The sequence below is a fragment of the Pinus tabuliformis genome, chromosome 2_2 (genome assembly GCF_031772625.1).
Source record: "Pinus tabuliformis cultivar Carrire ecotype Pingquan chromosome 2_2, CPIR1, whole genome shotgun sequence".
NCBI lineage: Eukaryota > Viridiplantae > Streptophyta > Pinopsida > Pinales > Pinaceae > Pinus > Pinus tabuliformis.
Window position 1 is genome coordinate 1,275,778,335 of NC_142300.1, and position 144,179 is coordinate 1,275,922,513.

The 144,179-nt window shown below is 38.8% G+C and overlaps 3 protein-coding genes across 6 annotated transcripts; 2 read left to right on the forward strand and 1 right to left on the reverse strand.

Moving 5' to 3' along the window:
* Positions 1-9,576: 9,576 nt before the first annotated feature.
* On the reverse strand, positions 9,577-115,059 carry LOC149198132 (peroxisomal membrane protein 11-5-like). Of its 4 annotated transcripts, none has more exons than XM_089406112.1 (8): positions 114,906-115,059; positions 52,948-53,184; positions 52,268-52,342; positions 52,076-52,150; positions 10,881-10,961; positions 10,662-10,757; positions 10,118-10,291; positions 9,577-9,995 (listed from the first exon to the last, which is right to left on the reverse strand). In XM_089406112.1, exons 2-8 carry the CDS (start codon positions 53,137-53,139, stop codon positions 9,960-9,962), a joined length of 729 nt encoding a protein of 242 aa, XP_089262238.1. In that variant the 5' UTR covers positions 53,140-53,184; positions 114,906-115,059; the 3' UTR covers positions 9,577-9,959. The 4 variants fall into 4 exon arrangements, with proteins under 4 accessions (XP_089262238.1, XP_089262240.1, XP_089262239.1 ...); XM_089406114.1 differs by having other exon boundaries at positions 114,901-115,027; XM_089406113.1 differs by having other exon boundaries at positions 114,826-114,963.
* LOC149198133 (uncharacterized) lies at positions 24,552-25,392 on the forward strand. The gene is made up of 2 exons (XM_089404071.1): positions 24,552-24,693; positions 24,817-25,392. The coding sequence occupies exons 1-2, from the start codon at positions 24,566-24,568 to the stop codon at positions 25,307-25,309; spliced, it is 621 nt and encodes a 206-aa protein (XP_089260197.1). The 5' UTR covers positions 24,552-24,565; the 3' UTR covers positions 25,310-25,392.
* On the forward strand, positions 92,544-94,853 carry LOC149198134 (uncharacterized). The gene is made up of 2 exons (XM_089408929.1): positions 92,544-94,471; positions 94,697-94,853. The coding sequence occupies exons 1-2, from the start codon at positions 92,544-92,546 to the stop codon at positions 94,851-94,853; spliced, it is 2,085 nt and encodes a 694-aa protein (XP_089265055.1).
* Positions 115,060-144,179: the final 29,120 nt, after the last annotated feature.

A 144,179-nucleotide genomic window follows, 5' to 3' on the forward strand; every position in this document is an offset into this window, starting at 1 on the left:
TCTTTTAATTTCCATGCCCAAAATATAGTTTGCAGCACCAATATCTTTCATGTCAAATTTGGAGGACAATTGGCTCTTCAAATCCTAGATAATTTCTTTGTCATTTCCAACCAACAACATATCATCCACATACAAGACCAGATAAATAACACAGTCACCAATTAATTTAAAATACACACAGTGGTCTGCTTTTCTTCTGGTGAAATCAAGTCCCCGTATAAATGTATGAAATTTCTAATAACACATCCTTAGTGACTGTTTTAACCCATACAGAGACTTTTTTAACTTGCATACCAGTTCTTTCTTACCCTTCACCGCAAACCCTTTAGGTTGCTTCATGTAGATCTCTTCTTCCATATCCCCGTGAAGAAATTATGTCATCACATCCATTTGTTCTACCTCAAAATCAAAAGTAGCAGCAACAAACAAAAGTAATCTAATAAAAGCTACCTTGGCAACAGGGGAAACAATATCACCAAAATCTATTCCCCGCGCCTAGGAATAACCTTTTGCTATCAACCGAGCTTTGTATTTCTCCACCTTTCCTTCTGCATTTGTCTTCTTCTTGAACACCCATTTGATGCCAATGGGTTTTCTTCCAGCCGACAACTCCACCAGATCCCAAGCCTCATTTTTGTGCAAAGATGCCATTTCATCAACCATGGCCTCCTTCTAGACTTTTCCATCCTCTAAATCTACTGCTTCATTCACATTTCTCGGATCATAATCAGTAATAGATAAAGAAAAATTTGAACAGAAAGCAGATGGACTATACCTTTCTATTTGTCTTCATTCTCGAACTGATCTTCTCACAATTGGAGTTTGTGGCTCTTCATCTTCTGATTCCTCTTCTGTTGTAGAGTCTAATTCTTCCTCCTTTAGCTCAAACTCTATCTTCTCAGGTTCCTTTGGTGGGACTTCATGTTTAATAACATTTTTCACCTCTCTTGACACCACATCTCGGTTGTACACAACCTTTCTTGTTACTGGGTTCCAAAGCTTATAACCCTTTAAACCATCCTTACACCCAATAAAGATGCACTTTTCAGATTTACTATCCAACTTTGTTCTTTTCTCCTTTGGAACATGTACATATGCATCACATCCAAATGCCCTCAAATGTGAAAGAGAGGGTTTCTTACCAGTCCATACCTCTTGTCGAGTCTTATCCTCCAACGCTGATGAGGGTGATTTGTTGACCAAGTAACATGCAGTCTCCATCGTCTTTGCCCAGAATTCATGTCCTACCCCGGCACCACTGAGCATGCTTCTTGCCCTTTCCATCAACGTCTTATTCATCCTTTCTGCAACTCCATTTTGCTCAGGTGTGTATGGAGTAGTCTTCTGCCGTGCTATACCACACTTCTTACAAAATTCTTCAAATTCCTTCTTGCAAAACTCTCCACCATTATATGTCCTTAGCACCTTTATCTTCTTCTCTGTCGGGTTTTCCACCAGAGCCTTAAATTCTTTAAACCTGTCAAATACTTCAAATTTATTCTTAAGGAAATATATCCATGTATTCCTTGAGAAGTCATCTATAAATGATACATAGTACACAGACATACCCAGTGATGGAACCTTCACAGGTCTTAACACATCATTGTGCATAAGCTCTAATATATGTTGCGCCCTCTTACCACCAAAAGGGAAACTCACCCGATTCTGCTTCCCATATACACAATTTTCACAGAAATCAAAATCCAGAGAGCTATTAGTCATACCTTCTACCATACCTTTACCATGAAGTATTTAAAAACTCTTCTCTCCAATATGTACAAGCCTTTGATGTCATAGCATGGTCTTTTCTCCAAAGACCACTAGATTTTCTGCTCCACTTTCAGGAACCACAAAATTGTTGTACTCATCAATGACAGTGCAACCTTGCAGCTTGTATAGAGTTCCAATCCGAACTCCCCTCATCAATACCAGTGCTCCCCAAACCATCTTACAGATATCTTTTTCGAACACTGTTTTTACACATGCATCATCCAGCTTGCTTACAGAAATCAGATTTTTGGCCAATGCAGGAATATGCAGAACACCCAGAAGTGTTCTAATCCGTCCACCTTGCAACTTCAACTTTACCTTTCCGTGACCGACGATTTTAGTCTTCATGTCATACCCCAAGAAGACATCACCGCCATCATATTTCTCATACTCGCAGAACCACTCTCTATGGGGAGTGAAGTGAAAGGATGCACCTGAGTCAATCAACCATGCATCATGATCTACATGTGTACTTGAAGAAGCCAAGTACACATCCCCACCTTCATCTAAGGTGGTTTTCGCCTCTGAGAAGGAGCATCATCAGATCCCTTTCCTTCGCCGGGTGCTTTAGATTTACAGTCCTTTTTGTAGTGCCTTTCCTTTCCACATTTCTAGCACACCTTTACAGGTTTTCCTGGAGATTTAGATTTCCCACTCGATGACTTATTTTTGTTTCTATTTTGGGACCTTCCTTGTACAGACAAGGCATCACCATTCTGGATCTCCATATTTTTCCGTCTCATCTCCTCTGTTAGTAAGGATGAGACTATTTCATCAAATTGTAAAGCAGTTGCATTGCTACCTATTGCAATAACCAGACTATCCCACGAATCTGGTAGAGAACACAACAAACCGATGCATGTATCTTCATCGGAAATTTTAATATCAATATATAATAACTGACTTACCACAGTATTAAATGCATTTATATGCTCTGTCACCGAGTCTCCATCTTTCATCCTCAGGTTATACAGCTTTTTCCGGAGGAACAGTTTATTCACCAGAGACTTAGATTGGTACAAAGTCCCTAACTTGTCCCACAAAGCATTAGTTGTAGCTTCCCCTGATACATTCAACAATACTAAATTTGAGACACACAACCGTGTTGTGCTTTTTGCCTTCGGATCCAACTTCTTCCATTCTTCATCGGAAACTCCCGTTGGTTTAGTACCCAAGTCTACCGCGATCCACTGATCTTTATCTACCAAAAGATCCTCCATCTTGATTTTCCATAACTCAAAACTCTGACCATTAAATTTCTCAGTCCCTATCTTTCCACTACTTGCCATCTTCTTTCACCATCAGAATCGATCCTGTAGATCTCCCACTAAACAGGGTCTACCACAGGCCCGAGCGAAACCCCTCAGCAACAAAGGCATCCCCTTAAAGCCAAAATAGCTCTGATACCAAATGCAGGGTTTAACCCCGTACAGAAATTACCTGCATACGAATTCTAAACCACAGAAAATAAACAATGCGAAAGCATAACACATAAAACACATATACATAAAAAATTTCCCCTGGATCCCAAAACCAGGACTACTAGATTGATTTTTCATTATGTTCCTTTCAATGTTATAATACATATATATACATGCCGAAGCATCCAATACCATGGACCGAAAACCATCGCGCCCAAAACCATGTGCAAAAACCATGCACACAACCATAGGTAGGTTTGCCCACCTAATATTGGGTCCCAAAAAAATTCCCCGGGGCGTTGCCCCGAACCTCGTAGAGGGGGGCTAACCGCCCCCCTCAAACCCCTTGTGACCCCCCCGCTACACAATTGGTGCAACAAAGGGGGGGCTTTGCACCCCCTCTAATCCCCCAGTTAACTAGGACGGTTAGTCGTGGAAAGAATATAACACAACCCAACAGACATATGTGTTGTGTTATTAAAGCAAGGCAAAGGGATGCCTTGGTTGAGAGAATTCTTCTTGTGTGAGGAAGCCTTGCCATGGGATGGACCTCCCAAGGGACTAAGGAAGCAAAGAAGGGGATGTCTAAATTTGGAAGGTGAGTGACTACACAGAAGAAGAAACGAAACACCCGAGGGACTAATGAGGCAAAGAAGGGGATGCTAGAACTCGAAAGATGAATTGGTTTTCACATAATCATGTGCATACTGATTGAGATCAGGAATGCATTGGGTGTGTCTAGAAAAGCAATGAGTTGAAATTGTTCATGAAGGGGTACTGAGCACAATGGATGGTATGGCTAGACATTGGAAGTGGATTATGCTCTGGAATCGAGTAATCGAGCAAGTCAAGATGCAATAGAAACCATTTGGACCCGATGAAGCCACCTAGGATTTTGAGCAAATAACGGTGTTGTACTCATCTTTTGTTGTTGAATCAGTGGATGTAAGAGTTATTTATAAGGCTCAATTTTGTTTTATTATTTTGTTGCTAAAAACACTAAGGATGATGTTCCCCTTAAGGGAGGTGGGGTTTGTAACACTCCTGTTATACTCCCCTTGATTTTTGTAATGTAAGTATACTCTGGTTATAAATTATTATAAATACATTTAACTATTTTGAAGAGTGGGGCTACAAAAACACGATCTAAGGGGGAAAAGGAAGAAGTTGAGTGGTACAAGTTGGCACCACTGCTTAATCAAATGTGCAACTAGTAAGAAAAATCTTAAGGAATGCCAATGAGGAACATGAAGAGACACACAAGAAAAAAGATAAAAAGGCATTCAAACATCAAATGAGGGCTCTCTCTCTCTCTCTCTCGGGTGGAAAAAAATGGGATAAAGGACAGAATTGGATTTTTGTGTTGGAAAAACACCTAGAAAGGTGAATTCTTGTAATGCTTGCCACAACTGATAAACCACTTGTAACAAAGAAATTCCTATACTCAATGTTAAGCATGATTTCCAGCTGAGTTTGCTTGAAAAGTCCCCTTGGATCATGGATCTAGCTTAGGGTGACTACTGCAAGAAATACAACCTACAGCTAGTCTATGGTTGGGTGGAAAATCGAAGTCCCACCTTCAATTTCAACCATTGTTATATTTCAGATAAGTGTTATTAACTATGAGTTGTGAATATGATGATTAGTTCTTTATTGAATTGATGTTTACCTCTATGGTAGTTTGGCATGGTTGTTGCATGAAATTAATAAGAAAAAATGGTGTGATTGTTTTGTGGATTAAATTTGAAATATAACTTGACGATATAAGAAATATGTTTTGATTTTTTGTATAAGTTAATATGTTGCATGTAGACATGCAAGGTTTTTTTATTACAATTGCTAACTTTTCTACTATAACTTTTCTTCTGGGAGGTTCCAAGAATTGTAACTTAGACCATAGTGAAGAAAATATCGTTGATCAATTGGTCCAACTTTCAGATCTTGGGTCAAGATATTTTATGAGATATGATAAGAGGAAGTCGAACTTCCTGAATGCTCGTAAAATCATGCTTCAAACAAGTCACGTTGACATTTCTACTATAACTTTTCTTTTGGGACGTCCTAGATGCTAAAACTTGGACCATAATCAGGGGAAATCTTATTGATCATCCAATCCAACTTTCGGATCTTGGGTCATAATATTTTAAGAAATATGATCAGAGGAAGTCGAGCTTCTTGTATGCGCCTAAAATCGTGTTTCAAACCAATCATGTTAGCATTTCTACTATAACTTCTCATTTGGGAGGTTCCAAAGGTTGAAATCTAAACCATATGAGGGGACCTCCCACTAATCATTTGATTAAGTTTTTAGAAGGTCGACTACTATAATTTAAGATATATGTCCTAAAGAACTTGCTATATTAATTTGCACACAAAGTGTTTGAAGAAATGTTTAAATGCCTTAATGATTCATTACATACAAACTGTTTGATGAAATGCCCTAATAAAAAAATTGTTGTGGATGGGAACAATTTTGTTGTATGATAGTATCGTTGTAGCTTATATATACCTATTTGCATGCAAAGAATATACTATATTAGTTTTCATGCAAAATGTTTGAAAAATGTTTAAATGGTTTAATAATACATTATATAGAAATTGTTTGATGAAATGCCCCAATGAAAATGTTGTTTTGTGAATTGAGATAGTAATATTTTATGATAGTATTGTTTGTAGTTGACATTTCCCTATTTTCATGCAAAGAATTTGAATGAATGTGTTAAAGGTGTTTTAATTACAATTTGAACACACCTTGCTTGATAAAATGCCTCAAAGACAAAAATCGAAAGTTGCATGATAGTGTTATATTTCAATTAGTATGTTACAAGTAGAATTAGAACAATGTTTCTTATTTGATTTCATACAAAATGTATACAAGAAAAATACTACTTAATTGGTTGAATACAAATTATTTGAGGAAAGGTTTACATGTGAAGTGTTCGACAAAATCTATGAAAAATGGAAATCGAGTTTATGTCAGTGTAGTTAAGATAAATTTAGTAGGTGTATGTGATAAAATAGTTTCAGAGCTTATTGTTAAGCTAGTAAAAAGGAAAAAAAAAAAAATGGATACTTTATAACCTTTGTAAGTCAAAAGGAATTGGGTATATTACACGTCTAATAAAATTGCAATCTAAAAACTAGAACATAACCAACATCAACCAAAAATCTCACATTGGAATAACAAGTCAATGGCCAATAATAAGAAGTGCTACCAAGTGTGAGGTAGCCCATAAATAATGACATTAGTACAAGTTATTAGTAAAATATACTAAGATTGTGATGTAATATTGTACAAAACGTGAGAAAACTACACATATTCTCACCAAGCATCTCAATTTATATAACTTTATAGCATTTTCATATAAACTTGAACTATTCCAATATAAATATTATAGGGGAGTGTGGATAAATGTATATATCATCTCAAACACTATATTATCAATCATATGTTACGTTATTTAACTATGGAAGTGGTCCATGTTAAAGTATCATCCTCCAGTGAATCAAACTATAAGGTAATTGGGCAAAAGACAATATTATTAATTAGGCAAAAGACAATATTATTGCCATATTAATGTATATTTATACACTCCTGTTAATCAAATTATAAAATTATTGATTAGTTGGCAAAAGGCAATTATTAGGCATATTAACATACATTCATTTTTTTCATTACTTTAATTTAATTTACTTCCTTCAATGATTAAATTAATATAATGACAAATTCTATAAAACACAAACAAAACCAAAAAAAAATCAGTAAGAATGACAAATTCTATAAATTTATCATCACCATTACAAATTATCATTACAAGTACAACTATACTTTTGACTTATGGAAAATTATCACCATTACAAATTATCATTACAAGTACAACTATACTTTTGAATTATGAAAAATTATCTTAATTCATATCATGTAAAATAAGAGGTTCCGGCAATAACATAATAAATTACTCTGAGTACAATTAAAAATAATCATCACACAAATAACAAGATCATATTTGTAATGTTCATAATGTTGAATATTTACCAATCAAGATCTTTCTATGATTTATATATTAAATTACAAAATAATAATTAAAAAGTATCTTTCAATGATTTATATATTAAATTAGAAAATAATAATTAAAAAGTACATTTCATACAGTTTAAGTGAAAAATGTATAAAAACATTTATTTGTTTCCATGGTATTTACCCAAAACTAGTTCTGCGATCACGCTAAAAGATAATTCTCCACACATGATAGAAGACCCTTCACTACACGATAGAAGACCCCCCACTGGTCTCGATCTTCTTTAAGCTAGAACTTGAAGCTTCTGTAATTATGTGTGGGATCTAAATGTGTAAACTAAAGCAGCAAAAACAATAAACATTTCACCTTTGTTATATTATTCCTGGAAGAAGAGTGGTTCTGTGATTATGCTAAAAGATATTCTCCTCTGCACATGATATAAGACCCCTTACTGGTTTAGAACTTGAAGCTTGTGTAGTCGTGTGTCCGGTTTAGATCTTGAAGCTTCTGTAGTCATGTATGGGTTGTTAATGTGTAAATTAAAGCAGCAAAAACAATAAGCATTTCATCTTCGTTATATTATTCCCGGCGAAAAGAGTACCATTTATGCTAGTAACCAGTTATATAGATTAATTACAGTATTGTTGATATAATAAGTTCCGTAGTTCTTTTAATAATAGTTGATATTTCTAACATTTAACATTTTTACAATAGTTGATCTTTCTAACATTTAACCACTGAATGGAGGGCTTGGGGTGCGGGAAGAGACGTAATAATATCAATAAGTAGCTTGCAATATTGTTTCATATAAAAAGTCCCACAATTTTGCATTCTATTGGTTACTCTAATTTAAAAGCTTATTGTTTTAAAATCTTAACGAATACTAGAAGAAGATTGCGTTGTCTATCAAAGCAACAATTTCACTTAGAATATATATATTTTTAGTAAAAATTTAGCAATTTTTTGGACTGCAAAATCTTAAATTTTTAGTATTTTAATCATGATTTTAATTTTAATACTAGAAAAATGAAATACATTCAGCATCAAAAACCTTAAATTTGTAGTGTTTTAATCATGATTTTGATTTTAATTTTAATACTAGAAAATTGAAATACATTCAGCATCATCAAAAACCCCTGGGGCACCCCAAATTCCACCTTCACAACTGTAACCTGATTTTTTTTAAATTCCACTGGATTTAACCAAAAACCTGCCGGAAAAAACCAACTTTTTCCAGGCAAAAATGTCAGCTATTTAGACTAAGCTGAAAAAGATCAACCCTGTATGACATTAACAAGACTCATCATTGACTGACAATACTATCATACCATTCCCTGATCAAATAGCCTAGCAAAAGACTAATCTGAATAACAATAAATTTGAAAAATAGTTGTTAAATAAATTCACCGAGGTTGAATAAACTAACAAATTGTTTTTCATAGGTGGGACCAATGATATGCAAATAAGTTTGATACACAACCCCTTAAAGATTTTCACCTAAGTTGAATGAACTAATTGTTATGCATTTTACACGTTTGACTATTATACTATATACAGTACAATTGTTGCCTGTTATGGCATACCACAATTATATGATAACACCACAATTCCATTGCGCTTGAGGACAACTAATCAAACTGTGTTGCAGAAAATTTCTTGTTTGCGCAGTCTGCTTGAATTGGTTATCAAAACTTGATTGCACACAACACAATTATTATTTTACAAACAGAAACATACCGTCCGTTTGGAAGGGTCTGGCCAATAATATGGTACAATACAGAATATAATAATCTGACTTGGGATCTCTGTTGTCAAAAGAGAAGGAAGTGCTTCTCCATTGGATTTTACTTCAGTTGAAAAAAGTAAAAAAACCAAGATTTAAATTTATAGAAAATCTAGTTCAACTAACTTATGAAATGCATTTCAAGATTTTTCATGTGCAATGCTTCCATTTTCAAATTCATACTTAGCTATGCTTACGATGGAAGAAACTTCTTAGGGTGTAAAGATGTTTCTTCTGGTGTTTCTCTGATTAGATGACAGCATGTTCATCCTCTTCAGACACTTCAAAACGATGAATTTGATCAGTATCAATATTAATAACCTCTAAAAAGTAGTATAAAATATGGTTCCTATATGAAGCACATATATAAAAGCCAAGTAACAATTTAGAGATCAAATATATTGTACAAGAAAAGGATATTCAACATGCAAAATGACCAATCAATACTATTTACGAGTACAAGATTCCGATCCTAAATCACGAGCACGAGTTATGTGCTATACTATAGATAGAGTATTCCCAGTGACTTGTGCTCCATTGAATTATTCAAAAAATAAAAATCATTATTTCTGCTTTAAAAATCTGACAAGAAAAAATAGGGCATTAATATTAAGGAAAATACCTATAATGATTAATGATACCGAGGGAAGATGTCATTTGCTGCATTTATCCAACCATTTTGAAATATCGGCTATAATTCTCCATATAGACTATAAAGGGCAGCTTAAACGAAAGGTAACTATGTCTTTGCAAGCATGTCTGACCCCAGCCAGTAGCAAAAATAACAGAAACATGCCAGTGCACCTTTTATTACATAAAAATCTTTACAAATTTGGGATACAGAATTGCCCCAGTTGAAGCACACCTTATCATAAACAACAGAATAAGTAGCCAGTTAACAAATCATCAAACAAAGAAGAAAGTTGGATTTATCTGAAGCCAGACAACAGATAAACATTGCTTCTTTTAGGAGGCCTTTGCCTTTGCTGCAGGAGGAAGCAACTGCAAAACAAAAGCCTACTTTGAGAAAATCTTTCAGAAAAAGATGTCTGTTACATTTACAATGGTAATTGCAGGAGAAACTATAGAACATCCAAACATTTTAATTTTGCAAAATATGATACCTGATAAAGAGAGATGAGAGAGGTGATAAATCCGAAGCCCCCGGTAATTCGTGGCGTGACCTTCTTAGGTGCCAACTGAAGTAGTCCAACTGCAACTACAATGTCCACAGATGCTTTTGCCAGACTTAATAGCCTATCATTTGACTGTTTAAGCTTGAGGCGCCTCTGCTCCTCCTAGAGATGAGAAAAACATGTCATATAAATACAGTTCCTATATTTTTTCCACATGTTTTTACCAATCTTAATAATTTGATTGTTCAAAAATTACATTGTATATTAGCCCAAGGTGTTAGATTGAACTTGTCTCCCATGTTGCTGGGCATCTGGTTCATTCCATGCTGGCATGTACCCAGCTCTAGATGAGGTGCACTAGTGCACTAGTCTACGCCAAGAGGTTACTAGGGATGCCATCCACAAGTGTGGGGAAGCATCTCTTGGGTTGCCCACAAGATTTTCCTTGAAAAACAAAACTACCTTGCATATGCATGACTTTTTTCCTGTTAAACAGCTTCCTGTACCTAAATTAAGATGGTTAAATGCTTACCAGCTTAGCTTGATCAACCGTGGATGTATTTTTTATTTGTTTCAGCTCTTTCTCCAATTTTTTGATAGACATTGAAAGACGGCACAGCTCTGATGTCTGATTAGTCCTCAAGAATCCCGTATCAGAATGGAATATAAACTACAAAAGAGAATTATAGGAATAGAGAGCAAAAATGTAAACTACTAAATATCTCACTGCATGAGATAAAAATTGACGAACCTCTATCAATGTACTACAGACATTTCCACCAAGGAAGCAAAAGAGTGATATCCTCCCAATCAAATCTGCTCGCTCTTTGTTCTGGAAAACAACCACATCAACAGTAAAATGAAAGACCTCTCTTTATAAGGCCCGCTGAAAAGAGCATGGTGTACTTACGTTTAAAAGTTAAAAACATTTCAAAGATTACAAAACACGAATGAATTTGCAGATTATATTATTATAAACCACACCCGCTGCTTCTTGGAAATAATACGATAGTACAGTGGAACATTGCCAAACATACTAAGAAACCAATTTGTTTGCCGAGCATAGCAATAGTGAAAGTTTAAACTTGACCTTAGCACAAGTCTACAAATACTTTTCCACTTATATGCTAACATACCATTATTCTTCCGGCATTCATACAACAATGTGAAATGCTGGAATTTATTGGTTCAAACGATCTGTAGAATTCAATATAAAGTTATAAACACTACTTAGATCTTCAAGAACTTGATTTGAGCCCGGGCAGCAGGCACACTGATTTCTTTTCCATTTATTTCTAAAACATATGTACAATTGTATTCATAACAAGAGGGTATTATACATCCTTGACTTCTTTTCCAAGTCAAAACTAATCTGCACTGCAAACATGTAGATAGCTATATGACCATACCAGAAAACTTAGGCAAACCACAACCTGAATATGCCTTGCTGTAAAGTTTTTAACTATACAAGGTCTTATCCCCATACTATTTAGATTCTATAATCTGCAGGGAACTCAAATACCTTGATCATGAGTGAATAGACAGCTAAAGGCACTTTGTCATCACTAATCACTGAAGAAAAGAAAGTGAGCATGGAATGTCTCAACAGCGCTTTAGTTACCCGCATAATTCCAACTTGGCCTCTCTTCAAAAGAGAATATTAAAGATGATGCTAAAATAAAAAACAGACATGATACCTAATGATTTTCCTCAAACGATCAAAATTATGTCAATCTTGTTTTCTTATAGCTGTGGCCCTGTGGGTAGACTTCAATAATACTCAGTATCTAGAATGAAGGGACCCGAATCATCCTTAAACTTTCAGTATCGTGTCTTCAACAATCTAATTATGCTTGCAACAGTGATAGCGTCTGTGAACTTGTGGTCATGCACACTAGCTCTCACTCATCAAATACCAACCAAGGAAAAATGGCCACAGGCCAAAGGGTTTTGGTGTCCTAGAGGAGTGAAGGGCAAAGTTTCTTCTTCTACACAAAGGAAACATGTTATGAACATAATATATAAGTAATAATTAATAAAATAATTAGCATACTGAAGAGACATTTCCTAAAGGACATGACTGTTTGCGAAGGGCCCCTGCCTAGCATATAAGCAAGGCCCTCATTTGTAACCACAACATACCATATCATCTCTCTTACACATTCAACTTTCTTATATTAAAATATTACTTGTCCTATAATGGATATTTACATATTTCAGATATTCTAAATATTTCACTGAGTACGAATTGTTTGCTACATTGGTATCAAAGTCACATTTTCTAATCACCAGGCCTTTGATTAGGCTTTAGCCACACCTTCAAAACAAATTTGAAGTTTCTCTCGTGTCGATGTCCATGATGAAGCAAAACAATAAATAAATAAATAAAAATCAAATCAAATCAGGGATTTGGCCATTGAGAAAAAATTATATATATATATATATATATATATTCCAAAAAAAGAGAGTTAAAAAAAAAGGAGAAGATTATATATATAAAGAGAGATATTGATATATGTTAGAGAAAAAACACAACAAATTATAAAAATAATTATTTAAAAAACAAAAATAAAGAAAAAAAAGGTTGAAAAAAAAACATATATATATATATATATATATATAGATAGATAGATAGGCATTGTCTAACAAGCCACAATTTTGACTGGACGGCAAATTGCTTGCCAGAATTCAGTGAAAAATTCTTCAAGAAATCTGACTGGAAATGTTGAAATCGTCATTTTGATGGCACAAATGGATTCAGTGCCATCAAGAACCCATGAGGCACAAACAATCCTGAAATCTTGAAGTTTGACAACTGTAACCCGGATTTTCAAAAAAAAAATCCAGATTTCCTCAAAATCATGCCGAAATTTCTATTGTTTTCCAGGCAAAATTGTGGCATGTTTAGAGTCTTTAGACTGTGTATATATGTGTGTTAAAAATTGCAAACACTCTATGTTGTACAACCACTGTTGTAGTGTCCCCATAGCACCTTACAGGCCACCAACCCATTTTGCGCTAACCCACAGCCTGCTGCCACTCCGTGCTATCTGCGCTATCCGTCATCGCCTGTTCATGGTTCTGTGTCCACTACATTGACTTCTGTTCCGCTGCTGCCTTGCACAGTCCCAGAGCATTCTAAGTTGCACAGTGCCAATCGATTGTCATACTAGAGCCCAGCTGTACACTCACCAACTCTGCAGAAACCCCAACCCGTTTTGCGCTAACCCACAGCCTGCTGCCACTCCATGCTATCTGCACTATCCGTCATCGCATGTTCATGGTTCTGTGTCCACCACATTGACCTCTGTTCCGCTGCTGCCTTGCATAGTCCCAGAGAATTCTAAGTTGCACAGTGCCAATCCATTGTCGTACTAGAGGCTAGAGCCCAACTGTACACTCACCAACTCTGCAGAAACCCATATGATCCATCGTAACGGCATATAGCTGTATGACTACCATTGTACCTATTGCAGCTTCTACACACCAAATTCCACATCAGTCTCTGCAATTAATCATGGAATTACGAGACTATCAAGGTGATTAAGAAAAAAACCATTTCCGAGGAAAATTTTGACCATTCCATATAGTCACATTAGTTAGTAAAATATTATAAGAGAGAAAAAAAGAATTATTTTTTTTGCCTCTTTAAAAGTGAAATTTGGAAAAAAAACACATTTTTAAAAGTTACAAAGAGGCTAATTCGAGTTGTATTTGAAGTTTTTCTGTGCCTTTTACAAGATTTCACAAAGACCTAATCAGCAAATATATGCGCTCAGCAAATCTTGTGATTTTTCCAAGCACTACAAGTCGAATTTTTGAAGGATTTTGATTAAAGGATTAATGTTTGATTGGTACTGGTGATTCATTGAGGTTTTGAAGATTATACAATGACAGACCTGTCCATATGATTGACCAAACCAGGGCATTCTTGATATTGGTATACTCAGCCCTTTGCAGACGTTTGTAACGACCTTAAGATAATTTTTACGCTGATCATGAGGTGGCAAACCTTGTGTTACTGAGGGTATCTGAGCTCGGACTTAAAGAAGAAACTCGTGGGCTATTCTAGAGGTTTCTCTGTAGTTCAAACTCTTAACCAAGACTGATCCGAGGACGTTTACTTTAAGATTTCCAGGAATATTTTGTAGCTCAGATCTGATATACAGTATTCAAACCACAAGCAACAATCCAAACCATGGTTGCGGGGGAGGGCCCCCCCCCCCTCGAACCCGCTCCCGAATCGCACTCCGGGCGGGAGCGGCTCCGGAGCAGCTCGGGGGCGCGCTCCCAAAATCGCTCCCAGACTATTCTAGAGGTTTCTCTTTGTAGTTCAAACTCTTAACCAAGACTGATCCGAGGACGTTTACTTTAAGGTTTCCAGGCATATTTTGTAGCTCAGATCTGATCTACAGTATTCAAACCACAAGCAACAATCCAAACCATAGTTGCGGGGGAGCGCCCCCCCCCCCCCTCGAACCCGCTCCCGAATCGCGCTCCGGGCGGGAGCGGCTCCGAAGCAGCGCGAGAGCGATTTTCGAGAGCGCGCTCCCGAAAAAAAAATTGCGCTCCTTGCCATTTTCGGGAGCGTTGCAGGGAGCGATCGCTTCGTCGCTCCCGGAGCGATTTTTAACGCCCGAGAGCAATCGGGGAACGATCGCTCCCGATCGCTCCCGGGCATTAAAAAATCGCTCCGGGAGCGATCCGGTGGAAAAAATTTCCGCGAACGCCCAAAAAAATCGAATTTTAAAAAAAAAAAAATAATAAATAAATAATAATAATAATAATAATAAATTTGTTTTAAAAGCCCAATGGCCTAAAAAAATTTCATTATCACTTCATTGAGCAAGAGCTTGGAGCAAGAGCAAGAGCAAAGGAGCGAGAAGCAAGTGTTGAGGAGCAAGCCTGCAAAGGTAAGTAACTTAGTAATTTAGTTAATTTAGTTAGTTTAATTTAGTTAGGTAGTAATTTAGCTAATTTAATTTAGTTTATTGAGTTTAAAAATCATGAATTTAAATTAAATTAATTAATCCCAATAAATTGAATTAATTTGCAGATTCAAGAATCAAAACCCTACAAACATCAAACACCATGGACCTGGCTATATTTCTTGGCATTTTCCTCTTCCTGGTCCCTTTTATGGTTATTATGGTGTTGGAGAGTAGGAAACGGAGGGGCCAAACTGAAGAGGGGGATGAAGAAGCTGGAGAAAGTCGAATTGGTGAAAACCCCAGTGAGGAGGAGCTGGAGGAGGGTGAACATGACCCTCAAAAAACTAAACAAGACCAAACTCCATTGTGGAAATATGTTAACAGGGCTGAAACAGGGAGAGGGGGTGGAACCACTAAATTTCATTGCCCCCATTGCAACACTGATTACACAGGTTCATACACCCGTGCTAGAAGACACCTCTGCGAGAAAAGGCCATGGGATGGAGACAAACAAATAGGAATCAAAACTTGTACAGCGGATAGAGCCAAATACATAAGGGAAGAGGAGGAAGCCCAATACAGATCAAAAAAATCAAGGGGTTTCTTTGAACCAAGCTCACAATCACAAAGAACTCCTTCAGCATCCTCCCAAGGCAGTGGATATGGAGGCACGGGTCATCATCTTTAAGGCGTAGAACCATATCAGATTTCCTTGATGAGGGGTGTAGGAATGATGTGGATTCAAAGGTTTACAGGTTTCTCTATGCATGTGGGATACCATTCAATGTTCTTCGCTCACCTTATTGGCACGAAATGGTTTCTGCCATAAATGATGCCCTTAAAGGATACAAGAGCCCTGGGTATGACAAGGCAAGAACCGTTGGCCTTGATCATGAAAAAGCAAAAATATCACATTCTTTGAATAGAATGACAAGTTCTTGGACTGACCATGGGGTGTCCATTGTATCTGATGGATGGACAAATGTAAAAGGCAAGCCATTGATAAGTGTTCTTGTTGTGTCTGTTAGTGGTCCCATCTTTCTAACTGCACATGATTACTCAGACAAGTTCAAGACCGCCATCAACATTGCAGAAGCATTACTTGAAACAATTGAGCGTATTGTCCCATACAATGTCATCCAAGTCATCACTGATAATGCTCCTAATTGTAAGGCAGCGGGAGCAATTATTGAGGATAAATACCCCAACATATTTTGGTCTGGATGTTTGGTTCACACATTGAACCTTCTGTTGCATGATATTGTCAAGAACAAAAATGAACAATACCAATGGATTGGTGATTTGTACAAGAAAGGCAAACAAATGATAAAATTTATTACAAATCATAGCAATACCCATGGCCTTCTCCGCAGTCACTCGAGATTGGAGTTGTTGAAGATTGCGAAGACCAGATTTGGTAGCTATTACCTCACCTTCAGGCGCCTTTTGAAGGTAAGAGAGGCATTAGCTAGCATGGTATCAAGTCCACATTGGCAGGTATTAAAGGAAAGGGCTACAAATGTAGCTAACATGGGAGGTTTTGAAATGGTGGAGGAGGCCACTCTTGATGGGCAGTTTTGGACAAGTGTGAGGCAGGTATTGGATTTCACCAAGCCAATTTATCACATGATTCTGTTTGCAGATACAGACAAACCAGTGATTGGCGAGGTGTATGAGCAAATGGATACCATGTTGGGGGAAATAAAAGATATTGTTCATAATAGAGATCCCAACTTGTACAAACTAATTCATGATTGTGTGTGTGAACGGTGGAATAGGCTTAATCTTCCACTACATTGCTTGGCGTATATCCTTACGCCAAAATACTACTCTACATCTTGGTTGGGCCAACCTGCAGCAGGGGGTGGGGTTAGGACCAAACCCCATTTAGATCCAGAGGTAACTAAAGGATATTTGGAAGCATTAGAAAAGTTGGTACCTGACAGGGAGGAATGTGCCGCTGTGCGCTTTGAAATAGGCAGATACTTCAGTGGCACTGGTTTGTATGGTAACTTCCATGCAATGGACGACAGAGATAGATTTGATACTCTCACATGGTGGGAAACATATGGCGGGCATGGACTTTTGCCAAAATTGGCAAAAAAAGTTCTTTCACAGGTTGTAAATACTTCTTCTGCAGAGAGGTGTTGGAGCACCTACAGCTACATACATAATGTGAAAAGAAACAGACTCAATGAAAACCGAGCAGAAAGCTTGGTTTATGTGCACTACAACTTGAGGTTGTTGAGTCATTACTGTGATCAGGCTTATGAGGATCCCACATATAAAATTTGGGACAATCACCCGAGGATGACAATTTCGAGGATGGCATTGTACATATTGAAGAACTGGAAGAGGAACTTGTAAGGGATGAAGATGAAGCAGCTGCAGCAGCCATGCCACCTCCAACTCCACCATCCAATAGCAGTGCTCGAGGTCCGAGTCTTGTTCCTTTGCTGTCGCCACCTCCATCTACACCCTCACGTGGAGGTTCTAGTTCTGGTCGTCGGTCTGTGCGGGAGACTCCTAGAAGACCACCACGACCTGCTTATACTCCTGGAGACTCTCATGGCAAGGGCCACATGTAGATTTACAGTTTACTTGTCTTTTTTAGTTTCTATTAGACTTTAGTTTTCATAACTATTGAGTTTTGAGTCCTTGACTCTTGACTCTTGACTCTTGACTCTTTCATATCATAATGATATTTTTTGTAAACAATATATCACTGTGACAATGAAAATTTGAAGTTTGAAGTTGGGCCTTGGCAATTATAACTCATTGGTAATGATTATGAATTATGAATATGATGCTTCGTGAAAGACTAAAGTTGTTTCATTTCATTTCATTATTCATGTTTCATTTTATAAATTTATAACATTTCATATCATGTTAACAGTTAGAAGTTAGGACTTAGAAATATCTTAGATATTACTTCTTGTAATGGTTAAACTTAGCTTACAAGTACAACTTTGGTGATCAATGATGATAAATGTTATTGAATTTTCAATTTTGAAAGCTTGAAGTTGAAACTTTAAGATTGAATTTGATGAATCATGATTCATGAGACTCAATATGTTGCAGTTGTAATATGTATTTTACTAACTTGTGGACATGGTTGATGACAATTACAATTTCTAGATGATTGATGTGATATGGTTCAATGATCAATCTATGTTTTTTATGTTTTTTATGTCTAATTCATCATTCTACATGTTTTTGTTGACATATCTGTATCAAAAATTAAAAAATATAAAAAATATATATATTTTTAAAAAATCGCTCCCGGATTTGCTCCCAAACCGGGAGCTTCTGAAAATGGTCGCTTCCGCTCCCGCTCCCAAGCAACATGGATCCAAACTATTCCTGAAGTATGTTCCAGCCTTTATCACTTTCATCCAAGGTTGTTCATTGACCTTGAATTGATGATTATCTTGGAGTCTCTTGAGGCCTACTCTAGGGCTCAATTCAGGTACAAAATCACTGGATCAAATTATGTGTCCTGATACATATCTGGAAACTCTTTTGAGCTACGACTAAGGTATGTTGACATCTTTTAGACCAAGCCATAATTCAGAGGTCTGTAAAACCCTCAGAGTTCAGTTATTGTATGAGACAAGGACTAATGCTTATAAAATTATAAGTTTAAATTCATAATCTGGGCAGTTTGCTTAAGGCATTGAGGTCTAAGAACTCCTTCAGTCAGTACAAGAACATATTAGCTTCTAGTGGCACTTTCTTCATTAGCATAACAAGATCAGAACTCAAGTTTTGGGATTTCATTGTACATCTGAAGCTTACAAGGTTGTTGTGTTTGGTTGATTGCCAATTCAATTTGAATAAATCTCTGAGGCATAACATAAACTTTGATTGTCTTTAGAATTTAACAATATGAGCAGAGAGTGTTGTTGAAGGAATGCTTGTTGTGTGAATTAAGTTAAAGTTTGCTTTTATATGTTGCCTACCATAGATGTATGGCTATGGTGTATGATTAGGGCTTGATGAAAATTGATGTGTTGAGTTGTGTTGATGCCTCTAAAATCCTAGCACCAACATTGGGGATAACCATCCGGTCTGGACTTTAGTACAACGCCCTTTCTGTTTGGTATGGTGGCTCCGACTAGATATTATGGGACCAGTTTCCCATATAATGAATGGTTTGATGGATGAATGTTTTATAATGTATAATGAAGAGGATAAGTGTTTTAACCTACAACTCAAAATATACAAATATACTTATATAACCTGGGTATTCTATAAACAATGCGATTTCTAATTATTCCTAACAGATAAATAATCATATAGATGGCTTACTTATCAATAGAAAGATGCACTTATATATAATGGTTACTTTGTTTAAGAAATTAAACAAAGTAATAATAAAAAACATATCGCATTCATAACAATGTATATCGTTGATATATATCTTTGAAATATAACAATTCTAAATCTTCAAAAATGACATGAAAAAGAATTGTTTGAAGAGCATGCATATATCAACAACAGCAATTTTTAAAAGGAATGCTTCATCACATAAGGAAACAAAACAAAAGAACAGTGATAGAAATACCGCATGCATTTGAGTCTTTTCAATGTAGATAACGCTCTGATTCCACTTTCTTATTTGAGAAAACTTCCAGGAGATACAAAAGTGCAGGTCTTGGAAACGTTTCTTCACAAAAATGTAGAACCTTGATCCACTACTGATAAAAAAAATATATTCAAAAGTACAAAAGTGTAACTTCTCAAGTCAAGTTTTTATGCAAATTGAGGACCCTTTCTTCAAAGATATGAAAGGATTTAAATAATAAAAATAAAAAACTAACTGTCAATAAAAATCGCTTTGAGCTGTTGAAACTACAAACATGAAAATCTGGGATTTGATTTATGAAAATAACAGTGCGATAGCCTTTGAACTGATTCATTGTATCTACTTCTCCTCTTGCACTCGCAGCTGACAAATTGAGAGCATTTCTCAAATTTCTGGAGGATGACTCAACCTTGAATGTAGTTGACCTGTGTATGTGGCATCAGAAAGCTCAGGAACCATATAATTGACAGCGTCGGCAAGGCATTTGGTGGCCATCTGTTCGCTGTGCGGCTTGACTAAGAAGAACCAAAATGCATCCTCAGTCAAGTTTTGTACTTTGCCGATTTGTTCTTCTCTGCTGGCCAGATCCTTTCTCCATTGAATTTCTAGCGCTTTTGCCTTTGGGAGCTTTCCTGGGGAGCAATCGGAGATCAAGTTAGCTCCATATAAGTTGTCATTTACCAACTCGATCACACTGTTCATTGTAGCCTTGGCTCTCGAAGTAGCCCTTTTGGCCTTTATTAATTGTGATTCCCACTCCGAAAGCAAGACTTCTTTGTGCGATTCCTGGGTTTTCAGTAGAATAGCAGCCATGCCTTCTTCTGAACTTTGCCAAGAGAGAAATTTTGTGACCTTATCATCTGCGTTTTCAAATGCTAGCCTGGTGTCAACTGCGTTTTCAATGAGTGATGCAGTGATGATGCACAATGGGTCAACCAATGATATTTTATGGCAAAGGATATTCAGTTGTTGAGATAAGGCTTTAGTCACTTCCAGGGCTTCTTTCTTGAATTCATCAATCTTCAGATAACCTTTCAATTTCTCTCCCTGTAATTGTCATTGTGTGACTTGTTCTTCTTTGGCTTTCTTTTCCTGCTGAAGTGCCACTTGAAGCTTGCTAAGTTCTTGAGACAACTTTTGTTGTTTCTGGAGACCCTACCGATCGGTCTTTTGTTTCTCCAGATTTAACTGTTCTTTTAGTTGCTCATTCTGCTATTTTTGCTCTACTAGTTGTTGCTCAAGTTGACTGATCTTCTGTTGTTCCACTGTTGTTTGCCCTTCAAGTTGGGTGATCCTTAATCAAATTGATCTCTGCAATGCACTACTTCTGGTCAACAAACCCTGATATGTTCACTATTCACATCAAACCCTGGCATCAATACTTTGCCAAGTCTACTACAACAAGTATGTATACAATATTCTAACTCAATGAGGCTCCCCTACTTGACATGGTAATAACATAAAACATAAGACTTGACCAACTTCTCTGAACACTGTCCAAATAGTCTTTGTATTGATGTTGTGAAGACACACACTCTCTGCACTGTTTCTAGTCACTTATTGGCATAATGTCATAAAGTTGTCAATCAACTTGTTGATGCCTCTAAAATCCTAGCACCAACATTGGGGATAACCACCCGGCCCAGACCTTCGTACAACTCCTTTTCTGTTTGGTATGGTGGCACTCACTGGATATTATGGGACCAGTTTTCCATATAATGAATGGTTTGATGGATGATTGTTTTGTAATGTATAATGAAGAGGATAAGTGTTTTAACCTACAACTCAAAATATACAAATATACTTATATAACCTGGGTATTCTATAAACAATGCGATTTCTGATTATTCCTAACAGATAAATAATCATATAGATGGCTTACTTATCAATAGAAAGATGCACTTATATATAATGATTACTTTGTTTAAGAAATTAAACGAAGTAATAATAAAAACATATCGCATTCATAACAATGTATATTGCTGATATATATCTTTGAAATATAACAATTCTAAATCTTCAGAAATGACATGATAAAGAATTGTTTGAAGAGCATACATATATCAACAATAGCAACTTTTAAAAGGAATGCTTCATCACATAAGGAAACAAAACAAAAGAACAGTGATAAAAATACCGCATGCATTTGAGTCTTTCCAATGTAAATAACACTCTGATTCCACTTTCTTATTTGAGAAAACTTCCAGGAGATACAAAAGTGCAGGTCTTGAAAAAGTTTCTTCACAAAAATGTAGAACCTTGATCCACTACTGATAAAAAAATATATATTCAGCAGTACAAAAGTGTAACTTCTCGAGTCAAGTTTTTATGCAAATTGAGGACCCTTTCTCAAAGATATGAAAGGGTTTAAATAATAAAAATACAAAACTCACTGTCAATAAAAATCGCTTTGAGCTGTTGAAACCAGTGTTGTTAAAATCGCGATTTTTTCAAAAAATCGCGATTTTATCACTATCCCGCATAAATCGCGATTTTTATCCCAAAAAATCGCGGGCTTTTTTTTATAACGATTTTTTCCGAAAAAATCGCCGAGGCGCGGGGCAGCGGGCTTATAACTTATGAAAATCGATTTTTATTTAGTCATTTCTGACTGTCGCCGCGCGGAGGAGGAGGAGACGCCTTGTGGAGGAGAGCTGAAGGGTTTGGGAGCGAATCCAAGTGGTTTTAGGAGAAATCCAAGACAAGATCACCAATTTGTCCATAAAAACGGTATGTAGATTAAATTTTTTTTGTTTTCCTTGTTATAAACTTTGTTTTTCATTGTTTTTTGTTGAGAAATTTCATATGGGCACCATTTGTTTTCAATGTTCATTGTTTTTAAAGATTTTTTTGTAATTTTTCATTGATTTGGGATGGGTAACTTGGTATGACTATGGGAACCAATTTTTTATTTTTTTTTTCATTTTTTTTAAACATTGTTTATGTTTTTTTATTTTCATTGTTTTTTGGCATTTGCCATTTGGTTGGGTAACTTGGGATTTTGTAAATTTGTAACTTGTAATTTTGTAAATGCTAAATTGTAATTTGTAATCCTAAATTCCTATTTCCTAATCCTTATTTTTCCATAGGTTTGCAAATTCAAAATTCAAAAACAAACATGCCAAGGAAATTGGATCCTTTCTGGGAATATGGTGAACCTAAAGCTCCGAATGATAGACAAAACTTGTTTTGCAAGTTGTGTGGAAAGGAGATAAGCGGGGGGGTGTACAGGTTGAAGTTCCACCTTGCACAAATCCCTGGACGTGATGTGGGGCCCTGTATAAATACAAATCCTGAAATTATCCAAAGAGCCATGAGAGCATTGGGAGAATTAGAGCACACTAGAGAGGCCAAAGAAGAACTCAAAAGGCAACTAAAAAGGTCAGCTGAAGGAAGTGGGCCAAGTGGCACTGGTTCTACTGCAGCGTCAGTCAATCCGGTAGCTGCATCATCATTTTTTGTTCCTCGAACCACACCTGGTTCACAACCAACTATCGGTTCAATGCTAAAAAGAACTGAAAAAGAACAAGCTGATAGGTTGATGGCAAAATTTCTCCTCTGGAGTGATATTCCTTTCAGCATTGTAAGGAATAATCCATTTTTCCAACCTACTGTTGATGCTATTGCCAGTGTTGGCCCGGGGTACAAAATCCCTTCTCTTCATGATTTCAGAGGCCGGATTCTTCAAGAGGAAAAGCGTGACTGCACCCAAAGATTGGAGGATTTTAGGGCATCATGGGCACAAACAGGATGCACTGTTATGTCAGATGGTTGGACTGACCAAAAGGGGAGAACCCTTATAAACTTCTTGGTTAGTTGTCCCAAGGGGACTATGTTTATCAAATCTATTGATGCAACTCATCAAATCAAAGATGCAAGAACTTTATGTGATTTGCTGGATGTGTTTATTTTGGAGGTGGGTGCAGAAAATGTTGTCCAAGTCATAACGGACAATGCTGCAAATTATGTTGCTGCTGGTAGAATGCTTATGGACAGGCATCCTACTTTATTTTGGACACCTTGTGCTGCCCATTGTATTGATTTGATGTTAGAGGACATAGGGAAAATTCCCTTTGTCAAAGATATTGTTGACTCATCAAAAAGCATCACAAAATTTATTTACAATCACACATCTGTGCTTAGCTTGATGAGAAAATGCACCAACAACAAAGAGTTGGTGCGCCCCGCCATTACACGGTTTGCGACAAGTTTCATATCTCTTCAATCCCTCTTGAATTCTATGTGGGATTTGAAGAGAATGTTTCTTTCAGAGGAGTGGCGTGCTTCGTCAATGAGCCGCAAACCAGAAGGAGAGGCCGTGTGCAGACTAGTTTCATACCAGGAAGACTTCTGGGCGGGAGTGCAGGAGGTGTGCGCTGTTACTGAACCTTTGGTAAAGGTTCTTCGGTTGGTTGATGGTGAGAAGCCCGCAATGGGCTATTTGTATGAAGCCATGGACAGGGCCAAAGAAGCCATTCGGTCCTACTATGATGATAAGGGAGATGATGGGTTTCAGAGAAAACTCCTTCTATGGGCAGTGATTGATGAGCGATGGAACAACACACTCCATCGTCCCATTCATGCTGCTGGGCTTTTCCTGAACCCTGCATTTTCTTATGCATGTGGGTTTGATTTTGATGCTGAGGTCGTGGAAGGATTATTAACCTGTGTCCAGAAGATGGTGAGATCTCCAGAACAACGTATAGAGATCTCTAGACAAATTGAGACATATAAGATGTCAGGTGGCACATTTGGCTTTGAGATGGCTGTCACTGATAGGACGATTAAAATGCCAGGTATTTTTTAGTTTGTACTTTGTAACTTTGTTTCAAATTTCATTGTCTCTTCAAACTCCATTTTTTTCTTATGTTTATTTAAAATTTTATTTGTAATTTTGTTGTAGACGCATGGTGGAAGATGTATGGTGGCAGAGTACCCCTTTTGCAAAAGCTTGCCGTACGCATCCTCAGCCAAACATGCAGCTCCTCAGGATGTGAGCGCAATTGGAGTGTATTTGAAAAAATACACAACAAGAAGCGCAATAGGTTACAACTTAAACATTTAAAATATTGCAAATTTCCAAATAAATTTTTGAATTCATTAAAGTTTTAAACAATATTTTTTTTATAATATTAATTATTAATTATTATTTCATGAACTTTGTACAGGTTGGAGTCCCATAGACTTAATGACATGGTCTATGTCTACTACAATCTTCGATTGTGGGTGAGGCAACTAGAGAGGACACCTGATACGGAAGCCATCTCATTGGATGGGATTGACACCACTGCTGAATGGAGGGTTGAGACCGAGAGGCCTCTCATGGATCCCACTGATGATTGGTTAGTGCAGGATGAGGGGGAGGAGGAGGGGGAGGAGGAGGAGCAGGAGGAGCAGGAGCAGGAGCAGGAGGAGGAGCAGGTGGAGGAGGAGGAGCAGGAGGAGGAGGTGACACCGCCTACCCGGGCTACCACTACCACCAGTAGAGGACGTGGTCTCCGTCTACCTCAGCCTCCTGTAGCTGCTACTACTAGTTCTTCAGCTTCTAGAGCACGTCAGACTCCACTGCCATTTCCACCACCACAGGCACCAGCTTCTACATCTAGAGGGAAAGAGAAAGCTGTGCCATTTTCTCGCAAGAAGGGCAGAGGAAATCAATAGGATTAGACTTTCATTTTATTGTATATGACATTATGACATGATGAGATACATTATCATATTTTTTGTTGATATTTTGAGGCTGAGTTGGGACTCAGGACTTACTATTCAGGACATGATTCAATGTTATGTGTGATTTTAGCGCTAGAAATGATATTAAACATCTTATATATTAGTTTTTTTATCATATTTATGTGTCAATGTATTTATTTTATGTTGTAGATGGTTTAGATATTAAAAAAATTGAAAAAAAATGAAAAAAAATGAATATTTTTGTGCCAAACGCTTTTTTCCCGCTTTTTTCCCGCTTTTGCCGATTTTTTCCGGTTTATTCCCGGCGTCGATTTAATCTCGATCGCGCTTTTAACAACATTGGTTGAAACTGCAAACATGAAAATCTGGGATTTGATTTATGAAAATAACAATGTGATAGCCTTTGAACTGATTCATTGTATCTACTTCTCCTCTTGCACTCGCAGCTGACAAATTGAGAGCATTTCTCGAATTTCTGGAGGATGACTCAACCTTGAATGTAGTTGACCTGTGTATGTGGCATCAGAAAGCTCGGGAACCATGTGATTGACAGCGTCGGCAAGGCATTTGGTGGCCATCTGCTGGCTGTGCGGCTTGACTAAGAAGAACCAAAATGCATCCCAAGTCAAGTTTTGTACTTTGTCGATTTGTTCTTCTCTGCTAGCCAGATCCTTTCTCCATTGAATTTCTAGCGCTTTTGCCTTCGGGAGCTTTCCTGGGGAGCAATCAGAGATCAAGTTAGCTCCATATAAGTTGTCATTTACCAACTCGATCACACTGTTCATTGTAGCCCTGGCTCTAGAAGTAGCCCTTTTGGCCTTTATTAACTATGATTCCCACTCTGAAAACAAGACTTCTTTGTGCGATTCTTGGATTTTCGGTAGATTAGCAGCCATGCCTTCTTCTGAACTTTGCCAAGAGAGAAATTTTGTGACCTTATCGTCTGCGTTTTCAAATTCTAGCCTGGTGTCAACTGCCTTTTCAATGAGTGATGCAGTGATGATGCACAATGGGTCAACCAATGATATTTTATGGCAAAGGATATTCAGTTGCTGAGATAAGGCTTTAGTCACTTCCAGGGCTTCTTTCTTGAATTCATCAATCTTCGGATAACCTTTGAATTTCTCTACCTGTAATTGCAACTGTGTGATTTGTTCTTCTTTGGCCTTCTTTTCCTGCTGAAGTGCCACTTGAAGCTTGCTGAGTTCTTGAGACAACTTTTGTTGTTTCTGGAGAGCCTGCTGATCGGTCTTTTGTTTCTCTAGATTTAACTGTTCTTTCAGTTGCTCATTCTGTTGTTTTTGCTCTGCTAGTTGTTGCTCAAGCTGACCGATCTTCTGTTGTTCCACTGTCGTTTTCTCTTCAAGTTGGGTGATCCTTATATCATTTTCCTTGATCAGTTGGCTAACTTCAAAGGCCTTGTCCATTGTAGCGGTTGTATAGGCACCTGCATATTGAGATAACTTAGTTAAATCCTCAGAAGGATTGACTTCTGAGTCTTTCCATACCACATTCATAAGTTCATCTTGAGGAGTTGAGAATGGTCCCTGATCAATTTTTCTCTTTTTCCTCTGTCTTTTGACCACAACCCTATGCTTTGGACTGTAAAATACATCCAAGGATGGTATTTCCTCAACCTTCAATACAATCTCTTCGGAAGGATTCTCTGGAATTATTTCAATATCATGCTGAATGTTAACTGTGTCGACCGCCCCTTCAATTGGAATATTAGTAACAATAGGCTCTTGTGTTGTGGGCGATTTTGGCATAATGATGTTTTGAGAGTCATTCTGGTTCTTGATCATTTGATCGAATTGCTCCCATTCCTTGATTAAGCTAGAATCAATATGCACATCAATATCTAGGAGCTCACTGGTCTTTTCATTTGTCTGCTCCTTTTCGGGACTCTTCTCCTTTTCAGGACTCTTCTCAGTAGTTTGTTCTTCATTGTGGCCTTCTTGCTGCACCATAGGGGTAGTGTTCAATAAATCCAAAGGTAGTGTTTGTAACCTCTGTGTCCTGAACTTCATAAATTTATCTATCCCCTTTGCTCCCAATTTGATCTTTGCTAGATGTTTTACCTGTGAAAATGACTCAGCCGAAGAGAACAAGTCATCATATTCATCTTTCTCATGTTCAAATTTGGCAAGTTTCACCTAAGTGGTAAAGTTGTAAGCCACTGCTTTTGGATCATCATCATACTGTCTCTTAGGAATGACTGCTAACTTCAGAATTTTCATCTTCTCTGCTTCTTTCTCAGCATGTTTGAAATCATGCAGTGAGTAAGTACCATAGCGGAGAGGAAATGAAGGCCACATTTGTTTCTTGGACTCTTTGAGGTTCCTGGACATCCCTGTTTCTGTTATCTGGTAAGCTATTTCTCTGGCCAATAGCTTATCAAGAATGTACAAGGAGAGAACATGTGGATCTGCGGTGCTGCGAAAGAGTCTGACATAGGTGAACTTTTCTTCACCGAACCAATTGCCGATTGATGTTAGGTCAATGCTGGCCTCATCAAATAACCGAGGAGCGGGTTTGTTGAATATGGCCTGTTGGACAGGTAATACAAAATCATGGCAAATTTTATATATATGATCTTTATAATGGGCCTTCCACAAATACTTATGATAAATGTGAAAAGGAGTTGGGTCTTGAGGAGTCCATTTCCAACCTAGAATGGGGTAGTCAGAATTGAAACAGATGTTATCCATGATGTAGGCGCCCATATAGAATGGGGGTATTATCCAGGTAGTTACAAACCTATTTCTTCTATAATCAAGGATTTGGTTGGCCATTTTATCTGATAAAATGGTTGCCCAATCCATGATATAAGAGTTGATAGTTGCTTCCATTAAAGGCACCATTTCTATGGAAAACCTAGCTGAATCAGAGACTCCAAAGAGTCTACATATCATAGTGCTAGCATAGCAATAGGGAGATGCTAAGGAGTCTACGGAGTACATACCAAAGGATTCATGCTTATGCTTGTTTGGTAAATGTCTTCATTGCTTGATAGGGTCCAACTCTATATCGTTCTCCTTGGCGAAAGCTTCTAAAAATGCTTTGTTGTAATGTTTCTGGGGGTCCGACAAATGATACATCTTCTTGATATCTTCTGCCCTGAATGTCCCGAACATCCTTCCATCGGCTGTATAGAATGCTCTGTCGGTTATGTTGATACTCTCTATTACCCATCTCACCAGGTCATTATATGGTAACACTTTCGCACGGGCTGCTATTTTGTGGAGGAAGGAGCTGGCTAAATCGTTAAGAGTATTTTCTGATTTATCAGTTGAACCAGTCGTTGCTCCTTCTTCAATTTCAGTTGGATCCTCGGCTTCGAGTAGATTATATATGCCCTCCCATGAAGTCTTGCCAAGGCCTGAACAAGTAGTATCAGCTATCAGTACCAACTTTGCTGGTTCATCTTTCGCTATGACGGGGACTTTTGCTTTCCAAGATTTCTTAGACATTTTTGTTGGACTGATGATTTCAGATTCGCTCTGCAAAATGAAACAGAAGGACATAACAGTGGAAAAACTTGTTCAAAGCTAATACACAGCGCACAGGACTAACAACAATTAAGCGTAATAGATGCTATGAATCTATGACATGTTCAGCCACCACGAATGAATTTCTTGAAGGATTCAACCATAACTGCTTATTAACTATGAAACCGGATTCGTCCTAACCCCTGGACGAATCCCGAATCGGACACGATTCTGTCCTGACACGTGTCATATTTCCATGACTCGTCGTGTCATATCCGGGTACGTCGTGTCATGAGCGTGTCAGAAAAATTTGGAACGTGTCACGATTTTTGGAACGATTTTTGGTTTCGGATTCGTTTTTAGGGGTTTAAGTTCGCTGTTTTCATTCGCATTCACTGCTTCTGTATAGACCAACAAGACCACTGTTTCCAAATTGGAAGCTAATACTGATATACATCAATGACTCTGAGACTGGGAGTTGTGCAAAAGCTCTCTGGCAATGACTGTTTTGCTTTATCTTCTTCCTTTTCTTTCATATCAGTCACTGTCAGGCTTCAGCAAATGTTTGTTTCTTGAGCTGATCCCTGGTGGGTTTGCAGAAGCATTGAAGTTAGGTTCTCGTGCAAGTGGGTTCTAGACTTCTAGTGGTTGAGCCTCCAGGGTTTGATCTCCTAATGTTTCCTACTTCATCATTTTGCTACAGCTGTCCTATTAGTTTCATAACAGTGAGAAAATCAAACTTAAATCAACATAAAAACCCCTCACATCTGCAATGTGCATAAATCTAATATGACAGTGGCATAACCTTATTATAATTTTCACTGTTTGTTTCAAAGTGCTCCAGTACAGCTCAGAAAGTACTGAAAATTTTCTAATTATTTGGCACACTTGGCACAGGGAAATTTCATTAGTAACTCATTTATGTGACCAGTACCACTGACATTTATTTGAATTTTGTATGTACTATGCATGCTAATAGCTATAGATGAAGATCTATGTTTGAAATCAATAAATTTGTATCATTAATTAAAATTTGTGTAAGAAATATGCTAATAACTAATTTTTAAGATATATATATATATATATATATATATATATATATATTTTAAATATATATATATATATATATATTTTTTAATAAAATAATATATAACGTGTCCTAACCGTGTCTTGTTCCGGGGTCAGCGTTTCCCGAATCCGACACCACGAATCCCGAATCCTACGTGTCCCGAATCCTCGTGTCAGGTGACTTAGCTTATTAATGATTTCCCTGTAACTTCCAACATGAAACTTTAATGTCGTGATGATATGTCGCATTGCCAATTTATAACAGTCCTTTTTAGAATGGGTATCGTGACTTCCCAATCAGCGATTAGCGATAATCGCATATTGCAGATCGGGAGTTACAAGTGCCATGCTTAAATGGTTCCTTTGCATGGTTGCGATTGCGATCAGTGGTGAGCTGGCATGGGGAGGCAACATGCTTTAAAATTGATAAATCATTTAAATTTTCTTTATAATTGACTTATAACTTTAAACCGCACATGTTCATAATACTTCATGTTTTGCCTTTATCGAAAGCGCGCTACACGATAATGAAATCGCATCGGAAGATTTCAAAGGGGCTTTTGGGATGTGTTTTATGATTTTAGCGATGTGCGATTGTGATTGGCTTATCGCATCGGAGGTTTTCTATGGAACACTTGGGACGACTTCTTGATGAGTAGTGATATGCGATTTTCGATAGAGTTATCGCATCGACGGATCTCAATGGAACACTTTAAGTTCACTATTGAAATAAAGGATGTGCGCGATGCGACATATTCCTTTTATAATTGTTTTCCTTCGATAAAGCTTTATGATAAGGTTTTATTATAATTCAAATCGGATCAGTCCTTATCAAGAGGACTTTCATGGGTTCGATAGATTTGCAAATTGCGATTGTGATTTAACCTATCCTAAAAGCAAATTTTATATAACCTATTATAAAAATTTATTTTCAAACGTTTTATTGATTTTATTTATATTCTAAAAGGGGACTCATTTCTTATATGAAAAATTTTGAAATGGGGAGGGTTGTTGTATAGCACAACAATTGGCGATTCACTAGGAGAAACAGTTATCTCTGAAAAATAACGCAATATCTAAAACTTTCTTAATTGGAAACAATTGAGGGCAAAGAAAACTATCTAAGAATAGTTAAATAAAAAATAAGTCTGAATAAAATGACAACTTTTTGTAATTTCTTTTACAATGCTTTAAAAACAAAAACATTTTGGATTTTTTCAAGCTTTGATTGGTTGATAAAGATAAAGTAAGAGGCTCCTCCAACTTAGCTTTTTAAATTTACTCTTTTGTCACAAGTAGTGCCTCTGCTGCCAGCAAACAACTATATTCTCGACAGGGTTACCTTTTAACCATCAATCATTCATTGTCCCATCCATCTAAGAGTATCACTTTTGAAAGATAAATTCAAAAAGATATGTTTACATATATTTTTTGATGTTATATTCTTTTATTATTTTTTTAAGATAAAAAGCCATTGTCCTAGTTTGGGAGCCACCTAATGACAATGCCATTCACTGGTTATAATTGAACTGAACAAGCTGACTTGTAATGAGACCCCTTGTCTTATGATTATAAGCCATTACCCTGATTTGATATGCAGTATTGGTAATGTCAATTTAATTATTTCCCTATGATCATGGTAAGCAGGCTCATTATGAGACCTCTTATCTTTTATATCAGACATATTTTAGAATTACACTCTGAAAAATCATAAACTTAGTGGATGGGGTGAATGACTTTCTCCTTAAGAGTTTATGGATGACAATTTTTAGAGTTATAGATGCTAAGTTTGGAAAAGTCTTTACTTTTTACAAATAACCTCTCTTAACTTTATAAAACTTAGAATGATTTATAGTATTTTCAAGGTTTTGGAAGATTTTACAAATTTTAAAGAGGTTCTCAAAGTTTCATGTTTTATTTAACTTTCCAAAATTGTAATCATTTCCTTAAAAGTTTCCACCTATTGAAAGCAAGTATTCACAATATTCTCTTAAAGAGCTTTTCAATAGTAAAAGGGCAATGGAAGACTATTTACAACATTATTTTCTAAAATAAACAAACTTGCATAAAGAATATTTACAGGTAAGAAGGGGTTACCTCCTTAAGAAAAGAATTTATTTAAGATAAGCCCATTCACAAGAAGAGAATCTCTCTTTCCTAATAAATCTTGCAGTATGAATGTTGATGAGCCTATTTTTTCAATGATTTGAAATGGTCCAAGCCACATCTTTTGAAATTTGGTATGTTTACCTTTGTCTTCATTTGTTTTGTCCCATTTCAACACGAGATCACCAATTTGTAATGTTTTTGAGCAGGTAGAACTTGCATCAAAAGAAGATTTACTGACTTGTTGATGTTTAGCATGAATGATTTTGGCCTTCTCTCTTTCTTCCTCCAATTCGAGGATTTGATCAAATCTTAATTGAATAGAGAAAGAAGGATTTTCTTCAATAAATTGTACTAGGACTAGAGATGGGAGTGCTAAGTTTGAAGGTATTATAGCTTCTTTCCCATACACTAAGTTAAAAGGAGAAATACCTATTGAGGCCTTTTGAGTTATGTGATCTGCCCATAATGCAAATATTAAAGATTTATGCCAATTCTTTTGATTTTGATCAACAGTTCTTTAATAATCTTAATGAGATTCTTATTAGTTGACTCTGCCAAACCATTACCTTGAGGATAGTAATTTGCAGAATATTTTAATTTAAAACCTCTTAAGAGAAAATTCAACTATACTACTCCCAAAAAAATAAGATGCATTATCAAAAATATGGTCATTAGGTAAACCAAACCTGGCAATGATGAATTGATCAATGAATTCAATGATTGCATCAGAATTGGCTACCTTTAATGGAATTGCTTCTACCCACTTTGTGAAGTAATCTGTGGCTGTAAGGATGTATCTGTGTTGCTTGGAGATGGGAGTGCTAAGTTTGAAGGTATTACAGCTTCTTTCCCATACACTAAGTTAAAAGGAGAAATACCTATTAAGGCCTTCTGAGTTATGCGATCTGCCCATAATGCAAATATTAAAGATTTATGCCAATTCTTTTGATTTTGATCAACAGTTCTTTTAATAATCTTAATGGCATTCTTATTAGTTGAATCTGCCAAACCATTACCTTGAGGATGGTAATTTGCAGAATATTTTAATTTAAAACCTCTTAAGAGCAAATTCAACTATACTACTCCCAGAAAAATAAGATGCATTATCAAAAATATGGGCATTAGGTACACCAAACCTGCCAATGATGAATTGATCAATGAATTCAATGATTGCATCAGAATTGGCTACTTTTAATGGAATTGCTTCTACCCACTTTGTGAAGTAATCTATGGCTGTAAGGATGTATCTGTGTTGCTTGGAAGAATGTGGAACAATCTCTCCTATGATATCAAGCCCCCACTACTCAAATGGTTGCTCAATGTTTACTGGTTGTAAAAGATAGGCTGGTTTCCTTTGCCTACAGGCTCTAACCTTCAGATTGTTGAGGCATAAGAAGTTGTGGGTAAGTTGTGGAGCGAAGCTGGTGGGGTATTGTGGTCGGAATAGTACCTAACAAGGCAAGACCAAGGAGGAGGGAGTTGCTGCCGAGGATTTCTAGCCAAGAAATCTAGAACAATGGTGCAGTCGCACAAACGATCAGAGTGGAGCATCTCGACATTGGCAAAGGGGTTTCCATGAGGGAAATCGAGGCTCCGAGGGAGTCACACCGAGAACTTCTAGACGGGAAGTTGAGAGACTCAAAAGAGTCGAAAGAGGAGCAAAGAAATGGCAATGAATGGGCTAAGAGATCAAGATAGACTAGACGGAGCTTCAAACTTCGTAGTCTGGAAGGCCAGGATCTTGTCCATTCTAGACAGGGGTCGTATCAAACACTTCGCCTTGAAAACAATAGCGATCCCATTTAACCCTGTTGAAAATGAGAAGTGTGAGGAGGCAATGGCCAAAGCTAAGTGCATCATTCTTAACGGGGTCAAGTATCAGGTGGTACCACATATTGCCGAGACGGGCACGGCAAATGAGATGTGGGATGCCCTGAAGAAATTGTATCAGCATACTTCTGTGCGAAGGAAGATGCTTCTAGAAAATCAGTTGCAGTCATACCAGATGCAGAGGGGCGAGCAGATAGATATCTTCCTCGGGAGATTGATAAAGATCTGGGATCAACTGACTTACATAGGGTCCACGTCGGATGAGGAGATGTTGGTGAGGACCGCATTGAACGCAGTCTCAAGAGATTGGGAGGTATTTGTCCAAAGCTTACTGGGCAGGGCGGGAAGCAGTGGCAAGGGGGTCAGAATAAAAAAGGAGGAAGAGGAGAATGCTACCCTAGCATCAGCGGGAAAGCAGGAGAAATGAAAGAAGGACCTCTCCAAGGTCAAATGCTTCCACTGTGGGGAACTAGGTCACTATGTGAACCAGTGTCCGAGGAAGAAAAGCAAGGGAGAGGCTTCTGAGACCAAGGCAGCACCAGCGAGGGCGGAGAAAGAAGTGGAGACAAATGATGACTGTGCCATGAGTGCTCATGCGCCACTTGAGAGGAAGTGGGGAGACATCGAGCTTTAATCAGACAGACTACAGGTGATGAGGTGCAAGATCCTCGAGGTACCCAACCTCTTGGATTATACCTGGCTACGGGAGCCCTGAAGAGGAGTAGCAAGACTAGCAGATGTCGGTAGAGACGAATGCGAATGGAGCAACAGAGAGTGGCACAGTGTAGGAGTCCCAGGACAGCGTGAGGCAGCAGTGTGAGATGCATGGAATTGTTGCAGCAGCGCAGAGGTCAAAGAGGGAGCACTTGTCAGCAACAAAGGGAGCTTCAATGTCGAGAGTGTCTCTAGCCTGACAGAGATGTGAGAGTTGGGAGGATCAGTTACTTACTTCTCAGTAACTGAGTTGCAATGCAGCACTTAGCAATGGCAGTCCTATGGGATCCACGATGCAGCATGATGAGAAGGGATGCAGTGCAGATGCAGCAGTGGTAGGGGCAGGGCCATGGGCAGCAGCACGGATGCAGAGGGAGCTGTCGTACGGATGCAGCAGTGGCAGTGGCAGCGCCATGGGTACCAGTACATGATGCAGCAGTGCAAAGGATGTTGGGCAGGGAGGCCTAGCATCAGCACAGGGACCGATGTTGGATGATCAGGGTGATACTCAGTAAGGAGTCTTACCAGAGCACAGTCCTCGCTAAGAGGGAGTGTTGATTTGGGGTAGCATCACATGTGCTCTAGCCACGAAAATTGGTGAAGAGGCTATAGCACATGAGATCTCCAAGACCCAGAAATGGTTTGGGCTGAATCTAACCAGTTTGGGAGATATTAAAACAATTAATATTTTTAATGGAGTTCCTAAGTCTAAACTTAGAAAAAAAAAATATTAATGTGAATTAATATAAAACTGAGCTAGAATGGTCCAAAAGTCATGGATCAAGATAAATCTAATCTTAACCATTGATTAGAGATTTTTAATCTCGGTCGTTGATGGACCAACGAGAAAAGTATAAGAGGAGGCTTGAGGGTCAATTGGAGAACACACTGAGAGAGATCAAGAACTCGATTTTATGGGGCAGGGTTTGCTAAGGAAATTGAGTGAAGTGATCTGAGTTGCAACTGAGGGGCAGTGAGAGGCAGAGTTAGTACCGGGAGCATCAGCGCAGAAGCCGGGAGAGGTTGACACAGAGCCAGCTAGAGGCCATGCAGAGTTAGCCAAAGGCCACGCAAAGGCAGCCAAGAGCTATGCAGAGCCAGTGAGGGGCAACGTGTGAGATGCAGAGGCTCCAGAGGCTGACGCTGGGCCAGACAGGTTGACACTGGGCTAGATAGGCTGACACTGGGCCAGGGAGGCTGATGCAGGCCTTAGAGGCAGCGCTATGAGATTTCTGTGGGACAGATTGGAGCTGGAGAGCTAGATAGGGTGACGCAGTGCTTATCAGGGTGACACAAAGCAACAGAAGATGTATTGTTGCTATGGGATTGTTCATCCGATGATTTAGACGGAATATCTGTCTCCGACTGAGAGGTACTACTGCCCAGGGCATTCTCTGTTGGGTGAGCCATTTCTAGCTCCCAGGTTGTATTCTGAAACTGCATAATAGAACCGTCTGAATAGCTGCACCGATTTTCCCGCATTAGGTTTTTCCGAGGACATTAGTCCAAAAAAAACAGTGTCACTTGTGTGCTTGTTTCTTTCAGTTGATGATCTGTATGTGTTGATATTGTACTTGTATTTATTTTCAGTATTTACATGGTAAATAACTTGTTAAGTAACTGAACAAGTAGGAAGAAATAAATCAGATAGTACAGGAAGAATTTCTAACGGGTTAAACTTAGAAATCCCAACACACGGTGTTCAAAAGAGCCCTAGCCGCAATTCTATTTGTGCCCTAGTCACAGTCTAGATACGCCCTAACTGTTGGCCTTATTCCGCACTAGATGCTGCCCTACATCCGCAATTGAAGAAGGCTCTTATACGCTAGAAAGAAGAGGCCTCTATGCTGCCCTAACCGCAGTCCTCAAAGGTGATATAATACGAGTCAAATGAGGGTTCTATGCAGCAAGAGGAGGATCCTTATACGCTGGAAAGAGGAGGCCTTAACTAGCCCTAGATGCAGTCAAAAGAAGTCTATTCAAGCATGCCCTAGCCGCAGTCATGGAGGAGTCTTACCACAGCTAAATGATGCCTAATCTGACCTCTGATTTGGACAGGGACAGTGTCAAGCTTCAGGCAGATAAGGAAGGTCTGGAAGTGGCTTGTATGACATGGAGAAGAGTGCTGAAGGGTATGCGTTGAAGTCTGTCCAGCAAGGTGTGTTTGGACAGCATATATTGGGACTGTGTTGACAATAAATGCAAGAGCATTATTGTTGTATGTTGCAGCCCTTAATTTAGAAGTTGTGTACAGTCACTTGGATTCTTCAATTGTTCAGCCCTCTCTGCTGAACTATTGAGAATATAAGAAGATTTGATTATGGGTTCCCCACATTGGAGTTTGTCCCTGGCTGGCGCCACATCTTGTGTCCTCTTGTCTTGGCTTGTTTTCTGATGTTTATGTTTATGTTCTATCTGCACTTTACTATCATGTTGATGTGATTGCTAATCTAGAATTGATATTGAGCTAAATGAAAAAATTGAAGTAAATTGCTCTAAGCATAGAACATACCTAAAATTAACACAACCCAACTCTATAAAAGAAGACCTATTGAACTTCAAATTCAACGATGATCTTTTGAGCATAGCTCTGAAATTGAACTTCGACTCCTCAAGTAGAAATAGCGAAGCATTTTCAGAAATTAAGGTGTGTTTTTCCCATATGTCGGGTGGTCCTCTTGCAGGATACTTTTAGTGTTGGTCACTCTCTTTGTTGAAGATCAAATGTCTATACACTTCGGATCTGAGGTAAGTTTTGGACCTGTGCAAATACCTTTTTCATCATAGGCCTAGACCGAGGCCTCCTAATTAGCAAGTACTTTTTGTTTGGCTTGGATTCGTATGGACAAAGCACTAATCCTTCTAACCCTCAGCTTTCTACAAAAAATACCAGTTACTAACTTTGGCTCTGTATAGGAAGGGTTTCTCATTTTTGCTTGGTTGTAAGACCATGGCTAGGCTGCAGGCCTATTTTGATGCTTGACTATCTATTAAAGAGAGCTTATTACATAAGTTTTGTTTTTGAGAAAACCAATCTAGGAGCAAAGATAAACCTGTGCAAAGAGGACATAGGAAACAATTTTTAGAGCTCGGTCTGGGCTGTTGTAGCTTGTAGAGGACCATTCATAAACATTTTAGGGTCAGTTTTGAGTAGGGGTAGTCCAGTGACGTTAGGACTGCAAGTGACCTAGACCATGACTTGACACCTTGATTGTTTTGACAAATAATGTGTGCAACATACATCTTGAATTTGACATAAGAAATTGTAACTTGAAGTGGTGATAAGTTGTAAAAGTAATTTCTGAGTATAGGTAACAGTACTGACATTCTCTTGTGTTAATATGACAACCTTAGTACATGAAGTAACAACATCTTTGAACTATGTTGATAGACTTAACATTGATGCCTTACCGTGACAAGTACTATGATGAGTTGCTTGCTTTGACTCAACTCATTTGACCTTGAGACTAATATGACAGTAATACACTAACTTAACTTTGACAGTGACAACATGTAATGGACAGCAAGGTAGGTGTGAGCAAGATCTTGTGACTGTCATAGAATTTGATGACAGTAATGAGACTGTAATTTCTTATACAGTGAGAAGGGGACAGCAGGTAAAATTTGACCTCATGACAATTAGACATAACAGTTTGCTTGACATAACAGTATGCTAATAGAATGCTTGACATGAAACTTGACTGTGGACTCTGACTCATTGATAGCAGATGACATTGTGAGTAGATTTGACATCTCACATACAAGATAACAATCACCTTGACCTTTGACACACTAAGTCATAACATGTATGATGACAACTACCTTGATTTTGACTTACTAAGAATGGGCTGGATTTGTGTGGTGACATTTTGCCTTGACTTTGACTTTGTAAGAGTAGATCTTATAGACATGACACATGTTGACATTTTGACTTTGACTAGACTTGACATTCTACATGCATAATGATGGTTGACTGACATAACAAGTTATTGATATGTTGACTTTGACTAGTAGAACCTTGAGTTGACAATGACTATGATAACCTAGGATAACTTGAGTAACATAATATGACCTTACAGGGTAACAGGTTTCTGAGGATACATCACCTTGTTGTATAGCTTATTGAAGTAACGATGGATAGCAGTGTGTGAGCAGTGCTCAGCAGTGAAGGAACATATGCTAGTAGCTCTCCGAGGGCAGAATTTGAGAGCATTAGAGGCAGGTCATAGGGATGACCTGAGGCACCTTGGTTTGTGCCATCATTTGATAGCAGTGCCAGATGGTTGCAGCATCGTGTGCAACTTGATACAGTGTGGCAGCATGATTTATTGAGTCTTGATGCTTATTCATTTGTGAGCAGCTCAGTGCAGTGATGTTCAGTGTGCCAGTGGAAGCCAGCAGATGTGCAATGATCTATGTGTGCAGTGGCAGCCAGCAGATGTGCAATGATCTATGTATGCAGTGACAGTGGTTGTGCATTGATGAATATTCATTCATGAGCAGTGACATGCAGTGATAGCCAACAGTTGTGCAGTGATTTGTAGTGACAATGATATACAGTGTGCAGTGACAAAGATGTGCAGTTGAACAGTGATAGCTCGATGTGTAGCATTGTGCAGTGATCAGTTCATTGGAACAGTGATCAGCAGCTACCAAGATTCGACATTTATTCTACATCTTTTTTACTACTATTCTATATTGATTCATAGTACAGGGGATCCAGTGTGAAAATTGTGAAATGTGATCTATCGACTCTTCTGGGTGATTGCAGTCAGCTTCAGGTTGTGGCTTGAGAACACTTCAGGGTGGCAAGGTGGTGCTAGGGCAAGTTGTGGCTTGCATAGAACATTGTGAGTCCATTCAGTTGTGGCTGATAAACTAACAAGCCAGCGAAGCATCCTTTCCGACAAGCTACAGCAGCGGGTAAACAAAGTGTTGGAGCACTCATCAAGTTGTGGCCTAATCTACAGGGCGTTGGAGCGTCCTTCTAGTTGGAACAGGATATTAGGGTCTAGTAGTGTCCTACAGGTTGTAGCCTATGAATTAGGGGGTTGACGCCTCCCTCAGTTGTAGCTGAAATCTTGATGTAATAAATTTTATTTTAACAGGGGAGAGACAATTACTAAAGAAGCTTTCGGTGGTTTTTGACCTGAAGACTCTTTTGATGCATTTTGATGTGTGGAAGATGATTCGCGTTTCTTCTATGGAGCTTCTTCTTGAATGATGGATGGATATATTGCATATATGTTTGTAAGTGCTACTTGTTGATGAAATTTTTCTTTTAAAATTTGTTTAATGTATGGAAATGCTACTCTAGAATATGCAAATTTTTGCCCTAATTATTGAAAAGTAAATTTGGAGCGTCCTTCTAGTTGCAACAGGATATTAGGGTCTAATAGTGTCCTACAGGTTGTACCTTGTGAATTAGGGGGTTGACGCCTCCCTTAGTTGTCGCTGAAATCTTGATGTAATCAATTTTCTTTTAACAAGGGGGAGACAATTACTAAAAAAGCGTTCGGTGGTTTTTGACCCGAAGACTCTTTTGATGCATTTTGATGTTTGGAAGATGATTCACTTTCTTCTATGGAGCTTCTTCTTGAACGATGGATGGATATATTGCATATTTGTTTTTAAGTGCTACTTGTTAATGAAATTTTTCTTTTAAAATTTGTTTGATGTATGAAAATGCTACTCTAGAATATGAAAATTTGTGCCCTAACTATTGAAGATTAAATTTGGAAAGCTTTTCTGTTATGCTCTTAACCTGCAAGACGATTACCAGAATACCAAATATGCGAAGAAATATACCCAGAACATAGAATAGTGAGAAACAAGAGCAAGTATTTTATTATTCAAAAAGCAATGTTCACTTGCCTCTTCGAGGGGGCAACCTCCAATAGAGCAGAGCTCGATTACAAAATAAGACACGATGCTCCTCGCAAGGAGTCTCTATCCTTTATATATGACTCATACATGCAATACCATGGATCAATACCATGGTTCTTAATAACACCATCTATCTATTACCATGGCCCATTTGCAACTAACTGTGGTCCCGTCATTAATTGCGGGTTAACCACTTACAATTATTAATATGGGCTTTATTGACTCTTTACTTAACTATAACTATGACTCGATCCTACTACATAAATAAGGGGGTCAGGGTGGGACCCTAACATGCCCTCCCCCTTAAGAATAGCCTTGTCCTCAAGGCTGAAGCAGCGGAAACTGCTAAAGAATAGTAGCTGGTTCCCAGGTTGCATCTTCCAGAGAGGTGTCTTTCCACTTGACGAGGACTTCCCTGATCATGCAGCCACACAGGTGTCGTTCTCGTGTGTCTAGGACCTGTTCAGGTTGGAGCCAGATTGACCCTTCTTCATCCAATTCAGGTAGACTAGTTTGAATTCTGCAATTGTTCCCAATCACTTTCTTGAGGCATGAGACATGGAAAACTGGATGGATTTTTGTAGTGGGTGGCAAAGCTAGCTTGTAGGCCACTTCTCCAATGCGCTGAAGTACTTGATATGGTCCGTAGAATTTTGGAGATAGTTTATGACAACCCTTGTCTTTGAGTGAAGTTTGCTTATATGGTTGCAGCCTCAAAAATACCTGATCCCCTTCTTGAAATTGGCGCTCTGAGCGATGCTGATCTACCTGTTGCTTCATGCGGTTTTGAGCTTGATGAAGATTCTCTCTAAGATGGGCGAGCATGGTTGTGCAGTTTTGTAGGAGTTGATCCACTGCTTGTACCTTTGAGCACCCCTTGATATAAGAAGTAGGAGAAGGAGGGAGTTTACCATAAACTGCTTCATAGGGAGTCACTTTGGTGGTGGCATGATAGTTGGTGTTATACCACCATTCAGCTAGAGGCAACCACTGTACCCATAGATGTTGCTTTTCTGAAGTGAAACACCTAAGGTAGGTTTCCAGACATTTGTTGATGGCTTCAGTTTGACCATTCGTTTGTGGATGATAGGAAGTATTGAGTTTTAGTTGGGTGCCTTGTAGCCTGAAGAGTTCCTGCCAAAAATTACTGGTGAAGATCGGGTCACGATCAGACACAATAGAAGTGGGCATGCCATGCAATTTGAAGATCTGATCCATGAAAGATTGAGCGACCAAAGTCGGTGTAAACGGGTGGGGTAGGGCGCAGAAATGAGCATACTTAGAAAGTCGGTCCACAACCACCATGATGACTGACTTGTTTCCTGACTTTGGAAGACTTATAATGAAATCCATAGAAACCTCCGTCCATATAGATGCCGGGATGGCCAATGGTTGTAATGTGCCTGGTGCTTTGACTGTCTCCCCTTTGTGGCGTTGACAGACATCGCATTCCGCTACAAAAGTAAGGATGTCCTTTTTCATGCCTGTCCAAAAAAATGATCTTCTAGTGCGAGCATATGTCTTCTGAAAGCCTGAATGTCCTGCAATGGGGGATGAGTGCAATTCTGCCAAAATGCGGCTTTTGAGGGTGGATGTTGGTGATATTATGACTCTGTCCTTGTAGCGAAGAATCTCATCCTGCCACGAGTAGCCCTTGATGGAATTTGGATCCGCCTGCAATTGAGTAATGAGTTGGGAGAGCCAGGGATGTGAAAACCATTCCCTGCGAGCCTCTTCAATCCATTCTAGAATGGGAAGGGAAATTGCGAGCAGGGTACTTTCCTCCTCAAATTGGCGAGATAATGCATATGCTACACTATTTTCGCGCCCTTTCTTGTAAATGATCTCATAATCATATCCCAGCATTTTGGCGAGCCATTTATTTTGTTGTGGGGAGGATAGGCGTTGCTCCAAAAAATATTTAAGACTGTGATGGTCTGTGCGGATTTGGAAATGTCGCCCCAGTAAGTAAGGTCGCCAGGTATCTACTGCATGTAAGATGGCCATCATTTCCTTCTCATAGGTAGATTGTCCCAGATTCTTCCCACTTAGTTGTTGGCTTGTGAAGGCCAAGGGTCGACCTTCCTGCATTAAGACCGCCCCAATACCCGTACCTGAAGCATCACATTCAATGACAAAAGATTTGGTGAAATCAAGTAGTGCTAAGATTGGAGTGGAACACATGGCATTTTTGAGAGCTGTAAATGCCTGTTGTGCGTCATCATTCCAGAAGAATGAATTTTTCTTGAGGAGTTGAGTGAGGGGGTTCGCAATGCGACCATAATTGCGGACAAATTTGCGATAATAGCCTGTGAGACCCAAAAATCCTCTCAAGCTCTTCAAGGTCTTAGGTTGAGGCCAATCCTGCATTGCCTGGATCTTTTTGGGGTCCACCTTGACACCTTCACACCCCACAATGTGGCCCAAATACTCAACTTCTTCCATGCCAAAAGACCATTTGGACATCTTAACAAATAATTTATGCTTGCGGAGCAGTTGCAAGAGCAGATCTACATGCTGAAGATGTGCGGCCCAAGTGCAACTATAGATGAGGATGTCATCGAAGAAGACAAGGACAAATTTCCTGAGATATGGTTTGAGAAGGTGGTTCATATGGCTCTGAAAAGTAGATGGGGCATTACAAAGACCAAATGGCATGACCAGGAACTCATAATGGCCTTCATGAGTTCTGAAAGCAGTCTTTGGAATGTCGACTTCTTTCATGCGAATTTGGTGGTAGCCTGAGCGAAGATCCAGCTTAGTGAAGAATTGAGCCCCATTGAGTTCATCCAGCAAATCGTCAACAACCGGGATGGGAAATTTATCTTTGACTGTCAACTTATTGAGGGCCCTGAAGTCTGGACACATACACCATTCCCCATCTTTCTTGAGCACCATGACCACCGGTGATGAATAAGGACTAATGCTGGGACGAATGACACCTGCTTCCAAAAGTTCCTTGATTATTTTTTCTATTTCATTCTTTTGGGTGAACGGATATCTGTATGGGCACACATTTGGTGGTTGGGCCCCTGGACCAAGGTGATGCTATGATCATGTTCCCCTCTCGAGGGTGGAAGCTCATGAGGCTTGTCAAAGACTGGCAGATGATTATTTAAAATCTGTTGCATCTCAGGATGAATCAGCAGAGAATTGGGTTCGACGGCCTGGATGGCATTAAATTGAGCTATAACTCCATGATGGCCCTTTTTTAGCAATTTTTCCATCCCAGTGTTGCGGGGGAGCGCCCCCCCCCCCTCGCTCCCGCTCCCGATCCGCGCTCCGGGCGGGCGCGGGAGCGTCGGGAGCGCGTCGCTCGGGGAGCGCGGGAGCGCGCTCCCTAAAAAAAATTTCGCTCCCTGCCTTTTCGGGAGCGTTTTCGGGAGCGTTTTGCCTTTTTTGCATTCTTTTTTTTGTAGTAATGTTCGAAATGCAATTTTTTTTGAAAGAAACAAATAGTTTTTGAGTGGGGCAACTTAATGATCAAGTCTAGGCCCTAGTATTGATATGCTATTCATGGTAATGTTAAATTCTTAAAGTAAAAGTGACATTTTCTTTAATTTTCATTTTCATCCTTTTACTTAAATTTTTAACATTACCATGAAATGACTCAGGATGTTTGAGAGTGGTTTCGTCCTCATTGGATTTCATATGGAGAAAGTAGAATTTTAGATTTCATTCAAAATCCAGCAGACTTATCAGTTTTTCAGGATTTCAGGATTGGGGGATTGCAATGTTTCCATTGAATTTTGTCATGTATTAGGGTATGGAACTCATATTTAATCAAGAGTACCAATCCCTCTATGTACTTTGATGTTAGTGACATTGGTTGTCGAACTCCTCTATCATAACCCTTCTAAAAATGTACGCATCACTCAAACAAAATCTTGACTTGACATGCTATGCTTTTTCTATCTTATGTTAATGCTTAGAGGGTGATATTAATGACAAAGATCCCTATACAGATACAAAGGTAATGACAAAGATACCTCTGGATATTAATGCTTGGAGGGTGATATTAATGACAAAGATCCTGATTTTGCAACAAGACTAAAAAATTAGACATTTCTCGTGGTGGCAAGAGGCCCAAGCATAAGAAATAGATAATAGATTTACTTCTCTTTTCTAGTTTCTAGTAGCTTTTATAACTATTGACTCTTTCATATTTATTATGATATTTTTTTAAACAATATATGACAATTTAAGTTTGAAGTTGGCAATTATAACTCATTAGTAATGAATTATGAATATGATGCTTCATGAAAGTTGAAAGTTGTTTCATTTCATTTCATTTTATAACATTTCATTTCATGTTAGATATTATTTGTTGTAATGGTTACACTTAGCTTACAAGTACAACTTTGGTGATCAATGATGATAAATGTTATATATTGAATTTTAAAAGCTTGAAACTTTAAGATTGATGAATCATGAGACTCAATATGTTGTATGTTACTATGTTACTAACTTGCGGACGTGGTTGATGAAGATTATAACTTCTAGATGATTGTTGTTATATGGTTCAATCTATGTTTTTTTATGTTTTTTATGTCTATTTCATCATTCTACATGTTTTTGTTGACATATATGTATCAAAAATTAAAAAATATAAAAAATATATATATTTTTAAAAAATCGCTCCCCGATTCGCTCCCAAACCGGGAGCTTCTGAAAATGGTCGCTCCCGCTCCCGCTTCCGCTCCCGCTCCCCGTTCCCGCTCCCGCTCCCAAGTAACATTGTTCCATCCTATGTGAGCTGATGATAGAGGGAGCTCCCGCCTCGAGTCCACAAAGGGTATATGTGGAGTTGTTCTGCTTAAAGCTCATATATAACTCCTGGAAGTCCATTGTGATTGGCCCAAGAGTGCGAAGCCATTCAGCACCGAGGACAATGTCGCACCCTCCCATGTGTATGGCAAACATGTGTGTCTTCAACTGATAATCCCCCATTTGAAGTTTGACATTTTCAAAGCGGCCTTCACATTTCATTGTTCCCCCATCCGCAATTTGAACTTGGAAGTTAGAAACTGCTCGTACAAAACAATGCACTACTTCCGCGACTTTTTGATGGATGAAATTATGTGTACTTCCACTATCAATCAAGACTACTACTGGGCGATGTTTAATAAAACCTTTGATTTTGAGAGTTTGAGGTGAAGAAATCCCTGCCAAAGCATGCAGCGAAATAACTAGTTCGTCAAGGACATTGTCCTTCTAGTCGTCCTCTTCTACCTCCTCCGGTTCCTCAAGTGGTGGGGCTTCCTCCGATGAGCTGTAATCAGTGGCATCAATTTGAAAAAATTTGGGCTCCTTGCATTTATGACCTGGGGAGTATTTTTCATCACAGTAGTAACATAATCCCTGCTTTCTTATTTCGGCCATTTCTACAGGTGACACCTTTTGAACCTTAAGTGTTTGAGTCGTGCTGTGAGCCTGTGGGGGACGACCCTTGGCAGTGAAATTTGGGCGAATGCACTGGGCTACTAATGCACGTTCCACGTTACGAGCTACCTTGCAAGCCTCCAACCATGTGGGAGACTTGTGTAGTCGGACGTGGGCTTGTATGGCCTCTTTAAGACCACTGATAAAACATTCCATGTAGAACGCATCTAGGAGATCCCTAGTGCGGAAAGGTAAGGCTTCAAAGGCTGTAACATATTCATCCACTGTGCCAGTCTGTCGGAGCTTAGTGAGACTACCCAAAAAAGCAAATTCCTGGTCAAAGCGCTCTATAAGAGCTTTTTTGAAGGTGGCCCAAGTCAAAAAACTTCCATTGCAACGTTGATGCCATTCCCACCATTGCCATCTTTCATTGTCCAAGTACATGCTCCCCACCATAAGCTGAGTCTCATTATCTAAGATGTTATTCAGATTGAAATACTGCTCCATTTGTGCTACCCATGCGACCGGGTGAGAACCATCAAATTTATGCATATCCAGCTTGGGAGGTCGCGGACGGGATTGTTGGTGGGTGCCCTAGAGGTGAAAAGAGTGGCTAGACTCACCCTCACTGTGTCCATTGCCAATATACGCCTCCTCGCAGGCTTCCTCCTTGCCCTTAGAGAGTGCGTCAGTTAGTTTGTCAAGCTGAGCTTGGATGGCTTGCAAGGATTGTTCAAGTTTGTCGATCTTCTCATTCGCCATAGCTTGAGCTCTAGTTGCTACCATGCACCGATCCGATGTACTTGAAATTTGGGACCGCCCGAATTTTTTTCACTAACAATTGAATGGTACCACCTTGCTCAGCGCGTCGTCCTGATTCTTATGGGCTAGATCACCAATAAGCGCCCAGGGGGTTTTCTTTTTTTTCTGAAAACTCCTAACAAAGTTTTACTCCTTGCTTTGGGATACTGCAGTAGCTGAATCCTCAAAATGTCAATGCTGCCAAAATTCCTATGAAAATCACGCCCTAGTATAGGAACCCCACACAACTACTCAAATCTGGTGGATCTGAGAGATCTAAATGGCTGATCGGATAGCTCTGATCGGCGGACAGATTGCTGCTGCGGATCTGATGGATCTAATAGATCAGAAAGGCTGGTCTGCTAACTCGGAACTGCGGGACTGATGTCTGCTGCTGCTGCAAACCCCCTTGCGAGATCTGATCTAGCAGAGATTATGCGTGATCCCAAGATAGAAAAGGGAACTATGGTCTCGAGGAGTGTCAGGTGCTACAGATCGCAATATACATAAGGGTCTGACAGTAGTACTCGACCCAATGTTTCAGGGCTCTAACTAAGGAGGATCAATCGTACCCTTAACCGTACAACCCTATCGTACGGGTGAGTAATCTCTCCGAGTGTTGTTCTCGGTGTACTGTAGCAGCAAGACGACCGACGGTTTATGTATGGCGAGGTTTCGAAGGAGCTAGGGGGCTTCCAATATACCCAGATGGTACTTGGAAGACAGTCCGTGCGCGGTTCTGTCTAATGCACTACTACTCGAAGGGGTACCCACAAGGGTTACAAGGGAGTCCAACAAGCGTGACCACCTCTTGTATTTCCTGCATGCATGCCTCCCCAAATCTGCAGGTTTATGCGCTCAACGACAGATCCCGTGGTTTAAAGACACCGGAACACGTCTCTAGCCAAAAAAAAAAAATGCTAAGAAATGGAGATCCCACCTGCCCTGGAAAGTGCTCTGATACCACTTGTTATGCTCTTAACCTGCAAGACAATTACCAGAATACCAAATATGCGAAGAAATATACCCAGAACATAGAATAGTGAGAAACAAGAGCAAGTATTTTATTATTCAGAAAGCAATGTTCACTTGCCTCTTCGAGGGGGCAACCTCCAATAGAGCAGAGCTCGATTACAAAATAAGACACGATGCTCCTCGCAGGGAGTCTCTATCCTTTATATATGACTCATACATGCAATACCATGGATCAATACCATGGTTCTTATTAATACCATCTATCTATTACCATGGCCCATTTGCAACTAACTGTGGTCTCGTCATTGATTGCGGGTTAACCACTTACAATTATTAATATGGGCTTTATTGACTCTTTACTTAACTATAACTATGACTCGATCCTACTACATAAATAAGGGGGTTAAGGTGGGACCCTAACATTTTCTAGTAGAGTATTGCATATGTTATCCAATGCAAGGCATGTAATGAATGTTCCTAGTGAATGAATGTCTTTGATTCTTCATGAAACTCCATTATATCTTGAAGAGGGTAAATCTTTGAAATTGGTTCCTAGGGCATCGATTTCGAGCCTCCTTGCAAGACGCTTTATCTTATCTTAAGCATCTCAATACTCCATTGCCCAAAGCACTAGGCACTAGTCCAGGGATTTTCGTGATCAAACTCCTCTTTCTTCATATTTTCTCCTCCTAAATTTCAGTCCCCTAAAAGTAGGGCGAAATTCTAGAGCTTGCAACGAAATTTTAGGGAGGTGATTTTTCGGGAATCTGGGGGTCCAAACATCAAGCTCAACATCTAGGCTACCTATGCTACAAGTTTGGTAGGCATCTGGCCGAGTTTCATCCATAAAATCTCTTGCCCTAAGTGTTACTCCAAGAGGGAAAACCTAAGTCTTTCTCTCTCACCTTGTGGACTTCCTTGAGGGTATTCATTAGAATAAATCATAAGAAGCCCTTTCTTCTCTCGGGCCTTGACCTTGTGAATACCTATTACCATCGAGAAACCTCAAAACCCTAAGTCTTGTGCCTTCTTTCTAGGTTTTTTCTTAGAGAGCAATTTGCTTTGTTGAAGCCTACTACCTTTATTGATCCTCTCTTCGAATGAGCTCTAGCTCCATCACCTTGAACCTTCAAACCTAGAATATCTATTATAGGCAATCACCAGCATACAGGGACTCCTCCCATCAATGAAAGTCCATAAAGAGCAAGGGACCTTTGGCTGTGGTGACCGTGGGCCATTGTCCCATTGTTGTCACTTAGTTTAGTAGTTGTCCCATAGGTTTTCTCCCTTATGGGCCCTACTAGACATTGTGGTAACAGGGCCAAAGCATAGCCTTCTACGATAAACATTTTCTAGAGTTGAGAGATGATCTGATTATTCATTAAAGATACACACGGAGACACTAGATGCATGCTCCATAACCCTTCTTGCTCAATTTCATATGGGTTCTCACAAACTCCAAGTTGAGACCTACCATCACATCTGAAGGCTAAATAGGATCTACCATCTTTGTCATACAAAAGACACTAAGATGGAGGAGCGCTTTGTTCTCCAATGCCCCATCTGCGATGAGTTCAAAGGATGATATTATTTACTTATTTTGTGACACACGGAAATCCCTTTCCACTTTCTTCCAGTGCCCAAACCAAAGGTACCTCCCTCTTTACATTACAGAAGTGCTTAGTTTCATATCTCAATCCTTAGGTGCCTCACCCATGCAAGAGACTCTCCAAAGGATCACCTCTTACATCTTGGTTGTCCTATTGGATCAAAGTCACAAGCAACAAATATAGGACCATGATAATTCAAATTCCCAACCAATGAAACCCCCACTTTCCTGTTGCCCCCCACCCCATCACTAGGGGTAACCATCTCTCCTTGAGATTTGTGCAAAGATGTTGCTTCAGATAGCGAGTGGCTCACCAACAGTATAACAAACAAACCAAATCTCGAAGGATCTAGATCAATGGCCCCTCACTAAACACACTTTCAATACAACCCTACTTGAGTAACTAGGGTTCAACCTGGAGCTTTTTCCCCATATAGCTTGGGATGCTAGGAAGTCCAAATTCCTTGCAGTTATGCTCCCAACAATGTCATACAACCTAGACCCATTAGCCCCTGTCACTCCAGAGGTATCATATGACAAAGCATTGGTTACTTCACAAAGGTGGACAACAATACGAAGATAGCCTTCCTTAGCCCTAACTCTTACATTCGAAAGCTAACTCTAGCTAGCCTTGAAATAATTCTTTGGTGCAACATTAATGAATACGAAAAATGCTTAAATTGACTTTATATTTCTGCAACTTATTAATTAATTGGACTTAATAAAGTTAATAAGCATTTAGAAGATGAAAATAATAGACCTCAAATAAGAAGAAAAATAACAGCAAGTTTTTAACAGAGTTCACCCCTCATGGGCTACATCTCTGAGTCCACTTCAAATGCGCAAGTGATCCATTAGAATGATAAGAAAACATCAAATTTCCTTCATATATTGAAAAATAATCGTAAACCTGCAAAATTTTGTCTTCAGAATTCTTCTAGGAATATAAGAGCATTGTTGGAAGCTTCCTCAGGCTTCTTCCCCTTTTGTTCTCCAAAACTGCTGTAAAATACACCTTGTAAACAACTCTAGGCAATATTCATCACATGACAAACTTGTGGTGCAATGGTAAGGTGTGGAGTTTATGAAGACAAGGTCACGGGTTCAAGCCTTGATGTTGCAATTTTTTTGGGATATTGCTTCCAAAAATAACGTGTAATTAATTACAATATCACCAAATTTGCACCCACATCTCCACATATCCTCATTCTCGTGTAACAATAAGTCATGGGGTTTATATATATGAAGACAAAGGTTTGACTCCACTGGTTACACTTTTTATGGGATGTGCACATATTTTTGGGATATTATATCCACATTGATTCATCCTTTCGGATTAATTTGTTAATATTTTTTTCCAAAATATTTGGGATTTTCCACCATTACATAAGCCATGTTCCACATAAAGCTTTCTAGAAGGTCCATGTGGTAGCCTTTGTTGGTCCATATGGTGCCACATGGAAACGTTCCATTCGACCATTGTTAGCTCCGGTGCCATGTGTCAACTTGATTGAGACACATGTCAACCTGGGACCATGCCACATGTCAGTGTATCGTCATGCCACATGATATTAGGTCACTATGCCATGTGTCAATCTGAGAGTACCACATATCAATGCCACCCTTATTTTGCCTTCAACTTCCGAAAACCATAACTTTTGCATAGGATATCCATTTGAACCCATTCAAATATGTGTTGGAAAGCTCTTGATCAGCTCTTTGACATGGAGCCCCTTTCATTCAAATTTGAGACAATTAATTTGGATCCATTGCGGGAATCCTCCTGAATCACTAATGTTTTCATCTCAACTTCTGTCACTTCAGCTTCTACTCTAGCATATAGCTTTTTAGCTCTTCTCCTTTCTTTTTAGCTATCTTCCTATATTTATATGCATGTACTTTTCTTTGCTGAATGTAATTTTCCAGTGCATTGACCTACCTTTGTGGTCACTTGTTGGAAAGTAACAAAACTATCTTATTTTATTATCATATTCCGCTCTTCTCCTCCCCAAATATGTCGTACTATGTATTGGATCCAGATCCTTCTCAAAAACATCTTAGAACCTACAAAAGTCCCTATTTGGAACGGATACAAAAAGGGTGGTAATAGATTTTTATCAAATCTGTGCCATATAGCCACCCATTAACTGCAGCTCCCTCCATAGAAAGAATCATGTCGAGTTGTATATCCAATAATAGCCTCATGTTTGAAGAAATCTATCAAAAATATTTTTCTTTCTTGCTGTCAATAAAGCATTTGATGTGCAAGTATTAAGATATTTGACAATTTCTCTGTGTATTTAGTCAACCATTGTTATGGAAGTAATTTTACATATACTGATATTCAGAGCAACAAAATATTGCATTAAGGTTCATGCAAGTAAATCGATTCTTGGAAATTATGTAGGAATATTCTGACCATTAACTTTGCTTCTCCATGCAACTCTATTTAGAATTGTTATCATATTTTTTAAAAATAATGTATATATAACATATATAAACACATGTCTATACGTTTTTATAGATGCTATGTCCAGCCATACCATATCCAAAATTTTCTACGAACTTGCGTATACATTGATCAACTGCTCTGAAATGGAAAGCCATAATCGGCCAAAAAATTTGAATATAACCAACTAAAGAATAATATCCAGCACAACAGCATGTAGTTTTTGAGCTTGGGCTATAACTAAGCAGGAAAAGGAAATCAATTTAATGGATAAGACAGAGTTCAAACAGCTGAAAACTAATATAAAGATCCAGAAGTCAGATAAATTAACAGGAGCCACTATCATCTAATACAAGCTGAAAATAATATTTATTTGGTAAAAGTGGAAATAGACTTTAATCCTTGCAAATATGATCACATACCTTGTAGATACCAGTTCTACCAGCCCAGACAATTTGATCCAGTAACAAAAATGTTCCCACTAAAGCATTCTTTGACTGCAGACAAAAACATCCAACAGCTACATTTACCGCTGGAAGTACACAAACTACTTATTTACTGAAAAAATTTATTAAGGATCAACAGAAAAGGGTGTTAGGAGAGAAATTACGTACTTTCCCAAGCAGTATAAGAGGAAGGGGAGTTGTCTTTGGAGCTGGAGTAAGGAGAGCATGCAACTCATTAACATACTGCAAGTATGAAAACATTTCAGTTACCTTCTAGGGTTTAAAAGCATGAAAAGGGTATTTGAAAATGAAATGAAATGCAAACAACCCAAATTTTCCCCACAGGATGCATATAGGCGATAAGACAGATGATATACTCTCCTAAACCTAACATATGTCCTATATGACAAAGGTAAAGAAAGAAAGAATGAGCTATGTTGCCAAACTATGCATTTCAATTAGTCTCTATGTTTAAACATGTATGGAATTTCATGCACCCAAGGAATCACAAAATGAACATATTCATGCAAGACATCTGAATCAAAATATCTCAGCATAATCCTGCATGCAAACCTATAACAACATGACTCGTGCCTGACAACTGAATCAAATATCTCTGCATAATCCTGCTTTACTGTCAAAAAGCAGGGCTCTTAGGAAAAAACAGTAAATAAGTACTTTCACTATTGTACAACAATAGATGTAGTCCCACTTTATTATGCCACAAAAAATGTGAAAAAGTGATTAAGAAATACAATAAAATAGGAAGTGTAAATAGCAAACTTGACACAAAAGTTCAACAACAATAAAAGTCTTCATTGCATTTAATGCACTGTAAAAATTTTCACCTTAAAAAGTCGAAAAACTTTCCGTGCCAAGCTTGTTGATTTGTCAACATTTTGTGCCGTACCAGGCTCACCATTACTGAGAAACTTAGAACCATATTGAATAGCTCTACAAATCTTGTCTCTGGTTTCCGCTTTGCTCAAGTATAACACTAAAAATGCAAGTTCCGCTCTGGATGCCTCTAGAGTAGTCATGATTGTTGTCTCACACTAGATTAGAGTTGCAAACCAAAATATGACCTGCATAAAAGTGCAGACTAGTCACTTAATAGAATGAATAATGCAAGACAAATTTTGAAAATACAGTATACACCAAGCAGTGACTAAAAAGTAATAATTAATAGTTGATATGTACACAACAGTTTAAAAGCAATCTTTCTATGTTAAATACTCAAGAAAGGACATGGACAGCATATTCTTTAAAAACATTCTGAAGCAAAAATGTGAAACTTGAAAAAAGGGAAAACTAAAATCGACATACTTAGGACATCCACAAGGCATTATGGATGGAAATGCATAATGTACCCAAATTGGTAAACCATGCAAAACCAACAAAAGATCATGATTGGCAATTAAATAAATAAATACATTTGGATCCTTATGCAATAAATTTTACATAATGGCTGCTATAGAATACCACTTAAAGTGAACCACTTAGATTTAAAATTACGAAACAGATTAAATATTTAAAAACAAAACAAAAATACAGAAGCTAAAACAAAGAAAGAAAGAAATATATATATATATATATATATCCAAGACTGACAAAGAATAATATATATCCAAGACTAACAATACTTGGATATATATTATCCAATCCAAGGACGATATTTTTCGAAAATTCAAGGATTTCAATCTATTAGTTGGGAATCAAGCTAATACAAAGCTCAGGTACCTCAGAACTGATCATGGAGAAGTTTATACCTACAGTGTTTTTCAAGCATTTCTCTAAGATCACAATATCTCTAGTCATGAGACTCTTTCACGTGAAAATAAAGTAGCAACCCAAAAGAACAAAGCTATTCTAGAAATGGCTCAATGTATGCTTCAAGACAAGAAAATGGGACAAAATTATGCAAAGAAGCAATTGTCCATGCAACTCACATCATCAATCACATTCCCACTCGTGTAGTTTGAGGTAGTGTTGCGAACATTGCAATTTTATCGTGAAGTTTTAAAAAAATAACGATTTTTTCAAGGTAACAATTTTATCAGCCGATGTTATCGGTGATTTTTTATTTTCAAAAAATCTGGAAAAAATTGCAATCCGATCAGTAAAAAGCACCGAGGCGGAAAACAACGAACTTTTAAAGCTAAATTCTGTTATGAAACCAGCTCAAGAAAAGATAGATCAAAGCCTTAGAATTCAGCCTCTTCAAAGAGGCAACCTCCTTTACATTGCATAAATGAACAATTCTTGGATGACTCAAATGACAAAACTTCATTTCTATATATAGGAGTCTAAGGAGTCACAATATAACCCAGCCGACCTAACAATAATAATATAAAGCCACAAAAATAACAATAGAGGGATTCTATGGGGCACAGTAATAACAATATGGGGATAATAGAGGCACAACAATATTAATAAGGGATGCAACTACAATAGTAATGGGGTAATAACTAGTATTATAGGGACCCAACATGCCCCTCTCCTTCAAAAAAAGTGTTGTCCTCAACGCTTGAGTAGTTCTGGATGCTTCTGTATAAAATTCTCATCCTCCCATGTGGAATCTTCAGCGGATAAGTTCTTCCACTTGATAAGATACTCCGAAATTGATCGATTTCGTAGCTGTCGAGTTCTTGTTTCTATGACTGCTTCCGGTTCCAATATAATTTTTCCTTCCTCGTCAAGTTCTGGCAATATTGTTTGAACTGGGAGCTTGTCGCCTATAACCTTCTTTAAACATGAAACATGGATAACTGGGTGCAATCGAGAAGCTGCAGGAAGCTCCAATTTGTATGCCATAGTACCAATCTTTTGCAACACCTTGTACGGACCATAATACTTTGGTGATAATTTATTATCCTTCTTAACTTGCTTGAGGGACATTTGCTTATATGGTTGTAGCCGTAGGAATACCCAATCACCTACATCAAAACTTTTTTCGTTGCAATGTTGATCTGCCTGTTGTTTCATTCTATTTTGTGCCAACACGAGGTTATCCTTTAAGAGTTGGAGGACTTGTTGATGTTTGATGTGATGTTCCACTGCTTGAACCTTAGAATTTTCTCTTAAATATGATGTGATGGATGGTATAAAGTGCCATAAATGGGGTCATTTTTGTTGCTGTATGGAAGGACGTGTTATACCACCATTCAGCCAAAGGCAACCATTTGACCCATTGTGTCTGTTTATCAGATACAAAGCAACGAAGATATCCTTCCAAACATTTGTTTACTATCTCAGTTTGCCCATCAAATTGAGGATGATAAGATGAGCTATGAGCTAACTGAGTACTAAGACAAGAAAATAATTCTGTCCAAAAATTTCCAGTGAAAATGGGATCTCTGTCACTTACAATAATCTTTGGGTTTCCATGTAGCTTTTGAATTGTTTCCATAAATGCAATAGAAACTGTACTGGCTTTAAATGGATGTGATAATGCACAAAAGTGTGCATATTTGGTAAGTCTGTCAATTACCACCATGATGACACTCTTTCCCTCGGACTTGGGTAAACCTATGATAAAATCCATTGAAACCTCCTCCCAACGTTGGCTTGGAATGGATAAAGGTTGTAATAGACCCGGTGTTTTAATTGTTTAAACTTTATTTTGTTGGCAAACCAAACAATACGCCACAAATTTTTGAATATCCAATTTAAGGTCATCCCAAAAAAATTCCTTCTTAACCCTGTGGTAAGTTTTTAAAAATCTCGAGTGCCCTCCTAAGGGAGAAGTGTGTAATTCCATTAAAATCTTTTGTTTTAGTTGGGAATTCTTACAGAGGTATAAGCGATCTTTGTACCATAAAGAATCATTTTGCCAACTAAATGTATCAGACATACTGGAATCTTTTTGTAACTTTCAAATAAGTGCCCACACTTCTTCGTCATTCTTCCATTCCTCCCTTGCTTCGTTTATCCAATCTGGTTGGATAATAGAAATGGCGCACAACAATGCTTCCACATCCTCATCCTTTCTTAAGAGTGCATCTGCCACCACATTTTGCTTCCCTTTCTTGTAAATGATTTCAAAGTCATAACCCAACATCTTTGTGACCCACTTTTGTTGCTCTTCAGAGGATAATCTTTGTTCTAAAGAGTATTTAAGGCTATCATGATCCGTTTTTACCTTGAAGTGTCTTCCCATTAGGTAGGGTCGCCATTTCTTAAGTGCATGGAGTATTGCCAACATTTCCTTCTCATAAATAGCTTTGTGTAGAAACTTTCCCTTGATTGGATGACTTTCAAAAGCAATGGGTCTTTCATCTTGCATTAAAACAGCACCAATTCCATTTCCTTAAGCATCACATTCCACAATAAAGGTTTTTGTGAAGTCCGGTGTAGTTAAGACCAATGCTTGGCACATTGCCTCTTTAAGGTGTTCGAAGGCCTTTATTGCTTCTGGAGTCCATGAAAATGCATCTTTCTTTTGTTAGAGGTGCTACTATTCTCCCATAATTCTTAACAAACTTGCGATAATACCCTGTCAACCCAAGAAATCCTCGCAGATGCTTTATGGATGTGGGGATTTTCCATTCCTTAATGGCTTTAATTTTGCTAGGGTCTACCTTAACTCCTTCATGAATTACAATATGACCCAGATATTCCACCTCTTGTACTCCAAGGAAACATTTGGATCTTTTTGCATATAATTGTTTCTCCTCCAATTGTTGTAGCACCCTGTCAACATGTTCGACATGATCCTTCCAAGACTTGTTGTAGATTAGTATATCATCAAAAAATACTAACACAAATTTTCTAAGGAATGGTTTGAAAATGGAATTCATCAAACCTTGAAATGTTGAAGGTGCATTGGTAAGGCCAAAAGGCATGACCAAAAATTCATAATGACCCTCATGAGTTCTAAATGTTGTTTTCGGAATGTCTTCAGTCTTCATTTTGATTTGATGATATCCTGAACGAAGATCCAACTTGGTGAAGTACATTGATCCATGAAATTCATCCGGTAATTCATCAATGATGGGAATGGGAAACTTATCTTTAATGATGAGCTTGTTGAGCTCCCTATAATCTGGACACATGCGCCATGATCCATCCTTCTTGTGCACTAATACTACTGGAGCAGAGAAAGAACTTTGACTCGATTGAATTATACCAGTCTCTAGCATTTCTGCAACCATACGTTCAATTTCACTCTTTTGGGCATAGGGATATCTATATGGCCTGATGTTTGGAGGAACACTTCCTGGAATCAAATGAATAGCATGATCATGATCACGAATAGGTGGGAGACCTTTGGGAGTCTCAAATACCTTGGAATGATTGTCCAAGACTTTTTGGGGATCTGGAGAAATAGATGATTGCAATGTGGAAACATCTAGCAAACATAATTGTGCAATTACACCCCTTTATTCCTTTTTTAAAAGCTTTCTCATACCATTAGAGCTAATTATCTTTCTCGGTTTCCCTGCAATACCCCTTAATTCAACTTCCTTTCCTTCCACAGAAAATTTCATGAAAAGTTCTTGAAAATTAAAAGCTATTGTACCCAAGGATTGTAGCCATTGGACTCCTAGTACAACATTAGCACCTCCCATTGGAATGGAAAGCATTGGGCTAGTCAATACATATTCTCCCATCGATAGCTTGATATTATGGCAATTTATTGTTCCTCCATTTGCAACCATCACTTGACACTCTGGTGCTGGATATAATAAGCAATTCAATTCTTTTGCTACCTTACAATGAATAAAATTGTAAGTACTTCCTGAATCAATCAACACTATTACCTTTTTCTTCTTGATTTGTCCTTCTATCTTGATGGTTTGAAGAGTGGTAATTCCCGCCAATGCATTACAAGATATGGTCGGATTCATTTCTTTTTTATCTAGGCTTTGTTCCTGGAGTATATCCTCTTCTTTTGACCTTTCTTGCTCATTTTCTTCTTCCTCTTCACAATCTATGTAGAATAATTTCTTCTCATCACACTTATGACCTTTAGTGTATTTGCTATCACAACTGTAACAAAGCCCTTTTGCTCTTTTTTCTTCCAATTGTTGTGGTGTCAACCTTATAGGTTTTGGAAGACTAGAAGCAACCACACTTCCATCTTTATAGTTGTGAGTGGTATGCTTCCTGGTTGCCATAATTTTGCTTTTCATTTTTCTTGCTAACCTGAATGCCTTCTCTAATGAATCAGGTTCCCAAAGGCAAACATCATGTTGGATATTATCCTTTAAAGTCCCTATGAACACATCAATCCTATGCTCCTCTGGAATATTTTTTACCCTTATGTTCAATTTTTGGAACTCCTCAATGTGCTCCATTATTGAACCCTTTTGTTTGAGACACATCAATTGGCTAAAAAAAATGTTGCTTTTTGTATCCTCATAATGTGCTATCAATTCTTCCGTAAAAATTGCCCAATTGATAATTTGTTTACGAGAGCAAAGCCATTGATACCATACAAACTGATTTGGTTCCAAATATAAAGTTGCAATACGTACCTTTTGTGTGTTTTGCACATTATTGAGATCGAAAAATTGCTCTATTTGTAATATCCATGTTGCGGGATCCTTTGCCATCAAACTTCCTCGTATCGATTTTTGGAATATGGTGGGTCTTCGATCCCACATTAGAGTATAAGAAATCATGATTAACATTTCCTTTGTTCGCATCATGAGTTTCCTTTACTACCTTTTCACCATTAGTAAGTATTTCTTGTAGAAAATTTGTCAAATCTGTCTTCAAATCTGCCATGCCTGTCTTCAAATTTGTGTTCAAATCTATCTTCAAGTTGTCCATCTTAGCTTCCATGCCATTCATCTTCGCTTCCACGCCATTTATCTTAGCTTCTGTTAGCTTTTGTGAGAGTGACATTTGTTGCACTTGTTCTTGTAATTTTGATATATCATGTAGCATTTCTTACTCTTCTTCATGAGTCATGCTAGAGCTTTCAGGTTGCTTACTAGGTGTTTGCATTTTCTTTCCTCAGGGCATCAGTTACCGATAATAATGCTCTACTATGCCCTTTGAATTCCTTTAAAATAAATTTTCAAACCAAGCTTAAGCAAAAATTTAAGAAAATCTACACACCTTTTTTCACTTTGTAGGAGCTCGATATTGCCTCTGATGTATCTCTGTACTTTTTGATCATTCAGTTCTAAAATTGTGACCTGCAGTAGCCCTCTGTGTCCTCTTTCCAATGCCACCAATCTGACCCAAATTGGATTCTCCAAGGAAGATTTATGCGAAATCTCCCACAGTGACTTGATTATAGACTAGTTAAGTAGAGCAAACTTGTACGACATGCCACGAGTCACTGTTTCGACCTTCGGCTCTGAAAAATATCTACAAGAAACTACAGTCCGTCCTCTTTCTATAACTTCTTACAAAATTTCAATCCGATGCTCAGAGAGAAAGTTATGACGATTTTCCCTAGGTCACCTGTTTGGAATGTAATTCAGGAGTCTGCAAAAAGACCAACTTCCTCAGATCATATCTCCGCAAATATAGCGCGAAAAGCTCTGAAATTCGAACCCGAGGTTCAGCGCAATGTCTTCTCAAATGAGTTTTTTTTAAGCTTTTGAAACGTCGCAAAAAAAAAGTTATAGCGAAAATGCCACGATGACCTATTTGGAGCAACGAAACCCTAAAATCCAAAGTTCTGATACCAAATGTTATGAAACCAGCTCAAGAAAAGATAGAAAAGATAGATCAACGCCTTAGAATTCAGCCTCTTCAAGGGGGCAACCTCCTTTACATTACATAAATGAACAATTCTTGGATGATTCAAATGACAAAACCTCATTTTTATATATAGGAGTCTAAGGAGTCACAATATAACCCAGCCAACCTAACAATAATAATATAAAGCCACAAAAATAACAATAGAGGGATTCTATGGGGCACAATAATAACAATATGGAGATAATAGGGGCACAGCAATATTAATAAGGGATGCAACTACAATAATAATGGGGTAATAACTAGTTTTATAGGGACCCAACAAATTCGGTTTTCTTTTTGCTCATTTTGCAGACAAAGGGCAAGAGTGAGAGAAAAGTGAAGAAATTTAGCATCCCAAATAAAAAAAATCAAGTTTGGACCAAGTTTCTTCAACAGAGCGTGGTTTTCAGGTATGGGCATCAAATTTAACCCTTTTTTTTTTGTTTTTTTCTTGTTTTTCCTTGGGTTTCTATCACTCATTTATTTTCAATGATTTTTGTTTGGATTTGAGTGTGTTTTTTTTGTCATTTTTGTTGCATTTAATGGAGAGGGTTTTTTGGGTCAAAAATGCAAAATCTTGATTGTTAGTTTTATTTGTTTAATTTCTTCTTGTGCCCTAGTTTTTTTCCATCATTTTTACTTAGGTTTGAATGTATATTTTTTGCAATTATTATTGCATTGAGTTGAAGATTTTTTTTTTGTCAAAACTTCAAAATGTCGTATGTAAATTTTAATTTCATTTGTTTAACTTGCAATTCTTCTTGTGCCCTAGGTTCAAACTTCAAACTTCAATCTTACATTAAAACTCAAGATTCAACAAAGTTACAAATATGCCAAAGAAATTAGACCCTATGTGGGAATTTGGTGAACCTGATGGAGGGTTTGACAGATCAAATTTGACTTGCAAGTTATGTGGGCATCATATGACAAGGGAGGTATACAGATTGAAGTATCACCTTGCACAAGTTCCTGGACATGAGATAGGGCCTTGCTCAAATACAAATCCAAAAATCATCTGAAGAGCCCTCAAATCATTGGAAGAAATAGAGACAACCAAATTGTCCAAGGCAACTCTGAAGAGTCAAATAGCAGGGAGTAGAGTGTCAGGATTGGGAGGTGACCGTGAGAGTGGTACTGGTTCTACTTCACCATCAACATCTACACCCAACCCTGTAGCTACCTCATCATTTTTTGTTCCTAGAACCACACCTAGTGCACAACCATCTATCTCGTCATTTATTAAAAGAAGGGAGAAGGAAAAAGCCGACAAGTTGTTGGGCAAGCTTTTTTTTTCTTTGGAGTGATATTCCTTTCAACGTTGTCAGGAACAATCCATTTTTCTAGCCCGTAGTTGATGTTATTGCTATTGTTGGCCCAAGCTACAAAGCCCCTTCATATGATGACTTTAGAGGACACATTCTTCAAAATGAAAAGGTTGACTACACTATGAGATTGGAGGAGTTTAGAGAATGATGGGCACACACAAGATGCACTGTGATGTCGGATGGTTGGACCGATCAAAAGGGTAGAAGCCTTGTTAACTTCTTGGTTGATTGTCCCAAGAGGGCAATGTTTATGAAATATGTTGATGCATCTGCACATATCAAAGATGCACGGTTATTATGTGATTTGTTGGATGTGTTCATTCAGGAGGTGGGTCTACAACATGTTGTCCAAGTCATAACGGACAATGTTGCAAATTATGTTATTGCTAGCAAGATGTTTATAGAGAGGCATCCTAGCTTATTTTGGACACCTTGTTATGCACACTGCATTGATTTGATGTTGGAGGGCATAGGAAAAATTATTTTGTCAAGGATATTGTTGAATCATCAAAAAGCATTACAAAATTTATATATAATCATGCATATGTGCTTCATTTGATGAGAATATTCACCAACAACAAGGAGTTGGTGCGCCCTACCATTACACGGTTTTCGACCAGTTTCATATCTCTTCAATCCCTCTTGAATTCTATGTGGGATGTGAAGAGAATGTTTCTTTCAGAAGAGTGGCGTGCTTTGTCATATAGTTCCAAGCCAGAGGGAGAGGCCATATGCAAGTTAGTTTCATAACAAGAAAGCTTCTGGGCAAGAGTGCAGGAGGTGTGTAACATTATTGAATCTTTGGTAACGGTTCTTCGATTAGTTGATACAGACGAGCCCGCAATGGGCTACTTGTATGAGGCCATGGATAGGGCCAAAGAATCCATTCGGAGCTACTATGATGATCAGGGAGATGAGGGGTTTGAGAAACAACAACTCCTATGGGAAGTGATTGATGAACGATGGAAGAATACACTCCATCATCCCATTCATGTTGCAGGGGTCTACCTGAACCCCGCATTTTCTTACTCCTGTGGTTTCTTATTTGACGTTGAGGTCATGGATGGATTCTTCACTTGTGTTCAAAGGATGGTGCCATCTCCAGCAGAACGTGCAGAAATCTCCAAAGAAATGGAGATATACAAAATGGCAAGTGGCACATTTAGCTTTGACATGGTTGTTGTGGATAGGAAGACTAAAATGCCAGGTAAGCTTTAGTTTGTTTCAAATTTCATTGTCTCTTCAAGTTCATACTTTGCTTCAACTTTCAAATTTCATTTTTTTCTTATGTTTATCTTATTTGTTGTAGATGCATGGTGGAGAAGCTATGGTGGCAAAGTACCCAATCTCCAAAGGCTTGCCATTCGAGTGCTCAGCCAAACATGTAGCTCCTCGGGATGTGAGCGCAACTGGAGTGTATTTGAAAAAATACACACCAAGAAGCGCAACAAGTTAAAAATTAAAATATTCCAAATTTCCAATTAAATTTTTGAATTCATTAAATAATATTTTTTTCTAATTATTAATTTATTATTTATGATTTATTAATTTATGACCCTTGTACAGGTTGGAGTCCCAGCGACTTAATGACATGGTCTACGTCTACTACAATCTTCTATTGTGGGTGGGGCACTTGAGAGGACACCTGCTGTGGAGGCCATCTCATTGGTATGGGATTGACACCACTGCTACATGGAGGGTTGAGGCCAAGAGGCCTATCATGGAGTCAGCCCCTGATTGGTTAGAGTAGGGGTAGCGGAGGGGGTAGAGGAGGAGGAGGAGGAGGTGACACCACTTACCCCTGTCACCAGTTGAGGACGTGGTCTACCTCCTATAGCTCCTAGTTCTTCAGCTTTTAGAGCACAGCAGAGTCCACTACTAGCCCCACCGCTTTCTTCGTCTAAAGGGAAAGTTGTTACATTTTCTTGAGAGAGGGGCAGAGGAAATTAGTAGTATTAATTATTTGGTTCATTTCATTGTATATGACATTATGACTCATGATATGAGATACATTTACATTATTATATTTTATGTTGATATTTTGAGGTTGAATTGGGACTTAGGAGTTAGTATTCAAGACATGATTCACTGTTATGTGTGATGTAGCACTAGACATGATATTACACATCTTATATATTAGTTCTCTTTTCATATTTATGTGTCAATGGATTTACTTTATGTTGTGGACGCTTTAGATATTATAAATATTGAAAAAAAATTGTCTTTGCCGACTTTTATCAAATTTTTCTCGATGTTTATGATTTGTTCTGATTTTGGACCCTCGTTGATTTAATCCTGATCGCAATGTTCGCAACATTGGTTTGAGGTATGACTCTAAACCCTTAATTTCACATTTTAGAATGTTTGGATCAAGTACAAGGACTCGTATTCATACTCCAAAGCAAAACAAATTGAAACCCAAAAATCACAATTGTTTTACAGTAGGTTACAATGAAATTTCAAGGGCATATCATCTATATGATCCCTCCATTCTTCAAGTGATAGAAAATGGCATGTGTTATTTGATGAAGTCCTTTCTCACAATCTATGGGAATCTTTTCCACTGCTTTCTACAGATATTTCGTAAACAGTTTCAATAGATCTCTCTCCTCCATACCTCAATGATCATTCAACTCCTAGAAGTACTTCCTCGAGCATTCTTTCTACAGTGACAACTCAAATGGACACTGATGGTAAGCCTCTCACAGATTCACCTAAAGTCTCTTCTTATACAATGATCGCACCTCCTAATCCTCCTATAAATGTGCAACTCAATAATGTTGAAGATAATCCTCCACCTACTCCAAAAAGGCTGAGGCCTACGCCCAAATGGGTTTTATCTACTCTTATGGACTCTGCGTTTCATTCCTAAAGGGGGAATTGCTCCTCCTCGACATTCACCTACTACATAGGCTCTCCCCACCAAGGTTCACACAAACAAAAACCCCTCAACTTTTTAATCAAGGCAAAAACTCCCTTAAAAAGAGACTTCCATGAACGAGAAGCAACTATGGCTATTGTCCCACCACAAGTGGGTGACCCCATAGGAGAAATCATTCTCCTAGTCATCTCTTCAGCCGATTGCCCCGAGATCCACCTAGTAGGTGATGTGGCGTGCTATTCATATCTCTGCTACCTACATCAGTCATAGGTATCCTCGCCCATTTGTCACGGTCACATGTTGGAAGGTGCGCTTCTAGTCAAAAGGTACTTTATTCATTTTGCATTATGCTTATGCTTGCTTCTATCTTGGGCATATGGCATGGATTATGGGGTGACTTGGAAGAAAGAGGGGCCTTGAGTCGTAGTCTTGTTCTCTCACCTTAAATCAAGGGTCAATTTCCTATCCTAGTCCAGCAGGACCACCTCTAATGGCTTATAGCTTTAGGAAGGGGCACTACTTAGGAATCCATGACTGAGATAGTCTCCCAGCTTTCCCAACCATACTTATCACTCCCCTTCGTACGTTACGAGCCCTTATTTCACCTTCCTTCTTTGGGTCCTGTTACCCACCATTTTGCGGGTAATATCCCTAGGAGAAATTTTTGTCCAAAATGGTCCTCGACGGGTAGCGAGCAGCCCCTTGTAGCCACTAGATAGCTCATTGTGCCATTTCTCCGCCACTTGAGCCAGCCATGTGGTCCCTCGCCCATCTTCCATGATCGTATGTTTAAAGGTCGGCCTCCCGAACCTAAAGGTATGCCTTGTCATTTGGAAATTGAGTATTGTAGTTTGCTTATCATGGACACTTCTGGGCATGGATTAATGGGGGGATTCGCCAGAAAGAATGGGATAGGTTTGTGCTCTTGTCCCCTAGACCCCTTTTAGGTATTAACCTCGGATTCTAGTCCTGTGGGATCTATTTTACTGACCATTTGGTTCTAGGGAAGGTATTTCATGGGAAACCCCGATTTTGGTTGAGCAGTCCCACTCCCTTATCGGCTTATATTACCCTCTTTCCATTCATTACTACCCCATTCATCATTTCTCCCGCCTGGGTCCACATAGGGTTAGCATGCCCCTTCCCCTTGCCCACGCCTTGGGTCATGGCCTGGAATGAAGCCCGGAGGTTGATACAGCTTAAAAAAAGATAAAAGCATACATGGCCACATTCAATAGGAAAATGTACCACAAAATGCAAAAGATGGTTGAAACAAATATATTTAGCACGTGGGCAAAAGCCAAGACATGAGCTCCACCCATCATCATGGCCATCACCCTGGTTCCTACGAGTTCTATGAACCTCCTTCATCATATAGGAACCCATGATTGTCCCAACCCTTGGTGGGCAATGAACCGCCCCACCTTAAAAGGGGGTATTCACTGCTATATCTTATACATCATGCTCTTACCCCTTTGAGCCCCGAGCAGTTAATCAAAGAAAATCATAAAAAGGCAAAAGGCATATAAAGAAGTGTGGAAAAATCAAGGTCGAGGCACCTCATGTACCACGATTGCTCCCTTCTATACATTATAAACCCAAGTGTGGGCTTCCCTCTTATTAGCCACCCTTGCACCCCAGCATGTGACCCAGGGTTGCCCCTTCTCATCCTCGTTGCCCCTTCTCATCCCCTATTTTGTTCACCTATCTGTCACATGCCACCACCTTTTGAAGGATGTACTTTGACTATATTGTCCCCTTTAAAAGTAGAAACCACCTAATAGGATTATTGGTTAACCCCATTTGGAGTTTAGGAGACATTGGCACATCCTAAAGCCCATTATGGAAGGGCGGGCCATTATGAAGTCCCCACCTGTGGTCCATGATTTGGTGAGCTCATGACTTGTTACACTAGAAGGCCACGGGACGCATTGGATCTTATACAGGATTGCAGATGGTCCCCATTTTGGATTTGGTCTCCTTATACGAGGTCCTAATCCTCTAGAGGGCTACATTGGCACATGTAGGGTGTGCATTAAGAGCCATGGGCCTCCACAGCAACAAACAACACTCCATGGATCCCCATATCCATTCAGAGATTACTCGTGGTTCACTTATTGGATAAAGGAAGATGCACCTAATCTATCATGCCCACCTGGCCCCAGAGTTACACCATACATTTAGCAGATGATCCAGGACTTGCACGATGATGTGGCATTACCACACCATCATCCTAGCCCTTGTAGGTGATCTACAGGCATCTTTGATTTGTTTGGATACCCGTGAGGACAATTGTGTGCCCCCACATGTCATTTGGAGCACCACAGATTATTACAAGGGGCCAACCCCTTGTCCACTGCTTTTTGTTGAAGAATCTAGGGCAAATTATTATTAATGATTCTTCCATCGTCATTGACAACTGTCAGTGATGTCTTTTACTTTATTTAGTTAACTTCAATATGTTTGCTTGTTCTTCAATCATCAAACAATTATCAAAACAAGAAAATCAGTTGTCAAAACAAAACTACTTGACCCAGGCTTACTTCTAAAACTACTTGACCCAGGCTTACTTCCAAGACACTTGTCACTATCTCATAGATTCTGCACAGTCATTCTTCTTGCATACCTTCTAGCTGTCGTAGTACTGGAGAATCTCGACCTCTGAAACCTTAACATTGTCTTGTTCTCCTCCTTCGCAATATATCCCATAGTTCAAGATTCTCGCTTAACAAGAATGCTCTATCTTCGGTCTTCTTTATCACAGAATCATGCTTTATATATCTCCTTGTATGGATACTATCCTAAGACAATGACTGGTTCATTTGCACACGTGATGAGACAGAGTATACCCAAAACTGTAATGAAAATCTTCTTCGTAGTGATGAAGCAAAGGTTGCCTTAACCCGAGACAGAGATATATATATTTCATAATTTTCTTCAGATCACTGTGATGAACAGAAATGACTTTAACCCGAAACATGTGATAGATATGGTTCATATTCGATTGCTTTCGCATTACTTGTGAGATTCATAAAGATATCGAATTTTTCTTCTTGTTCTTTTGGAGCGAGATCATTACATACTTATAGTGGTTCATGCGATAACTTGTAGGCCGACATAAAATCCTTGGGCTGGGACAACATATCCATATGGAGACTGTTTTGTTCGTTTAGCTAGGAGAGATAGTGACAACGTCTTGGAGTATGGGTTTTACTTGTGTAACATAACATTTTGTAACTATATTCATAAATCCTAAATACATCAAGAAGAAGTCTTTGACCTAAGTAAAACACTTCTTGCTCATGAAACCCATGATGCAAGGAATACAATAAACATTTGTTTCTTCTTTATAAAATCATAATTACAACTTGTGGTGAAAACCAAACCTAGTTACACTTTCTTCAACACTCCCTCTTAACTAGGGAGGTTTTCATACATGGTACATGGTTATTCTCAATATATAAGAGATCTATCAAGAAGAGTCGGATTAGTAATCCATCTGTATAGCATCGTATAACCAACATTGTCACATAGCAAGGCCTTGACTAGCAGCGCTATCTCTCAATAGATCATAGCACAATGTTGGCGAGACCAATGACTTATAAACACCTTAGTCATTGTCTCTCAAGGTACATACCCACCTGGGTGTTCACTGAGTATGACCATCTAGGACTATTCTTGTCTTGGGTTCCCATCCCTCAAAGAATATTGGTCCTCTTTCCTACTCTTGTCTTGGATGCCCTACACATCCTCAAAGAGTATCGAATGCCAGATGATTACTCAATCCTCCCATTCTTTCTTCCCAAGTGAAGACAAGAATGTTGTGTCTATCATGTGTCTTCATTTCCATCCATGGCCTTCAGCTAGACTTACGGTTGTTAGTCCTAATCTAGTGCATGACACATGAAATAGAAAAACACAAATGTCACTCCTTTGTAGTCAGGGGTGATCTAATCCAAGCTCCCTCTTGATCAGGGACCTGTCAGAGCTCCCTCTTAGCTAGAGACTCTTCTATACATCAGCAACTTCTTCTTCGTGGGTCCTTCAGCTACTAGATCAACTTTTCTCCTTGTTGTCATGAAATTTAGTTGAGCTTCTTTCTTGTAGGGCAACAATTATCGATCACTGTCCTCCTTAGTCATGTCATTCTTTTCTTCATGGAAAGTGGCCTTCTTCATATCTATAACCTTCATCATATGAATACTTCTTTCTCATCATGCTTCTTCCATTCATCACATGAATGCTAGTTGTACTTGTAAGTAGCTCTGCATGAACTTATCTAGATATTATTTAAGAAATCAAAATATATCATTAAATCAAATCGTACCTTTTGAGATGGCTCTTTATCATGACATCCTTTTAGTAAGTATCAGCATCCTGCATACATGTTGACATATTTCCCAGAGATATCTGTTGTCAACGGTCTCCATCTTTTTCAGACTTTCATCAGAGTTTTCATACCTTTCCGGGAGATTTCCTAGTCAACTCTTCTTCGTCTTTTGGTTGTTGATCGCCTTCATGGTTGCATAGTTTACAATCTCTTCCTTCCTCACACATTCCATTCTCGGGGGTTTCTAATCAGAGTTATGTAATCATAGTCAACCACCTCATACTTCATATGAGGTCATATTATGTTGATTTCATCTAGTGTGACTTATGCCATTCTGCATCCTTTCAGAGGAGGAGATCATTTTCCTTTCGATCATGCTTCTTAAGATAGAAGTATTGATCCATATTACCTGCAACCATACAACATGATATTATAAAATTAAATACAAGTATACATACCTCATTTTACCTTTAGGTTGTCCAGGCTTCTTTCAACAAACTTTCTTAATTGAAAGATCTTCAATCCCTTGAACTGCTCTTACGTCATCATCATCCATGAACTCCACAAGTTGGAGTTTCTATTGAAACACTTGCTTCATCCCTGGATCAGTGAATCTTCTAGTGAAGATTCCATCAAAGAATCTTGAGGATCTTTAAAGATCCTTATCCGACAGATGTTTCCCTTTTGTTGCATGATGAACCTTCTTTAGATGCTTGAATTTTGGAAAGTGATTGCCTTCAACTTGCCTTCTTCCATGGAAACCCTAAGTTGATGAATGAGGTATCTTACTTATCCTTGTGAATCTAGTCACCTTCGTGATGATGTCACAAGATCTTGTTTCTAATACTTCCATGATGTCACACCACATCCTATAATGTATTGTAGTCACATTCTATGCAGGATCTAGGAGCCCAAAAAGAGATTTATAGGGAGAGATTGACTTAAAGAATTCTACTCCCTCTTACCACGGGCTTCATTCAACTCCTTCCATCCTATCCAGTGACATGAATTTTCTTTTCCTCTTATCAATGTCCTTTTAAGAATCATACTTTTCTTATAATGTTCGTAATTCCTTTACTAGCTTCCCTAATGTCTACCTTATGAATTCAAAGGAGACCTTATTCAATGACTTTACTCATTTAAGACTATCCTCCTCATTTTATGCAAGGACCTTTTATGAGGACTATGACTATCCTCCAATATTTTTATTTCCTTGCAAAACAAAGTCATTAAACCAAAAGTTGATTAAACATGAAGGATACTTACTTGGCATGTGAAGAGGAGATCTTCACCTTGATGCTTCCTTTGTTTGAGTTGCCTGCTAGTATCCTTTTATCAAGACTTCCTTGGAGACCTTCTAGCACCACAACATGACATTTGTGATTTTGATATCACCAAAACTACTTTGAGATCATCTTGACTCCTAATTCATCTTCAAGGTGCTTTGACTCCTTATGGCACTGAGACCTAGCACTACTTGCCCAGAATAAGGGAGTTAACATTGAGACACTTCTTTAGAGAAGGCCCAAGTATATTTATGCTTTAACAACATTATCTCCAAATTGTGACTTTACTGAAAGTGGTATGCAACACTTAGCATATTGTGTCATCACCAAGACTTCATGCTGCAAAACAGGGTTAATATTATTGCATTACTAAAGTCATGATAGCTGCACTATCACTGAAATCATCAATGTACATTTTTCTGAGATTGTTTCTGCACCTTTACTGAGAGTTGCTACACCTTCACTGGAATTATTGAGATCACCATTATACCAACGAAATCTATATTGAGATATTTATATATCCATGAGAGTCGTACTGAGATTTGTAGCTCTGCCTTCATTACGATCATGATTGTATTTATATAATTTCTTGGATGTCGAGACAAAGGACATTACTATAGGATCATTGAGACCAAAGAGTGTATGATCATTTTCATGATATGTATGTTAAGACTGTGTGTACTTTTATGCGATCCTCGTCAAATATGTCAAGACAATGAGCCTATGATTATAGTTACGTGTTTAAAATGCCGAGACAAGGTAAGTTACTATGAGATCCTTTTACCTCGAGTATACCAAGACCATGACTGTGATTTCTTCATTATGATGGATATATTGTGTTTGTTTAATATGTTGAAACAAAGATTGCGTCTAGTATGCCTGCACCAAGATCCTTATTATATTATCCATTGATGAACAGAGCCCTTCGGAGATTGCGAGATCCTTTGTATACTGAGACCAACTCCAGAATTCCTGAATTGGTCATGTGTTAAGGTCTGAGGGTGGCACCAAGTTGGTATATGTTACTGGATTGAGGTGATACTTCACCAATCAATGTAGACGAATCCAAGACTGAGGATAGCCTTCAAACTGAATAAGTGTCACTTAAATGCTAATGATGAGCACTTCTGTGCAAGCCTCTTCATGGTATAGTTGATCTTCTTCATGCCCTGTACTAACCATAGCTTCGACACCATGTTGAAGAATCTAAGGCAAATTACTATTAATGATTCTTCCATCGTCATTGACAACTGTTGGTGATGTCTTTTATTTTCTTTAGTTAACTTCTTTATGTTTGCTTGTTCTTCAATCATCAAACAGTTATCAAAACAAGAAAATCAACAAAATACACGTACACAAGATGTAGGCTTCAAGCCAACGCAAAACCTCTCCTCTTGAGAGGAAAAACCTTCAATCTCTTCTTATAGATATATAATTGACGAATACCAAGACCCTTAACAAAACTACTTGAACTAGGCTTACTTCCAAGACACTTGTCACTATCTCATAAGATTCTGCAAAGTCATTCTTCCTGCATACCTTCTAGTTGTCATAGTACTGGAGAATCTCGACCTCTGAAACCTTAACACTGTCCTATTCTCCTCCTTCGCAATATATCCCATTGTTCAAGATTCTCGCTTGACAAGAATGCTCTATCTTCGGTCTTCTTTATCACAGAATCATGCTTTATATATCTCCTTGTATGGATAGTATCCTAAGACAATGACTGGTTCATTTGCACACGTGATGAGAAAGAGTATACCCGAAACTGTGATGGAAAACTTCTTCCTAGTGATGAAACAGAGGCTGCCTTAACCCGAAACAGAGATATATATATTTCGTAATTTTCTTCATATCATTGTTGATGGAACAAAAATTACTTTAAACTGAAACATGTGATAGATATGGTTCATATTCGATTGCTTTTGCACTACTTGTGAGATTCATAGAGATACCGAATTTCTTCTTGTCCTTTTGGAGTGAGATCACTTACATACTTATAGTGGCGCATGCGATAACTTGTAGGCCGACATATCCATATGGAGACTGTTTTGTTTGTTTAGCTAAGAGAGATAGTGACAACGCCTTAGAGTATGGGTTTTACTTGTGTAACATAACATTTTGTAATCATATTCATAAATCCTAAAGACATCAAGAAGAAGTCTTTGACCTAAGTAAAACACTTCTTACTCATGAAACCCATGATGTAAGGAATACAATAAACATTTGTTTCTTCTTTATGAAATCATAATTACAACTTGTGGTGAAAACCAAACCTAGTTACACTTTCTTCAACATTTTTGAGGGTCCTATTCTTCATTGTGGCACCCATGGACCTCATTAGGCCATAGATTATTATTTGACCTCTCAACAGGCTTAATTTTTCATTTATGAGCTAGTTTGGTGGGCTTGTTATTGGGTTGTGTTATATTCTTTCCACGACTAGCCCCAGTAGTGAAGTCGGGGTGTTAGAGGGGGGACGGAAAGAAGGTCTTTTGTTGCACTGGGCATAGCGGGGGGGTGGAATGAAGGTCTTTCGTTGAGCCAGGCGCAACGGGGGGGGTCATGGGGGGGCGGTAGCCCCCCTGTCAGGGGGTTTGAGGGGGGCAGTAGCCCCCCTCTATGAGGTCTAGGGCAACACCCCGAGAAAAAAAATTGGACCCTATATTAGGTGGGCGAACCTACCTATGGTTTTGTGCATGGATTTCGCACATGGTTTTGGGCGCGATGGTTTTCGGTCCATGGTATTTTGTAGATCCAGTCAAGGGAAATATGGTTATGTTCTAATCCAGGGTTAATGGATTGTGGTTTATGGATGCTTCGGCATGTATATATATGTATTGTAACATTGAAAGGAACATAATGAAAAATCAATCTGGTAGTCCCGATTTTGGGATCCAGGGGAAAAACTGTGTGTATATTTGTTTTATGTGTTATGCTCTTGCCATTGTTTATTTTCTATTTTTAGAGTTCGTATGCAAGTAATTTTTGTACGGGGTTAAAACCTACACTTGTCACCAAAAGTTGAATTATTAGAACATTATTTTATTTTAAGGGCTTATGTAGGCCAAGGAGCCTAATTCGAACTACTAAGTTCTGTATGAATACAAATGAGATGAGCTCATTTGCTCATCATCACTTTGGTTTGGATCTCTTATCTCTCTTGAGATTTTCGCACTTTTTCTAGATGATGAATTGGAGCTATATGGATGAGTTTTGATGTGTGGATATTGGTCTATCTTCTCTTGGAGCTTCTTTAATGTCAATTGTGATTGGTTGGATATACTTTGTTACATGTAAGTACATGCTTTTTAATGTTATTCTTGTTTAATTTTGTCATATACATTGGATTGGGATTTCCGTTGTTCTAAGGCTAATTGTTGCATGTATTTACTTCTTAAAATTGTGGAATTTGTCTCTATTATAGCATCTCTCAATGTATGGGCCATGTAATATGAGCGAAATCTCCTAGGGGTAATTCTATTAAAGAATTTGACCTTGATAAGCCATTCCTTTTGCACATCGAAGTATAAAAGTTGCATGGTTGCTTCTTCTTGACCTAGAAGGCAGGTGAGGTGATCATGAGGCCTCCTTGACTGGAACCAAGAAATCCTACTCATATTCATCATAAACTCCATTCCCCCAAAGTTTAAGGCATTGATCTACCAAGGGTGGTCACTAAAACTCCTATTCTTTCACTTCCTCCCAGGTCTAGCCAAATTGTGGTACCTAGGGCATCAATTTCCCAACAAGCTAGCTATCAAAAAAATTTGATCTCCTAAGGTCTCCTGCATTGGCCTTTCCTTTAGCTCTCCTCCAATTTTGAAGCCATTCTGACGCTGGAGTTGGGAGAAAAGCCAAGCTCTAACTCTAGGATCAAAATTTTCCCTTCCATCCCCAAGGCTAGTACCTCGTAGGGTCAAAACAACATCTTCAAGTGAAAATACTTTCTTTGATCCTTTCCCCACCTTGTCTAGGGTAAGAATATCATTGTTTGCTACATTCTTTCCTCATACCCTAGACTGGGTCCATTTAGCCCTGTGTAGTCCCACTCCTTTAAAAGACCATTCTTCAAGAACCATCCGGGATACCAATTCTAACAAGGATTTTAGGGATTGGGGAACTCTTTCACAAGTCTTATCCCATAAACCTAACCCTCAAATCCTCTCTTCCTTTCCCTAGAACACACAGTACCTTGCTTAGAAAGCAAGCAAGCTCCATCCTTCAAAATTTTTTGGAAAAGGTTTATTTGAGTCACTCATATCCATTGACTTATCCTTCATTGGTGGCTCCATACATACCGAGTCTCCTCCCATCAATGAAAATTCGTAAATAGAAGGGAGCCTTAATTGAGGTGACAGTGGACTAAGTCTCTATTTGTTGCCCTTAGCCTAGCATTTGCCCTTTAGGGATCCCACTTAGGTCCCCTGCTAGTTTGAGCGGTAACAGGTCCACTTATCCATGGGTCCATTGGGTTTTAGCACACCCCTTCCCCTTTTCCACATATTTGGGTCGGGTCTAGAAATGTTGCCCTAGGAGATTGATGCAGCTAAAAGAAAAAGAAAAAGCATATAATGGCCACAAGCAAGAAACAAAAAAAAAAAGAGAGAATTATTAAAATGCAAAAGATGGTTGAGACATTAATATTAGCACGTGGGCAAAAGCCAAGCATGACCTCTACCCTTTATCATTATGGCCATCACTAGGTTCCATGGGGCAATGTTGCTCTATCACGTCTCTAAAAAGGAACCCTTTCATGTCCCAACCCTTGGTGGGCAATGAACTGCCCCACCACTAAGGGGGTAACCCTGATATACATCATTTACAGCATGCTCTCATTTCCTAGAGCTTCAAGCATTAATATGAAGAAAAATAAAAATAAAAAGCAATAAGAGGGGTGGAAAAACAAAGGTCGAGGTAACTCATTAATCCATGATTATTCCCTCCTCACATTTGTATGCCCAATATGAAGAATTCCTCACTATTGCTAACCCTTTGACCATGGAATTTGGCTTTGAGACCCTTTTTCCCCTTTCGTTCCATCATTATTCACATGACACATGTCGATTGAAGGGAGGATTTGGGACATGTCACTTCACATGACACATGTTGATTGCTCATCTTAGTTAAATTCTTCTTCAACATAATTATATTGTGTTATTTTCAACAAACAGTTACCAAACCATAAAGAATAGTGAGACAAGAGGACACGAGATATAGGCGATCAGCCAGGGCCAAAACCTCTCCACTTGAGAGGAAAATCCACAATAATTCTTCTCTTCTTATAGAATCTTCAATTGACGAATTCCAAGACCTATGACCCTTAACCAAGACCCCTCCAAGATCAAGTCAACCTTCCTTCTTGATGAATAGCTTCAACAACAAACTTCAACCTTCCAGCAACTTCAACCCCCAGCAACAATTTCTGCAACTTCGACCTAGTAGCTTCAACAACTTCGACCTAGCATATTCATAGCTTCAACATTTCACAACTTCAACCTTGTTGCAACCTCCCAGCTTTGATGCAGCTTACAAATTTTGTCTTTCTTAGATACTGTAGAAACCCTAACACGAGAGAGAGAGGCCCAAAAACTTCAATCTTGTTATTCTTATTCTTCTTCTTTGTCCTTTTCCAACTTCTATCTTGAGGAGATCGAACTTGCTTGAGAGTGTGTCCAAATGAGGTCAAGTTCCTTCTTATTTATAGCCTTTTGAGGGGTACGAATTGCTATCTTTAGGCCGACTTGTCCCTTCATGTAAACCGACTTGATCTTTATGCCATGGCAAGTTCTTGGAGGATCTTTTGACTCTATTTTGACTCACATAAATTTATCTTTACAATATGTAACATGCCTAAATGGGTCTTCAATACATGACAATGACCCAATTGACTTATAGACTCAAAGACAAGCCCTAGAAGCACTCAATGGGTGCTTGACCTAAAAATAAATTTCTCTTGAGCATGAAACCCATGTTTCAAGGATAACAATAATAAATTTATTTTTCTCTTTACATTAAATATATAAAATCATGTTTGCATATGTCATTATGAAGACTGAACCTAGTTACATATTTCAACACTTTTCAGCATTGTGGTCTTGATTTTATAGGAAAGTTTACAGAGAATTCTAGTAATTGCTATTCCTGGATTTTGACTACTACCAATTATTTTAGTATGTGGGTAGAAGCCATTCCTACAAAAAATGCAACGCCACTGAGAAGGTTTTCGTGGATTTTATTAAAGATAAGATTAATACTCGATTTGGGGTCCCAACCAAGATTACCACTGATAATGCCAAAGCTTTTAGCTCTTCAGAGTTTTCATCTTTTTGTTTTAAGTATGGCATTATTTTGTCCCATTCGTCAAACGACTATCCACAAGGTAATGGTCTCATTGATTCTAGTAATAAGAATTTAATAACCATTATCAAAAGGATAGTAGGGGACAATAACAAGGTTTCATGTTGGAAATACTGAGAGGGAGGTGAATCGGTGCTTCTTAGCAATAACTTATTAATCTTTTCAAAAAATTAAGTTAATCTTCAGCAGTAATTCACATTAATCAGTATCAGATAACAGAACAGTAAACAACACCATTCAACAATGCACAATAATCAAGACAGTAGGCATAAAGATTTTTAGGTGGAAAACCCCCTCCAGGTCAAAAACCACCGAATGCTTCTTCATATTTGTCTTTCAAAAAATAATTATATCAAGTTTTCAGCTCCAACTGAGGGAGGCTCCAACCCCCTAATTTATAGGGTCCAACCTGTAGGATGCCCTAACACCCTATTTACCAACTGCAACTAGGAGGACGCTCCAACGCCTTGGTTTACAGGCTCTAACCTAATGGTGCTCCAACACCTTGTATACCAGCTGCAACCAGACAAACGCTCCAACACCCTATGCAGGCTACAATTTGCCCTAGCACCACCCTGCTGCCCTGAAGTGTTCTCAAGCTTCAACCTGAAGGTGACTCCAATCACCTACCTTGCACCACCCTGCCACCCTGAAGAGCCAGCGACCACGTTTCACAATTTTCACACTGGATCCCCCCATGCTCCGAATCAATATAAAGAAACTGTAATGAAAGTTTCGTTGCTCTGCTCGGTATGTGTATCACTGTCAAATCCTGGCAGACTCACTGCTCAACTCTGCTCAATTTGGTGTCTACACAATTGTCCCTCAAACCCAATCCTGCCTCTGCTCAATCACAAAGCCACTGCTATCTTTGATCACTTTGCAATCTATCATTGCTCACTGTTACAACTGAGTAATATTACAATCATCACTGTCAATAGACCATTGTCACATATCCAATGCACTGTCAAGAGAATTTATGTCACATAAACTGTCAGAATCATAGTAGACCATCAATCAAACATCAAACTGTTATCATTAAGAAATTGTCATGTATGAGAAACACTGTGAGCTACCAAAATACACTGTCAAATGCCAAGTGCACTTTCATGTAGACCACTATCATAACAAAGCTAGCATGTTGTCACAAACCACAGTAATTATGCACTCTCAAAGGTCACAATAATCTGTCACTGTCACATTACAGTTACAGTCATCACTATAATGTCAAGGATTACTGTCAACACACAAAGGTCATATCTTACTGCCAACAATAACTATTCAGCGTCATATGGGTAAAATGTTATTACTGTCAAGGTTCACTGTCAATAGTCGCAGTTCATTTGTCATCACTGTACACATTAATTGTATACATTGCAAAGTTCACTTATTAATGTAGATAGCCCTTAGTCCAGAATTGTGCTAATGCCAATGCCTTCTACTATCATGGTTCTAACTTCTGACTGCCTTCTTACATTCCAGGTTACTCAGGGCTGCCTTCTTACATTTCTGTAGACAACTCAATACTCTGTCCCCCTTTTAATATTGGTACCCTTGTATATTTGTGATAGCAGTGATGTCCAAGAATCAAATAGCAAAATGTGATTCAAATCAGTATGTGTTGTATTGTTGTCTTAATTTAGCTTACCATGTCACTCATGCATGAACTTGGCAATCCACAATCTAGCAGGTTGACTCATTCAAGGTGCCAAAAACACAACAAAATTAGAAATCAATCATTGGCTTTGTGCATTTGATCCTTGAAGTTGTTCAACTCAATTATACAATTTTATCGTAATTCTGATGACACCAATATTTTGTCCTTATTTGCAGAGGGATTAAAACAATGATAGTCCCTTAATTCAATTCACCAACTTATATATGTGAATGAGTGACCCTTAATCAAACAAGGCCAAATGATTGATTCTTCCTAGTAATATTAGGCCATAGGCACACATATATATGAGTCTGTTTTGAAGATTTTAGGGGCAAATTTAACACAATGACAAGCCTTGATTAGAGGTTTGAAGATTTATCTTGCAGACCCTTTGACTTGGTACAAGTATGCCCTAGACAGAGAGCAGACCTTGGACAATCCAAGAAGATCTCAAATGCTTTTAAGGGTTGCAGCTAGGTTTTAGTAAGGGATTGATTGTAAAACAAAAAAGCTTCACCAAAGAAAAGTGAAACCCTTCAACCCACATAGACTAATTTGAATTTCTTTCCTTTACTAATAATATTCAAACACTTCACAAAGTGATGCCTACTGAGGGCCGAATATATTATTTCAGGAGTTTTACACTTTACCCAAATGACTTGTCAAGTCTAGACCTGATCTAGAGATGAGTGAAGTGCTCGGCCTTGTGTTTAATATAGAGGAAATAGATGCCGCAACATCTTCAAGAGACAAGGATTGGATCCTTAAAACAGCGCAAAGATTTTAATCTATAGTATGTCGTTCCAAGAGTGTGGAATGCCTTGACCGAGACCTCAAAAGAATGTCAAAAACTGAAAATAGGCCTATGGCCTTGCCCTAACATAAGGTCAAAAAACTTCAATTCAATGAACAGAAAGTGTAATAGAATTAGGGCCCTTCTTCCTTCGCTAGTCTTGGGAGGATTTTTCAAGCTCTTCTTCCTGCAAAGAATTATGCCGAACGTATCCCTGAACCCAAAACAAAATGAAAAAACAGAGAGCCAAAACCCTTGCCACATGTCTGATCTATCGTTTTTCTTCCACGGGGCTGAGTATCATTTCAGAGCTCGATTAGTTTAAGAGATCATCATTTTTTGTGAATGCAATGAAGATAGATGTAACATCTCTTTTTATAGATTGTGGAGGGCTTCTAAGAAGCAACAAATTCCTACTTTGGAGGGCTTCTTTGAGACATTGAACTCCTAGATGTTAAGGCAATGGATATCATAGGTTAGGGATATATCTAAATTTGTTGAAGGGGTCTTCTTAGATTTAATATCTTTAATTTAATTTGAATGAAAATATATATATATATAACATTTCGGAGGTCCCAAAAACCAATCATTTTAATAACATTCCATTTTCATCTATAAAGCTTAATTATTTCTCTTAATTAGAAATCCTTACGATCTTGAAGGTTGACCATAGATTGGAGTTTTGACCTTGGACCTTAGAACCTTGTATTTGACTTGGCCCTTGATTTAGAACCGAATATTCTAATGTTATTTCAATCCTTTGTGAGGGGTCATATGGCATGATCATTCGACTTGGTTAAGAAGGAGGTGCCACCTAATGGGGCTTTGGCCCATTGACTAGGGTCTTCAACTTTATACGTGAATATCTCTCAAACCGAGAGGAACCATGTGGAGTGCCACATACCACCGAAACAGTTCGACGAGGAGAATCCAATGACGAGGATCTCCAAGACAAATTCAATGATTAGCTTCTTCAAAAACCTTGAACAAGTTCGGGGTATGTCCATTGGTTCAAGGAACCCAAACCCTAGAACTAGGGTTTCTAGCCATCTTTTCAATGGAGCTTCCAACTTGATGTAATTCAGACAAATATAAAGAAGCATTCATTAACAACCGTTTGACATCAATGACAACACCATTCAACTTCAGATAGTAAAATCAGGAATGCATTGTGGGCAGATAGGATTACAAAGAAGAATTCTATCGAAAAGAGTCCCTTTAACTTGTATATGGCTTGGATGTTACTTTACAAGTGCACCTTAGGCTTCCAGCTTACCAACTCCTTTAGAATTTCACTTCTAAGAAATATTTTGTTCAACGTAGAATTGATATGATAGTGGAGTTGGATGAAACCAGAAGAAGAGCAATTGAGCATAATTGTAAAAATCAAGCTAAAGTTAAAAAGAATTTTGATAAATCCTCTTGAGTTAAGCCTATTCAACAAGGAGACATGGTACTCTTATGGGATCACAGGAACGAGAAGCCGGGAAATCACTAAAAATTCAGCAGCTTGTGGCTTGGACCTTACATCATCAGAGGACCCGTAGGACAAAATTCCTTTTACTCGAGCACATTGGATGGAAAGGCACTTGACCTACCAACAAATGGCCAAATGCCCATATCATGCCATAGGGCATCCTCTATATTGTATTTATAATCCTACTCTCATAGATTAGATTTCATTTCAGTGTTTCTATTTCATATCCTTAGATTAGATTTCTATTTCATGTTATTAGAAATGCTTTATATTTCAGCATATTAGAGTAGTGTTTTTGTTTCAGCGTTTGGTTTTATCATGATCTCTAGATTTATGTTCGAATGGATACTGCTGATATATTTTGTTGGATTTGGATCCAGATTATGGATTCTCACATGCTTTCATGAAAGTACACGTCCCCACGTGGAGACAACCACTCAAGTTGCACTTGAAGATTTGTCAAAGACTCTCCATGATCAAAGCACAATAGCAGCATGGCATCATCATCCAATCATGTCAGAATTCTAGAGTTCATCAGTTTTGTATTCCAAATTCTGCAGCCCTACGAGGATATTGTAAAAATGATTCTAGTATGATGAAAATGAGTCATGTAAAAGGGCTAGGTAGCTTAGGACTATAGTAGCGAGTTCACTCTAGGGAGTTTTTTTTCCTCAACCCATTATTTGTGTTTTTAAACACTTATAATCAATTCAGTTTTTCTCCCAAATATTACCCCAAAGCTAGAGTGTGGCTTGATGGTAGAGTCTTAGGTGGGTCCTACTGTCTAGAGTCGATGTGTTACCATACTAGATCATCTCTAAAGTTTCGCAGAATTTGGTTGAGTCTAAGCGTCAATTTTAATTATTAAAAATTTCTCACAGGTTGGGATTTTTAATGATTATTTGATGTAAAATGTAACAAGTGTTGTCTATTTTAGTTGTAGGGGGTATGAGTAATCAAAATTAGACCTCTACACCTCAACTTTCTATATAGACACACTTTGAGGGTGAAAAAATATGTATTTACCCCTCAAATCTCATTTTTCATATTTTTGGCAAAAAAATGGCAAATAATTAGCCAGAAAATAAAATGAGAGAAAAATAAAAAATTATCTCTGAGTGGAAATGATAAAAAATAAAGTGGACTATCCCAAGAAGAGAGTCAAGTCAAAAGGTGATGGAATCTCCACAAATCAAGTAAGAGAAAATACCCAGAAAAATTCGATGGTTTAGAAAAACAACTATTGTCCCAACAAATCGAATTTTTAAAAGGAGATGGTACAATTGAATGAGAAATTTTTGAGGAAAAGGGATGGGTAATATTTTAAGCAGTCCAAACCACTCCAGGATCAAATGTTTTCTCAACCTAGCCACTCCTCCAGTCAAAACAACTTCTCCTCCTTAAGATTTGCGCAGACAATCAAGGGATACGGATTTTTCTCTTGGATCTAGCTATTAGCACTTGGGATCAAGACGCTTTCCACTTAGAGGGGGATCTCTCTCTTATTGTGCTATAAATTGGGCCTCTAGGCTCTCCATTGTATCATCATCATAAGGAATTGTAATCAAGCTCTTGGCTAAGCGAAGCTCTACTACACTTTTGTATTGGATATTTTCTGAATAATAAGGAAAGACTTTGGGGGCAAATGCTTTGTGGTGTTATTCTTCTACACCTATGGTAATATTTTTCAGAGAGTTATTTGTTCTTAGTGCTCTATTGGTGCTAATTGATTTGGTTAAGTTCACTTGCCAGGTTGTGGTGTTGATTTTTAATGTACCTTGGACAAGTGGTTTCCCATGGGTTAGTCTCTACCTAGGGAAAAGTGTCCAAAATAATTATTTTCCTAAGTGTGACTTTATAAAGTGAGAATGACTTTATAAGTGGTAAAGTCAATGTTAAATTATAAAGTGAAAAGTGACTTTAGACATAAAGTACAATGTGGGTACTTTATTTAATGGGTCAGTTAAAATATAGAAAGTGAGAATTAAATGCACATTTATTCTCATCCCTTGATCTAAATGAATATGAGCCATTAGATCTTAGGGTTGCCCAAAAGTCATTTAGGGAAACAAAAGGGGGAAAAGAAAAGAGAGACTGCATTCATTCTTCATGAGCAGATTGGAGAAATGAGGCTGAGAGCTGGAGAAAAGTTCTGAAGGAGAAATTTGTTGCAACAAGCTGAAAGGGTGATCTTTGGACAAAGCTGGGCATGGAAATCAAGGCATAGAAGATAGCAGAAGGTACAATACGAACAGCATTGAATGTTGTGAGTTGCACGCCATTCGAGAGAAGTTTTTGAAAAAAATTGAAATAAAAATCTGTACAGCGGTAAGGAAATCCATACAATCCATACAGAGTCTGTAAAGTCGTATCCCTACAGTCCATATTTTTAGCTTCAAGTGGGCACGGAAATCAAGGCAAAGTGGGCATGATTTTCAAGGAGTTTTGGGCTGAAGAGATAAGTTGTATTTTGTTGTTTTGTTTTGTCTGCAATTGTATTTTTCCTGAACTTGAAAGATAAATAAATTTGAAGAGCTCTCCAACGAATTTTCCCCGGAGAAGATTGAAGTGGTTTTGCCTGGGTCTAAGTTGACCAAAAATCTGAGTATTTTTATGTGTGTTGTTGGTCTGGTTATGTCCATATTTATTTTCAACATGTGTTGACAGTCCCATGTGTTTTAATCTGAAAATTTCATTTCCAGAATTCTATATGTTGAATGTATGCTTATGGGAAAGGGCATTTAACTGAATGGGAGTGATAAGGTGAAATTAAAACCAGGTTGGGATTGCAGGAAACTTTTTTTAGTCATCAAATTTCAACATGTGGATCTATTATTTGTAAGTCATCTTACATTAATATTTGAGTTTAGAGAAACACTCTAGATCTAGAAGTGCTAGTGGGCTTTTGGTTGGACCCCTAGTCTTCTTTTTCATTGTGTGATCTATCTCCTTGTGGATCTAACAAATTTATTTCAATTGTGTAGAGATCTATGGTTTTTTCTGAAACAGGTCTTGAGCGTTAGGTAGGTTTTTGGTTGGACGAACCAACTCCCAAGCAGATAGAAGTAGAAGAACCCACATCAAGTTCTCTCAAAGGCTTATCAAAAGATATATTTTAAAGGGAGTTTCCTTGCCATGGCTTGTGAATATTATCATTAAATATTCAGATCTATTTATTTATGTGCTTTATTTGCTAGATCTAGCTAATTTAGAGCTTATTTCTTGCTTTCCCAAGACCGGAGGTGTTCTCACTCTTGAGGCTTGCAAATTTGTATTATTAATTGTATATTCCTCAGAACTATATTTTTACATTTCAGATCTAAGACCCTCTCTCTTGATTTGCGCAGATCTATTTGTGAGGGTTTGAGAAAGGGTTTTGGAAAGACAATTTCAATGGATCGAGGAAGGGGTTTGACGATCAAGCAAATCCATTTTTTTAAGCCTCTTTTTCCTTTGTTCGTGGATCAAAACCCTCTTGCTTAGAACTCCTTCGAAAAAGGTTATACGGCTAGGGTTTTAAAGCAAAATCGAAGAGATTTTTGTTTGGAGGCTTGGAAAATCCATTGATCGAATTGAGTCCCTAGAGAGGGCCGAATTCCTCCTTCCTGCAATGAGAATAACGAACCCCAAGTGCAAGAAAACCAAGACACAAAAGTAATCCCAAGCCACTCGATAGATGATCCTTTTCTCCACAGGGCAGAATCAAAAATCGCAGAGCTAGAATACTCGAGAGATATTTTTTAGAAGTTCATACCATTGGAGGAGAAATCCAATCCCTTTTACAGATTTTGGAGTGGCATCAATGTTGATTTAGGGTAGCATCGGATGTGCTTTAGCCACGAAAATTGGTGTAGAGGCTAAAGCGCATGAGATCTCCAATGCCCAGAAATGGTTTGGGCAGAATCTAACCAATTTGGGAGATATTAAAATAATTAATATTTTTAATGGAGTCCCTAAGTTTGGGAAAATAAAATATTAATGTGAATTAACATAAACTGAGTTAAAATGGTCCAAAAGTCATGGATCAAGCCAAATCTAATCTTAGCCGTTGATTAGAAACTTAATCTCGGTCGTTGAAATGTCAACGAGAAAAGTATAAGAGGAGGCTTGAGGGTCACTTGGAGAATACACAGAGTCAAGAATTCGATTTTTTGGGGCAGGGTTTGCTGAGGAAATCCAAGGAGTGATCAGAGTTGCAGCTGAGGGGCAATGAATGCAGTAACAGAGAGGCAGAGATAGTACTGGGAGCATCAGCACAGAAGCCGGGAGACGGTTGACGTAGAGCCAGCTAGAGGCCACGCAAAAGCAGCCAGAGGCCACGCAGAGGCAGCCAGGAGCTGCGCAAAGCCTGAGGAGGGCTAGCATGGGAGGCGCAGGGCCAGAGACGCTGAGAGACGCTGACGCTGTGTAGACGCTGGGCCAGAGACGCTGACGCAGACCCTATAGGTTGACGCTGGGAGATTGCGTGGGGCAAATTAGGGTTGATATCTGTCTCCCACTGAGAGGTGCTACTGTCGAGGGTACTCTATGTTGGATGAGTCATTTCTAGCACCCAGATTGTATTCTGAAACTGCTTAATAATAAAACAATCCGATAGTTGCACCGGTTTTCCCGCATTGGGTTTTCCCGGGGACATTTGTCCAAAAATAGCAGTGTCACTTGTGCACTTATTTTTCCTTCAGTTGATGATCTGTATGTGTTGAGACTGTACTTGTATTTATTTTCAGTGTTTACATGGTAAATAACTTGTTAATTAACAGAACAAGTAGGAAGAAATAAATCAAAAAGTACAAGAAGGATTTCTAACAGTTAGACTTAGAAATTCCAACAATCAATTTGGAGAGCCAACTTCATGTTTAAGGAGGAAATTTGAATTTAAAATTCAAATTTAGGAGCCAAAAATTCTTAATGTCCTTAGGTCAACGTTTGATACCCAACAAATATTCATTTTATCCTTAATAATAATATTTTGTTTGACCTCGTGACTTTACCCAACGATAAGAGGCCACATCATCAACCTTTTGGAGCTTTTTCCCATGAGATGGGGTATTCAACTTCAAACAAGGATATGCCCCAATCCGTGAAGGCTCTCATGACCTACCACATACCACCAAAATTGGCTCAACGAGGAGAATCCAACAAGGGTGATTTTGATGCAAGAAACGCTGATTTGCCATGTCATTTTGGTCAACAAAGGCGGGGCATCTTCTGGTGCTGCTTGGGTTGACATCAATGACAACCACATTTCAACATACAGATGTTTAAGAGTGAGGAATGATAGGGTAATTATAATTTGCTAAGCCACATTTAACCTATCTAACGCTTGTAAAGCACAAATAAATTTCTCTCCAAATACAGTAAGCTTGCATGAATACATAAAAATTTCATAAGGTGAGACCATAACATAATATGAACCACAAATGAGGAATTCATAGCCTAGAATATTTTGGCAATCATTGCTAGAATAAAAACATCGATGAAACAGCAAACTGTTGACTTTTGTGGTGGTCCACTGTTTTGGCCACCGTCAATAGAATAATAACACCAATAAAACAAAAAACTTTTGACTTGACTTATTTCTGGTCAACTTTACAAATGAAAGCCCAAAAGAGATCCGAAGGCCTTAGACAGCAACCATAAAATCATTATAAACGTAAAACTGTTTTATGCACATGTAATTATTATATTCAAAAAAAATCCTAAAGACTTGGCGAACAACCAGCATATCATGCTCAAGGCATGTTACCATCACAAAACTGTTTGATGCCTGTATCAAAGGTGCAGCATAACAGAAGGCATCATGTCCATTTGGTCTAGCTTGGTTGTTTGAGAGAGAAATGTTATCCTCCCACCCAGGTTCAAATTCTACTTGTCACATCTTTGCTTCATGAGGCAATTATTGATGGAAGCTCTTCATGTCACGTGAGCCATGAGAAAAACCTCACACTTGCTTAGGGGCTGGAGGATGGAGTGCTTGGTTACATGTGAAAAAAAACCAGAAGGCATCTTGATGGGCTTACAAAGTGCATGCTAAAGGCCAAGGTAAGAAACCTAACAAGACAAATTAGATCGAGGTGTGAGTATCTCAGTATTCCCAAAAGGCAAAAATTACTATGGGAGTCTATACACACAATAAGGAAACAATTAAATAAAAGTAAAACATAGGGTTTATAGCTACAAATACACTTTTATGGTTTGGTCTCTGACTCTCTAAAAAGATTCAATAACTAAGATTGAATTAAAATTTATTTTGATAATCTCACAAACAAGAATGCGAGATTATTAGTAATTACAAAGAACCAAAAAATGGCAAAAAATCACTTCTAAATGTAAAAGTTCATATAATACAAGCTCCAAGGGTTAGCTCAATTGGTTGGTGCCACTGTTGCCAGGACATTGCTGGTCACTGCCAATGTTATCAGGACATTGTCGGTAATCCAGCACACTGTGCAGGTCCCCAGTTCAATTCCAGGATCAGTCACAGTAAATCTAAGCCACCCGCTTTACATTGAGAGCCATCCTCAGAATGAGGGGAAGTGCCCAACAGTTTCTTGGGGAGTTATTTCCAAGGGAAAAAAAATGCATACAATAGTGTACCAAATAATGGCAACTCACGGCTGTATTCTGACATCATGTAACAGCTCTGATAATAATCCTCATAATTTCTATACACTCGGCCTATCTTTAGTTTGGAGTCTGGACATGTATCTGTTTCTAAACTCGAGCAAACTTGTGAATAATCAGGCAGCATCCCATGGCTCCACCACTGACTACATTCATTCTCAACATGTTAGCTTGTCAACAACCAGGCATTGTTCACTGAGAAAAAAAAGGTTTCTATAGCAGACTTATAAATTATTCGCATACAATGTTGTTGTTCACATAGTTATCAATGAAACTGCATCCAGATGCTAGTTACAATGCAAACATAGACTGCTCGTCATGTTTCGATCAGGGAGGTGCATTTACAGTAAATGGATGTGGTGGCTCTATTTCAGATAATATTCTTCCATGATTGAAAGATGCAAGACAGAATAAACAGCACTGGGAGATCATCCAGTGGCATCAAGAAGACACTTTATTTCCAGTTGTTTTTACAAGTAATGCCAGAGTCCAAGGTTACTTGGGAGCAGGAGAGGAAGTGGGGAGCAGGAGCCGGGAGTGACATTTTCAAAAGCTCCTGGGTCAGGAGCGAATCGGGAGCGAAATTTTATATAACATATATTTTTATATATTTTGATGCATAAATGTCAACAAAAGCATGTAGAATGATGAATTAGATATAAAAAAACATAAAAACATGGACTAAACCATATAACATCAATCATCTAGAAGTTATAATCTCCATCAACGACGTCCACAAATTACAAGTTCTCATTTATATAGCATGTAAGGGTGCACATAACCAAAATAGCATCAAGTGCAATCCATTTTTGAACCGAAAATACCTCAACAAATGAGCTCTAGATGGCCTCTAGCATCCAAAAAAATCATGTTATAACAAATAGCTACATATCATCAAAATCATTGCCTATCTTGGGATCTTTGTCATTAATATCACCCTCTAAGCAATTAACATAAGATAGAAAAAATGTGGCATGTCAAGTCAAGATTTTGTTTGAGTGATGGGTACATTTTTAGTAGGGTCGTGATAGAGGAATTCGACAACCAATGTCACTAACATCAAGGTACATAGAGAGCTTGGTACTCTTGATTAAATACGAGTCCCATACCCTAGTACATGACAAAATCCAATGGAAACATTTCAATCCCCCCAATCCTGAAAAACTGATAAGTCTGCTGGATTTTGAGTGAGATCTAAAATTCTACTTTCTCCATATGAAAGTCCAACAAGGTCGAAACCACTCTCAAACATCCTAAGTCATTTCATGGTAATGTTAAAAAATTAAGTAAAACTTCTACTTTAAGAATTTAACAACACCATGAATTGCATATCAATACTAGGGCCATAGGCTTGAATATTAGGTTGCCCTACTCAAAAACTCTTGTTTCTTTGAAAAACAATTGCATTTGGAACATCTTTGTAACAAAAATTTTGTAAAAAAAATAGGGACCAAATTTTCTTTTGCGAGAGCGTGCTCCGGAAATTCGTTCCCTGCGGGAGCAAATTTCATAAGCACGCCCTCAGGTTGCTCCCGATTCACCCCTACTCAAAGCGCACTCCAAGAGCGATTCAAGGGGGGGGAGCACTCCCCCGCAACCATATGCCAGAAATATTATCATGCATTCACTATCTCCTTGATGAGAACAAGGGTTGTTGTCTTTCTCGGGATAGAAAAGGGCAGCCTCAATGTTAAAAGTAATCAGCTATTCTATGGCAAAACAACCATAGTAATCAATCATTTTGTTCCTTAGGAGAGGCAATGCTTTGGACAAATAAATGAATTAAACTATCTTGTGCATCAACTTTGAGCTATGAATCAGTTATTGTGAAAGAAAAATATATTGTCTTTCAAATTTTAATACATATTTGTTCTTGGAAACAATGAGGACAAATTCTGGCATTTTGATTTAACTATATATGAAGAAGCAGTAAGCTAATCAAGTCCTCAATTGCCATATGCATCATATTGTCCTTATAGCCTACAAGGCATGTCCTCACAATAAGACCTGAATCTCCAAAATGACAATATTCATTGAGATCTTCATCTCTAGATCTCAATTTCAGTGGCTTACAGAACAATTTTTTCTGTCATTTGACCTAATCTGTAATCGCACACAGGTCAAAATGAAGGCACATACACGTGTGAAAATTCGGAATCCCCGAATCACTATTGCAACAACTGATTATATTTATCCTACTGAATCAAGTTATTTACAGTATTATACGATAAATATCGAAATAAATAAAACTGCAATCTTCACAAATTAAATAATATGCGGAAACAAGAACTAAGCAAGAAAGAAATAGCACACACAAGTGACACCGTTGTTTTTGGACAAATGTCCCCCGAAAAACCGAATGTGGGAAAACCAGTGTCGCAGCTGAGGGTTTGTATTATTATGCAGTAGTTTCTAAATACAATCTCTATATGCCTTACTAGCTATCTGATACAGAGAATCTGACTGGCAAAGAAATTAGTGAGAAATTCCTTACATTATCACTGGTGAACCGACACCGATCCAAGCCCTGGATGGTTGGGCCCACGCCGGCTCTGCACAGCCTCTAGGACAGCCTCTCTGGGTCTACGTCACATCTTCCACGGATCTTCTGTTGTCTAGAACTCCATTCCTCTAGCCCTCCAGTCTCACACCCTGGCTTCTAGCTTTGGAACTCGACTTCCCAGCTGAATCTCAGACCCCCTTCGAAGCTCTGCGTTGCCTCTTCTGGATCTCTCTCTTCCTTCTCTGCAATGTATCCCTAAATCAAGAAACTCTCCAACCAGAAAACTATCCCTACCCCTCACTGCAAGAAATCTCCTTGATGACTTTTCCTACAACTGTTGTGTTGCTCTCTTGAGAAAATCGATCTCTGATCTCTCACCTGATGTCTCTTCCAAATGCCCATCAAGCCTCTTCTTATAATCCTCTCGTTGATCAATCAACAGGCCAGATTAGATTCTAATCAATGGCTAAGATCATTTTCACTTGATCCTCGTCTTCTTCTAGAAGTTTCACCCCCAGTTTAATTAATACCCTTTAATTATTTTAATTTCCTAAGTTTAGACTTGGGCATCCATTAAAAATAATTAATTATTTTAATAAAACTGTCTCCAGGTGGAATTTCCTAGAACGATTTTTAGGTATTCTGGAATACATGTGTCCTAGCCTCCCTACAAATATTAGGGCTTAGAGCACATCCGATGCTACCAGAAATCAACACTCTCTCCTAGCGAGGAATGTGCTCTAGTAATGTAACGTGCTGAAGAATCACCCTGTCTCTGTACCATCTCCCTCTGCGCTGCTGATGTCTAACATCACTGCCCACCAACTACTGCGCAAATGTCACATCCGTGTTGTTGCTGACTCTGCATGTTGCTGCCAACTGCATCTGCACTGCAACTCTGCTCCAACTGTTGTTGCTGCCTTCTGCAACAATTGCAACGGAAAAACATCCAAAATATTGAACCAATTGTGTTCAACATGATGCATCTGTTGTTGGAGTTTTGAATGCTGCTAGTCTCTGCGTTGACCCTCTGAAGCCTCTGCGTTGCTGCTGACTCTGCACTGTGCCAACTGCACTGTTGCCAACTCTACTCTACGTTGCTCAGTCTTTGGCGCTCCTAGCCACTGCAACTGTCACTCTGGCACTCCTCTGCACCAACTGACACTAGTCCATCCTGCTACTTTTGATATGGGCTCCCATAGCAAGGTATTGATCCAAGAGGTGGACTCCTCAAGGATCCTGCCCATTTGCAGTTCTTTCGAACTACAGTACTAGATCACCCCACCTCTCCCCTGGAGGTAACTGGACAATCATGGCAAACTACTCCTCATCAATCTTTGCGGTTGCAACCTGAAGATCATGTTTCTCGTCCTAGTCCTTCTTGAGAGGACATTGTGTAGCATAGTGACCAAATTCACCCCACCAGAAACATTTGATCTTTGAGACGTCCTTCTTCCACCTTCGCTGTTCCTGTTGCCCCTTTGATGCAAGGGTTGCATTTTCTTCCTCCTCCTTGGGCTTCATCCCACTGTTGCTGCTACTATCAAGTTTGCACTTGACTAAGTCTCACCTCATCTCTTCCTGCTAAATAGCGCCCCACATCCCTTCCCAATCTGGCAATTTCTCTCTGCCCAAGATACTTTGGACAAACACTTACCATTCTTCTAAGACTGAATTTAGGGCCAACCTCACCATCTCAGTGGGCTAAGGCACTGATCCTATAGCTACCAACGAGTCTCGAACCTCCGGAAGCTTCGATAGGAACGAATCAATGCGTTCCCCCTTCTGCATCCTCGTGGATCTCATTTTCTCCTCCAAGTACATCTTCTGCTGCTCGAAAGATCCCTGATACAACGTAGCCAAGGCATCCCACATCTCCTTGGCAGTCCCTTTGCCAGCAATGTGACAAACAACATGATCCCTCACTCTGTTGACGATCAGTCGTTTGGCCTTCACCATTTCAGCCTTGTACTTCTTGGGTGGATCCACATCTGTAGGTTCAGCTACCATTATCGACATAGGCTTTGAGATTATGCTCATCCAGAAGGCAGGAGATCCTAGCCTTCCAGATCACATAGTTGGATGCTCCGTCCAACCGATCTTGATTTCTCAACCCATTACCTGCCATCTCAGCCAACAAAATTTCGAACTTCCTCCTCTCTCCTCTACATCGTTGCTAGGTTGGCCTACACACTCATTGTTGGAGTTAGTAGATCTGCTCCTCTCTACTCTGCTCAGCGATTGAGAAATCGAGTTCCCTGGCTAGGAATTCTCTGAGGAAGAAATTCCCTCAAAAAGTGCCTCCTTCCTTCTTTTGACGTTTTTCTGCCCCAACAACTGCTACAGAAAATTGCGTCTCACCTGAAGACTGCTCTACACTGAAGCTTTTGTTGCGCTGCTCACTCTGCCTCTAACAAATCTTGATCTGGAAATCTTGCCTCTGTGTCAAACTTAGAGAGAGATTTTCCTTGAGAATCTTGCCCTCCTGGCCTGGACTATGCAATCCCTTTGGGGATTCGATCTGCTGCCTGCGCAACACTTCGATCTCCCTCCTCTTCAACGTTGGGCTCTTCTGGTCTGCTCTCTTGCTTCACCTGCGCTCTAATACCATGTGAAAATTCGGAATCCCCGAATCACTACTGCAACAACTAATTATATTTCTCCTATTGAATCAAGTTATTTACAGTATTATACGGTAAACATCGATATAAATACAACTGCAGTCTTCACAAATTAAATAATATGTGGAAACAAGAACTGAGCAAAAAAGAAATAGCACACACAAGTGACACCGTTGTTTTTGGACAAATGCTCCCTGAAGAACCCAATGTGGGAAAACCGGTGCAGCAGCTGAGGGTTTCTATTATTATGCAGTAGTTTCTGAATACAATCTTTGGATGCCTTATTGGCTATCCGATACAAAGAATCTTACTAGCAAAGAAATTATTGAGAAATACCTCACACTATCACTCGTGAACCGACACTGAAACAGGCCCTGGATGGCTGGGCCCGCGCTGGCTTTGCGCAGCCTCTGCGTCAACCTCTCTGGGGTCTGTGTCACCTCTTCCACGGATCTTCTGCCATTTGGAACTTCGTTCCTCTGACCCTTCGGTCTCACACCCCAGCTTCTGGCTCTGGAACCCGACTTCCCAGTTGGATCTCAGACTCCCTCTGAAGCTCTGCACTGCCTCTTCTAGATCTCTCTCTGTCTTCTCTACAATGTATCCCCAGATTAGGAAACTCTCCAACTGGAAAACTATCCTTGCCCCTCACTGCGAGAAATATCCTCGTGACTTCTCCTACAACCGTTGCGCTAATCTCTTGAGAAAATCAATTTCTGATCTCTCACCCGATGTCTCTTCCAAATGCACATCAAGCCTCTTCTTATAATCCTCTCATTGATCAATCAACTGCCAAGATTTCAAGGCATTTGACAAAGTTAATTGGTTATACTTGAAGATGATCCTTACTCATCGTGGTTTCCCTCATATCCTCATTAATTGGATCATGGGCTGCATTACTTCGGTATCATTTGCTATACTTATCAATGGTGCGGCTTCGGAACGTTTTCATATCTCCAGGGGGATCAGGCAAGGATGCCCTCTATCCCCATTACTTTTTCTCATTGTTATGGAAGGTTTGAGCAGGCTTATAGCGGAAGCTAGAAGGACGGGAGACATAAGTGGTCTCAAAATAACGGAGCAGTTTGTCCTAACCCACCTATTGTTTGTGGATGATATATTAATCTTCCTGAATGGCAGTATCAGGGACACCGTCGCCCTAAATGACATCCTACTCCTCTTTTGTAAAGCCACGGGCATGGAAATAAATGAGCAGAAGTCCACCAGGTCCATGATGCATTGCACTCAGCAGGAAGCTCTTCTAGCTGGACATTTCTTCCCATTCCTAGAATGCCAGTTGATGGATGGTATCAAATATCTGGGATTTAGATTGAAGCCGGATGGGTATAAAATTACTCACTGGTATTGGCTTATTAACAAAATTGAAAGAAGGATAACAGGTTGGCAGCATCGACTATTGTCAAAAGCTGGCAGACTCCTACTGATCAAGACAGTCCTGGAGGCCACCCCTGTTTATTGGATGTCTCTGACTTGGATCCCTAAAGGCATTTTGAACAGAATTCAACAAATATGTTCCCGCTTTCTTTGGAATGGAAACAAAAAAGGAAGGATTTTTGCTTGGACCAGATGGTCTACCATAGCATTGCCAAAGCAATGGGGTGGTTGGGGTATAAAGTCCCTACAGGAATTTGCACTTGCCCTCACGGCCAAGCAGGGCTGGTCCCTCACCAAGATGGACAGTCTATGGGCTAAGGTTATACATCACAAATACATTTGGCCATCCTGCTTCACGGAATGGCTTCGCAGACCTTTTTGGAATCAACAGGGTATTTCAGCGATCTGGCGTGCCACTCTCAAGGCGATGCCCCTTATTAGAGATAATCTACTCTGGAGGGTGGGCAATGGGGCTCAGGTTCGTATTGGACTTGACCCTTGGCCTGGATCGGGGAATGCTCACATACTGTCCAGAGATCTGATTCAACACCTCAATCACAGGGGCATCAAATATTTAGCACAGATCGGAGACCGGGAGCGCTCCACTATATTTACTCAAGCTTGGATTAATGTCGGGCACGGACAGATCCCGGAGGTATGGTCAGAACAGTGGAATGGATATATACGTGCTCTAATTGAATCACATATCAAACTTAGGGAGGATGAAGATCAGCTTATATGGGCCCCTGCTAAATCCGGGACATACTCACCCAAATTGGGTTATATCAGACTTATGGAAGCCAGAAAACCTGCAAACCTGCTAGGCTGGTGGAAAATTGTGTGGAAGCTCCAAGTGCAGCCCCGAAACAGGCTTCTCCTGTGGAACATAATCGCAAATAAATTACCTACAGGGGATGCTCTCAAGAAGCGGGCGATAGCAGGACCATCGTGGTGCGTACTTTGCCAAAGTAATGAGGAAACTTCGAACCACCTTTTCCTCCACTGTGAGACAACAAAAGGAATCTGGCAACAGGTCATACAGGTACTGAATATCAGAACGAATTGGCAGGGCGAGGACATACCGACTGCCTGGTCAAATTGGTGGGACGCGGTTGCCACAGAAAAGGCCTTAATTCTCCCAGCAGTGATTTCGAGTTTCATATGGCAGAGCAGGAACGCCTTTATCTTTGAGAACTGTAGAGTCAACAATCAGATACTCTCGGCATCCATTTGTGCTGCCTACAATGAAATTCCTTATGAGTGCATACCCACCCGTCCTAGAATTATACAGCCTGAACTCATAAATAAGGATATGCCTTGGGCATACTTCGACGGGGCAGCTCCGCCACAAGGATGTGGTGGGGGGATTGTTTTTTTCCTATCTGATACTCATTATTTTCACCTGAGACTGGGTCTGGGGTCGGGCTCAAATAACTTTGCGGAACTTATCACTTTGAGACACCTTCTTTATTTTGCCCTTACTAAACATTGCAGACAAATTCAAATTTTTGGGGACTCAAAGATTGTGATTGATTGGACAAACAATAAATCTATCTGTCATGCATATTCTTTGAAACATATCTTGGAAGAAATTGTTTTTCTAAAAACACATTTTGACCAGATCACTGTTTCTCATATCTACAGGGAAAGAAATGCGCTTGCTGACCAGCTTTCGAAAGAGGCGGCGGATCGGCCTCTAGGAGACTGGCTGATCGAAGAACACACACCAGCTGGGATACACAGGTTCTATCATCGTCCCTACATCGACGGCCCGCTGATGGGGGATCCTCCCCCACACTAGATTTTGCAACTGCTACTTGGGAGCTTCTTTTTGTATAACAGGAATCTTTATTATCGGGTATATTATTGTATGGACATATGTATGTACATATTCCTGTATGGCCTTGGGCCTTATTATTGAGATTTTTGGGGACTCTGTATCTACTGGTGAAATACAGTTCATGTATTCACCTAGACTCACTCTGGATATTTATATCTAGTTTCTACTTTGTAACGTGGCTCTGGCCACTCTACAGCATATGCCTCGGCATCTACAACATGTAATATCTATTAACAACTTTTTAATAGAAATTACGAACTCTATTTTCCACGGAAAAAAAAAAAAAAAACTGCCAAGATTAGATTCTAATCAATGGCTCAGATCATTTTGGCTTGATCCTAGTCTTCTTCTAGAAGTTTCACCCCCAGATTAATTAATACCCGTTAATTATTTTAATTTCATAAGTTTAGACTTAGGCATCCATTAAAAATAATTAATTCTTTTAATAAAACTGTCTCCCTGTGGAATTTTTCAAAACGATTTTTGGGTATTCTGGAATACATGTGTCCTAGCCTCCCTGCAAATTTTGAGGCTTAGGGCACATAACTTTAGCGGCCAAGCTGTGATTTCCATATTGACCATTTGAGAGGAAACAAATTTTATTTGCTTCTATGCAAACAATTGTCTGATGGACCTGTCATATATGTTTCTGTAGTTTTTTTCCCGAGATAGCATTTTTCTCCAACAGGGAAGACTGTATATTCAAAGGTGTGAAAGCATGTTGTATTTTCTATTATTTTTTAATACTTCTGCTTTTGATTAATTCTGTTTTAGTATGCAACTCTGTCTCTATTCAAGATTGCATGAGGAATGTCTTCCATTGTCATTTGAAAATGCAGTAGTTTGAGAAACACACTAAAATTATGGGCAGACTGTATCCTAATTTGTGCCTCGGTAATATCTCTGGATCATTATTTTTCCATAACATTGAATCCATGCACAAAAGTTCCAAGGATGGCTACTGGAATAGTAATCTGCAATGAAATATTCCTGCCATAGAGTGTTGATCAATGTTGATACATGGTTTCACTTTCATTGTTGTATTTAGAGTTAATGTGTCGCAGACCACAAAATAGGCAGGCTTACTGATGAATGTAATGTCTGTTGCACAATGGGTCTATGATGTATAACAACTGCAAATGTTTTACTTGAGGATGTTGTATAAAAACCACCTACAAGCATATGACCCCTTGTAGACATTTCGTCAAACACTTAGCTAAACTATAATTTCTGACTCCAACAAATATTCAGCAGTAATGTATTAAATTCCAACACATTTAACAACTATTTATAAGCAGAAAAACAAATAACTAAGTCTGAAAATCATTTGCAATGAAAATGAACAGAAAATAGTCACACCATTTAACACAATACTTTTGGGCAATGCCCTTGCAAAAACCCCAAGGGAAAACGAGTCACAAGAGGGAACTCTTACTAATGAGCTCACAGAAAATTACAGTGAATTTTACAGCAGAAATTTCCAGCAATAAATTCCCTGAACTTATCTCACAAATCTGCCTCGAAATTCATGCACTTTTTCATCCTTGAAAAATGTGCCGAAGAGTTGTACTGCATGCAGCCCCTTTTCTCGAATTCTATGCAGATTTATAAGTACCAGCTGTACAATACTATACAGCCTTCACACAGCAAAAACTAGAACCTCGAAATCTATGCCTCACGACTTGATTTTTGTACCCATTAAATGTTGTAAGGGCTTGCAACAAATCCATACGGATCTGTATGTACAGCTTTCTTTACTACTGTACTTCCTCCTTGGACTGCATAGCAAGTCCCTGGAATTCAAGCCCTCTTTCCACTGCAATAAATGCTGGTAAGGTGCCTTGGGATTTGTGCCCTTTCACCCAGCCTCTCCTTCACAATTGTCTTCAGCTCTCCTTTACCTTCTCTCATTAAAATACTAATTAATGAGTCAATGTGTGTCTCTTCACGTCCCCATCTCCTTTTATGAACTCATTAATTCTAAAACCCCTCACCCTTGATCTCAATGGCCAAGATTAAATCTTGCCTTTTCAAGATCAACAGTTGTGACTTAATCTTTCATTGAGATGACTTAAGTCACTCAAACTTTATAAAGTCACTTTTAGAAAAAGCCACTTCCTAACTTTATAAAATAACTTAGGTTACTCAAACTTTATAAAATCACTTTCAGAAAAATCCATTTTCTAACTTTATAAAATATTAAAATCACTTGAGTCACTTTTTATCATTAAATATAAAAAGCCACTTTATAAAAAGTGTCCAAGAAGTGACATTTACTTAGTCACTTCTGCAGGCTAGGCACTGTCACTATAGAAGTACCCCCGAGCTACAATTTCTAACTCTCCCTCTGTGAAAATTGCTACTACTCGAAGGAACCCCTACTGCAGCAAATCTGAATCTACTTCACTAACTTGATTTTTAAATTACATTCATCAAGTTATTCTTCTGAATACTGAAGCAAATTACTTCTCTAGCCTACACTAATTAAATATTTGATCTCATGAAATAGAAAATAGAGGAAAGAACAAGATACATAGGACACACTTATTTTTGGACACAACAGTCCCCAGAAAAACCCAATGCGAGAAAACTGGTGCAGCAGTTCTGAGTGTTTATTATTATGCAGGAGAAATATCTAAATACAAATCTAGATGCTCATCTAGCAATCCTTTACAGAAAAAACACTAGCCGAAAATCTGAGTGAGTTTTACCTCACTTCACCCAACAGAATTCCGACTGATCCGGCACATGATTGGCTAACCCTGGTTATTTCTGCGTTGGCCCTGCGTAGGCTTTGCGTCAGATTCTCTACCTGATCCAGGTGGCTCCAGAGACACACACAGGACAAAGAGGGCTTAGGGAAGCTCAAAAATCAAAGTGATCAGAATGCTTTCGAATCATAACCAAAGCGTAGATCTTGTTGTCTTGATCGTAACGGTGCGAACAGTTCGTTGATCCGAGCTCGTGTGAGGGAGAACGAGCCAGTCAAAGTTTTGGTCAAAATTGGATTGTGGGCTAGGTTTAAGTGTCCTACAAATTGACCGACCCCGGGGCATGAAACCTAGCTCACGAAAGCGGGCGAATTTGTTGGATCAATAATTTGTCTAATATCCCTTATATTAGACAAATTTGAAAAATATGACTATTGTTAAAAATTGAAAATATATCTATATATAATATGGGTGGCAGGCCACCACCCCCGCCACCCACCAAACCTGTTTACATAACATAAAACAATTTTTAAAAAAATCAAAAAAACAAGCCGACGGGCCATAACCCCTGCCGGCCCCCCCCAACCACCACATATAAACCGTTATGTAATTGGGCGGTCGGCGGGCCACCTCCAATGGACCCGGCCTACACCCCACCACACCAAACACTTAACATAAAACAGTTATGGGCCGGCGGGAATCAAACTCGCCCGGCCACATGGTTGGCCTGCTCCACGGGCAGCCCAACCAAAACATTAATGTGCGCTCGGCTATAACCACTCCGCCCAAATATGTTAATCGCGCTCCAAACTTAACACGCATTTCCAAATAAAAAATTGTAATGGTTATAACAGCGTGCCATTCTTAATGAAAATCCAAACGGTTGCAAGTAATTTTGGTGGGAGTCGGGAATTGATCCCCCGACCTACCCTCCTCTAGTGCTCCGCCTAACCAACAAGCCAACTGTGGCTCTTGTAAACTTCGCCTAAGCAAAATTATACTTAAGCCTTATGCTCTCATTTGCATGGGGAGGAGAACGGAAGCAGATTTGAGAACGGAGAAAGGGAACCCCGTTATGCAGAGCAGCATGGAGGAGTCAAGAGCGCGCACGGAAATCAAGACATAAATTTTTAATTAATTTATTTGCAGGTGGAACCATGAGCCCAGAGAAGAGGGCAAGCAGAACCATGATTGGGCGAAATTCTCAGGAGGGTGAAATTTTTGCAGTGTCCAAATTGGACAAACATTATGTCAATCCTACACCTCTTGGCGACACGAACCCGATGGCGTAGTCAGTGACCTGATCTGAGCAGCAGATTTTCAGATGACCCAGAGGAGGGAATCTTTGAGGAATCTAGGGGGAATCTAAAATATTCCTTAAGCCCCAGATTTCCATTTTCTCAAAATTCATAAATTTGACAGTCTACTTTGCACTATTCGATGCCACAAATCTCATGGTGCGTTCAAATTTTCCATTTGATCATTTCATTTTTTGGCCACTTTTCAAAGTGGAGTGCAGGTGTCAGCATTCAATGTGAGAGCAGTGATTCCATGAGATTAGACGCCGCGAGATTGTTGGTACGGACAGCTTCAGCAGTTTGACATCCTTTGCTATGAGACGCATTGTGTTGTATAGATTCTTGTTTGATATTCGATGTGGGTTCTTGTTTCTTACTTGTTGCATGATTCTTGCTTGATGTGACGCGGAATCATCTGTGGGATGTACTTGTTGTCATGGTTCGTCATGTTTTCTTAGAGATCCCTTTGTCGTTATGTTGATGGGATACATGTGTCGCCATGTATGTTTGCATTGAGATCCCTTTTATGCCATGTTGGCGGGATGCTCATTATCATCATGCATGAGTTTAGGTTATACTGATAAGAGTCCTTTTTTGACTGAGAGTCCCTATAGCGGAACATCTCTTGGAGCCACTCCTACATGAGGGCATTTTCCTTGTATGATAGTGACATCACCTCTTATGTACATCATCACTCTTTCCAGCACTTAATGCAGCAGCCTACACCATCTTGACACTGGGGCCCGGAGACGTAGTCCCTCCAGGACGAACTCCATTATCAACGTCTTGAGTTTTATGTTGTTGATGATTGTCATGTTCCTTCTTCTTTACAGCATGCAGATATGTTCAATTGTGCTATTTTAAATGCAATTTTAATCACATCACGAAAGTATAAGATCTTGGTTAAATCCAAGAGTTGAGTCAACTCGGATCACTGCCCTCTACGTCAACTATCCCGGCTATTCCGACAGTTCTCGACAATTCCGATTGTTTCTTGTAGTTCTGGATTCTGCATGGCAAGCAGCGTTTTTGCTCTGCGCTGGCCCTTCTAGCTCTACGTCAAGGATGCGAGGGCCCAAACTGGCCCAACATCAGCTCTCCCGACTACTACGCTGCCTCTCTGCAAGTTCTCTCCGCCTCTTTGTCAGTATTCTCCAGAAAGTCCTTCTCCCGGATTCTCACTGCCCCTCTTCTGCTGAATGATCACTTAGTTTGAATTTCTCAACTTCCTAGCCCCATAAATTGAACTCCATATCAATTCTCTCTCACTATGTGTGTTTCCAAATGAACCCCAAGCCTCCATTTTATACTTTTCTTGTTGAGTCTTCAACGGCCGAGATTAAGTCTCTAATCAACGGCTAAGATTAAAACATAACTTGATAGCCTTCTAGATCATTCTCACCCATATTTTGATTAATACCCATTAATATTTTAATTTCCCTAAGTTTAGACTTAGGAACTCCATTAAAAATATTAATTATTTTAATAAAATACAATCCAAGTGGAATTTCACCAAACGGTTTCTGGGTTCATTAGTACTCATGTGCTTTAGCCTCTCCACCAAATTTTCAAGGCTAGAGCACTTCCGATGCTACCAAAAACTAACACTCCCTCTTAGCGAGGAAAGTGCTCTAGCAATAATGTCCACCTGCATGCTATTTGTTTCTGAAGTACCTCCTTTCTGCACTGTTGCTGCCAGCAACATTGTGTTGTTGGTGCTACTATACAGCTGCCCATGACACTGCCACTGCTGCATCTGTACTATAGCTCCCTCTAAAACGTTGCATCTGTTATGTTGTTAGCACTACCACTGCTAACACTGCATCTGTACTGCAACTCAGTTGCTGAGAGAAGCAACTGAAAAACATCCAAAATTAGTTGAACTTAATTGTGTTCAGCATAATACAATGAATGATGGAATTTGACTGTTGTTGATTCTGACCCTCTGAATCTTCTGCATTGTTGCTAAACTCTTGCACTGTGCCAACTGCACTGCTACAAACCTTGCTCTACGTTGATCAGGATCTGGTCCCCAACCACTGCAATTGTCCTCCAAACACTCTACTGCATCATCTGACACTAAGTCCATCTCGCTACTGTTGAATCTTGGGCTCTCGTAGCAAGGAATTGATCCAAGAGGTGGACTCCTCAAGGATCCTGCCCACATGCAGTCCTCCCGACTATAGCTCAATATCGCCCCATCTACCTCCTAGAGATGCGTGGGCACTCATGGCAAACTCATCCTCGCTAATCTTTGTTGAAGCAGTGTTAGGATCATTTTTCTCATCCTTGTCCTTTTTCTTCAAAGGACACTGGGATGCATAGTGGCCCAACTCGCCACAACTGAAACATTTCACCTTCGAAATGTCCTTCTTTCACTTCAGCTTCTGCTGTCCCTTCGATGCCAAAGTTGCGTTCTCCTCCTCCTCCTTCGTCTTTGTGCCACTCCCACTGTTGCCATTGAGGTTGACCTTCACTATGTCCCTCCTTAACTCATCCTGTTAAAGAGCCACCCACATCTCCTCCCATGAAGGTAGTTTTTCCCTGCCCAATATGCTTTGGACGAAAACTTGCCATTCATCTGAGACTCCATTCAGGGCTATCCTCACCATCGCGGTTGGCTAAGGAGTGGATCCCACTGCAGCAAGCTGGTCTCTAGTGTCCTGAAGACGTTGAGGATAGAGGTTCACCCCTTCTCCTTTTTGCATCAAAGTTCGCTGCAACTTCTGCTCCAAATACATCTTTCGTTGTTCGGAAGAGCCTTCATACAGAGAAGACAAGGCTTCCCACATCTCCCGAGCTGTATCCTTGCCCTGCAAGTGTGAGACCACATGATCTCAAACTCCATCGAGAATGAGCCTCTTTGCCTCCCTTGCTCGGCCTTGTATTTCTTCTTTTGATCGTTGTCAGCTAGAACAACTACAACACTTTTGACGTAGGCCTCGAGATCATATTCCTCCAGAACAACTAAGATTATGGTCTTCCCTATGACATAGTTGGAGGCTCCGTCCAACTTGTCCTGATCTCTGAGCCCATGTGATGCCATCTCACCCAACCGTCAAATTGATTTCTCTAGTCGCTGCTTAGCACTGCTTAGTTGCTCAACAAGTGAGAAATTCGAACTTTCTGGCAGAAAGTCCTCTAAGGAGAAAATTCCCCTTCCATGTGTCTTCGTTCTTTTCCAGCGGATTTCTACACCGACAGAAACTGTGCCCTTCAAGCACTGCGCTGAGGCTCTGCATCACTCCCTTTGCCTCTGCAAACTCACGAATTGGAAATCATACCTCTCCGTCGTCTCACTCAGAGAGAGATTTCCTCGGATCTGCTTCCCAGCAAAGACTGTGCAACCCCTTCAAGGGGATTCGAATTGGTGCCAAGTGCAGATTTAGCCCTCACTGCTCAACACTGGATCTGCTCTTCCTGTTTCAAAATCAATGCTCTAATACCATGTGAAAATTCCTACTAATCAAAGGAACCCCTATTGCAGCAAATCTGAATCTACTTCACCGACTTGATTTTTAAATTACATTCATCCAGTTATTCTTCTGAATATTGAAGCAAATTACTTCTGCAACCTACACTAATCAAATATTTAATTTCATGAAACACAAAACAGAGCAAAGAACAAGATACATAAGACACTTATTTTTGGACACAATAATCCCTAGAAAAACCTAATGCAGGAAAATTTGTGCAGCAGTTCTGAGGGTTTATTATTATGCAGGAGAAATATCTGAATACAAATCTAGGATGCTCATCTAGCAATCCTTTACAGATAAAAACACTAGTGGAAAATCTGAGTGAGTTTTACCTCACTTCACCTAGCAGAATTCCGGCTGATCCGCACAAGACTGGCTAACCTCGGCTATTTCTGCGTTGGCCCTGCGTAGGCTCTGCTTCAGCTTCTTTCCCTCTGTGTCAGCTATACCAGTTGTTCCGACAGTTCTGGTTGTTCCCAGCAGTTCTGGATTCTATGTCACATGCAGCTTTTCTGATCTGCACTAGCTCTTTTGGCTCTGCATCAGGGCTGTGTGGGCCCAGACTGACCCAGCGTCAACTCTCCTGAATACTGCACTACCTCTCTGCAAGCTCTCTCCGCCTCTGTTAGTATTCTCTGGAAAGTCCTTCTCCCGGATTCTCACTGCCCATCTTCTATTGAATGATCATTTAGTTCGAATTTCTCAGCTTCCTAGCCCCATAAATCGAACTCCAGACCAATTCTCTCTCATTGTGTGCGTTTCCAAATGAACCCCAAGCCTCCATTTTATACTTTTCCTGTTGAGTTTTCAACAACCGAGATTAAGTCTCTAATCAACGGCAAAGATTAAAACATGACTTGATACGCCTTCTAGATCATTCTCACCCATATTTTGATTAATACCCATTAATATTTTAATTTCCCTAAGTTTAGACTTAGAAACTCCATTAAAAATATTAGTTATTTTAATTAAATAAAATCCAGATGGAATTTCACCAAACGGTTTCTGGGTTCTTTAGAACTCATGTGCCTTAGCCTCTCCACAAATTTTCAAGGCTAGAGCACTTCCCATGCTACGAAAATCTAACACCTTCTTAGTGAGGGAAATACTTTTGGCACATCCACCACCTTCGAAATCTGACTTCAAATCCATAATGTTGTTCATTGTAGCAGCTCCCTTCGACTCAGGAACATGCCCCACTACTTCTAAACCTTATCTTGAAGACCCGTGCTAGTAACCTATGCTCCAAGGAGACTCTTCTCCCCCATCCTGAGCATCTTCCCATGTCATATCATACATGAAGACCTCCTGACTGAGCTAGAAGAAGCCTCTCCTCCAGCTGCCTCTAACACTAACACTAAGTGTGAAACCCAATTGGATTCACCATCCATAGGATGGCCTCTCAACCAGTACATCCTATCCTCATGAACGCCAAGCACTTGTATTGCATATGTGCTCTCTTCCATCAGATAGATCAATTCTTGTCCATTGCAAAACAAGATTGCAAACCCATTATCCTCTATCGCTGACACAGAGATGATGTTTGTCCTCCACTCTAGTACCCATAACACATTGCCCACCTCCAAATACCTTCTTAACACCAACTAGAACCTCACGTATCCCATCCCCCTCACTGCATGTATGGTGTTAACCTGTTAAATTTGATATGTTCTATGCTTAAGAGCAATTTACTTCAATTTCTTAATTAGCCCAATATCAATATCTAGTTTAGCAATCACATCAGCATGTTAGTAAAATGCAGATAGAACATAAACATAAACAGTAGAAGACAAGCCAAGACAAGAGGGCACAAGATGTGGCACCAGCCAGGGACAAACCCCAATGTGGGGAAACCCTTGATCAATTCTTCTTATATTCTTCAATAGTTCAGCAAAGAGAGAGAGATAGTACAAATATACAAATTTGATATTTTATGACAGCATCAGCAAAGTCAATGTTGGTCAAGCAAGTCAGATTTGACCTCCAAATCAGCTCAGTCAAACCTAGTGAACTTCGGCCTCCAACAGTTAGCTCAATCAAACCAAACACTGATCATAATTTTGATTCCATTCTGCTGATGATTACTGTTCTAGTTAGGGCACTTGCAACGGCCCTAAACTCCCTTGACATTTTCCAAATAGTCCCTAAGAGCGTTGTGGCATACCCTTGAGGAGTTCATCAATCCAGCATCCCTACACAAAATATTGTTGCAATATTGTTGTTTGTTGCACTCCTGGTTAGGGCATGTTCTGCAGCCCTAGTTCCACCACACAGTCAACAAACAAGCCCTTGTAGGGTTGTGGTTCACCTTGGAGACCCTCCTCTCATACCATGTTGCCTCCTAAAGGTGTTATCCACCCATGACAACCCTTAACACAACCTCTAGTTGTGTGCTATGGCCAGCAGCGTAGCACAACAACTTGTTGTAGCTTTCAGCCTTCATAAATGTTACCCAAACAATCCCAAACAGCAGTGTTGTCATCCTCATGAACTCGGCATAGCTAATTGCACCCAACTGCATGCATATCCAGCCCTACGCTGACCTATCTTCAACGAATTTTTGCTCCTTGTGGCAACAGCTTCCTTGCCTTGCAAACGGTCCTTAATTCATGCCCTAGAACTGCCTTATTCACCACGTTGTCACCTACCGCACACAGAGATTTCCACGTTGTCCTTCTAGGCTCCTTTCACGCTGTCTTAGGGCTCCTTCTTGTTGCAGCTAGGGCTTCTCCTTTGCTGCGGCTAGGGCTTGAGACCCTTCTCTCCACCAAGTCCTCCTTTTGAGAAGACATACCCAAACAAGTGGAGAGAGAGATCATGAGATGATGTGCACCTAAAATAACTTGAGGTCTCCTCTATTTATATGCAACGTTGAGGATGAGCTGGGGGTTAAAGTGCTTGTTTTGCTTGTTGGCCGATCTCGACAATTTGTCAAAAAAACAAATAAATTCGTATCTTTATTTTTACATGTTGGAACCGGATGATATTTAGATCAATCCTACACGTCTCAGAGAGAGGAATCCAAGAAAAATATCAACTATCACAAATAAGGTGCCAATTTTAACACTCCCTCTAAACTAGGGAAAACTCCATCTACTAATCCATCTGCTAGTCAGTACTATCTCTGCCAACAATGCACTGCACTGCACTGCTCTGCTGAACTATGAAGAAGTGATCGAGAATGTATCATACCATTCTCTACTGACCCGAAGTCAGTCCTAAATAAAGAGTGTATCACACCACTCTTACTAATTCGAAATCAGTTCCAAATAAAGAGAGTGTCTCATACCACTCTTACTGATCTAAAATCAGTTCCAAATAAAGAGAGTGTTTCATACCTCTTACTGAACCGAAGTCAATTCCAACTGATCTGAGATCAATATAGGTCATCCTAGTATAGGGAGTACAGTAGTACATGATGCGTCCATCGATAGTACTATGGTCCCTATCCTCGTTTCCCTACTCATTGGCCAGATGAGAAGTACTTCCCATGAGTCCCAGACTGCATGGGTAGGATGTCTTAGCAGGAGAAGGATGAACCACTCATCCTGCCTACATGTCGCCATGGGGTATCACAGGGGAAGGCTGAACCACTCATCCTATACACAATAAACCACTAGGGGAAGGCTGGACCACTCACCCTATGGTTGTGTCTCAGCAGGAGAAGGATGAACCACTCATCTTGCCTACATAGCAAACCACTAGGGGAAGGCTAAACCACTCACCTTATGGTTGCTCATCACTCCAAGAAGTACCCCATGCCCCCCGAAGCTCCCAGAGCTTAATATCCATATCATACAGGACCCTCAGGAGAGGGTCTCTTCACGACTCCTAGTCGTTCTCGAAAAGTCAAGAATTTGACCTTTCCCAAGGGCTTTGTCAGAATGTTGGAGACCTGCTCATTAGTCCCAATGTGATGGAGCCCTATTGCTCCTCGTTGTACCATATCCCGAATAAAGTGGTACCTGATGTCTATATGCTTGGAGCAATCATGAAATACGGGATTCTCTGATAATCGGATGCCACTCTGGTTGTCGCAGTGGATCATGGTGGTATCCAGCACATGTCCAAACAGCTCACTGAAAAGATTCTTGAACCAAACAGCTTCACAAGAGGCCATACTTACAGCTATGTATTTGGCCTTAGCAGTGCTCAAAGCAACCGACTTCTGCTTCCTGGTCATCCAGGATATCGAAGCAAAACCCAAAGAGAAACAACACCCAGAAGTGCTCTTGCGATCCACCACACTGCCAGCCCAATCAGCATCAAAATAACCATGCAGCCTCACATCTCCAGCAGTGTATCTCAACTTCTGCTTCCTGGTCATCCAGGATATCGAAGCAAAACCCAAAGAGAAACAACACCCAGAAGTGCTCTTGCGATCCACCACACTGCCAGCCCAATCAGCATCAAAATAACCATGCAGCCTCACATCTCCAGCAGTGTATCTCAATCCATGAATGATTGTGCCCCGAAGATATCTCAAAAGATTCTTTGCACCAATCTAGTGTATGTGATGAAACTCAACTATATATTGGCTCAATGTGTTAACAGCAAAACATATGTTCGGACAGGAGTTCTCCAAGAACATCAATGCTCCTGTGAGTTGACGATACTCAGAGGCATTTCCCAATACGGGTCCAGCAGCACTACCACAAGACTTCTTGAAGTTAAATTACATCGGGGTAGTCACAGGCTTGCAGTCCACCATCCCAAATCTTTCCAATATCTTCACAACATATTTTCCTTGAGATAGGAAAATTTCTCCTGGCTTCTGCCAGAACTCCAACCCTAAGAAGTAGTGTATCAGTCCTAGGTCCTTCATCTCAAATTCGGAAGCCAACTCCCTCTTACATTTGTGAATGAGAGGGTCTGCACATGTTAGAAAGAGGTCGTCCACATAAAGTACCAGTATGAGGTTTATCATCTTCAACCTTAAAGTAAAGGTTCGGATCGACTTCACTCCTAGTGAATCTCAGCTTCATCAGATAGCTATCAATCCTCTCATACCAAGCCCAGGGTGCTTGCTTCAAGCCATAGAGAGCCTTCTTCAACCTGTATACATGAGATTCCCGGTCATGAACCTCAAAACCCTCGGGTTGTTCCACATAGACTTTGAAGTGACGGAACCAGGTGAATACTTCATCCTTCCAAGTCTTGCGAGAATAGTCATCCGTAAAGGTGAGATAATATAAGTATCTTCCCAAAGAGTTTACAGGCATCATACCAGATATATCGGAGTGGATCAATTGCAACATATTCGTCGTCTTGCTATTACTTGAGGGAAATGGTCTCCTTGTAAGTTTTCCTTTGGCACATCCCGGACATATACCTTCATGCTCTACTTTGAACTCGAGCATACTTGTCACCATCTGTCTTACATCGAGAAGAGCCTTATAATGAAGATGGGCAAACCTTCGGTGCCATAGTTCATATTGTAGAGATATGTCGCAAGACATGGCTCCCAATGGACTTCCTCCAACTTGATACAAAGTGTCAACCCGGAACTCAAGAGTAAAATCATCTTTAAAATTCCTTTTCCAAACACGTACCTTTCCATCGATGAATGTCGCTTGTATCCTTTGTCTTCCATTGCCGAAATAGACACCAGGGTATTCTTGAGATCAAGTACATATAGAACTTCTTGTAAATGAATTATGTTACCTTGATTCAATTGAAGGGTAACATTCCCTATCCCTTCACGAGATAGGTGGCATCGTCTCCGAGAATAATCTCCAAGTTTATCTCCTTCTCTATCAGATTAGGGAGAGCTTCCTTGTACCCAGTGAAGTGCCTTGAGGCACCATTATCAATTAGCCAATTCCCCAAAGTGTCCGAAGGAGAGGTAGTGGAGAGGGGCGATATAAGATAGTATTCCTTTTGCTTATTGTTAGCAACATTTGATTCTTCGTACCTGGATTTGCTTGCTTTCTTGGAAGGTTGACCATTTCCTTGATGTCCCACATTCCTTTTTCCTTTTCCATTGAACCTGCTATTCCTTTGATTGTGGTTGTTGAAGTTGCCCTTGGAGTGATTGTGATCATCATCATCTGGTGTGTCCCTTCTATTTGGACACTCCCTTCCATAGTGGCCAAACTTATTGCAAACAAAGCACCTGCCATTCCTTCCTCCCTTAGATCCGGGCTTTCCATTGAAATGACCTTTAGACCCTGCATTCTTTCTCCTTTTGGCTGAGCGGAGAAAGCAGTGGGATTACCTCTATTAGAAGGCATTTCTTGCTCCACCATTCTTGTCTCTTCTAATGTTCCATCAAGAGACATCTTCCATCCGTGATAGTCAAACTTTTCACAGAGCTTGTCTTCAGCCGAGAAGTGGGATGAGGAACCCAACGAGATTTTAGTCCTTGTCCAACTGTCTTCAATGATTGCTCTTTCACTCTTGCTTGGGCTTTGTCTTCACCTCAGCTCTGATACCATGTTAAATTTGATATGTTCTATGCTTAAGAGCAATTTACTTCAATTTCTTAATTAGCCCAATATCAATATCCAGTTTAGCAATCACATCAGCATGATAGTAAAATGCAGATAGAACAGAAACATAAACAGTAAAAAACAAACCAAGACAAGAGGACACAAGATGTGGCACCAACCAGGGACAAACCCCAATGTGGGGAAAACCCTTGATCAATTCTTCTTATATTCTTCAATAGTTCAGCAGAGAGAGAGAGACAGTACAAATATACAAATCTGATATTTTATGACAGCAACATCAAACCCTAACCAGCAAAGTCAACACTGGTCAAACAGGTCAGATTTGACCTCCAAATCAGCTCGGTCAAACCTAGTGAACTTTGGCCTCCAACAGTTAGCTCAATCAGCCCAAACACTGATCATAATTCTGATTTCATTCCGCTGATAATCACTGTTCTAGTTAGGGCACTTGCAGTAGCCCTAAACTCCCTTGACATTTTCCAAACAGTCCCTAAGAGAGCTGTGTCATACCTTTGAGGAGTTCATCAAACCAGCAGCCCTCCACAAAATACTGTTGCAATATTGTTGTTTGCTGCACTCCTGGTTAGGGCATGTTCTGCCGCCCTAGTTCCACCACACAGTCAACAAACAAGCGCTTGTTGGGCTGCGGTTCACCTTGGAGACCCTCCTCTCATACCACGCTGCCTCCTAAAGGTGATATCCACCCATGACAGCCCTTAACACTACCTCCAGCTGTGTGCTATTGCCTGCAGCCTAGCACAACAGCTTGTTGTAGCTTTCGGCCGCCATAAATGTTACCCAAACAGCAGCGTTGTCTTCCTCATGAACTCAGCCTAGCTGATTGCACTTGCCAACACCCAACTGCATGCATATCCAGCCCTACACTGACCTGTCTTCAATGAATTTTTGCTCCTTGTGGCAGCGGCTTCCCTGCCTTGCAAACAGTACTTAATTCATGCCCTAGAACTGCCTTATTCACCACGCTGTCACCTACAGCACACAGAGATTTCCACGCTGTCCTTCTAGGCTCCTTTCACGCTGTCTTAGGGCTCCTTCTTGCTGCAGCTAGGGCTTCTCCTTTGCTGCGGCTAGGGCTTGAGACCCTTCTCTCCACCAAATCCTCCTTTTGAGAAGACATACCCAAACAAGCGGAGAGAGAGATCATTAGATGATGTGCAACTAAAATGACTTGAGGTCTCCTCTATTTATATGCAACGTTGAGGATGAGCCGGGGGTTAAAGTGCTTGTTTTGCTTGTTGGCCGACCTTGACAATTTGTCAATAAAACAAATAAATTCATATCTTTATTTTTACATGTAAGAATCGGATGATCTTTAGATCAATCCTACACCTCTGGGGGAGAGGAATCCAAAAAAAAAAAAGCTGTCATAAATAAGGTGACTCGCATGGAGTTTGGCCCTAGTTGCCAATTTTAACAAAACCCCACTATCAACATGCATGTTTGAGTCGATATATGTAAGACTCATAAACATAGCTCTGGTCCCTATCATGCCCCACTATCCACAAACCATACACCAATGTCCTCACTCTCAGCGACATTGCTCCTCAAAAGACAAGATAATAAGGAGAACTCCTTCTCTAACTTTTCCGAAAACTCACCAACCTTGGCTGTGATGCAATTACATGTCCCTTGTCCTCTCTCTTGCCTTTCCTCTTACTCGGACATGACCTACCTAGTGGCCAAACTTGTGACATGCAAAGCACTTGACTTTGCTCATGTCCTTTTCAGAAGTGGATCCCCTCTCTTTTTTCCTAACACAACCCCTTGCAATCCCTATAATACCACTGTGTCAACATCTACTCAAGAGTAAACACCAACTCCCTCTCAACCACCAAATCTCTGTGTATATAGGCTGGTTATGCTTGTTGTTCAACACTTCTCAGCTGATCTGTCGACTTGGCTCTGAAACCATGTAGAAAAACCACCTACAAGCTAATAACCCCTTGTAGACATTTCATCAAACACTTAACTAAACTCTGATTTCTGATTCCAATAAATATTCAGCAATAACATATTAAACTCCAACACATTCAACAGCTATTTATAAGCAGAAATACAAATAACTAAGTCTAAAAATCATTTGCAGTAGAAATGAACAGCAAACAGTCACACTATTTTACACAATATTTTTGGGCAATGCCCCCCGAAAAACCCTGAAGTGAAAACAAGTCACAAGAGGGAAATCTTATTGATAAGTTCACAGAAAATTACAGTGAATTGTACAGCAGGAATTTCCACCAATAAATTCCTGAACTTATCTCATAAATTTGCCTCGAAATTTGTGCATTGTTCCATCCTCAAAAAATGTGCCAAACAATTGTACTGCATGCACTTTTCTCAAATTCTGTGCAGATTTATAAGTACCAGCTATATAATATTGTACAGCCTTCACACAGCAAGAACCAGCATCTTGAAATCTATGCCTCACACCTCGATTTTTGTGCTCATTAAATGTTGTAAGGACTTGCAACAAATCCATATGGATCTGTACTGTACAACCTTCTTTACTATTGTACTTTCTCCTTGGAATGCATGCCAAGTCGCTGGAATTCGATCCCTCTTTCAACTGCAATAAATGCTGGTATGATACCTTGGGATTTGTGCCCTTTCACCCAGCCTCTCCTTCGCAATTTTCTTCAGCTGTCCTTTTCCCTCTCTCCTCATTAAAATACTCATTAATGAGTTAATGTGTGTCTCTTCACTTCCCCATCTCCGTTTATAAACTCATTAATTACTAAAACCCCTCACCCTTGATCTCAATGGCCAAGATTAAATCTTGCCATTTCAAGATCAACGGTTGTGACTTAATCTCTCATTGAGATGACTGAAGTCACTCAAACTTTATAAAGTCACTTTTAGACAAAGCCATTCTCTAACTTTATAAAATTACTTTGGTCACTCAAACTTTGTAAAGTCAATTTTAGAAAAACCACTGTCTAACTTTATAAAATCACTTAACTCAATTTTAGTCATTAAATATAAAAAGCCACTTGATAAATAAAGTGCCTAGGAAGTGACATTTGCTCAGTCACTTCTGCAGGCTAGGCACTGCCACTGCAGAAGTACCCCTGAGCTACAATTTCTAACAGATGCATGAACAATGAAAATTACTGTGTGAGTGTTAATCTTGCATAAAGAAGTACAATATAACCATTTATGATGATGCATGGATTTGGTGTGCATATCCATAAGAAAATACATGCATCAGATTTGCTAATTAGTAATACCACAAAGCAACGGTATTGACAGCAAGCAGGATTTCGAGTTTATGGAGGCATGCTCCTAGGTATTGGCAGCAAGCAGGATTTTGAGTTTATGGTGAATGCGCTCAGTTGGACTACCAAAAATGGCCTTTTTTACAGTTGCTTTGTTAATTATTTGAGAATATATTGCCTATTATTATAGTAGCCGTTGTCAATTGGATATAGCCTGAGCAGTTGAGAGGAGTATTGTCCACCCTATCCAGTTTTAATTCCTGTAAGTGACATGTAGAGCTCCTTATGAGCATATCGTTGAGCGTCTACAAAATCTAGTTTACCCAGGGTACCATCCTCAGAATGAAGGGAAGTGGATTTCCCCAGGAAATGTGTTATATATATATATATATATATATATCAGATCATGCACAGATAGATGATACAGACTATCAATCCAATAAACACAGAGAATTCTTGTATAACTCAGGTTGAAGAATTCAGAGTGAGAATTCTTTGTTTTAAGATATTGAAAAAAGTTTGGATCCAGACCAAACAATAAATTCATAACAACCAAATGCATTAGAAACATGAGAGAAGTATATATCTTTTTCATTTAAAAAATAAAGACGAGACTTTCTGAAAGATTTGAGAGGCTTAATGGATTATCATACCATCAGCCAAAAGTATATGGGAAGATCAAGACAAAACACACAGAAGATGCATGTTTCATGCAATACTTTCAGATTTCAAGTTCTTGCAGAGGCACTTCAATGATCATTGTGGAACAAAAGAGGATATATAGCATCGATTAGCTGGATTGTCACAATCCATTGACTGGCCTGGAGATTATCGTACTTAGTCCAAATAAGATAAGATCTTCAGATTGATAAACAAGAGGTTTTTCTGCATCCTTTGATTACTGTAAGTAATTTAATTACACAAAAGGATCCTTAAGTGATCATACTAATGTGTCTCAAATAGAGAACGGAAAGGAGAGTTCGTAAGCATCTAGCCAATCCTGTAACTTCTGACTTAATCCAAAAAATACACAAAGTAGAGCCTTGAATGAATTCATTTAACCTGCCCAGCCAACACCATAGCATAACCATGTGATCGAACGGTGTAGAGTTCAGAGTTATCTATTGTTGTGGCATGCCCTACTTACAATTCAACCATGTGACCAAAGTCACCAAACCAACATGTAGATTGAACAAGGAAGACTTAGAATATATATATTTGAACAAGGAAGACTCAGAGTTATCTTATGGTTTGCAGCTATGTTATCAGAAACAAGAAACAGAACAGGAAATGAAAAGGAAACAAGAAACAGAGCTAGATGGTTTTGGGGGATAACAAATGTGACCCCTTCACCTCACAGCAAAGATTGTGCACAAAAAATTGATTATTAATGCACCAATATAGTGATATTAAGCACATTAAACTGATTAGTAATAATGGGAAGGGGGACGAAAACAGGAACTGAAGAAGAAACAGGTCTCATGGTCCAGTTTCTGGTAAATTAGATTTGCGGGTGGCACCTGCCTACAACTGGTCTTAAGGTCTACCTCTATTGCTCATAACAAATTACGCCTATTACCAACAATACCCACAAGATCACCGATATCGAGTATGCAATATGCATGTATTGATAAAAGATGGCCCAATCACCTAAACAGCTCAGTTTATCATCTTCAACATAGGAGACAATTTGACCAAGTAATTTGACTACACAGAAGGATCCCCAAGTGATCATAAGAATGGGTCTCAAATAGAGAATGGAAAGGAGAGCTCCCAAGCGTCCAGCCAATTCTGCAAATTCTGACTTATTCCAAAAAAGTGGACAAAGTGGAGCCTTGAATGAATTCATTTCACCTGCCCAGACAAAACCCATAGGATGATTATGTGACCAAGCGATACAGAGTTGATAATTATCTATCGCTTTGCCATGCCCTTCCTACCATTCCACCATGGGCGCAACCATGTGACCAAACCAAAACGCCGACTGAACAAGGATTAGAATATAAAAACATTTCAATGTATCAACCATTGAAAACAATTGACATACGACAAGATACTCCACCTGCCTCCCATCTTATGGTTTGCGGCTATGTCACCAGAACAAGAAACAGTGCTAGATGGCTTTGGGGGATAACAAATTTGACCCCTTCCCCTCACATCAAAGATTATGCACAAAAACAGCAAATTGATAAGTAATGCACCAATGTAGTTATATTAAGCACATTAAATTGATTAGTAATAACGGGAAGGGGAACGAGAAAAAAGTCTCCTGATCCGCTTTCTTGTAAATTAGATTTGCGGGTGGCACCTGCCTACTAGTGAGCTTAAGGTCTACCTCTATTGCCCATAACGCGTTACGCGTAATACCAATAAAACCCGCAAGACCACCGACAGCGACTATGCAGGTATCGATAAAGGATTGTCCAATCACCTAACCAGCTCTGTTTGTCATTCTCAACAGACGCAATTTGATCAATAAAACACCTTTTACAAACTTCCAAATTTCAGCATAAAAATATGAATTCCAAGCTATAATTTTACCATCAGCCGTCGCAACTATTTCAGACAGACCCAAATACAGAAATTTGAAATCTATGCTCCATAAATTTTAAATATATATATTCTGAGTCTAACTGTCTGTTTACCCTGTGAGCACATATCTATCCACATAAAGATATATACAAAAGCATATCCATGGCCGCCCATAGTTTAACACGTTTCAGCAAAATTCACATAACTGGCCTGAAAGAAACAAACCCGAAAACACACAGAAGAGCTTCTCATATTATGAAAACGCAATATTTCCCTCTCTCATGTGACCGTAGCCTTCACCTTACCAGATTAGTTGCAGTGGTCGAACGGGCAGCTCGGCTCCTTTGTGTGGCAGGCCGCCTGAACAATGTACTGAATGGAATTTGTTCAATTTTCCTTCCCAGCATTGATTTTAATTAATTCCACTTTAGCGAATTTGGCGTCCGCCACTAATAAATAATTGCGAAAAATTCTTTTGCATAATTAATCTGTCATTTAGTTGAGAATAGAAAAAAAGGGGTCCACCATGCCACTCTAACTAACTAGTAAGCACGCACAAGAGGAGACGACAAGTGTTATTATGGAAAATATCGGTATCTAGGTAATATAGGGACATAGGCGTGTGTCATTATAGCAACACGCCATATAATATAATATTAAAAGGAGTAGCCCTAAGTTAAAGGCGTTCCTAATAAATGTATGATATTGAAATGGTTGGTTTTATTAATTTTGAAGTGAAAAAAGATGATGTTTAAAATGGGAGTTGTTTTTGTCCGATGTTTTGGAGTTTTCGCTGTTCTAGCATTTAAATTTATGGTGAAATCTTGATTTTTGTTATTTAAATTAGTTTTTTGAGTGTATATATGGATTCAGCATCTTGAAAAACCCTTAGGGCACTTCTATTGTGTAGGGATTACCCATGAAACTTGTGATTTCAATGAATTCCTCCCTGATTTTAGAGAAGTTAGACCGAAAAAACTTCCAAAAAGACGCACTAAAGACAACTCATTTAAAATCTACATTGTTATGAAATGAAATGATATTTTAGTGTTTACTAGATTAAAAATAATCTATATGGGATTATTAGTTCCCTGCAATTTAATTATTATAGGTTTTTTTGTGTTTTTTTGGCTTATTTTTGTTCAATATTCTTGACATTTTAAGTTTTAGTTGTATAATGTACAAAAATAGGGTGCCTTAAGGTTTTTCATGATGTTGAATCTATTTATGTATTGGAAAACAAGTTTTAAACAAATAAAATTCATGATATGGTCAAAAAGACTAAAGCATCTAATGATTAGATTTTTAAAATTCATGATATGGCCAAAAAGACTAAAACATATAATGGTTACATGGCTCGAGTCTTTGTTAATGTTTATTGTAAGTAGTGAAAGTTCTCAAAGAAGATATCCCTCAATATATAACACTTTTTCGCCCTATAAAGGGAATTAACTTTATGAATTTTACAATCGATAGTGTTTATAATTAAACAATGTTGATTTAAATGAGAGAAGTCCATATCTATGTGTATACAACAAAGCATACCAAATAAAATTAAGTTGTGAGTAGTGTGTAATTGTAATTAATAGATAGTGTACATCAAAAATTTTAAACAGGAGATAGTGGGAAGCGGCAATTTTGGCTAAAAAATGAAGTGCACAGCAAAAGAAGATGAGGTGTGCAAATGACATTGATGAGGAATGTAGCAAAGGAGAAAGCATGATGATAATATAGAAGAGTACAAGTATGAGCATGCATATAAGCATAATCTAGAATAGAATAATGTAATGTAAATATTTTGCACTTAATGTTCATCGTACACAAACCCTTAACAACCAAAGATTGTGTGATATTTTTAAGGCACTTACATGCACCCAAATCCTAATAAAAGCTTTGTTATAATGGATCACATATGCTAGTTAGCCTTTGTAACAACCACGAGTTAAAGTTCATGTAATAAAGGATAATAAAGGCAAAAGAATAAGACGAAGGTCACAGGACACGTGTTCCAAATTGAATGTTGGATAAACACTATAGTGAGCATCACTTTTGGTTTATTTATGGCTAAGGAAATTGGCAAAGGCAAAGAGGCAATAATTGGCATTTATCTATGAAAATAAAGGAAAATAGGAGAAAAGGAAGGTGAAGGAACACAGATTTGCATGCTAAGGAAATTAGAGGAAAATTGAAGGAAAGTGAAGAAAAAAGAGACATCAATAATAAATAGGCATTAGAGAAACAGTACACAACTTTTGTCAATTTTGGCTTGAGAATAGTGTTAGAGAGAGAGAGCTCCAAGAGGAGAAAGCAAGAAAGGAAGGAAGGAAAAGGAAAGCAAAGGAGAGCAGAGGATAGCAAGGAGAAGGTTGGATCAACAACTTTAGCAAGAAGATTTTGCAGGTAACAGGTTGCAAGTATGATTTCCTAGTTGAGGTGTGAATGCATGGTTCATGCATGTGTTTATTTGGTTCATTTATTGTCATTGGCGTGGGTTTTCCTTGGTTCGACAGTGGTTTCAGCCTTGCCTTGTCATCTCCTGGATAGTCATGGTGTGATGGGATTTATTTTCGATTGAGATTTGGATTGTCAAAAGGTTTTGGAACCAGGTGAGGTAGTCTCAGGGTTGAGCATAGACATGGTTTTCTTCGAGAAGCCCTCAATAGGTGGGTGGAGATAGGCAAATTCCTCAAGGTATGGTGAAGAAATTCTGAGGCATCCAAGCTTGGTTTGGTTTTGTGATCTCGGGACCGGTATAGGTGAGATCACGACAGTTTGACGGTGGAAGTGGTTTAAACTTTGGATTCCCTGGTTGATTATGTTTCGGTTTATCCCATGATATCCCACATTTATGCTTGGAATATGGCATGGGGGATGATTGGTTGAATAAAAGATTTGGTTCAGCTTAATCTATAGTCGGGTGGTACATGGAAGTCCCTAACTTGGTTGGCTTTTGCATATGTTAATAAGATTTCTTCTCCTATTGTGATTTATGAGCACTTGTACTTGTTATTATGTTGACTTGATGGTTGTTTTGTCATGGTTAATATTTTGGTTATATGTTGGTTATAAGCATGGTTCTATTATGTGCTCTTTCGATGGCTCTTGTTCATGATTTAATAAGTAATTGAATGGTTCATGAATGCATGGGCTAACAAGTGTTGTTGCAGCTACTTGAGAGGGCATTAGACCTTCTTGGTGATTCTCAAATGAAGTTCAGAGATTTAAGATCAGATATGCATTCATGACATGTAACTCACATGTTTACCATATGTTTGACAAAATGTCTAGTGTGTTCTACGCAGTCTAGGTCAAGTTTTGGTTTCAAATTTGAATGGTTATCATTGTCGTCATGTTAAATTGATTCTGGAAAGTTACAGGAAGTTATGGGCAGTGGTCTGGAGGCTAGCCTGGAAAAATGGCTCAGATCTCGGGACTGTTAGCACAAAATAGGGGAATTTAGGCCATAATTGCATGGAAGCAGACCTATGTGTGCAGTTGGAGGCCTACAACCACACTTTTTCCTTATTGTGCATGCGGTTAGGGTGTTAGATCAGTGAAAAAGGGCTCCAACTCATGGATTGACCACTTGTGGTGGTTTGCGGCCTTTAGAGTGGTCTGTGGTCTCTAAGGGACATCAGTAAAGTTGTCGGTTTGTTAGCCCCACTTCCATAACCGAAACCTGGAGGTCGGGTCATTTCACAGTAGCACTCACCTCACATTTACCCTAAGGAGATTATAAAAGCGGGTAAATGTGGGAGGGGCATGTTAGAGATTGGTATCATAGCTTCCAAGTTCAAACACTTCGACTAGATGGGTGGGATGAGATTGTTATGCATGCATTATAGTGGCTATGGTTGTCATGTATATAGTCGGTGTTATAATTGAGTTATCATGCATGATGTCAATAGGTTGATATTTTGGTGTCATTCTATATATATATATAACCTCCCCTGAACTTCATTAAGGTATGCTTGATGATGTTTCTATTTGGTTTATCTAACATGGCATGTTTGCGGGAAGTAGAAGATCGGAGATGACGAGCAAAATGGTGGATTACAACTCATGTGACTCTCCTTACCGATCAACTAAGCAATGAGGAGAAGAGTACTCTCCTAATATAGTAGATACCTTAAGAAGTCTTAAGGTAGAAATTAGAAGTTGCAAGGAAGATAATGACAAGATAATTAAGTCACTAAAAAGACTTACCAGAGCTCAGGAAAAGCAATCAGAGGTTAATGCAGTGTTCCTTCAAAGTTTATCAGATTTGTAAAGACAGGGACAAACACGGATCAATTATGGATAGGAGGAAAGGACTAATGAGGCATATGGTAGCAGGTCTTGATTAGGGCACAGGTTGGATAGGGATGACACGATCAAAGGTGGCAAATGTATGGATACACTTGACAGGAGCGGCAGTGGTTATGGGTTGTATTCTAGTTCTATTTCAGATAGACATCATGGTCATCATCTCCATCATGGTCAGAGGCATCAGGACGAAGGAGCTAATTGGCATGAGTTCAAAAGACTCTTAAGAAATAAGTACTTGCCTGAGAGATATTATGATGGAAAGGCTAAGGAGTTCTATGAGTTTAAGATGGGATCTATGACAAATGAAGAGTACATGACTAAATTTATAGAGTTTTTGAGGTATGTTCCTTACCTTAAGGATTAGAGGACAAAGGTTCAAAGATTCATAAGTGGACTACCATTAGCATTCAAGGATCAGATTGAGTATGATGAGCCTCAGTCATTAGGAAGCTGAAGCATTGTTATGAGAAATCGAAGCGCAAGTTGAAGCCTGAGCGTGGTAGAAAGGGAACGAGAAGGCTAAAGGGAAATGGCCTTTGAAGTGGGAAAGACCTCAAGATGCAGGTGAGAAGGAAAATGTGGCCCCTTACAAGAAGTTCAGTGTAGCTGAGAATGGACATGGATCTCAACCTGGAGAGCAACAGGATAAAGGTAGTGGCATGGAACCATTGCAGTGTCGAATTTGTGGCAAGGATCATCACAAGAAGGATTGTTCATTGTATCAGGGGGCATACTTTAAATTTATAGTGCTCAGGAGGCACAGACAGTTGGAGATGTTGGATAAAGTATTCCTTGGATTTATGCAGTAATGGATAATAGGCAAGGTGATTATTAGGCATCTATTATTGAGATGGAAGGTAAGCTTTGTGATCAAGTTGTTTCTATTTTGATTGACCCTGGATCTAATTATAGTTATGTTAGTCCTGACCTAGTGGATAATTGTGGCTTGAATAAGGAAGTGCATGTAGAATCTTGGTTGGTGCAATTGGCTACAAGGACTGAGAAAAGAGTTCATCATTGGGTGAGAGCTTGTGCATTTGAGTTGAATGGTATGCCTACATCAGTACATCTAAATGTGCTTCCTTTGGAATCATACAATATTATTTTGGGTATGGGTTGGTTATTTAATCAAAGGGCTAAGGTATATTATTATGAGAAGGCTATTAAGTGCTTGGATGATGATGGAGAGAAGAGAATCTTACAGGGAAAGATGAAGCTTGCATCAGTAAGAATGGTTACAACTATGCAAGCTAAGTGTAGTGGCAAGAAATGGTATGTATTATTTGAAGTGCATGTTTCTAGTGATAAAGGGAAGGATTTTGAGGATGATGAAGTTCTGAAGAGGCATTTAGTTTTGTTGCAATTTCAGGATGTGTTTCTAGCAGATATTTCAAAGTTGCCTCCTCATAGAGAAGTGAACTTTTCTATGAGTTGGTACCAGGAGTAGCACCAACATCAAAGGCACCGTACAGGATGAGTACTCCAGAGTTGGTGGAATTGAAGTTGCGACTTGAGGAAATGTTTGATAAAGGATATATAAGGCCAAGTGTGTCACCTTGGGGTGCACCAGTATTGTTTGTGAAGAAGAAGGATGGTACTCTCATTTTATACATTGATTACAGGCAGTTGAACAAAGTGACTATCAAGAACAAGTATCCTTTGTCGCAGATTGATGATTTGTTTGATCGGCTGAAGGGAGTGTTCTCAAAGATTGATTTGAGATCAAGATATCATCAGGTGCACATAAAAAAAAAAAAAAAAAAAAAAAAAAAAAAAGATATTTACAAGACTGCACTTCATACCAGGTATGGGCATTATGAGTTTGTGGTGGTTCATTTTGGTCTTACTAATGCTCCAATTACCTCCATGTGTTTGATGAACAGTGTGTTGTGTCCTTATTTGGACAAGTTTGTGACAATATTCATTGATGATATATTGATATATTCTAAGAATGAGGAGGATCATGCAAAGCACCTAGTAGCAATATTAAGATTGTTGAGAGAGCACCAATTGTATGCCAAGCTTAGCAAGTGCAGCTTCTTTCAGACTGAAGTTTATTACTTGGGACATGTTTCCAAGGAAGGTATATCAATGGACCTAGAAAAGATTAGAGCTATCATGGAGTGGCCATTTCCTAGGAATGTGGATGCGGTTAGATCATTCATGGGACTAGCAGGTTATTACAGGTTTTTCAGGAAATTCTCACGAATTGCCTATACTATTACATCTTTACAGAGGAAATGAAAGAAGTTTGAATGGATTGAGGAGTGTGCAACTAGTTTTGAGTAGTTGAAGTGTTTGCTTACAAATGCTCTAGTCTTGAAGATTGCAAATCCTGGTAAGGAGTTCGTGGTGCATACATATTCTTGCAAGAGAGGACTTGGTGGAATCTTAATGCAGGAAGGACAAGTAGTATGCTATGAGTCAAGGAAATTAAATGAGCACAAGAAGAATAATGTGACTCATGATCTTGAGTTGGTAGTTATCATTCATGCTTTGATGATGTGGAGGCATTATCTTCTTGGTAGGTGGTTTATTATGATGAGTGATCATAGTGGACTGAGGTACTTGTTTGACCAACCTAATCTAAATTCCAGGAAATCTAGATGATTGGCTACTCTCAGTGAGTTTGATTTCGAGACCGGGTATATCAAGGGAAAGGAGAAGAGGGTTACATATGTTCTCAGTATAAGAGTGTAGGTGCATCACATTGAAGCAGTGAGTTCTTATGGGATAGATTTGTAGGAGATAATCTTGCACTCAGGGCAACGTGATGACATGTATCAGCAGTCGAAGGCATAAGTTACAACAATAGGGTGAAGATGATAGGGATGAGAAATATCATCTCACAACATATGGCTTGGTCAGATCCAGGAATAGGATTTATGTGTCGGATAGCAGTGAGCTCAAGAAGCTTATCTTGAGGGAGTTTCATGTACCCAACAATTGGTTTTAGAGTAGGTCCTTCAGCAGAAGCTTGATCGCTTGAAGGAGATCCGTCAAGATGATGGGAAAGAAGAAGATAACTTGAAGGAGGGCTTTAGAAAACTGTGATAATGACATATCAGATGCAGTGACAGTTATGTTATCATTCTATAATTTTAAGATTGGCAGAATAACTATAGAGGACAACATCAAACCACTTTTGAAGCTGGGATCTAGCCCTGCCAGCTCCAGAGAGGGATCTCTCTTTATGATTTAACTTTGTTTTTTAAGATGATCTTAGGCTAGTTATAATTATGCTTGATTGTTTGTTTGAATTTGGTTGATTGGTTTGGTTGGTTGATCTGATTAAATTATTTTCTTTCCATTGGGCTATGGAGTCAAATAAAGCTGGATATTGCATCAATATGTTTAAAAGAGTAATCACAGGGCAAGCTAGTTGTGTTTACTGGATCTTTAAAGTGAATTATGAAATGAAGAAGAGGTGATTTCAGTAATGATTGAAAAGAATTTAAGAAATTTTCAATCAGACTTCAGAAGAAAAACATACAGATTGTAAAAACAGTCTGAATAAGGTGTTCAATTAACAAATCTTATTTTTCACATTTCCTGTTTTACAATTAGATTTTCAGATGATTATGATGTAGAGAAAAACAATGGAAACAAATATTACAATAGGAAAAACATCACCAGTAAATTGCAGCACAAGAATCCTATGAAAGTCTTTGTATTAATGACACTCCAGCAGCGTGGAAAAAGTACAATGCTCAATAAGAAAAATTACAATGATCAGGAACCGACCCCCAATACTTCGAATGAATGAAGTATTTAAACTAAATTTCCAAAAGGATTACAATGAATGCCACATCGACATGGAAATCTATTATTAATTACAAAATAACTGAATTGACTAATGTGACCAAAAGAGGTGAATTTGGTGAAGTGATTTGGATTTTTGGCACTATTTTTGTGGAGAACAGTTTCTAAGTTACCACGATTTGGGTGTTGCGTTGGGTGTAGCTGATCTTTCCTTTACTCTTGAAATTCACACAATTTATCCCACTACTCCTCATCTAGGATGGTGATTTTTGTTGCCTTACGGTAGATCTCATCTACCTTGGTATATCGAGCAAATGTGGACTTTACCATGAAAATATGCTTTATTTCATGTTGAATGAAAATAGCATCGCTGACAGTTTCTAAAAAAGCCCTCCTTGTCATAGCACCTTTAATGTGGGAAAATTTAGCAGTGTCCCTTGCAATGTCTTTAAGCTTCCTCATATAATCTTCCCTGGTTATCAGTTTGTCATTAATTACAAATAAAGAAGGCAGGCCCCTCTTTGTTAATGCCTCTATTTTGTTGAAAAACCTGTTGACTGCTATTTCCAAACTGTGACATTTTTCTTTAAGCTGCACAATCAAATTTTTCTTTGTAAGAACTTTCTTCACTTCCAAGATTGTCTTTGTCCTGTCATCTACTCCCAAATCATCCAACTCATATCTATTTTTGGAATTTAGAAACTTGATGATGTTGTTGGTTGTGGCAGGCATATCTCCCAACTCATTGTTAATAGTGGAAATGGCCTCATTAGCTCTCTCAATCAACTCTTTCTGCTCAAATATAATCTGAATACATGGCCAGATTTCATCCATGGCTTCAATAATATTGGTCCATATAATTTCCTTAACTTGACCTAGTGTGTGGCCAATGGAGGATTCGCTTGTGGACTTCTGCCATCTTTCTATCTGCTTCTGAGCTCTCTGTAGCTCTACTGCATGGAAATTCTCAGTCCTTGCCTTTTGGTCTTGCAGAATATTAACTTGAGCCTGCAATCTTTTAATTTCTTCTGTCTGGAGAGACATATTCTCCATTGCACTTGCCATCTGATCTGTAGTATTCCCTATGTTTGTTGTAGAAGATGTAGATGTAGGAACTACTGTAAGAGGTATAGCTTGCAAAGGGACAATAGACATTCTTGCAGCTTGCTCCTTTTCTTTGATTATTTTTTCCATCTCTGTTTCCATTTGCTTCAACTATACATTCTGCTCCATGATGAGCTTCATCATGTCTATCTTTTGTGACTCTGTTTCTTTGATGTCTTTGTGATCCGAATTGGATCCTAGGACACTCTCTAAGTTTTCATGAATTCTTAAAAATCATGCCAAAGTTTCAAAGTCTTATAAAGATCAAGCTTATCAGAGATATCCTCAAAACAGTTGCAATTTGTGAACAGCGCGGAGCAACGAGGACCCTCGGTCAAGCGCGCAGACCGTCGACCCATGGTAACGCGCGCTGCCACAAATTAGCAAAACCAGAGGTCAAATTAAGAAATGGGGGTAGTTTATGATATGCAATTAGTGACAAGCCGGGCAAACCCCTCAGAGAAGGAAAAACCCCGAGCGACCCGGACCCGAAAAGTTATAAAACATAACAGATATTGCGCCGATTCCGTCAGAGGCAGGGTCCCACAAAACCGACAGGATGTCGAAAGGGCTTCGAGGCGGTAAGCGGTTTCAACCAAATCTTGCTCGATGCCACATAGCGAGTGACACGCGTCTGACGGAAGAGAGAGAAAACCGCTCACATGGGACATGTAAACGTCATGTTACTTACCCGCCCGATATGAACGATGACCGTAGGATCTGGAGGCTCCAGATCTACAGCGGAGACACAATCCGACGGATGACCGGATTCAACGGGGTAAACAAGCAGAGTTGTATAAGATTTGAAGTTCGGTGTGGATGATGCGTTGGCAGAAGATCGTGTCCGCGAGCATTCTTGGAGTTAACGGTAAAAACGGTCGTTTCAAAGACGTCCACGAGAACTGACACTCAGTTCGTTATGAAACAGGTGGCCACCTCCCTGTGAAGTGTTATACAATAATGATTACACCGAACAGAGGGATTCAGATGGACAGAGGCAGGGAAACTTGAAAGCCAGGAAGCGGAAATGATTAGTCAGAAAGCAGATTGGCTTTAAAGCCACGAACTGACAGAGAAAGAAGGAGAGTTAGTTAGATGCAGAAAGCTAAGAGCAGAAAGAAGGAGCCGAGCTGACCTGCAGAAGCAAAGGCAGCATTGAGCCAGAGAGAGTCCGAGAGTTTGTGTACTCCAGAGAAGGCTTGAGAGGTTCAAGCGAACTCCTCTGTATAGGCCTATCATGTATGAGTCTCAGATTGGGCTCATACTACTGTGACTGACAGAGGTCGAGTTTTAGTAAGTAGAGTCTGTGTACTCCGGAGACTTGGGGGATCCAAGTACAGTCTTGTTGATTCATATCTGTTGTGTGAGACTCAAATTGAGCTCACTATTGTAAAAACTTTGCTTTTGAAAACATAATAGAGAGGCCACCACTGAAGGTTGGACTGGGAGACGTAGCCCAGGAGTATTGGGTGAACTCCTTATTAAACTTGTTGTGTTTACATGTTTGCCTATTATGTTTCTCTAACTGCTTCAGTGTCTGTGTATTTCGCAATCTTATCGATCCGTTGCATAAAATAACATAGGCACATCCATGCACATGAGTCTGTAATACCTCAATTGTTTGTCTTCGATCAATTTCGGATCAAGTGGTATCAAAGCTCTAGGTTGTTGAGGTTAGACAAGCTTGTGCTAGATTTTGTTGTTGAATGCTAACTAGGACAAAGCTCAAATTAGGAGAAGGAGAATTGGTTGAAGCTAACCCAGAAATTGGAAGAGTCTATCCTAAGAGGAAAATGGCAGAAGAAATTCCCTTGGAATCAGACCCTTAGTTCATGGATAGTTTCATGACCATGAGAGCCATGGTAGAGGAAATGTATAGAGAATTTAAGAAAGGTAGAGAAGAAGATTCATCAAACTCCAAACAAGATAAAGGAGTAGAAGAATCTATCCTCAATGACCATTCTAAAGGCAAAGGGAAAGAAGAAAATCTTCCCACACCTCATAATAGCCCTGAAAATAAAAAGAAGACATCTTTGATTAAATTAAATGTTAAATTTGATTTACCAATATATGATGGAGAGTTGAATGCAGAGAAGTTGGATAATTGGATTACACATATTGATGTGTATTGCAGGGTTCAGAGCATTGATTCAAACAGTAGTAAGATTCAGCTGGCCAGCCTACGCCTTGGAGGCACTGCCTTGGTATGGTGGGAAGGCAGGACACAAGTTGACATGAAGAAGCATGGTAAAATTCTTTCTGTCTGGAGTGAATTTGTTTATGCAATTAAAAAACAGTTCTATCCACTAGCTTATATGCAGCAAGCCATGATGAGTTAGCAAACTCTTTGACAATTGAAAGGGCAAAGTGTACAAGGTTACACTCAAGAATTTAGGAAAAGAGCTTTGATTCTAGGAATTTCTTTAGACTCACCTGAAACTCTGCTGAATTATATAGGTGGTCTACACAGCTATTTAAAGCACACCATTCTCATGTTTAATCCCACTATCATAGATGAGGTATCTGTTCAGGCTACACATCTAGAGGCTAGAGGCAAGAATGTGAACCCAGAAGTTGGGGGATCATCAAAACCCACTGCAAGCAAGAATAAGGAAAAGAAAAAGCATAAATGGAAAGAGAAGAAGACAAATGTTGTACAAAAGACCAAGCCTTCATGCACTCATTGCAAGAAGGATGGACATGATGATGAACATTGTTGGATTCTGCATCCAGAGCTGAAACCCAAGAAGTACGATGGCAAAAAGAAGAAGACTATTGCAGCTATTCAAAAAGATTTGGGGTTAGACTCAGGAGATGAAACAACAATCACAACCACAGGTATAAAAGGTAAAAATTCTGAAGCATCTACTAGTAATTCTGCACAATCTACTGATAATGAAGAAAATGAGAGGAAAAGACATGAGCTTTTTCATATTAGAGTTATTTCCAAGCATCAAAAGATTGATACTTTGTTTGATAGTGGCTCACAAGTAAATTTAATTTTTGAAGCAATTGTAAAGAAGTTGGGATTACTAACAACACCTCACAAGAAACCATATCCATTAGGTTGGTTATGTGATAAAGCAAAGCTACAAGTGACTAGACAATGTAAACTTAGGTTTTCTTTTGGGTCAGCATTTGTAGATGAGGTTGAGTTAGATATTGTTCCCTTGGATATATGTGGAATTGTTTTAGGAAGTCCTTACTTGTATGATAGAAAAGCTATTTTCTATAGGGCAGAAAACAAGTATCATCTTGTTAAAGATGGAATTGAATATATTGTAAGAACTCATAAACTCAAGGATAATTATACTCTCATAAACTCAGGGCAGATGAAAAGAATTGTAAATTCATGCAAACAATTTTTACTGATGGTTGTAAAGGAAAAGAAACCTGATAAAACCAATGTATTTGAGGGCTTCAAAATATGATATACTATTTCAAGAACCTAAAGGTCTGCCACCCAAAAAGGAAATAGTACATGATATTAATCTGCAGCAAGAAGCTCCATTGCCTAACATCGGAATGTATAGGTTGTCCGCTTTAGAGAATGTATAAATCAAGAAGCAGGTACAGGAGCTGCTTGAGATAGGGTTCATAAGACCTAGCACATCACCATGTGGATCTCCAATTGTCTTGGTGAGAAAGAAAGATGGCTTATGGAGAATTTGCATTGATTACCGAGCATTGAATAAGATAACGATAAAAAATCGTTATCCCCTTCCTCGCATAGATGATCTATTAGATCAGTTGAAAGAAGTTATTCACTTTTCCAAGTTGAACTTGCATAGTGGCTACCATCAGGTTAGAGTTGCAGAGCAAGATGCATGGAAGACTGCTTTCAAGACAAACCAGGGATTGTATGAGTGGTTAGTTATGCCTTTTGGCTTAACTAATGCTCCTGCTACTTTCATGAGAGTAATGAATGATGTACTCAGGCCTTTTATTGATGATTTTGTCATTGTATATTTAAATGACATTCTTATATTTAGTAAAACATGGGAAGAACACTTGAAGCATGTAAAGCAAACTCTAGATGTTTTTAAAAGAGAAAATCTTTATGTTAAGCTCTCAAAATGTGAATTTGGAAAAACATCTTTGAATTATTTGGGTCATATTGTAGGGGGTGGTGAATTAAATATAGATCCCTCTAAGGTTGTAGTCATTGTAAATTGGCCTAAACCCAAATCTGCTACTAAAGTTAGAAGCTTCCTAGGAGCAGCACAGTATTGGAGAAAGTTTATTTCTAACTTTTCCTTGATTGCAGCTCCCTTACATGCTTTAACAGGATTGAACAAGGTGTTTCAGTGGGGAGGCAAACAACAGAAAGCCTTCGACACTATAAAAATAAAAATAAGTACAACAACAATACTAGCATTGCCTGATCTTCAAAGACCATTTGAGATTGAAACCGATGCCAGTGACTATGCCATGGGAGCAATGTTGATGCAGCACGGTAAACCCATATGTTATCATTCTAAGACATTTAATTCTGTAGTAGTTAATTATCCCACATATGATAAGGAATTATATGCATTAGTACATAGTGTGAAAAAGTGGAAACATTATCTAATGGGCAAAGAGACAGTTATACATGCTGATCATCAACCACTTCAATATTTACACTCACAAACTAAGTTGCAGCAATCGAGACACTATAGGTGGATGGGTTTTCTACAACAGTTTCATCTTGTCATCAAATATAAAAAGGCCATACACAATAAAGTTGCAGATATGTTGTCTAGACCAATCATAAATGCATCCACTATACTTAAGCATAATTCAGTATTGCATGAAAGCTACATTGAACAATATGCTCAAGATATAGATTTTAAAGATGTATATGCAACTTTAAGTCATGGCAAACAAGTAGAAGAATTGGATTATCATGTTAAGGACCAACTCTTGTATCATTTTAGAAAGTTATGCATTCCTAAAACCGAAAGAGTAAACATAATTCGAGAAGCACACACTTCTCTAATATCAGGTCACTTTGGGGTAAGTAAAATAGTTGCACAACTGCAAAAATTTTGTTTTTGGCCAAAAATGCATGAAACAGTTTCTAGATATGTAAGAGGGTGTACCATGTGTGCTAAAAGCAAGCCCAGCAATAGAAAACTAGGCTTGTACACTCCACTACCAATTCCTTTTCATCCTTGGGAAACTGTTTCCATGGACTTTGTTGGGGGACTGCCTAAATCTAGAAAAGGCCATGACTATTTATATGTTGCTGTGGATAGGTTTAGTAAAATGTGTATTTTAATACCTTGTAAAAAACAGATTACCGCTGAACAAACAACAAAGTTGTTCTTCCATCATGTATGGGTTCATTTTGGATTACCCACTTCCATTGTATATGATCGAGATTCCCGATTTGTTTGGAAGTTTTGGTCGAGTCTGTGGGGATTGATGGACACCAGACTGAAGAAGAGCACAACCTTTCATCCACAAACAGATGGTCAAACAGAAGTGGTCAACAGGACAGTGATTCAGTTTCTCAGAGGCTATTGCAGCAAGCATCCCAAGCTTTGGGATGAACACCTATGCTATGTGCAGCATGCTTACAACCGAGCTAAACATTCTTCTACATAGAGATCTCCTTTTGACACCTGTTTTGGTTTCACACCAAGGTCTCCCTTGGATTTTGCCTTTGGTAAAGACATAGGTGTTGATGGACACAATGATGTGGACAAGGTAACCAAGTTTATTGAACAAATCCAAGAGATTCACCAGGCAGTACAGGAACAGCTGGAAAAGAGCCAAGCCAAGTACAAGTCAAGGCATGATAAGCATCGGATTGAGCATAGTTTCCAAGTTGTTGATCAAGTCTGGCTGTATATCAGCAAAGACAGAATGCAAGGTGAAGGTAAGAAGCTGAAGCCACTAAGGTATGGACCTTTCAGGATACCTGAGAAAATCAGTGAAAATGCTTTTCGCCTTAATTTTCCAGCTTACATGCACATCTATTGCATAGTTAATGTAGAAAGCTTGAGACTATTTGAACCTTCATTGATTGAATATCTCGAAGAGCTGAGCCAATTGCCTTCTATTGATGATCTGTTGCCTGAATATATCAATGAATTGCAGGAAGATATAGTTCTGGACAGGAAGGTAAGGACAACGCGGCGAGGGGATGTTGAGTACCTCAGAATTGGACTCAAGGGTTCAAAACCAAGCAATGCAAGATGGATAGAAATTGGGCAAGCGAGGAATCTATATCCTCACTTGATTGATGCTAAAAACCAACTTTTGGTGGTCCAAAAGCTTTTTCAGTGGGAAGGTTGTGATCCGAATTGGATCCTAGAACACTCTCTAATTTTTCATGAATTCTTAAAATCATGCCAAAGTTTCAAAGTCTTATAAAGATCAAACTTATCAGAGATATCCTCAAAACAGTTGCAATTTGTGAATAGCGCGGAGCAATGAGGACCCTTGGTCAAGCGCGCAGACTGTCGGCCCATGGTAATGCGCGCTACCACAAATTAGCAAAACCAGAGGTCAAATTAAGAAACGGAGGTAGTTTTTGATATGCAATTAGCGACAAGTCGAGCAAACCCCTCAGAGAAGGAAAAACCCCGAGCGACCCGGACCCGAAAAGTTATAAAACATAACAGATATCGCACCAATTCCGTGAGAGGCGGGGTCCCACAAAACCGACAGGATATCGGAAGGGCTTCGAGGCAGTAAGCAGTTTCAACCAAGTCCTGCTCGATGCCACACAGCGAGTGACACGCGTCCGACGGAAGAGAGAGAAAACCGCTCACATCAGACAGGTAAACGTCGTGTTACTTACCCGCCCGATATGAACGATGACAGTAGGATCTGGAGGCTCCAAATAGACGACGGAGACGCAATTCGATGGATGATTGGATTCAACGGGGTAAACAGGTAGAGTTGTATAAGATTTGAAGTTCGATGTGGACGATGTGTTGGCAGAAGATCGTGTTCGCGGGCATTCTTGGAGTTAACGGTAAACACAGTCATTTCAAATACGTCCAAGAGAACTGACACTCAGTTCGTTATGAAACAAGTGGCTACCTCCCTGTGAGGCGTTATACAATAATGATTACGTCGAACAGAGGGATTCAAATGGACAAAGGTAGGGAAACCTAAAAGCTGGGAAGCGGAAACGATCAGTCAGAAAGCAGATTGGATTTAAAGCCACGAATAGACAGAGAAAGAAGGAGAGTTAGTTAGACGCAAAAAGCTAAGAGCAGAAAGAAGGAGCCGAGCTAACTTGCAGAAGCAAAGGCAGGATTGAGCTAGACAGAGCCAGAGAGAATCCGAGAGTTTGTGTACTCCAGAGAAGGCTTGAGAGGTTCAAGCGAACTCCTCTGTATAGGTCTGTCATGTATGAGTCTCAAATTGGGCTCACACTATTGTGACCAATAGAAGTCGAGTTTCAGTAAGTAGAGTCTATGTACTCTGGAGACTTGGGGGATCCAAGTACAGTCTTGCTGATTCATATCTGTTGTGTGAGACTCAAATTGAGCTCACTATTGTAAAAAATCTGCTTTTGAAAACATAATAGAGAGGCCACCACTGAATGTTGGACCGAGAGACGTAGCCCAGGAGTATTGGGTGAACTCCTTATTAAACTTCTTGTGTTTACATGTTTGCTTGTTATGTTTCTCTAACTGCTTTAGTGTCTATGTATTTCGCAATCTTATTGATCCATTTCATAAAATAACATAGGCACATCCATGCACATGAGTTTGTAATACCTTAATTGTTTGTCTTCAATCAATTTCGGATCACTTTGGCCAGAGGGTCTTTTGTGGCTGGTAATTTCAAATGTTTTCTCAATGTTGCTATGTTAGTATTCTTCTTTTTTATGATCTCTTATGCAACATTGGTATTTGAAGGACCATATCCTACCTTGATTACCAAGTCCTCCAAAGCTTTGATTCTTGTGTCTTTATTAAGTGAAAAGAATTTCTTCATCTTCAATTGTGGCTGAACGTTAGCTAAAGAAACCTGTAATTTGGACAAACTCATAGCAGTGTTAGTGAGTGTGGATGAAATCGTATGACCAGTTTGTCTATGCATCTCCATTTGATCAATGGGATGTATGTATTTTATATCAAATTCAAATGAAGTCTTTTTGTAATCTGATGTTGCCTTAGGCTGTGGGATTTGTGCTTGGAGAAAAGCCATCTGCATTTTGCCTTTCTTAGAGTCAAAGGCTGACAACAGTTTACTTTGAGAACTAGAAGTCTAGTTCCAGAATTGATTATATGTATTGATCTTCAAAGCTTCATTTCTCAATTTAATCTCCTTGAATATATCAAATATGCTCTTTTCTTTCTCCTTTGTGGTAGATGTACTGGTTTGCATAACTTGCTGCTGATCCTGTGAAGTTGTCGAGGTGGTAGGAGAAAGTGTAGTCTAATCACCTACTTGTGAGGAAGCAGGTGTCTCTCTGGTAGTGATAATATCTTCTTGATCTGAATCCTTGCTTAGGTTTACTTTGGGATTGAGCTTAGTCCTCTTCCTGTATATGATTTTGAAGTCTTCGCTGGGAGTATCAGTCACTGGAGGTGACTCTTCTTCTCTGATCCTTTTTGCTGCTTTCTCCTGTGTGACAGGAGTCTGTAATGTTGAAGTTGACACCAATTGCTCCTCTACCTCTTGTAGAGTGTTTTCAGTCCATTCTAGCTGGTTCTTGTATCCCTCAATCCCTGGTCTTAATGTATGAAGATAAGCTGTGGATTTATTTTCTACCCTTAACTTGGATATGACACCTAATGGATCATATGACCATGTAAAACTGAGGTTGAATTGCATTTCTTTCAGCAATTTGTCAGCTTCTTCCCCTGCTGCCTTGCTGTTACAAATGAAAGGTCCTATTTAGGTTTTGATCTTGAATTGAGATTTATTCTTAGCAGATACAAAATGAATCTCATCGACATTGAGCATTTGCCTGATGTATTATAGGGCAAAAATCCTCACTGGGAGGAATTTTTGCAGCTTGTAAGGAGCAAGTTTGCACCCATATATCATTAGCTTTGTGTAATTTTGGTAAAGATACCAATCTCTTGTTTGGACTTGGTCTGATAATTGCAAAAGTTTCCTGATTTCTTCAATGATTCTTGGCTCTGGATTGCTTCTTAGGAGACTGAGTGTTGGATGTACAAATATTTCTATGAATTGTTTGTATGAGTATTTTTTTTGCTCCTTCATTACTAGTGTAGTCTAGAAGACGACTAATTGTGGATTTCCCTCGTCATCCAACTTTTGTAATGCAAACTTGAGCTTGTCTCCCTGAAAATACAAAAACATATATACTAACACAGAGGCATATTTAAATACTTCCTCAGTTTGGAATTTGACAAATTGTTCATGGATGGAATCTAGAAGGAATCGATTGAGGTTGCACAAGATGGAAGGCTTGGAATGTGTGGAGAAAATGGAAAGAAATCCTACAATGGCTTCATCTACACACTGATTTGAGTAGCAACCTGGAGGTAGGAGATGACTGTTATGATCTACTTCGATCTCTCAGGAAAAATGGAGGATGGATAGGGAGGATTTTTCTTGGGTAATGGGGTATCTTCAGTAAAAAAAAGCTCAAGGGTTTTGGCTCTTTTTGCAAAGTCCAATTTATGATATAATTCAGTGATGCTTCATGAAAGAAAGGAGTGGCATTCTCTGTTATAGGAGCTTGCATCATTTGGTTTATAACTTGGGGAGTTATGATGAATAAAATTTCTCATGTAGGGGAAATAACAGCTCTTTGGCTGGGTAGATAACAAGCATGTCATTTCCTAACGAATTCAGGGGTACTGTGGGTGTGGGGAAAGATGTAATAGGGCAAATTGGATTCTTACAGTCCAATATCGTCAGACTTATCAATGAATTTTTCTTCAAGCCAACAATACATTTCAAATAAATCAAACTCACACATGGTTTCATGGATTTTGTAATCTTTGTCCGCCAAAGGTATATGATGAAAATAAATCAAAGGGTGGATCAAAGGGTTTACAGGTTCTTCATGTCCCTTATTCTTAGGAGGCATGATCAGATTAGGCTGAGAACATTGGTGAAAACTTAATTGTGTAGGTTTACAGGGTGCAGAGATGGACTCGGATTCGAGAAGACAGGAAAACAGAGGCACTGGTTTGAAAGGCAGTTAGCTAGTGTGATCCTCAGCCGAGTGAAATTGTTGCAATTTGAATTGGCAAACCTGTCACATAAAAATGGTATTAGCAGAGTATGATATCAGTAACCTGTGAATGGGCGAAAGGAGGGAATTTATAGTTTTCAGGCTTCCCGTTGATGATGGCGCGGGTCCATTACATTAACGGTTAAGTAATTAAATTACTTAACGAGTTGATTTGGAGGGAGTGGATGTGATTGGTGGGAGCAACGGATAAATGAGGTGGTGAGAGGGGATTGGCAGGAGTGTAACAGATAGGGTGATGGTTTCGTGTGGCAGAGAAAACCATTTTCGGAGGGGGCCTGAGGTGGTTAATGGTTTCGGCAAGGGGGGGGGGGGGGGGTGCCAAAGCACGAGACGGTGCCACATCGCTGTGGGTCTGGGCTTCAATACCGCCCATTTCGGACCCCCCCGATGGTAAAGTTCGGATGGTGGGGGGGGGGGGGTGCCAAAGCACGAGACGGTGCCACATTGCTGTGGGTCCGGGCTTCAATATCGCCCATTTCGGACCCCCCCCCCGATGGTAAAGTTCGGATGGTGGGGGGGGGGGGGGAATAAAATTAGTTGTTGGATATGAAAAAGGGAGTTCAGATGAGGTGAAGGTGGCGATGTTTTATCGTGATGCGATGGACATGCGGTGGGGTAGGGGTAGAATTTAATGGAATATGATTGGATGCGTGGTGCGGTAGGCAAATAAATGAAATATAAGCGGAGGAATGATTTTCGAGTGGTGAAACTTAGGAATAGTGGAATTATGTACCAAATATCTTTTGATATACCGAACCTTAGAATAAAACCTTTATCCCTTTGCCTTTCTCCTGCGCATGAAAATATATTTAAAATTTGACTTAGGATAAATTTTTCATGCTTTTCCTGAAATCACCATTATATTTCTACCTGCCCTCTCATTTCCATTATTTTTCTAAGCTAACATTTTTCCTCTTCTTGCTTTGCAGGCTGCATTTAAACTAGCAAACCCAGATCACCTTTTTTTTAATGAAAATCTACCTTATCCTATCACTTATCTCACCATTGATTCATATTAAACTATTGAATCAATTTTATTTCTACTTAGCTACTGATTTACCAAGATTAAACTGTTTGGTAAATCTTTATTCACTAACTTATTCAACAAAAATTTAAATGTGTTCAATCATGATTAAACTATATGATTTGAACAGAACTTTAGTCATTGTGGCATTCAAAGACAATTTGCACACAACCTTATTTGATAATGAGCTAAAAGAACTAACTTATCAGTAGTGACATTTAGACTTGTAGCACTTTCCATATTATTTTCTATTTTTCTTTTATGGGGTTCTTATTTCCTTTTTATTTTTTAACATACCCTCTTTTCATTTTCCTTTTTCATATATTTTTAGAAATCATTTGAATATTGAAATTTATGTACAATATGAAATAACAAATAAAAAATATTCCATCACCTTGAGATCCTATAATTTATAAGACTCTAACAAGTTATAGATGTTAGCAAATATTCAAGTTTGGGAGCAACATGCTTTCTATTAATCAAGAACGAAGAAGACAATAACAAAGAATTATTAGGTATGAGCTTTTGTTCTAATTGCAGTCCATTTCCTTGTCTATGCAATAATGATAGTGATGATGACAGTGAAACAAATGAACTTTCACTCATGGGTAAAAGTGAAAGTAAGCACTCTAAAGAGAAAACAAATTCAAAAATGATGCCTCTAGAAGCAGAAGATCAAGGCAAGTCAGAAACAATGGACAATGCAGATGTGCCTATGCTAAGCAAAGATAATTATCAACAATGGAAAGAAAATATGAAGTCTAATCTAATGAACCTTGATGTTTGGTATCTAGTATGCAATGGCTACACCAAGATTCCTCCATCAGACGAGGAAGTGCAAAAGAACAGTAAGGCTTTGAGTGACATCTTTTGTAGCATACCTGATTCAACATTAAATAAGGTTATGCATTGTACAACTGCAAAGAAAGTGTGGGATAATCTACAAGCAATCCATGAAGAAATTTGTTATGAATATTCATAAACATCAATTAAATAATAAATATTAAAATAACAAATAATAATAATAATAAATTAATTAAATTAGTTAATGTCCCATTAGTTGTGAAGAGACATGGGTCAAAAGTTGTGACTTTCTATCTGTGGCCAATCAATGCCTATATAGGCACACTGCCACAAATAATTGTAAGCACCAATAATATTTTTTTAAATAATACAATTACTAGTTACTACAAATACATGTCTACACATATGATTCATGCTTGCATACATGTTTAAATGTTCCAGTGGTATCAGAGCCAACTTTCCTCTCGCCTGCAATTCAACTCAAAACACCATCGTCTGTTGTTCATTGTCCAACTCTGCCATACATTCATCTCTCTCATCTCCTTGCCACCCTGTTCCATACCCCCTATGTTTTGTTGTCATCCAACGCTTCACTATTTTCGCTGTCACCTCCTTCCGCACTGTATTCATTCCACATGCTCTTCAGGCTGACCACCTACCATGTTGTGCTCCCCAACTTTCATCATTCCCGACCAAGTTATTGTCACTCCGTCTCTATTCAATCTGATTGTCCCTTTTCATCATCACCCTTCCACCACCTACGTCACTGCCCTTCCACTCCCGTTGTCGTGTACCCTAGGCGGTTCATCTCTGTCGACTCTTGACATTTTTCCCCATAGTCTTGTCACTATCTGCTCTCTACCCTCGACCCGCACCACCTCCGGTTACACAGTGTCGTCAACCAAGCGGGTTATTAGTCAAACGTTGCACCATCATATTTGTTGTCCACCAGTTTTACTCCCTGTGAGATCCACGTCAGTCAAGTTGCTTGACCACCGATAATGTGTCATCTCCACTGCTCAACGCTACGTCCATAGTCAATTTAGCATTTGCATAAAGCCAATCAGTCGATTCTATAAGTCACGCTTTTTAATTCACGACCATGTCTTTTTTTTTAAAAGTGATTCGTTATACAATGATAACAAATCTCTATAAAAGGGTCATAATTATTAAACGAGAAGGATAGTTAATACACCATACAATTTTATTATATAATCACAAGTTAATTAATTAATTTACATAAGTTAATTAATTTGATTATATAATTTAATTATTTCAATTAACATTTATATAATTGGGTCTACAAGGAAAAAGAGGAACAAAATGGGAAGTCATAATAATGACGATAATTTGAAGAAATTTCAAGAAGAACTCGACAGAGTGCGTAAGCGCCTTGACGAGGTCGAAAGGAAGCAAGATAATTTTGGGAATCGTCAAGATGAAATGGCAAAGAATATGATAGCAATAAATAGCATGATGAGCCAGTCTATGGGAGGAGCCAATCCACCTTTTAATCCCTTAGAGACGCAAAGTCCAAAAACTCCAGAAGGCAGACTTTTTCCAAATCATGAATTTTTGTGGATGCATGAAAGCCGCGAGTACCGCACATACAGTTTGAAGGAAGTCGGTATCATACAAAGTTTCCCGACAAAGACTACCTTAAAATTAAAAGAGAAATAGCTAAACATGATGGTAAGGACCATAAAGGTGCCATTGTATGGGTAAATAAAATGGACTCCATTTTCAGAGCAAACCCACTAATAGGGGATCAAGAGAAGGTCACGACCGCATCCAACCACCTGGAAGAAGAAGTGTATGATTGGTTCCTATGGTGGTCTAACAAATGTGCAACTCACTTGTTCAATTGGAAAAATTTTAAAAACTCCGTGCTAAAAAGGTTTCATGAAGAAGAAGAGGATGATGTTTACGAAAGATTCATTCACCTCAAGTAGAAAGGATCAGTAAGCAATTACACTCATGAATGGGAAGTATTAGCTATAATTGAAAGGGGATTCTCAGACGAAGAACTGTTAAAAATGTATCGTTGTGGCCTTAAGGAGTATATTCGGGAAGAATTAAAATTATGTAAACCCCAAATCATTGAAGATGCTAGACATGCAACAATAATTATTGAGAGAAAATATAAGCTCAGAAGGTCATCATTCAGGGAAGACGAAGACCAACAACAACACTCAGGAGAAAAAGAAACTAACAAATGTAGTATTGTGGAGACAAATGGACATTAGCACACATATGCCTTAACAAGAAATTGTAGACTTATGAAGTTGGGAAGGAATTAAACACTTCAAGTAATGAGCCAGAAAAAAGGATGAAAAAGAAAAATAATTGTTGCAAATGAGGAGAAAATTAGATGCTAGGCCATAAATGTGAAGACGCATCCCTGCGCTACTATAAAATAGTAGATGGAAGCAAATTGAAGTACAATAACATGATGAAGGAATTGTTGTTACACACAGTGAAGATTCATATTTTGAGGAACCATCATTAGCTACAATCTTATGTGACTGGAAAAACCTTGATGAAAATAGTAACTCTTTCGAAAATCAAGAACAACAAGCAATTGCAAAATACGTTCCACCACATCTTTAGAAGAAGATCCAATTTTCAAGAAGGAGCATTAAACTTATTACACCATCAACAAACATGAGGAAGATGCTATGTCCCAAAACCCTAAGGCTCAAGGGACTCATAAAAGGCAGAAATGTCAATATACTTATAGATGCAGGTAGTACTTTGTATATGCCCAATCAAGGACCTAACCATGTCTGTCACTACTAGAAAAAAAATTAAGGAAATAGGAGAATTTCAAAAATTTTCAATCCAAATACAAGAACTAGACCTATAAACAGGTCTATTTTCCCTACCACTCAAAGAAGTGGATGTAGCTCTAGGTGCAGAATGGTTAATACAACTAGGGAGCTATACTACAAACCTTGAAGAACAATTCATGGAGTTTAATCGGCAAGGATAACATTATAAATTAAATGGTGTTAACACTCCCAAATCCAAGGAAGGTATAAGTACTCGTGAAGAATGCACCAGTCAACGAAAGGATGCCATTCCATCGCAACAATGTTCAACTAGAGAAAACCCTTCTGGTTGTGCTTTGAGGACAAAGCATCTTTAAAGGGGGTGGCAATGTTATGAATAAAAATATTCATAAACATCAATTAACTAATAAATATTAAAATAACAAATATTAATAATTAAGTAATTAATTAAATTAGTTAATGTCTCATTAGTTGTGAAGAGACATGGGTCAAAAGTTGCGAACTTCTTTCTTCGTGGCCAATCAATGCTTATATAGGCACACCACCACGAAGAATTGTAGGCACCATTCATATTTTTATAAATAATACAATTACTACTTACTATAAATACAAGTCTACACATATGATTCATGCTTGCATACATGTTTAAATGTTCCAAAATCCTAAAGGAAGATTCCTCATCAAGGGAACTACCAAGTATTCATATCCTTAACAATGTGTCAACCTTTGTTATGTCAAATGGAGTTGTTGATTCAGAAGATGGGTTAGAAGATATTTTTGATCTTAGAACAAAAGTTGATCTTGCTTTGAAAAAGATTGATAAGTTGTAGGGATATGATAACAAGGATCATATTAAATCAGTAAATGTTGTTCTGGAATCTAAACAATATTGTGAAGGTCTTGAAGCTAAGATTGTCTCTCTAAGAGCATATCTTGAAAAATTAGATAAGCGGAATGAAGAACTACTTCAAGCATTTGAAGAACAAGAAAATGGGTTAAAAGAAGAGATCCTCAAATAAAGAAGCAAGTGGAGGAAGGAAGAAGGTACGAAGAAGCATTATCTAGAAAAAGAAAAGCAATATCAAAGAATGGAGGTTGAGGTAAACATCCTAAAAGGTAAATTAGAAGAAAAATATAAAAATTTGTGATTTCAAGATAGTACTAAGATTTTGAATAATAGTCTTAGTAGTCAAAGGTCTCCCGCCATCAAATTGTTGGAAAAAGTAACTATGTTCGGTCTTCAATAATGTACTTGCATCATTATGTAATGTACTTGTCAGAATAATAAAGAAAATAATAATAATAATAATTATTATTATTGTGACTTATTAAAACACAGGTTTCATGCTTGGGTCACCATGTTTTAGGTGGAAGTCCCCATTGAGAACTTCTGGGATTTATTGTGAGTCTATAGAATTATTGTACATTTAAAGAGACCCATCTTGATCTTTTAAACCATGTAAAAAGGTTTAGTATTGAGTAAAATATGAATTACCACACCATGTCGGCCTAAGAGAATATCAAGTTGGCCTAAGGACCCATTATACCCCACAAGAATCCTATAAAAGGAAGGGCTATGAATTCATTTGGAGCATCACTTCTCATCTTCTCATCTACTGGAAAGGAGTGCGAAAATCCTATTGCTAGGAAAAAGTGCGAAGTGGATGGTTGGGAAAGTTTGTTTCTGGGAAGCTGAAGTAAATTCAAGTTTGGGGGAGTCTAAGGAGGAGAAAAATCGAAATTTTGGTGGTGGTCCCACTCTGTTTTGTGCTCTGGATTGTGAGAACAAAGTCTTCCAAGTTGGACTACTGTCGGAAGCTGCTAGATGCTGCAAGTTGTTGCATAGACGAAGTTGTTGGGAAGAGGTCAATCTTCTGGAGGCTGACTTGGTGTGGAGGGAAGGTTTGGTCAATGTATAGGGTGAAGAGTCTCAAAGAATACTATTGAAAGGAAGAATTACTTTGATTGGGTTTTCCCCTCGAGGAGTTTTTTTCTTTGGAATGTGCCTACATCTTGTGTTCATTGTTTTATGTTCTGTTGCTTTTGGTAATTACTTGATGAACTAAAGAAAGAAGATACAAAGAATTGTAATAATAAGAAACATCACAAGTAATTATCAAGATCGAGAAAATCTTTAATGCCTTTTTTATTTTCCTACATGGTATTAGAGCTTTGGTGAAGAAAGAAGAAAAAGACAGATCCATTCATAGGCACTATCTTAGGGAAGAAATCTATCATATTCAAGGAAGATGTCTAGCTATATCAAGGGTGAGAACAAGCTTGAAACTTTAGATCTTGGAAGAAGAGGATTGACCTAATCCTCGAGAAGAACAAGGTGCTAGATTTGGAAGCCTACTAAAGAAGCTAGTGATGCCGACAAAGCAAAATTCGGAGATTTAGAATTGGTGGCTATGACTCTAATGGTAAAATGGATAAAATACAATCTTGTCCCATTCATAGCTAACATTGATCATGCTCAGGAGATGTATGAAACCTTGTCGAAGTTGTTCACTATTAAGAACATTGGTCAAGTAGATAGTTTGAAGAACGAGTTGAGGAATACAAAGATGACTAAAGAAGATATTGTTGCAACCTTCTTTGTAAAGATAGCTAGACTTAGGGATGATCTTTAGCCATCGATGAGATTATTCCTGACAAAGAATTGGTAATCACTGTTATTTAGGTTTGCCACCTTCTTGGAGTGCTTTTGCTTTAGGTCTCAACAGTTGGAAGGAAGCTTCCACCTTTGAAGAATTATGGATCGCATGTAGTCAAGAAGAATTAAGGATCTCAATGGTTGCCAATTCTAAAGAAGTATCAAATGCTTATGTTGCTCATCATAAAGGAAAGAGATTGAAGGGACGAAGGAATAAAGTTGACATGTCTCAGATAGAGTGCTATCAATGTCATAAGAAAGGTTACTACAAGAGTGATTGCCCTGAGAATCCAAGGAATAAGAAGAGAGGAAGAGATCAAGCCACCTTTGATGAAGAAGGTGACTCAAAGAAAGTCAAGCCTGAAGAATCCAACATTAGGGACTTACACTATTAAGCCATTTTCTTTACATAACTTGTTTTATATGTTTTTGAATTTATAGGTTTTTAACATATCTTTGGAAAATGCATTTTTGTATTGCTTTAAGTTTGTAGGTTTCCCTCAAGCTTTGGAGGGAGCTCCCAACAACTCTCAAAGATAAGTATCTCATGTCTTTTCAGTTTTGGGTTCATGTACCCATTTAGTTTTGATTATATTAAATAATAACCACATTTCTCCCTATGTTGTCTTGGTTAGGGAAAACATCTGAAAGGAGGATATCTTAAGGCAAGGTTAGTCAAGAAACAAAGGTATGTTTTGAATACATTAATTGAAAGGATTATTCGTTTGATGATCTATTACTAACTATTTCATGACTAGTTGTATTGAATCCTAGTGATTTATCTCTTGATAAATCTACCCACCCCACTCATATTCTTGATTGATTATGTAGAACCCTATACAAGTTCTGGAAACCCTAATCGAAGGGTATGCTAATGTGAATGTCTGAAATCCTAAGGCTGCTTAGGGTGATGTTGAGGTAAAATACAACTCCCCCATTTTTGACTTTTTCACCTCAAATAATGGAGACCCTTTCTATAAATTTTTTGGCTAAACGCCTTTTAGGATTTTCATGTAGTTGATTATCCTACGCTTTTGTTAATTTTTCGTTTTCTTTAGATTCTTGTTTTGATTGCTTTGTTGAAATCGATTTTTAGCAAGCTTCTCATTGATACTTGTTTTGCCTCATTTGGTCAACTGGTTTGTAAACGACACTCTTTTAAAGTCTAATCATTTATCTAGCCAGGGTCAAAATGCGTAAAATGTACAATATCCATTTTTTGTTAATAAATTAATCCAATAATGCATTTGTTTTAAATATTAACCCCTAATTAGTTCTTACTAACATTTTTCATTTTTTTTTACTTATACAACCAAATCATAAAACATAGGGATTTTAGTAATTTATTCTAATTCTCAAATTAATTACTAATCTCCAAAACCCAGAACATTGAGAGGGCTGTAGTTTATTTTTAATTCTTTTTTCTAAAGTAGCTGTAGTTTAGAAACTAAAATTTATAAAAATAAAACCAAAATAAAAGATTGATATTTAATTTTAAATTTTAAATTAATTAATATATAAAATATAATTAATTTAATTAAATTAAAATTCAATACATAAAATATATATAAAATAAAAAATAATAATAAAAAAACAATTTGATCGCATCGAGACTTTTAATCGCAACTTTGAAAAAAAAAAACCAAAGACCTTAAATCCCTGATCTCCCGATTGCAAAAAGACATCCCTCCACAACGCTGATATCCCAATCATAGTCAAAGAGCATTAATACAAAGTCTCGTCATGAGCTTTGTAATTCATTTTGAGTTTTGAAATCACTCATACGGGTGAGTGAAATAGTAATATTAGATTAAAATTTAATATTTAAAATAATTATTATTTAGATTTAGATTAATTAGTTTATAAATATTTAATATAGTTAGTTAGATTAATATTATATTAATAAATAGTTTAATAAATGAGTAGTTTAATTCATAATTAATAATTTAATTATAATTAATTATTAAATAATTAGAATTCTAATTTAGGATTAATTTTTTAATTAAAAATTCTGATTTTTTAGCCCAGCAATAGAAATTCCAGAATTGTGTAAGATTTGACTCATCAATTTTGGAGGTTCATAGATTGAGTTATACTTGGCCAAATGAGGCCCATGATGGCTCATTGAAAAGATAAAATCAAGGAGAACATTTCTGAGGAGGTTTCACTAACAGATTTGGGCATTAATTGAGTCAAAAATCAGGCAAAAGATCAAGCTCCGAATTTCTAAAACAAAATCAATTTTTTGAGTTTTATTTTCTGCATTTTTCATTTGTCCAAGCCTCTTCTGAATGCAGATCCATTCGTCAATGATATCCTTGGCCAATTAAACCATGCCAAGTATCGATAAAGACCTTATATTTTATTTTCAATTATTTATTTAAATAGAATTTGATTGGATTTGTTTTAATGCCAAAAATGATATTTAGATTTTATTGTTGTATCGTAATTCATTTTAATTTCTTCTTGCAGGAAAACAGTAGAAGAGACGTGGAGAAAAAGATCTCAATCAATGAGAATGCTCCAGCAATTAAAGATTGAAATTTTAAGCAAATAAAATTGGATTGGGCAGATTTCTCTTCAACAAACTTTCCTCTCAAGAATTCCTTTGCAAATATTATAAATAACAGATTACAGAATGTAATAAAGGGCTGCTCTCCTCTACAATTTTCGACCTCTAAAAGCACTTCTGTAATAATAATTTAAAGTTGTAGGAGGGAGTAGAGAAAATCTCATATCTGGGGATTATTGAAGATTTTTCTTTTGTATCTTGACTTATGTATGATGGACAGAGTTTGCACTATTGTGGCTCTGGATTTGAAAGCAGAAATTCAAGCAATGTAAAGGACTGTTGGAGACCAAGGTTAGAGAAATGGATGCAATAAAATTGGTATTTCTAATACTACTGTTTCAAATATCAGTTTCATTTTTATAATAACAGGA

What these genes read in the sequence shown, in the direction of transcription:
- LOC149198133 (XM_089404071.1), top strand. Translation starts at nt 24,566, where the DNA reads ATGTATGGTGGCAGAGTACCCCTTTTGCAAAAGCTTGCCGTACGCATC. An exon ending in CACAACAAGAAGCGCAATAG is followed by an intron (nt 24,694 to 24,816) that starts GTTACAACTTAA and finishes AACTTTGTACAG; the next exon opens with GTTGGAGTCCCATAGACTTA.
- LOC149198134 (XM_089408929.1), top strand. Translation starts at nt 92,544, where the DNA reads ATGGGCTGCATTACTTCGGTATCATTTGCTATACTTATCAATGGTGCG. An exon ending in CACCTGAGACTGGGTCTGGG is followed by an intron (nt 94,472 to 94,696) that starts GTCGGGCTCAAA and finishes TCATATCTACAG; the next exon opens with GGAAAGAAATGCGCTTGCTG.
- LOC149198132 (XM_089406112.1), bottom strand. Translation starts at nt 53,139, where the DNA reads ATGACTACTCTAGAGGCATCCAGAGCGGAACTTGCATTTTTAGTGTTA. An exon ending in CTCTTATACTGCTTGGGAAA is followed by an intron (nt 52,151 to 52,267) that starts GTACGTAATTTC and finishes TTTTGTCTGCAG; the next exon opens with TCAAAGAATGCTTTAGTGGG. An exon ending in CGGTTGATCAAGCTAAGCTG is followed by an intron (nt 10,292 to 10,661) that starts GTAAGCATTTAA and finishes TCTCATCTCTAG; the next exon opens with GAGGAGCAGAGGCGCCTCAA.